Source organism: Oncorhynchus tshawytscha, linkage group LG26 (assembly GCF_018296145.1).
Source record: "Oncorhynchus tshawytscha isolate Ot180627B linkage group LG26, Otsh_v2.0, whole genome shotgun sequence".
In the NCBI taxonomy this organism is placed as follows: domain Eukaryota; kingdom Metazoa; phylum Chordata; class Actinopteri; order Salmoniformes; family Salmonidae; genus Oncorhynchus; species Oncorhynchus tshawytscha.
This window is the reverse complement of record NC_056454.1, coordinates 30,531,728-30,672,824: the sequence shown is the minus strand read 5'-3', so window position 1 is coordinate 30,672,824 and position 141,097 is coordinate 30,531,728. Positions and strand designations below refer to the sequence as shown.

General features: G+C 41.5%; 3 protein-coding genes and 2 long non-coding RNA genes across 7 annotated transcripts in view; 1 reads left to right on the top strand and 4 right to left on the bottom strand.

Moving 5' to 3' along the window:
* LOC112262123 (E3 ubiquitin-protein ligase SH3RF3) overlaps window positions 1-12,813 on the bottom strand; it is a 69,077-nt gene extending 56,264 nt beyond the window's left edge. The window contains exon 1 of the mRNA XM_042306773.1: window positions 12,164-12,813. Coding sequence (XP_042162707.1) covers window positions 12,164-12,538 — 375 coding nt within the window. The 5' untranslated portion in view covers window positions 12,539-12,813. The remainder of the gene's footprint in view (window positions 1-12,163) is intronic.
* An 8,963-nt stretch (window positions 12,814-21,776) lies between these two features.
* On the top strand, window positions 21,777-86,312 carry edar (ectodysplasin A receptor). 2 transcript variants are annotated; one of them, XM_042306871.1, is made up of 11 exons: window positions 21,777-21,985; window positions 42,901-42,965; window positions 54,871-54,993; window positions 61,489-61,670; window positions 64,157-64,242; window positions 69,058-69,267; window positions 69,594-69,668; window positions 81,014-81,086; window positions 83,815-84,082; window positions 84,187-84,247; window positions 85,263-86,312. In XM_042306871.1, the coding sequence occupies exons 2-11, from the start codon at window positions 42,915-42,917 to the stop codon at window positions 85,589-85,591; spliced, it is 1,458 nt and encodes a 485-aa protein (XP_042162805.1). In that variant the 5' UTR covers window positions 21,777-21,985; window positions 42,901-42,914; the 3' UTR covers window positions 85,592-86,312. The 2 variants fall into 2 exon arrangements, with proteins under 2 accessions (XP_042162805.1, XP_042162804.1); XM_042306870.1 differs by lacking the exon at window positions 21,777-21,985 and adding an exon at window positions 23,818-24,082.
* Window positions 86,313-107,855: 21,543 nt separating this feature from the next.
* Window positions 107,856-109,341, bottom strand: LOC121840961. Its single transcript, XR_006080013.1, has 3 exons — window positions 109,195-109,341; window positions 108,899-109,018; window positions 107,856-108,304 (listed from the first exon to the last, which is right to left on the bottom strand). It is a non-coding gene; the product is annotated as an uncharacterized LOC121840961 (long non-coding RNA).
* A 2,123-nt stretch (window positions 109,342-111,464) lies between these two features.
* htr1fa (5-hydroxytryptamine (serotonin) receptor 1Fa) lies at window positions 111,465-121,182 on the bottom strand. 2 transcript variants are annotated; one of them, XM_024388535.1, is made up of 4 exons: window positions 120,896-121,182; window positions 114,157-114,341; window positions 113,801-114,070; window positions 111,465-112,847 (listed from the first exon to the last, which is right to left on the bottom strand). In XM_024388535.1, the coding sequence occupies exons 3-4, from the start codon at window positions 114,067-114,069 to the stop codon at window positions 111,977-111,979; spliced, it is 1,140 nt and encodes a 379-aa protein (XP_024244303.1). In that variant the 5' UTR covers window position 114,070; window positions 114,157-114,341; window positions 120,896-121,182; the 3' UTR covers window positions 111,465-111,976. The 2 variants fall into 2 exon arrangements, with proteins under 2 accessions (XP_024244303.1, XP_024244304.1); XM_024388536.1 differs by having other exon boundaries at window positions 114,236-114,341.
* Window positions 121,183-123,133: 1,951 nt separating this feature from the next.
* Window positions 123,134-124,331, bottom strand: LOC112224943. Its single transcript, XR_002949512.2, has 3 exons — window positions 124,168-124,331; window positions 123,964-124,072; window positions 123,134-123,534 (listed from the first exon to the last, which is right to left on the bottom strand). It is a non-coding gene; the product is annotated as an uncharacterized LOC112224943 (long non-coding RNA).
* Between the last annotated feature and the right edge of the window lie 16,766 nt (window positions 124,332-141,097).

The window sequence follows — 141,097 nt, the reverse complement described above, 5'->3', positions numbered from 1 at the left end:
ACAGACTCAGTGAGCATATGAGCTGCACTTCCTAACCCCTGCCCAATGTATGACCATATTAGAGAGACATATTTCTCTCAGATTACACAGATCCACAAAGAATTCGAAAACAAATCCAATTTTGATAAACTCCCATATCTACTGGGTGAAATTCCACAGTGTGCCATCACAGCAGCAAGATTTGTGACCTGTTGCCACGAGAAAAGGGCAACCAGTGAAGAACACACACCATAGTAAATACAACCCACATTTATGCTTATTTATTTTATCTTGTTTCCTTTAACCATTTGTACATTGTTAAAACACTGTATATATATATATAATATGGCATTTGTAAAGTCTTAATTGTTTTGAAACTTCTGTATGTGTAATGTTTAATGTTTAATGTTTATTGTTTATTTCACTTTATATATTCACTATATATATATTATCTACCTCACTTGCTTTGGCAATGTTAACACATGTTTCCCATGCCAATAAAGCCCTTGAATTGAATTGAATTGAGAAGTAAAGAGAAAAGTAGTATGATTCCTGAAGCTGTTGTCACACACACACACACACACACACACACACACACTCAACAGTGTGGGTGACTGTACATCTGTCTCAGTGAATATGAGTGACTTATTTGGAACGAAACATCACATGAACATTTCCATTTCACTATTTCCCTAGAAAACAGGTACAGTTCCATTATACATATTTGACTGACTGGGAGTGACGGATCTTCAGATCTAAAGATGAGAGAATGTTTCTTGCTCATGCTGTGTTTCATTTTTAGTGAGAGAGAGAGAGAGAGCTGGCAGCTGTATTCAGCAGATAGGCATTATAATGCCACACAGAAAAAGACAAAGAGAAGCAGAGAGAGAGGAAGAGGAAGATGGGGAGAAAGCAGGAGAAGGGAGACAGGGGTTGAGAGAAAAAAGGCAGCGAGCGCTGAATGATGTACATATGGGGTAGAAGAGAAAAGTGTCTGCAGGGGTTTGCTGGTCTCAGTTGAACTCTGCCTTCTCCAGTAGCTCTCTATCATAGCAGCTCTGTGTGTGTGTAGGGGAGATGGTTCAATGATCCACGCTCATGTAATGGGAAAGGGCAATTTCACATGGAGACTCCAATTTTTCATTTCAAATCAAATCAAATCAAATCAAATTTTATTTGTCACATACACATGGTTAGCAGATGTTAATGCGAGTGTAGCGAAATGCTTGTGCTTCTAGTTCCGACAATGCAGTAATAACGAGCAAGTAATCTAACTAACAATTCCAAAAAAAAAAACTGTCATACACAGTGTAAGGGGATAAAGAATATGTACATAAGGATATATGAATGAGTGATGGTACAGAGCAGCATAGGCAAGATACAGTAGATGATATCGAGTACAGTATATACATATGAGATAAGTATGTAAACCAAGTGGCATAGTTAAAGTGGCTAGTGATACATGTATTACATAAGGATGCAGTCGATGATATAGAGTACAGTATCAACGTATGCATATGAGATGAACAATGTAGGGTAAGTAACATTATATAAGGTAGCATTGTTTAAAGTGGCTAGTGATATATTTACATCATTTAAAATTTAGGCCAAACAAAAACCATTGATTTCAAAGTTCAACAAACCATACTCTATGGATTACTTTTAACAATTTACACTAAACATTTTATAAAACAAACACATTTACTCGAAGAACTGTGCAGTTGCACAAGTTTGGTAACAAAATTTCTGTAGAATCTCCATCCATTTCTTTTGTGTCCATGTTTTCCAAAAACTCTGTTAAATATCTTGTCACGACTCCGACCGAAGGACACTCCCCTTCCTGTTCGGGTGGCGCTCGGCGGTCGTCGTCGCCGGCCTACTAGCTGCTACTGATTATTTCCTCCCCCTCCTTATGTGTTGATTGTGTGCACCTGTTTTGAGTTAGGTAGTAAGGCTTTATTAGTCAGCCGGCCCGCAGGGTTCCTTGTGCGGGATTAATTATTGTGATCGTCTGTTTGGTGTACTTGTGTGCACGTCTATGGGTTTTGTGTTTTCCCATTTTGTCGGTTTTCCCTGGACAGTTTAAGTCCCCCTGTTTGGGGCATTTGTTTGTTCAGTACGCCCTGTGTTTTTGTGAGGGTTGGCTTATGTTCAGCATTTCTCAGTGCATTAAAATAGCACTCCCCTGAACTCTCTGCTTCCTGCGCCTGACTCCTCACCCACTACACTCAGACCGTTACATATCTGCTCTGAATGAAGACTCAACATGTCTGAAGAAGGAATGGGGTGTCAGCTATGACATGACACCTTGACTTTGTCAAAAGTGGATTTACACCCGGTGACAGAATTGCAGAAACAGAACTTCATCATGGGTCCCTGATCTGTACTACCCAGAAATGCATCATAATGGATATGATGGTCATTCTCTTCATGGTGATGTATCCTGAATAGGTACACAAAGGTAGAAATATGCAATATCCTCCTTTGCATATTTGGGTATTATTCTACACACAGGCTATTATTTTTTATGAGCTCTTTAATGAGTACAGTATAGTTCAGTACAGTACAATACAGTACATTATAGTGTACTCAACTCTAGTGTGCTCTACTGTGTTCTGTACTGAACTCTACTCCATTCCACTCTACTGTACAGTATAGGACTGTAGTAAACTATACTCTACTGTACTTTTCTTTACTGTACTGTACTGTATTGTGCTCTACTGTACTGTAACGTACGTACTGTACTTTATTCAATAGGGATGTGCATCTTTTCCTTTCAAGACGATTGGATATGTACATGAACGATACGTTTGTGTGTGTGTGTGTGTGTGTGTGCGTGTGTAAATGATGTATGTCTATGGTGTATTAAAGTTTTCGGCACCTGACCTGAGCCATAAGGGAGACTAGAAATCTACCACCCCACTACCACTATCAGATCACAGTTTGGTTCTGAAATCACCATCCCCCACTAATTAACTTCTCATTACCATTTACAAATTAGCTATGACATAGCCAATGAATATATAGCACAACTTTAGATTTCATCCCCATCTCAAAATCAAATGGTTTTGACCGTTTGGAAGTTTTTACTGCAAAGCAGTGAGCCTCGCAAAGGTGATTGCTGTCCTCATTATTAAATAATTAACTTTACCCTGTATATCTAAAATGAAACATATTACATTTTTTTATTTAACCTTTATTTTACTAGGCAAGTCAGTTAAGACAAAATTCTTATTTACAATGATGGCCTCCCAAAGGCAAAAGGCCTCCTGCGGGGACGGGGGCTGGGATTAAAATGTATATATATCAACTACCGTTCAAAAGTTTGGGGTCACTTAGAAATGTCCTTGTTTTCCATGAAAACATACATGAAATTAGATGCAAAATGAATATACAAGGTTATATAAATAATGATTTTTCTTTTTCTCCCCAATTGTTAGTAGACTATCTTATCTCATCACTACAACTCCCATACAGGCTCGGGAGAGACGAAGGTCAAGAGCCATGCGTCCTCCGAAACACAACCCAACCAAGCCACACTGCTTCTTAACACGGCGTGCATCCAACCTGGAAGCCAGCCGTACCAATGTGTCGGAGGAAACACCATACACCTAGCGACCTGGTCAGCGTGTACTGCGCCAGGCCTGCCACAGAAGTCACTAGTGCGCGATGAGACAAGGATATCCCTACCCTCCCTAGGCCAATTGTGTGTCGCCCCATGGACCTACCGGTCGGCTCTCGACAGAGCCTGGGCTCGGACCCAGAGTCTCTGGTGGCACAGCCTTAGACCACTGCGCAACCTGGGAGGCCCATAAATAATCATTTTTAATTGAAATAATAATTGTGTCCTTCAAACTTTGCATTCGTTAAAGAATCCTCCATTTGCAGCAATTACAGCCTTGCAGATCTTTGGCATTCTAGTTGTCAATTTCTTGAGGTAATCTGAAGAGATTTCAGCCCATGCTCCCTGAAGCACCTCCCACAAGTTGGATTGGTTAGATGGGCACTTCTTATGTACCATACGGTCAAGCTGCTCCCACAAGAGCTCAATAGGGTTGAGATCTGGTGACTGTGATAGCCTTCCTTCTTCAAAATCCCTTTTACCCTGTACAAATCTCCCACTTTAGCACCACCAAAGCACTCCAAGACCATCACATTGCTTCCACCATGCTTGACAGAAGGTGTCAAGCACTCATCCAACGTTTATTTTTTTCTGTGTCTCATGAATGTTCTTCTTTGTGATCCGAACACTTCAAACTTAGATTTGTCTGTCCAGTGTCTGTGTTCTTTTGCCCATCTTCATTTTTTTTTATGGCCAGTTTCTTTGCAACTCTGCCTAGAAGACCAGCATCCCGGAGTCGCCTCTTCACTGTTGATGTTGAGACTGGTGTTTTGCGGGTACTATTTAATGAAGCTGCCAGTTGAGGACTTGTGAGGTGTCTGTTTCTCAAACTAGACACTCTAATGTACTTGTCCTCTTGCTCAGTTGTGCACTGGGGCCTCCCACACTTCTTTCTATTCTGGTTAGAGCCAGTTTGCGCTGTTCTGTGAAAGGAGTAGTACACAGCGGTGTACAAGATCCTCAGTTTCTTGGCAATTTCTCGCATGAAATAGCCTTCATTTCTCAGAACAAGAATAGACTGACGAGTTTCAGAAGAAAGGTCTTTGTTTCTGACCATTTTGAGCCTGTATTCAAACCCACAAATGCTGTTGCTACAGATACTTAACTAGTCTAACGAAGGCCCATGGTATTGCTTCTTTAATCAGAACAACAGTTTTCAGCTGTGCTAATATTGTTGCAAAAGGGTTTTCTAATGATCAATTAGCCTTTCAAAATGATAAACTTGGATTAGCTAACAAAACGTGACATTAGAATACAGGAGTGATGGTTGCTGATAATGGGCCTCTGTACTCCATTAAAAATCTGCCGTTTCCAGCTACAAGAGTGATTTACAACATTAACAATGCCTACACTGTATTTCTGATCAATTTGATGTTATTTTAATAGTAAAAAAAATGTGCTTTTCTTTTAAAAACATGGACATGAAAGCTTTGTAGTAGGGCGTTTAACACAAAATCCGTGGAGGGGACAGCTGAGTATTATACTGTCTCAGATGCATATAAATAGATGAGAGAGCTTCCTACTGCCTGAGCTATGTTGTTGATGTACATTAAGAAGAGTGAGGGGCCTAGGATCGAGCCTTGGGGGGGTTCCTCACGTTGGTTAGTGAGCGAAGCTGGGCACAGTGTGCAGTTTGACTAGGCTACTGATATTGTCTGGGGTTGCTTGGCATGCAAAATTACTTGTAGATCAATGACTGTCAACACAGTTACTTGCAATAAATGTGAGAGGTATTTTCAGAAGGTAGAAAGAATGTAATATGAGCAACAACAACAACAAAGTGAACGGGCCATTCGTAACGTTTGAATAGATATTCTGACCGATGCGTGCTACATTTGGATCAGTTAAGGGGTCTGCAGACCGATGCACTTGTATCTTAAACATTTGAATCGGGACTGATGGGTATCGGTGAATCGTTACATCCCGTAGTACACTACTGTGCTCTACTGTAATGTACGGACTGTAATGTCTAAACTTGTGAAACATAGACGTCTATGATTGGTTCAGATTTGGTCCGGTCCGTACCAAATATGAACCAATCATGGACATCTATGTTTGGGCCAAATGAAGGCAGGTCCAGATGTCTGTGGACATTGAAATCAAGTCTAGGGTGAACTGACCGAATTTGATGGATGGATGTCCGGTGTCGTTAGGTGCTCAGTGGTTGAGGATGCTGGTTACAGTAAATGGAAAGAGAGGGGGCTCATTGTTAGGTGTCAGTTAGAGCCGGGAGAAGTGACATTAATTGGAGAGAGAGAAAGGAGTGAGAAGAGACAGAGTGAGAGGGTGAGAGAGAGAGAGAGAGAGAGAGAGAGCGAGAGAGAGAGAGAGAGAGGGAAGGAGATAGAGAAAGATAGAGAGGGGGGGTTGTCACACTTGCTTAGACCACCAGATGACAGAAAGAGAAAGACAACAGTTATCAGCTGAACATAATATTATGCCAGCGGAAGGGAGGACAATAGCAAGTGAACCAACTGTGGTCTGTGCCTACTATGATTTCCCATTGTAGCCAATTAAATTGCAGAAATGTTTGTTACAGATTTTTCTGAAATTCTGTTACCGTAAAAACATTACTAATTCATAGGTATACCTTAATTTGTTACTTCCCAGGAACTTTCATTATCCTCCCTCCTCATGAGGGACAGAAATTATAAAATATCTTAAAGATACAGCATGTGGGTTTTTGGTAACAGATTCAAGGCACAAGGCAATGTTTCTTCAACTTAAAATATATAGAAAAAAATTATCCTAAATTAAATATGTGTTGATATTAGTCTGCTGGTCTTTACTACAACATGATTTTGTTTTGGTTTATTTCTAATATATTTGAAGACTTTTTCTGGTAGATGTTTTATAAGACCTCTTTTCCATCTGTTGGACAAGAAATCAAAGCCTTTGCTTGTTCCTATTTTTTATGATGGAAAATGATTATATTTACTGTGGATATAGATATTTTGTACCTGTTTCCTCCAACATCTTCACAAGGTCCTTTGCTGTTGTTCTGGGATTGATTTGCACTTTTCGCAAAAAAGTATGTTCATCTCAAGGAGACAGAACGCATCTCCTTCCTGAGCGGAATGAAGGCTGCATGGTCCCATGGTGTTTATACTTGCGTACTATTGTTTGTACAGATGAACGTGGTACCTTCAGGTGTTTGGAAATTGCTCCCAAGGATGAACCAGACTTGTTTCTGAGGTCTTGGCTGATTTCTGATGATGTCAAGCAAATAGGCACTGAGTTTAGGTAGGCCTTGAAATACATCCACAGGTTCACCTCCAATTGACTCAAATTATGTCAATTAGCCTATCAGAAGCTTCTAAAGACATGACATAATTTTCTGGAATTTTCCAAGCTGTTTTAAGGCACAATCAACTTAGGGTATGTAAACTTCTGACCCACTGGAATTGTGATACAGTGAATTATAAGTGAAATAATCTGTCTGTAAACAATTGTTAGAAAAAGTACTTGTGTCATGCACAAAGTAGATGTCCTAACCGACTTGCCAAAACTATAGTTTGTTAATAAGACATTTGTGGAGTGGTTGAAAAATGAGTTTTACTGACTCCAACCTAAGTGTATGTAAACTTCCAACTTCAACTGTAGTACTGTGCACACAAATAGGCCTATTTTTTTCTCCCTGCTCAATAAGAGATTACCAAACCATGTGAATTTGAGGTTGGGTGACGATAGGTTAGGACAGGCTGGTTTGGTAAGAGGCCACTAGTCTCTCTGTCAAGCTGCTCAGATTGAATGAGTCTCTCTGGATAAACATCACTTCACCTCGCACTGAGATAGAGAGAGATCCCCAGGCCTCCTGAAGAAACGGAGGTTTAATTTCCAGCAGGATAATAATCAGCATCACTCAACCAGGCAGAGAGAGGGATGGAGGGAGAGAGAGGCTCTAAAGATGATGGACTCTCCATTTCCCTTTACACGCACAGAGATATAGCCAATTACACACACACTGCATCTCAAAGCACAGAGAGGAGATAGCCAATTCCACACACACTGCATCTCAAAGCACAGAGAGGAGATAGCCAATTCCACACACACTGCATCTCAAAGCACAGAGAGGAGATAGCCAATTACACACACACTGCATCTCAAAGCACAGAGAGGAGATAGCCAATTCCACACACACTGCATCTCAAAGCACAGAGAGGAGATCCAATTCCACACACTGCATCTCAAAGCACAGAGAGGAGATAGCCAATTACACACACACTGCATCTCAAAGCACAGAGAGGTAGATAGCCAATTACACACACACTGCATCTCAAAGCACAGAGAGGAGATAGCCAATTCCAGGCACTGGCAGGCAGAGTACAGAGAAGAGGTTTTAAATTCTCCGTCAGGACTATGGAACTCTGCTAAGCTGCAACCTGAGGAGAGGTGTGTGTGTGTGTGTGTGGGTGGGGGTAGCAGCTAAATTAGGCTAATCAGCCTGATCAATGACATCATTTCCACATTTCCTTTGGCAATGTCTCTCTGTTTGAAAGGACTTATATCTCATAGCTCTGACACCTCTCTCTCTCTCTTCCTCTCTAGCCTTCTCTCCATCACTCCTGTTTTTTCTGTCTCTGTCTCTGTCTCTCCCTCTCTCCTCCTGTAGACTAAACAGAGAGAAAGCAGACCCTGGTCGCAACAGGATGTGGCACACTGCTCTCACACACGCACAGAGAGAGAGAGAGAGAGAGAGAGAGAGAGAATGAGAGAGTAAGAGATGTTTCCACTATATACGAGAGATGCTTCCATGATATAGCCTAATCCCTCAGAAAGTGTTCCACAGGAGACCATTAACACTTGACTTTCATAACAGTTTAGACCTGGAGGATGAATAACCATGTCTGGGACTTGAAGTCTCATGGTAGATCCTGTGATAATACATCAGGCTTTGGCTCAGTGGGCTGACACATTCTTGAGTTGCACAGAGAGGTGATCTGGTCAGTCACATTGGTAACAGATCATTTCTTATTATCCTCTCCTCCGTGTCTGAATTCATTTTCCAGCACTAGGCCAGCCGCCAGACCTGACTGACTTCTTACCCTCATCTCCATACTAACAATGGTAGGGGGTTAACTTTGTGTGTGTGTGTGTTTCTGTGTGTGTGTGTGTGTTTCTGTGTGTGTGTGTGTTGAGGCGGGATGGGGGTTAACCCTTAACTTCTTAGTGATCCCTTCGCACGCCAATCCCATTAATACTCATAATAATAATTCATAAATCATACAAGTGTTATACATGGGTTTAAAGATTAAATTCTTGTTAATCCAGCCACAGTGTCAGATTTCAAAAAGGCTTTACGGTGAAAGCAAACCATGTTATTATCTGAGGACAGCACCCCATCAAACATACACATGAAAATCATAATTCAACCCGCCAGGCACAACACAAAAGTCAGAAAAAACATATAATGCATGCCTTACCTTTGAAGATCTTCTTCTGTTGGCACTCCAATATGTCCCATAAACATCACAAATGGTCCTTTTGTTCGATAAATCCTGTCGTTATATATCCAAAATGTCCATTTATTTGTCTCGTATGATTCAGAAAATACACCGGTTCCAACTTGCACAACATGACTACACATTATCTAATTTGTTACCTGTAAACTTGATCCAAACATTTTAAAAAACTTTCCTTGTCCAACTTTCTGTTTTTAAATGTAAATAATCAATAAAATTGAAGACGGAATAAACTGTGTTCAATACCGGAGGAAAACAAAGTGGAGCGAGCTTTCAGGTCACGAGCCCCAACCACAACAGTACATTTCACTCGACCCTCGTTAATAATATGCATATCCTAGGTTTTCTGGGCCTGAGTAGCAGGCAGTTTGGCACACTTTTCATCCGGATGAGAAAATAGTGCTCCCTAGCCTGAAGAAGTTTTTAACCCCATGGGAATAGCAGCCAAGCTGAAAGCTTGTTTAGCCCACAACACCCCATCTAGGCCAATAAACCCATCTGCATCTCCACCCCCCAGCCTATACACACACATCTGCATCTCCAACCCCAGCCTATATACTATCTGCATCTCCACCCCCAGCCTATATACTATCTGCATCTCCACCCCCCGCCTATATACTATCTGCATCTCCACCCCCCAGCCTATATACTATCTGCATTTCCACCCCCAGCCTATATACTATCTGCATCTCCACCCCCCGCCTATACAATATCGGCATCTCCACCCCCAGCCTATATACTATCTGCATCTCCACCCCCCGCCTATATACTATCTGCATCTCCACCCCCAGCCTATATACTATCTGCATTTCCACCCCCAGCCTATATACTATCTGCATCTCCACCCCCAGCCTATAAACTATCTGCATCTCCACCCCCAGCCTATACACACACATCTGCATCTCCACCCCCATGCCTACACACTATCTGCATCTCCACCCCCTGCCTATATACTATCTGCATCTCCACCCCCTGCCTATATGCTATCTGCATCTCCACCCCCCACCCTATACACACACATCTGCATCTCCACCCCCAGCCTATATACTATCTGCATCTCCACCCCCAGCCTAAACACTATCTGCATCTCTACCCCCCAGCCTATACACTATCTGCATCTCCACCCCAACCTATATACTATCTGCATCTCCACCCCCAGCCTACACACTATCTGCATCTCCACCCCCCCAGCCTATATACTATCTGCATCTCCACCCACCAGCCTGTACACCCCTCTCTTTTTGTTCTGCATTTCTCTCCCTTTTTCTCTCTCCCTCTCTCCCACTATAAGTCTCTCGCTCTCTCTTCATACAAGTACAACAATACTATATTGTTGTATGTGTGTATTACATCAGGCCAGGCAGCAATGTATACTATGTCTCTGCCAGACAGCCATAGGTCCTGTCAGTCAGTTTATTACCATGCAAGATTAGCCAGAATCAACAACCAGACACTCATTACGTTACAGATTCCCTTTACCAATACTTCATTAATACCACATGAATACTGCATTAATACTTCATTATGTCCACATTAATACTGCATGTGTCTGGCTCCCCTCAATGGGCTCTCCATATCATAGGCTCTCCCTGTGCGACTGTGTGTGTGTGTGTTTGTGTCAGCAAAGACAAAAGGTTCCCTCTGAATCCTCCCTGCTCTTCATCCTTCAAACTGAGGCAGCCACACACACACACACACACACACACACACACACACACACACACACACACACACACACACACACACACACACACACACACACACACACACACACACACACATATATATATATACAAACAGTCACACACACATACACACACTAAATGAGATTCCTGCTCCTTAATAAATGTTGAGGGTGTCTTTGCCAGAGTGTGAGTGCTCCGATGAATAAAGCACAGCTACGCCTGGCTGTCTAGTCTGAAGGAGACATCTTAAACTAACACATCGAGAGAGAGAGAGAGAGAGAGAGAGAGAGAGAGAGAGAGAGAGAGAGAGAGAGAGAGAGAGAGAGAGAGAGATGGTTGCCTCGGAGCATTCCACACATCTACGATCAGTGTTTAGATTCTACTGCTTCTGCTGGTGGCTCTGGCAGGTCTGCTAGCTGCACCCCACCAGACACTCTGTCTCTCAGTCCTAGACTGTTCAATAGTCACCCTGCTCCCCTTCAGTGGACTGGGAAGTATGAGAAGAAGAAACACTGGTATGTTAATAATTTATTTTTATTTTTATTTAACCTTTATTTTACTAGGAAAGTCCGTTAATAACAAATTCTTATTTACAATGATGGCCTACCCCGGCCAAACCCGGACAAAGCTGGGCCAATTTAGCGCCACCTTATGGGACTCCCAATCATGGCCGGATGTGATACAGCCTGGAATCGAACCAGGGACTGTAGTGACGCCTCTTGCACTGAGATGCAGTCCCTTAGATGCTGCGCTACTTGGGAGCCGGAACTCACAATCAAAGAGGATTGTGAGTTACATTTTGTATACTATGTACACTACTTGGGCCAAAGACATGACATGGCATGACATTAACCTTTTCAAACAAACAAACATAATGGGCCCAAACATCTGTTATCATATTAATCAAACTAGACTATGTATAAGGAAGAACCCCAACATCCAACCATGTCATTGTTCTGGCTGCTTTGTTCAGTCTATGTTATGAAACATGCTATACTGCTGCAGCTCTAGACTACACAGCCAGCCAATGAGGTAACTAAACCATTTCTGTCTACACCTGGCTTGTCTGTCAAGCAACAACATGAATAGCACAGGTGAAGTACTCTCTCTTTCCATTATTCCCCACCCCCTCTCTCCCTCCCTCTATAATTGTCTTTAGCTGCAGGGGCCAGGGGTGGATATCACTGATGTCTTTCAGCACTTTATTGTATTTAACATTGAGGTGCTTTCTTTTCTTCCTGATGTCACATTAGATTTCCCAAACAGATTCCCAGCTATAATGCAATATCACCCCCCACACATGTTTACAGCAACTCTGTTCTGGAGGACTCCAGCCAAGGAACATTCTGTACAGCAAGTTGGCAGCCAACCAGCCCAAATACGACGTCAGATTAGACCGTAGCAGAGCCACGTACCTTGACCGGGGGGCTTCGTGTGGCCACCGGCAGGTCCCTGATCCCACTGCCCGGGGGAGAGGCGCTGATCCCGGCTGCACAGCCCTGAGACCGCCCGCCTCCCACTAGGGACTGCCTGGTACTGCCTCCATTCCGTGGCCGCTGTTTGATCCCGTCCAGCAGACGGACCAGCAAGATATTCGCGGGAAGATCATCCACCTCACAGCCGACTAGGATGCGACATTCTGGGCATCTCAGTTCGTTCCTGGAGCTGACTATGTTCTCCAAGCAGCGGCGACAGAAGGTGTGTTGGCAAGGCAGGACTTTAGCTGTAGTGTCCAGCCGCTCCAAACACACTGAACACTCCAATAGATCCAACAGAGACGACTCGTCCATCTCACACTGCGTTATTAATGACGTTAACCGAGTGCGTGTTTCTTGTTTCTTGTTGCGCGCGTAATGCACCAGAAACTGAAGAATGCATATCGGCGTAAGGCTGTTTAAAAGCACAATTTCCCACAACAGAGCCCGTGCAGGGAACCAGGCAGCCCCTCTCGCTCTCTCTTCTATTTCTCCTCGCCCTCTCTCTCTCTTTGCTTGCTCGCACAGCTGTGCAGAATGCAGTGAGGTCACGCTCTGCTGTGCAATTTCCCACAACGAAGCCCATGCAGGCAACCAGGCAGCCCCTCTAGCTCTCTTCTTTCTCTCCCTCTCTCTCTCTCTGTGTGTGTGTGTGTGTGTGTGTGTGTGTGTGTGTGTGTGTGAGAAAGAGAGTGTGATGTTACTGTTATTCTATGGGGATGAACAGAGTGTGGAATGCATTCAAGTGGTATAATGCAACACAGATTATCCCCAAAACCTGTCACCATCTCTGATGCGCTAGTAGTGTGGCTTATCTTTATAAATAATGTGTCAAGTCAATAAGCGAACTGAACCAGATATTTGGTAGACTCCATTAGGAGAGTAGGTCATTCTACCACAGAATAACCAACACCAGTGGCGGTTGGTGCCATTTAAAATGAAGGAGGACGATTCCATTTTTTTAATGAGCATGGCTTTATTTCTATTACAGCATATTGGATGACTGTCATTCATATTCCATTCACCAAGCTCAATGTAACATCAATAGGTTTAGGCTACTACATGATACTCAAATTTTCTCTATACCCTTCATGAGGTTGCAACAACCTAGTCTATGAATGAAAGTTTACAACATAGGTGCACACGGGTCGAGAGAAAAATTTGAGGTGACAGACAGTGACACATGGACAGACACTATTGACTGCATCTAGCTGATCTAGGGTGTAATCATTAGTCCAGTAGTTGCAAATGAGAGTTTCTATTGAACAAATTCAGGTTTGTTATAATCCCCGTTTCGTTCCGTTTGCTTCCGTTTAAGAAACGTTTTTCAACAGAGTCTGTGGAATCCCCTGATCACACGTAACCACAGTTCACTTTCATAGCAGCCAAGTTGTATTCCTTTTCATGCCTATGCTCTCTCCCCCTCTCACTATTTCCTTTCGCTACTGGACTTCAATGCACTACACATCAGCTGTATGTGACCAGGCAAAAAAACTTTCCAAGCCAAACCATATCATAACCACTACACACAGCCTACATCGTTGTCACCATATTAGCTAAAGTAATGCCATAGTCAACATAGCTAATAGACCTAACGCATTAGTAAACCCACTACAATCTTGTAGTAACGTTGCAGTATACAGTCAGTGAGCAGTTTACCACTTACACAGGTAGGCACCAGTGGCAATACATTTGTAAAATCAGGATGTCCTCCGGAAGTTGTCATAATTACTGTGGAAGTCTGTGGAAGGAGGTAAGAACCATGAGCCTCCTAGTCAATGTACCCAGAGGAGAACAGAAGCTAGCTGTCCTCCGGCTACTTCAAAAAATTGTTCTAATAAATGTTACCTTTATTTTACTAGGCAAGTCAGTTAAGAACAAATTCTTACTTACAATGACGACTTACTAAAAGGCAAAAGGCCTCCTGCGGGGACTGGGGCTGGGATTAAAACATTTAATTTAAAAAATATAGAACAAAACACACATAACAACAAGAGAGACAACACTTGCTCCTACCTATCTCTCTGATTTGGTCCTGCCGTACATACCTACACGTACGCTACGGTCACAAGACGCAGGCCTCCTAATTGTCCCTAGAATTTCTAAGCAAACAGCTGGAGGCAGGGCTTTCTCCTATAGAGCTCCATTTTTATGGAATGGTCTGCCTTCCCATGTGAGAGATGCAGACTCGGTCTCAACCTTTAAGTCTTTACTGAAGACTCATCTTGTCACGCTCTGACCTTTATTTCCTTTGTTTTGTCTTTATTTAGTATGGTCAGGGCTTGAGTTGGGGTGGGCAGTCTGTGTTTGTTTTTCTATGTTTGGTTTCTGTTTCGGCCTAGTATGGTTCTCAATCAGAGGCAGGTGTCGTTAGTTGTCTCTGATTGAGAATCATACTTAAGTAGCCTGGGTTTCACTGTTGGTTTGTGGGTGTTTGTGTCCGTTTGTCGCCATCTGCCGTTACACATCTCTTCAGTGGGTCATATGAATGAGTGTAGTCTGGCCTAGGAGTGTGAAGGTGAACGGAAAGGCTCTGGAGCAACGAACCACCCTTGCTGTCTCTGCCTGGCCGGTTCCCCTCTTTCCACTGGGATTCTCTGCCTCTAACCCTATTACAGGGGCTGAGTCACTGGCTTACTGGTGCTCTTTCATGCCGTCCCTAGGAGGGGTGCGTCACTTGAGTGGGTTGAGTCACTGATGTGATCTTCCTGTTTGGGTTGGCGCCCCCCCCCCCTTGGGTTGTGCCGTGGCGGAGATGTTTGTGGGCTATACTCGGCCTTGTCTCAGGATGGTAAGTTGGTGGTTGAAGATATCCCTCTAGTGGTGTGGGGGCTGAACTTTGGCAAAGTGGGTGGGGTTATATCCTTCCTGTTTGGCCCTGTCCGGGGGTATCATCTGATGGGGCCACAGTGTCTCCTGACCCCTCCTGTCTCAGCCTCCAGTATTTATGCTGCAGTAGTTTATGTGTCGGGGGGCTAGTGTCAGTTTGTTATATCTGGAGTACTTCTCCTGTCTTATCCGGTGTCCTGTGTGAATTTAAGTATCCTCTCTCTAATTCTCTTTCTCTCATTCTTTCTCTCTCTCGGAGGACCTGAGCCCTAGGACCATGCATATGACTACCTGGCATGATGACTCCTTGCTGTCCCCATTCCACCTGGCCGTGCTGCTGCTCCAGTTTCAACTGTTCTGCCTGCGGCTATGGAATCCTGACCTGTTCACCGGACGTGCAACCTGTCCCAGACCTGCTGTTTTCAACTCTCTAGAGACAGCAGGAGTGGTAGAGATACTCTTAATGATCGGCTATGAAAAGCCAACTAACATTTACTCCTGAGGTGCTGACTTGTTGCACCCTCAACAACTACTGTGATTATTATTATTTGACCATGCTGGTCATTTATGAACATTTGAACATCTTGGCCATGTTCTGTTATAATCTCCACCCGGCACAGCCAGAAGAGGACTGGCCATCCCTCATAGCCTGGTTCCTCTCTAGGTTTCTTCCTTGGTTTTGGCCTTTCAAGGGAGTTTTTCCTACCCACCGTGCTTCTACACCTGCATTGCTTGCTGTTTGGGGTTTTAGGCTGGGTTTCTGTACAACACTTTGAGATATCAGCTGATGTACGAAGGGCTATATAAATACATTTGATTTGAACACAACACTATATAAAAAGAGACCTAAGACAACAGCATAGCAAGATAGAAACACATGACAACACAGCATGGTAGCAACACAACATAACAACAACATTTTAGCAGCACAACTTGGCAGCAGCACAACATGGTAACATGTTGGTACCATGATGGTAGCACAAAACACGATACAAACATTATTGGGTACAGACAACAGAAAAAAGGGCAAGAAGTTAGAGACAACAATACATCACGCAAAGCAGCCACAACTGTCAGTAAGAGTGTCCATGATTGAGTCCATGATTGAATGGAGAGATGGAGATAAAACTATCCAGTTTGAGTGTTTGTTGCAACTCGTTCCAGTCGCTAGCTGCAGCGAACTGAAAAGAGGAGCGACCCAGGGATGTGTGTGCTTTGGGGACGTTTAACAGAATGTGACTGGCAGAATGGGTGTTGTATGTGGAGGAGGAGGGCTGCAGTAGGTATCTCAGATAGGGGGGAGTGTTGGCCTAAGAGGGTTTTATAAATAAGCATCAACCAGTGGGTCTTGCGACGGGTATACAGAGATGACCAGTTTACAGAGTATAGAGTGCAGTGATGTGTCCTATAAAGGAGCGTTGGTGGAAAATCTGATGGCCAAATGGTAAAGAACCTCTAGCCGTTCGAGAGCACTCTTACCTGCCGATCTATAAATTACGTCTCTGTAATCTAGCATGGGTAGGATGGTCATCTGAATCAGGGTTAGTTTGGCAGCTGGGGTGAAAGAGGAGCGATTACTTTAGAGGAAACCAATTCTAGACTTAACTTTAGCCTGCAGCTTTGACATTTGCTTAGAAAAGGATAGTGTAACGTCTAGCCATACTCCCAAGTACTTGTATGAGGTGACTACCTCAAGCTCTAAACCCTCAGAGGTAGTAATCATACTCGTGGGGAGAGGGGCATTCTTCTTACCAAACCACATAACCTTTGTGTTGGAGGTGTTCAGAACAAGGTTAAGGGCAGAGAACGCTTGTTGGACACTAAGAAAGCTTTGTTGTAGAGCGTTTAACACAAAACCCAGGGAGGGGCCAGCTGAATATAAGACTGTATCATCTGCATTAAAATGGATGAGAGAGCTTCTTACTGTCTGAGCTATGTTGTTGATATAAATTAAGAAGAGCGTGCGGCCTAGGATCGAGCCTTGGTGACAGGCAGTGGCTGAGACAGCAGATGTTCTGACTTTATACACTGCACTCTTTGAGAGAGGTAGTTAGCAAACCAGGCCAAAGACCCCACAGAGACACCAATACTCCTTCGCCGGCCCACAAGAATGGAACGGTCTACCGTATTAAAAGCCTTGGTCAAGTCAATGAAAATAGCAGCACAACATTGCTTAGAATCAAGGGCAATGGTGACATCATTGAGGACCTTTAAGGTTGCAGTTTCACATCCATAACCTGAGAGGAAACCAGATTGTATACCAGAGAGAATACTATAGACATCAAGAAAGCCAGTGAGTTGATGATTGACAAGTTTTTCCAACACTTTTGATTAACAGGGCAAAATAGAAATAGGCCTATAACAGTTAGGATCAGCTTAATCTCTCCCTTTAAATAAAGGACGAACCTTGGCTGCCTTCCAAGCAATGGGAACCTCCCCAGAAAGGAGAAACAGGCTTGGTGATGATAGGGGCAGCAACCTTAAAGACGAAAGGGTCTAAACCATCTGACCCAGATTGCTTTTTGGGGTCATGTTAAGGAGCTCTTTTAGCACCTCGGACTCAGTGACTGCCTGCAGGGAGAAACTTTGTTGCGGGGCAGGGGGGAAAGAGGGAGAAGCATTGGGGCTAGTCGCATTAGAAGGGGTGGGAAATTAGGAAATGTTGTACGGGCAAGGTGGCATGGCTCAGTCAAATGGTGCTACCCTACAGAGTGCTGTTGAGGCTACTGTAGCCCTTCATTGCAAAACAGTGTGTTTTAATCAATTATTTGGTGACGTGAATACATTTAGTATAGCTTTATTTAAAACTGATAACTTTAATGTTTTAAACATTTCTTTTTATGAAATTCACTGAGGAGGATGGTCCTCAGATTTTTTTTTTCTCGCTAGTTGGCTATATAGGTCTGCTAATACAGGACTTGTAAAGGCCCATTGCACTACTATTGTGATTAATATTAACATGTGTTTTCATTCAGATATTTCAGGGAGTGCTGCAGCACCCTCATCACCCCTGCTTCCTGCGGCTACGCAACAGTCAGACCAGAGCGGACACTAAAGAAATATCTGTTGTTTGTATTGTGGACAGAGGGTAGCCTAGTATTGATGGTAACAGAGGGGTTCTAGCGGCGCCTGCTGGTGATATGTTGAACTGATCCATAGCCCAGATGTTTTGATGAAAAGTATTAACTGCTTGAGCCTATCCTGTAAGATCTAAGAGGTTGCTCTTGGACTGAACACACACACATATTTCTAGTTGCCACCCAAACCATGTTTCTGGTTTGAAATGACACCATAGTGCACTCCTATTTCACAGAGCCTTACAGGGAACAGAGTACCACTTCAGATGCAGTCTAAGTTCCTGTTAGAGCCTCATGGCTGAGGAAGGAGAAGGTCTGTCAGCTGCACAGTATATTTAGTCTCTGTCTCGGTCTGTCTCTACCTGTTTCTCACGTTTAACTCCTGCCCCAGGGTGTGTGTGTGTGTGTGTGTGTGTGTGTGTGTGTGTGTGGGGGGGGTTATTAAGTGGCAGGCTGTGAGTTGAGTTCCACAGATCAGACATCCTGCCTGGCTAAGGGGCGGCACTGTTATCTACCACCCACAGAGACGAGCACAGGGCCTAAACCTCCTGACGTGCAGGTAGTGTGTGTGTGTGTGTGTGTGTGTGTGTGTGTGTGTGTGTGTGTGTGTGTGTGTGTGTGTGTGTGTGTGTGTGTGTGTGTGTGTGTGTGTGTGTGTGTGTGTGTGTGCAGGGCCACCTCTGGCCTTTTGGAGGGCCTAAGTGAGATATGGTTGGGGGGCCCCCCACATCACAAGCAAAACGTTTTAGTGTCCCCCCTCTTGGTAAAAGATAAAATGTTGGCAGTGTTAAAGTACATTTCCTGCAATTCTACACATTTTGTCATGGGGAGGTGAGAAGCTTTTGCAGTTTTTAAGCTAATTTTCTGCAATTCTACAAATTTTGCCATGACTTATGCCATGTTCATATCACATCTGTGTGAGTGAAGGGGTCCCTTGGAGGCCATGAGCACATGCCCTGCATGCCCGGTCAGTAATTTGGTGATGATTAGGCCTACTACAAGGTTTAGATAGCTGGTAGAATACCTTACCTAGTGTTAGGTTCTAAATGAACCTAGTAAAACTCACTGAGGATTAGTAAAGCTTAAACCAAGTTCATTCACCCATTGGGTCATACAGCTGCATGAGACAAAGACATGGTTCCACCTGCGGTAGTATATATATATATATATATATTTTACCTGGCAAGTCAGTTAAGAACAAATTCTTATTTACAATTACAGTCTACCGGGGAACAGTGGGTTAACTTGTTCAGGGGCAGAATGACAGATTTTTACCTTGTCAGCTCGGGGATTCGATCCAGCAACCTTTCAGTTACTGGCCCAATGCTCTAGGCTACCTGCCGTCCCATATATACCCCAATTTGGGGTGGAATCTCCCCCTTATCTCTAAACATGACATCTTTGTTGCTAGGCAGGAAATAAACTATTCCTTCTCCCTTAACGTGATCTGACCTGACCTTGGCCCCCTTCCTCACTAAACCACATCTCTCCACCCTTATCAGTGCCTGCCAACATGTGATCGTCTTTCCTTCACTCAGTACAATCCAAGTTTAATTGCCTCCACCATATTCATTCCTCCTACAGATAACCATTAACTTCTGGTGTAGGTAGACCCTCCTAGACTATAGCACTCAATATTTCAATAGGATATCTGATAATTAACACTATTCCAAGTTTAGGAGTCAGAACCTAGAACCCATCACTAGCAATACAAAATGTTTTTCTGACATGGGTGCTAATTGAGTGACTGACATAACAAGTGGAAAACTGCTGATGCACTACCAAATTAAAACATTGCACCTTGTGTATTCTACTTTTCAAACTATCTTACTTCCTAAAAAAAAAACATTTGTATTATATTTTTTGGGGGTCGTGGGGCCCCCTAGCAGCGTGTAGTCTACGAATAGGAAGAGGCGGCTGTGTGTGTGTGTTCACCTACACCCCCAGTCAGAGACTTCACATGCCCCGTCTGAAACAGACGATTTGTGTCAACGATTGGACTTTACAGTCACACAAAGACTCACAAATAGAGCCAGATATGGAATGTCATCATCGATATGATGGCCCACCATAAGCAAGCAAGTAAGTTTCTACGTGTGTGTGTAACTAGCCCCTCCCTCTCCTGCCCACATGTTGCGTGTTTCATCTAACCATCCCAAACGCAATTCACCACTGAAAATCTGTGTCTGAGTGTTGTAAAGAAAACAGTTGTGAAGTTGTTATATTTAAAACTGACTGTACATCAATAATGTTACCAATAGGCTAGCCTTCTCTCTTCACCCAATGTCCTTCCACCGTGGAAACTAGGTTAGCTGACACTGCAGTTACCATGGTAACAGAATTTGCTCTCCTGTTGAAGAGTACAGTGGTTAGAGGACAGCATACACCTATGTGTGCGTGTGTGTGTTGTGTGTATGAGGATGTGTATTGACAGGAGAGGATAGAATATGCCCACCTTTACAGAGTACCCATCATGCAAAGCGTCAGGAGCCTGGAACTCCTGTGACTTACATGGATGGCTAAATATAGTTTCAACTTTAAATAGAGAGAAGAAGTCTGCGATATTTGTTTTGGCTTCAGTAGCTAGATAACTTCCTCCTACACCAGCTGTCTTTATTAAAGACCTGATATTGGCCTTATCGCTGTTGGCTTTAGAAGACAGCTGACTGGGGTTCTGTTTGCTCTGGCTGTGGTCCTATGGTAGTAGTAATCTGGAGTAATGTAATATGATAGGTGTTTTCATCCCAGTGAGGCTCTGTTGCTCTTCACTGGTCTCTTTGTTTGTCAGTCTGTCTGTCTGTCGGTCAGTCAGGAAGGAAGGAAGCTGCTCCTGTGAGGATCAGAGATGAGAGGATGAGAGGGCCACCGGGCTCAGAGCTGCCAGAGAGAGAGAGAGGAGTGAGAGGAGAGAGAGCGAAAGAGAGGGGGGGGGCAGAAAGGTATAATTATAGGACTTACAGGAGTTAGCTCTTCAAACACACCTCTCTCTCCTCAGAAGCTCTAAGCACCTCTTTTATCTGCTCTTTCCTGCGGAGGAGCGGAGGGGAAGGGGAGAGGGAGACCGGGCAGAGTAAGGAGAGAAGACAGACAGCGAGACAGAGTGGTGGAGTCTCTTTGGTCAGTTCTCGTGCCTCAGGGAAAGTCCAGGGTTCGGTCCGTCCCAAACAACTGGCGCCAACTGATAAACAAATAAATAAACATCACATCAATAACTCAACACTCATAAACCAGAAGGAACATTTCAAATCTTAGACACATGAACCAGAGTCTGAAGCTTTCATGTTCTTTAAAGGTGCAAAGTATGAAGTTTAACGCTCCCCTTTTATTGGTGGACCAACAACACGGATACCAGATACAAACACAAACCCCTCCTCTCCCTTCCTCTCTCAATTAGCTTGAGGGCACACTGATGAAAGGATAGATGCAGACACATGTGAGTAGATTTATTGAATGGTCTCCGTCTCACCACATCAGTAGCCTAACAGTAGCTAGAATAGGTTAATTCAATAGCCTACCAAGAGGAGATGTATTGTTTGGGGTTCACCTCTAGATGTCGTAGTGGAGTTGTGGAGGCAGATAAATACCATTCGCTACCTGCATCAGGTTGATTCTCATCTTCTAGGGCGGAGAAAATGTATATTTTCCTGTGAGGAGGAGCTACTCTGGATCGCCGGCCATGCACACGGTGGGCTGAAAACAGCAAGATTAACGAAGGATTTGTTTACAGCTGTTTAGATATTGGTGATGCCTGTCAGACGGCTCAATACAGTCTGATCATTAAGCTACAGCAGTCCGCTCAGAGAGATAGGCTACACGCCGCCAGACCTGTCCCGTCTCAACTCCACTCTACACGCAGGTAAAGTGCTTTGGAATGTAAAACGGGATTGCTTGAAGATTTGGGGAAATTCCTGGAGCATTTATGCTGCAGACACATAGATAGCCTACTTAACTGTAATTTTAATTTTCGAAAATAACTGCATGTGTTACATTGTTTGTTGGTCGAAAATGAAGCAAATATTCAGAAAAGTTAGCCACTGTTGTAAAGATATAAATGGGCAAATGTCAAATTATCTACATATTTAAATAGGCCTGTTTATCTGCCTTAAATATTTGATAATATAGCCTAGTAATTGCTCTAAACCGGAGTTTCTTTTTCTTTTTCATACCGGTATTTCAGTTTATATTAGACCTGTAGTTGATTGCGTGATAATAGAGCGCAGTGTGTGAGTGTGTGTGGTCGCTAAGTGGTATGTTGGGAAGTAATAACGTTTAGGGCACCAGGTTTATTACTGATCCATTAGGGATGTAGCCTACCATCGTGGAGGTAATTGTTACATGAAGAGAGCATGGGCTCTTAGTTCACCTCTCATCTCCCGAGAGAGACAGCGGGTTCTGAGACAGCGACGGGTCCTGATCGGTCCCGATCCCGGTGTGTGCTTTACTCTTCTCTCAATCCTCTCCGCATAATTATTTTGACGGTGCCGCCTGGTTTTCGCCCTCCCCGGGCCCTGGGGGAACTCCTGGCCGCAGACAGGCAGCCTAACCCGGGCTCGACATGCTGGGTCCTGACGCTCTCTGAAGTCTGGAGCTTTGAACTACGGCTGCAGCGCTGAGGGTGGAAATCAATCCCTCACTCTGTGTCTCTGCTCTCCGAACCCTCTCCCTCTCCCCACGGCACACCGACGCAGTTTTTCATGTTTGAGGTAGAAAGGATAAATAAAGAAGAAACGTCAGAAAGAAAAAGTGTAAAAAAAGTGTAACTCATCTTCAAAGCTTTAGTATGGCGCCGCAGGATTAAATGGATGAAAGGAAATACTGATCATAATAACAACAAAAGTAGCAATGATAATGTTAATATTTGCGTAGTAATAATTCGGATAGGCTAATAGCTTTTTTAGTAGCAAAGTAAGGAATTTAGCTGTATCACTGAAATTCTGCTGATAACATTTTAAACTTTAAAAAAAGTTAGTTATATATATTTTTTAAAGACATCATATCTTATTTTGAAGGTTTAGAATGTTCTGTACAAGGACAATGGTGACTTGTGCCTGACAAGCCTAGACCTAATAGGCTATATTAAGTTGACAATTTAATGCAGATTTCTGGAGAACAAACACATATCCTGTCTCCAGATACACATAGCAGAAAGTTCTCATTATGTCAGATAATATTAAATTCAAACAATATGTATCCTAATATAGATTCAAATGTAACACTCAAGCTTTTAAGCAGATTCACAGATATCTCCCTGTAAGGTGATTGAGCTCGTCTCAATAGAGGATGTTGAACTCCTTATCCTTAAATGTGTAAATAGATAACCATACGAGCTGACCTGTAACAGATGTTGTTCTAACTTTCAAAATACCCTGTAATCTAAGCAGATCCAATGTCCCTATATTAACATGGTGTGTAATTGAAGGAGTGTATCCTCCATGCATCAATTCACTTTCAGTAATAATTGTGTTATAACCTAATGTGTTTGAGGAGAGAAGAGGGAGAAGGGTCAGAAGGGTCACTGCTCTCTCTCTCTTCTACTGTATGTCTGGCTGTTTGAGGCTAATGAGACGTTGTCAGTCCAGTCCGTCAGACCAAAGCCCAGGGTCCCATAGCCCACTGCTCGGAGTCCACTACTCACTAGAGCCCAGCCCCTCTCCGACCCCTCGACTCTTGTGCTACAGACACCATAACCATCCCACACTAAACACAAATGGACTGACAGACAGATGGTCAGCCGTTCTGCTGTCATGCTAAAGACTAAGGAACAGAGAGACGCAGACCGAAACCGTTTTTCCCACCTGCTAATGAGTTAGACACAGTTAATGGACCCGCCCACCTCAATAACGCTCAATAGATAAAGCATTAGACGAAGGTAATATGGAGAGAGAGACGTTCTGCCTCAGTGGAGGTAAAGAAGAGAGGGATCAGGGAGAGGCGACGATGAAAGACAGATCACGTAAGACAGAAATCAAAGGGACTACTGAGTGGTGTGGCTGGAGGTGTGTGTGTGTGTGTGTGTGTGTGTGTGTTACAACTCCTTTTAATGTGCATTAAGAGTTTGTTTTTCCTGCACTCTGAAAGGGGATAGTCAGTCTGTAATTAAAGCAATCAGAGATGAAGAGAGATGAAGAGACTACACCAGATACACACACACACACACACGCACACACACACACACACACACACACACACACACACACACACACACACACACACACACACACACACACACACACACACACCTACTTGCATGCACACAGTTGTATCAGTACAGCCTTGTGATGATATGAACCTGTTTAATAACTCTGGAGTCTCTCTGAAAACATAGAAACAATCTGATATAAGATTCATCTCCATGAATCATCTGATGTTTATGATGATGCGCCATAAAAAAGAAGAGCAAATATGTTGAGTCAATGTACAATTGTAAGGCAACCAGCTCCAAAATGTTTGTGTGTAAACATTTTGTTGAGCAAACTCACAGCTGGTTGCCTTCCAATTGTACGTTGAATCAACATGTTTTTTTGTTTTTTTTACAGTGTAGTCTTTCAGTAAAGAAATCAAACTCTATCCTTTCAATCCCTTCCGCACCCACCTACACACTTCCAACTGCTGTTAATGCCTGGGTGTATTTTCATGTGTATTTCAATGTGTATTTAATACTTGTGCTGTTTGTTGGCTGCAAAGTGTTTAGTTCTAATGAGAACAAACTGTCTTCAGTACCCAATGTTCTCCCTTCCCCCAGCCCTGTTTATGATGTTTCTGCATGGAGGTTAGTTGTAGTGGTAACATGTGTTTGAGATATGAGAGCATTTGGCAGGTCTGTATGTATTAAAGAGGAATAATTGGCTTTAAAGGAGAAATCCTCCAGTATCTGACTGATTGTGTTTAGGAGTTGTTCATTAGTTGGAAGCAGCAGGATGGTGTGTTGTGTGTGTTCGTACGTTTGTGAGAGAGAGACAGAGAGGAGAGTGCAAAATGTGGAGAGGAAAGTACAGGAGAAAAGGAGAGAAGGCTTTAGAATGGAAAACAGACATTGACTACAGAAGGTTGAGACTAATGCCAAGAGTCCAGCACTTCACTTCATTAAAGTATTTGTTTAATTGTCATCAGAATTAAACCACAGGCATATGAACCACATGCGCTTTGTATTTGTGCATGCACACATATGTGCACACGTGTACTTGTATGTATGCGTGTGTGTGCGCGAATATGCACGCGTCTGTGTGAGAAAGGGTTTAATTGTGTTCTTGGCTTCATCTCCTCCCTGATTGCTTTGTTAGAGAAGCCACATCCTAATCTGACAGAGTCATTATCAACTCACAGTAAATATCCATTACGGGGTTAAACATTCATTTCCGTTGCGTCCTTTAGATGATAGATCACATCTGTTACCACAGAGAGATCAGGGAACGGGGGTTGGGGTTAGAGAGAGATAGGATTCATGTAGAGGAAGGGAGCTTGGGATAAGACCCGGGGTTCATGGTTAGGGATAAAGTTGGGGAACAGAAAAAAACAACAATCAAATCTGTTTACCAGGTTTACAGAAATAACTCCAAAACACATTTTGCTGCATGAACATTAGGATTCACATAGAAAGTTAAACTAGACTGGATATCTTGGATTATTCTGAACATTCTGTCACTTTATGGTTTGAATTCAGGAGATAAAGGTTCTCTAAGTTGACCCATTCTGCATACCCCACCCTACCATGAGACATCCATGTCTTCATCACTGGGAAATAAAAACGGTTGAGTTTGAGATTATTTTAAAGCTTACAAACAGTGTTGTCAAAATATTATATTATTTCTTGAAAATAATGTTTTGAAATTAAAATGTCATCATTTTTAACGTCGAATTAAAAGTGGTCAAAATTGGATTGAATTCAAATAGATTTACCCAAGAGGGAGAGAGAGAAAGATAAGACAGATGCTATCTGAAGACAGCTGTTGTTCTGGCGCTTACCTTGTGTGTGTGTGTGTGTGTGTGTGTGTGTGTGTGTGTGTGTGTGTGTGTGTGTGTGTGTGTGTGTGTTGTGTGTGCGTGTGTGTGTGTGTGTAGAAGATGATTGCCCCTCCTGGGTCTCTAGGGGGATTTTCCAATAAATCAGTCTGTCTGTAGACCAACACTGACAGCCCTGACAGGTCCAGGATCAGTAATGACTTAATAACAGTTAATAGTTATAGATAGTTCTGTCGGGTTAGATCAGATCAAGCGTCAGCTGGCTACTATTCACTCTGCTGTAATGGAAAATGTTTGTTGCATATGACTAATGCTTATGATGACACACAATGGATTGGAGTTATAAAGCACTTTTTCCAACACTCAAAGCATTTTACATTGCTCATTGACGGGTGAGGATACATAATTAATGAAACTGTGTGCCAGGGATGTTACAAGAATACTAGATCACCTTCAATCAACGTGATACTGATAAATACCCATCTGTCGTTGAATACAGCAGCTCAACGTGTTCCATCCTGCTGATTAGTAATGGTTATTGAAGAGAGACGCACAAGTGGTTATTTCCACCCTGCTAACACGAAAAGACTTTTACCATGCCACCATACAGCGGGTGAATGCAAGCATTTCAAGAGACTGTGCCTCAAAACCTAATGTCTACCTGGCCCACCACTCCACCCTGGACTTGAACTGCCTTTACGACCAGGTCCACCTCTACAAGGCAGCAATCCCAACTTTTGCCAGGACCCTGAAGAACGTCACCCTCAACCATAGCCCTAACACCTCATACAGGAGCAACAGAGCAACGGACACCCCGCCCAGACCAGCGAGACACCCTCCCAGACCTGCAAGACCCACTCCGGAAGGACCTGCACCAAGAGAACTCACGCCAAGAAGACCTACACCCAGACCACAGCATCACCAGGCAAACCCCAACCAGCTAAGACTACCCCAAGCAAACCCTGGCCACACAGAATATAGGCCACACCATATCATACCTATGCCCCTTCGGCCCCTGCAGCACAGACCTCAACATGAGAGCAGGACATAATTATGCCCAGACCGTGAGCAGAGCAACAGGCCCAACCTCCACTATTGCACCCGAACAATCCCCATCCTGCGACCTAAGAGGCATGTATCAGATGCTCAACATACTCTGCTCATATCTACTGTGATAGTCCGGGCCTAAACCACACAAAAACAACACTAGACACTATGGAACAGGAAGCTTTTACTATCTCATCCTGAGGTCATCTGCCTTTGGCCTAAAGAGCCAGAACCCTGACTTCATCATAGAAATTGGAAGTACAGACATTGTCATCCTACAAGAAACATGGTATAAGGAGATGGACCCACTGGTTGCCCTCTAGGTTACAGAGTTGGAAGTCCTATCCACCAAACTACCAGGTGTGAAACAGGGAAGAGACTCAGGAGGTATGCTTATTTGCTATAGAGCAGACCTAACCCACTCTATTAAATTAGTCAAAATAGCAACATTTTACATCTGGCTTAAAATTAATAAGGAAATGTCCTCATGTGTGCTACCTATATCCCCCTAATATAATCCTTATACTTTAATAACGATGACAGCTTCTCCATCCTAGAGGGGGAGATCAACAATTTCCAGGCTCAGGGACATGTACTAGTCTGTGGCAACCTAAATGCCAGAACTGGACAAGAACCCGACACCCTCAGCACACAGGGGGACAAAGACCTACCTGGAGGTGACGGCATTCCCTGCCCCATATGCCATCCTAGGCACAACTATGACAACATAACCAACAAAAATGGGTCACAACTCCTGCAGCTCTGTCGGACGCTGTGTATGTACATAGTCAATGGTAGGCTTCGAGGGGGCTCCTATGGTAGTTACATCTATAGCTAATTTCTTGGCAGTAGCACTGTAGACTACTTTATCACTGACCTCAAAACAGAGTCTTCTATGCCATCAAAAGGAACATATAAATTGACATACCAATTAGGATCTGGCTAAAAATACTTGAATCAGTTATAGAACCCATTGTACTTTATGGTTGTGAGGTCTGGGGTCCGCTCACCAACCAAAAATTCAAAAAATGGGACAAATACCAAATTGAGACTCTGCATGCAGAATTCTGCAAAAATATCCTCTGTGTACAACGTAAACCACCAAATGATGCATGCAGAGCAGAATTAGGAAGAGACCCGCTAATTATCAAAATCAAGAAAAGAGCCATTAAATTCTATAACCACCTAAAAGGAAGCGATTCCCAAGCCTTCCATAACAAAACCATCACATACAGAGAAATTAACCCCGGAGAAGAGCCCCCTAAGCAAGCTGGTCCTGGGGCTCTGTTCACAAACACAAACAGACCCCAGAGAACCAAAGGACAGCAACACAATTAGACCCAACCAAATCATGAGAAAACAAGATAATTCCTTGATACATTGGAAAGCATTTACAAAAAAACAGAGCAAACTAGAATGCTATTTGGACAGAGAGTACACAGTGACAGAATACCTGACGAATGTGACTGACCCAAAATTAAGGAAATCTTTGACTATATGCAAACGAAAGGCCGCCAAAAGCAGACCTGGCTCTCAAGAGAAGACAGGCTATGTGCACACTGCCCATAAAATGAGGTGGAAACTGAGCTGCACTTCCTAACCTCTTGCCAAATGTATGACCATATTAGAGACATATATTTCCCTCAGATTACACAGACCCACAAATAATTCAAAAACCAATCCAATTTTGTGTGTGTAATGTTTATTTTACATTTTTTATTGTTTATTTCACTTTTGTTTATTTTCTATTTCACTTGCTTTGGCAATGTAAACATATGTTTCCCATGCCAATAAATTGAAATTGAATGGAGAGAGAAAGAGAGAATGAGTGAGTGAGAGAGTGGATTCTCCACTCCAGCAGTGACCCCTGTATAATTGTGTCCGGAAAGATATCTGTGTGTGAGCGCCTCTGTAAGCTGTGTTGTAACAGGAACTCTGTGGGGTCTAGTAGACTATTATAAGCCATGCCCGAGGTGTCGGTCTGTAGAAAGTATTGATTTGTGCTCGAGGTGTCGGTCTGTAGAAAGTATTGGTTTGTGCCCGAGGTGTCGGTCTGTAGAAAGTATTGGTTTGTGCTCGAGGTGTTGGTCTGTAGAAAGTATTGGTTTGTGCCCGAGATGTCGGTCTGTAGAAAGTATTGGTTTGTGCCCGAGGTGTCGGTCTGTAGAAAGTATTGATTTGTGCCCGAGGTGTCGGTCTGTAGAAAGTATTGATTTGTGCCCGAGGTGTCGGTCTGTAGAAAGTATTGGTTTGTGCTCGAGGTGTTGGTCTGTAGAAAGTATTGGTTTGTGCCCGAGGTGTCGGTCTGTAGAAAGTATTGGTTTGTGCTCGAGGTGTTGGTCTGTAGAAAGTATTGGTTTGTGCCCGAGATGTCGGTCTGTAGAAAGTATTGGTTTGTGCCCGAGGTGTCGGTCTGTAGAAAGTATTGATTTGTGCCCGAGGTGTCGGTCTGTAGAAAGTATTGGTTTGTGCTCGAGGTGTTGGTCTGTAGAAAGTATTGGTTTGTGCCCGAGGTGTCGGTCTGTAGAAAGTATTGGTTTGTGCTCGAGGTGTTGGTCTGTAGAAAGTATTGGTTTGTGCCCGAGGTGTCGGTCTGTAGAAAGTATTGGTTTGTGCCCGAGGTGTCGGTCTGTAGAAAGTATTGGTTTGTGCTCGAGGTGTCGGTCTGTAGAAAGTATTGATTTGTGCTCGAGGTGTCGGTCTGTAGAAAGTATTAGTTTGTGCCCGAGGTGTCGGTCTGTAGAAGGTATTGATTTGTGCCCGAGGTGTCGGTCTGTAGAAAGTATTGGTTTGTGCCCGAGGTGTCGGCCTGTAGAAAGTATTAGTTTGTGCCCGGGATGTGGGTCTGTCAGGCCGTTATTGACACAGATAATGACTCTCAGTGTGTTTATGTGAGATTAACTCTCGTTAGAAGATTAATTCCCCGGGGCCTTGGGAGATTGAGGTTGGCTTTCAAAACAGACATGTCCTAACCGGGAGGACAGAGAGAGAGGGAGGGAGAGGGAAGAAGGATGACAGAGAAGGAGAGAGGGGGGACAGACAGAGGGAGAAGTGGGGGACAGATAGGGAAAGGAAATGAGTGAGAGAGGTGCAGAGAGCGGAAGGGGGAGAGAGAGAAAAGGGAAAGAGTGAGACGGAGCAAGAAGGATAGGGGATAGAGAGAGAGAGATAGAGAAAGAAATGGGGAGAGAAGGGAGAGAGAGATACGCTCTTCAAATAGAGAAGTGCATTCCAGTGTGAGTGTGTTGGGTGTGTGGGGCGCCGGGGACTCGCAGGGGATTGAGGAGCTTGGCTAGAGCCTGATGAAAGCTTCTGGGTGTGTGTGTGCGTGTGTGCTGAATGTGTTCGATTAGTCTGATAATGAGGTCCTCGGGGCAGAGTCGTTTGGCAGCTCTCACTTCCTTTTCAGAAGACAAGTTTTTTCATCAAAACAAAAAGTAACATTTTCTTATCTTTATCCTGAAAGCCCAGCAGTGCCACTGGGTCTCCCACACACACTCACTCACTCACTCACTCACTCACTCACTCACTCACTCACTCACTCACTCACTCACTCACTCACTCACTCTCACACACACACAGGTTGTGGTTCAATTAAGCTAATTTCAGCCCCCAACCGCCTGCTATCACCACTTATCCACCACTCCCCCATCCTGTCTTCTGAAACCATGAAAAAAAGAGGGCATGGACTCAATCTCCCTCTTAAAGTAGTGTAATCAATCTCATCTGTATCTGATTGATTGACAATTTATAGTGTAGGAGTTAGTGGTGAACTCTATCTCTGATTCCCATCAGTTGTTTAAGTGATCGTCAGTGTGTCTCTCAGACACTGCAGTTGAGCTGTCACACAGAGAGAGAGAGAGAAACGTTTCCCGTGTGTGTGTGTGTGTAATACCTGAGTTAGGGTGACACCCGCACCCCTATAGCAGACTAGCTGAACACGTTCTTTCTTTATGGATCATCTGATACAATAACAGCTCCATGAATATAACCATTACACACGCTGCATGGTGCTACATACAGTACACCAACACTACAGTGTACACCAACACTACAGTACACACCAACTCTACAGGACACCACCACTAGAGTACACCAACACTACAGTACACCAACACTACAGTACACCAACACAGCAGTACACACCAACTCTACAGTACACCAACACTACAGTACACCAACACTACAGTACACCAACTCTACAGTACACAACACTACAGTACCAACACACAGTACACACCAACTCTACAGTACACCAACACTACAGTACACCAACACTAGAGTACACCAACACTACAGTACACCAACACTAGAGTACACCAACACTACAGGACACCAACACTACAGTACACCAACACAGCAGTACACACCAACTCTACAGTACACCAACACTACAGTACACCAACACTACAGTACACCAACTCTACAGTACACCAACACTGCAGTACACACCCTCTACACTACAGTACACCAACTCTACAGTACACCAACTCTACAGTACACCAACACTACAGTACACCAACTCTACAGTACACCAACACTGCAGTACACACCCACTCTACAGTACACCAACACTACAGTACACCAACTCTACAGTACACCAACACTACAGTACACACCAACTCTACAGTACACAAACACTACAGTACACCAACACTGCAGTACACTCCAACTCTACAGTACACTCCAACTCTACAGTACACTAACACTACAGTACACCAACATTACAGTACACACCAACTCTACAGTACACCAACACTACAGTACACCAACTCTACAGTACACCAACACTGCAGTACACCAACACTGCAGTACACACAACTCTACACCAACACACCAACTCTACAGTACACCAACACTACAGTACACACCAACACCAACACTACAGTACACCAACACTACAGTACACCAACATTGCAGGACACTCCAACTCTACAGTACACCAACACTGCAGTACACTCCAACACTACAGTACACACCAACTCTACAGTACACCAACACTGCAGTACACCCAACACTACAGTACACACCAACTCTACAGTACACCAACACTACAGTACACCAACTCTACAGTACACTAACACTACAGTACACCAAAATTACAGTACACACCAACTCTACAGTACACCAACTCTACAGTACACCAACACTGCAGTACACCAACACTGCAATACACATCAACTCTACAGTACACCAACACTGCAGTACACACCAACACTACAGTACACCAACACTGCAGTACACTCCAAATCTACAGTACACTAACACTACAGTACACCAAAATTACAGTACACACCAACTCTACAGTACACCAACTCTACAGTACACCAACACTGCAGTACACCAACACTGCAATACACATCAACTCTACAGTACACCAACACTACAGTACACCAACACTGCAGTACACACCAACTCTACAGTACACCAACACTGCAGTACACACACACTCTACAGTACACCAACACTACAGTACACCAACACTACAGTACACACCAACACTACAGTACACACCAACACTACAGTATACACCAACTCTACAGTACACACCAACACTACAGTACACACCAATACTACAGTACACACCTATACTACAGTACACACCAATACTACAGTACACCAACACTACAGTACATATCAACACTACAGTATACACCAACACTACAGTACACCACAGTACACCAACATTGCAGTACACACCAACACTACATTACACCAACAATTCAGTACACTAACACTGCAGTACACCAGCACTACCCTACACACCAACACTATAGTACACACCAACACAACAGTACACACCGACACTACAGTACACTACAGTACACCAACAATGCAGTACACACCAACACTACAGTATACACCAACAATACAGTACGCTACAGTACACCAACACTACAGTACACACCAACACTACAGTACACACCAACAATACAGTACGCCAACAATACAGTACACCAACACTACTGTACACCCCTACAATACAGTACGCCAACACTACAGTACACACCAACAATACAGTACACTACAGTACACCAACACTACAGTACACCAACACTACTGTACACACCAACTCTACAGTACACATCAACTCTACAGTACACCAAAACTACAGTACACACCAACAGTACACACCAACTCTACAGTACACCAACTCTACAGTACACCAACACTGCAGTACACCAACACTGCAATACACATCAACTCTACAGTACACCAACACTGCAGTACACACCAACACTACAGTACACCAACACTGCAGTACACCAACACTGCAATACACATCAACTCTACAGTACACCAACACTGCAGTACACACCAACACTACAGTACACCAACACTGCAGTACACTCCAAATCTACAGTACACTAACACTACAGTACACCAAAATTACAGTACACACCAACTCTACAGTACACCAACACTACAGTACACCAACACTACAGTACACCAACACTGCAGTAACACACACAACTCTACAGTACACCAACTCTACAGTACACCAATACAGTACACACCAACTCTACAGTACACCAACACTACAGTACACCAACACTGCAGTACACACCAACTCTACAGTACACATCAACTCTACAGTACACCAAAACTACAGTACACCAACACTGCAGTACACACCAACTCTACAGTACACCAACACTACAGTACACCAACACTGCAGTACACACCAACTCTACAGTACACCAACACTGCAGTACACCAACACTGCAGTACACATCAAATCTACAGTACACCAACACTACAGTACACCAACACTGCAGTACACACCAACTCTACAGTACACCAACACTGCAGTACACACCAACTCTACAGGACACCACCACTAGAGTACACCAACTCTACAGTACACCAACACTACAGTATACCAACACAGCAGTACACACCAACTCTACAGTACACCAACACTACAGTACACCAACACTACAGTACACCAACTCTACAGTACACCAACACTGCAGTACACACCAACTCTACAGTACACCAACTCTACAGTACACCAATACAGTACACACCAACTCTACAGTACACCAACACTACAGTACACCAACACTGCAGTACACTCCAACAATACAGTACACCAACACTGCAGTACACTCCAACACTACAGTACACACCAACTCTACAGTACACCAACACTACAGTACACCAACACTGCACTACACTCCAACTCTACAGTACACTAACACTACAGTACACCAAAATTACAGTACACACCAACTCTACAGTACACCAACTCTACAGTACACCAACACTGCAGTACACACCAACTCTACAGTACACCAACACTGCAGTACACCAACACTGCAGTACACATCAACTCTACAGTACACCAACTCTACAGTACACACACACTCTACAGTACACCAACACTACAGTACACCAACACTACAGTACACCAACTCTACAGTACACAAACACTGCAGTACACCAACACTGCAATACACATCAACTCTACAGTACACCAACACTACAGTACACCAACACTGCAGTACACACCAACTCTACAGTACACCAACACTGCAGTACACACACACTCTACAGTACACCAACACTACAGTACACCAACACTACAGTACACCAACTCTACAGTACACGAACACTACAGTACACCAACACTACACCAACACTACAGTACACCAACACTACAGTACACCAACACTACAGTACACCAACACTACAGTACACACCAACACTACAGTACACACCAACACTACAGTATACACCAACTCTACAGTACACACCAACACTACAGTACACACCAATGCTACAGTACACACCTATACTACAGTACACACCAATACTACAGTACACCAACACTACAGTACATATCAACACTACAGTATACACCAACACTACAGTACACCACAGTACACCAACATTGCAGTACACACCAACACTACATTACACCAACAATTCAGTACACTAACACTGCAGTACACCAGCACTACCCTACACACCAACACTATAGTACACACCAACACAACAGTACACACCGACACTACAGTACACTACAGTACACCAACAATGCAGTACACACCAACACTACAGTATACACCAACAATACAGTACGCTACAGTACACCAACACTACAGTACACACCAACACTACAGTACACACCAACAATACAGTACGCCAACAATACAGTACACCAACACTACTGTACACCCCTACAATACAGTACGCCAACACTACAGTACACACCAACAATACAGTACACTACAGTACACCAACACTACAGTACACCAACACTACTGTACACACCAACTCTACAGTACACATCAACTCTACAGTACACCAAAACTACAGTACACACCAACAGTACACACCAACACAACAGTACACACCAACACTACAGTACACACCAACACTACAGTACACCAACACTACTGTATACACCAACACTACAGTACACCAACACTACAGTACACCAACACTGCAGTACACACCAACTCTACAGTACACCAACACTGCAGTACACCAACACTGCAGTACACATCAAATCTACAGTACACCAACACTACAGTACACCAACACTGCAGTACACACCAACTCTACAGTACACCAACACTGCAGTACACACCAACTCTACAGTACACCAAACCTTCTTTACACCACCACTAGAGTACACCAACTCTACAGTACACCAACACTACAGTATACCAACACAGCAGTACACACCAACTCTACAGTACACCAACACTACAGTACACCAACACTACAGTACACCAACTCTACAGTACACCAACACTGCAGTACACACCAACTCTACAGTACACCAACTCTACAGTACACCAATACAGTACACACCAACTCTACAGTACACCAACACTACAGTACACCAACACTGCAGTACACTCCAACAATACAGTACACCAACACTGCAGTACACTCCAACACTACAGTACACACCAACTCTACAGTACACCAACACTACAGTACACCAACACTGCACTACACTCCAACTCTACAGTACACTAACACTACAGTACACCAAAACTACAGTACACACCAACTCTACAGTACACCAACTCTACAGTACACCAACACTGCAGTACACACCAACTCTACAGTACACCAACACTGCAGTACACCAACACTGCAGTCACCAACACTGCAGTACATCAACTCTACAGTACACCAACTCTACAGTACACACACACTCTACAGTACACCAACACTACAGTACACCAACACTACAGTACACCAACTCTACAGTACACAAACACTGCAGTACACCAACACTGCAATACACATCAACTCTACAGTACACCAACACTACAGTACACCAACACTGCAGTACACACCAACTCTACAGTACACCAACACTGCAGTACACACACACTCTACAGTACACCAACACTACAGTACACCAACACTACAGTACACCAACTCTACAGTACACGAACACTACAGTACACCAACACTACACCAACACTACAGTACACCAACACTACAGTACACACCAACACTACAGTACACACCAACACTACAGTATACACCAACTCTACAGTACACACCAACACTACAGTACACACCAATACTACAGTACACACCAATACTACAGTACACACCAACACTACAGTACACACCAACACTACAGTACACCAACACTACAGTACACCAACTCTAGAGTACACCCCAACACAACAGTACACACCAACTCTACAGTACACCAACTCTACAGTACACCAACTCTACAGTACACCAAAACTACAGTACACACCAACAGTACACACCAACACAACAGTACACACCAACACTACAGTACACACCAACACTACAGTACACCAACACTACTGTATACACCAACACTACAGTACACCAACACTACAGTACACCAACACTGCAGTACACACCAACTCTACAGTACACCAACACTGCAGTACACCAACACTGCAGTACACATCAACTCTACAGTACACCAACACTACAGTACACCAACACTGCAGTACACACCAACTCTACAGTACACCAACACTACAGTACACCAACACTGCAGTACACACCAACTCTACAGTACACCAACACTACAGTACACCAACACTGCAGTACACATCAAAACACTACAGTACACCAACAACACTACAGTACACCAACACTACAGTACACCAACACTGCAGTACACACCAACTCTACAGTATACCAACACTGCAGTACACACCAACTCTACAGGACACCACCACTAGAGTACACCAACTCTACAGTACACCAACACTACAGTATACCAACACAGCAGTACACACCAACTCTACAGTACACCAACACTACAGTACACCAACACTACAGTACACCAACACTACAGTACACCAACACTACAGTACACCAACACTACAGTACACCAACTCTACAGTACACCAATACAGTACACACCAACTCTACAGTACACCAACTCTACAGTACACCAACACTGCAGTACACTCCAACAATACAGTACACCAACACTGCAGTACACTGCAACACTACAGTACACACCAACTCTACAGTACACCAACACTACAGTACACCAACACTGCACTACACTCCAACTCTACAGTACACTAACACTACAGTACACCAAAATTACAGTACACACCAACTCTACAGTACACCAACTCTACAGTACACCAACACTGCAGTACACACCAACTCTACAGTACACCAACACTGCAGTACACCAACACTGCAGTACACATCAACTCTACAGTACACCAACACTACAGTACACACACACTCTACAGTACACCAACACTACAGTACACCAACACTACAGTACACCAACTCTACAGTACACAAACACTGCAGTACACCAACACTGCAATACACATCAACTCTACAGTACACCAACACTACAGTACACCAACACTGCAGTACACACCAACTCTACAGTACACCAACACTGCAGTACACACACACTCTACAGTACACCAACACTACAGTACACCAACACTACAGTACACCAACTCTACAGTACACCAACACTACAGTACACCAACACTACACCAACACTACAGTACACACCAACACTACAGTACACACCAACACTACAGTATACACCAACTCTACAGTACACACCAACACTACAGTACACACCAATACTACAGTACACACCAATACTACAGTACACACCAACACTACAGTACACACCAACTCTACAGTACACCAACACTGCAGTACACACACACTCTACAGTACACCAGCACTACAGGACACCACCACTAGAGTACACCAACTCTACAGTACACCAACACTACAGTATACCAACACAGCAGTACACACCAACTCTACAGTACACCAACACTACAGTACACCAACACTACAGTACACCAACACTACAGTACACCAACTCTACAGTACACCAACACTGCAGTACACACCAACTCTACAGTACACCAATACAGTACACACCAACTCTACAGTACACCAACACTACAGTACACCAACACTGCAGTACACTCCAACAATACAGTACACCAACACTGCAGTACACTGCAACACTACAGTACACACCAACTCTACAGTACACCAACACTACAGTACACCAACACTGCACTACACTCCAACTCTACAGTACACTAACACTACAGTACACCAAAATTACAGTACACACCAACTCTACAGTACACCAACTCTACAGTACACCAACACTGCAGTACACACCAACTCTACAGTACACCAACACTGCAGTACACCAACACTGCAGTACACATCAACTCTACAGTACACCAACACTACAGTACACACACACTCTACAGTACACCAACACTACAGTACACCAACACTACAGTACACCAACTCTACAGTACACAAACACTGCAGTACACCAACACTGCAATACACATCAACTCTACAGTACACCAACACTACAGTACACCAACACTGCAGTACACACCAACTCTACAGTACACCAACACTGCAGTACACACACACTCTACAGTACACCAACACTACAGTACACCAACACTACAGTACACCAACTCTACAGTACACCAACACTACAGTACACCAACACTACACCAACACTACAGTACACACCAACACTACAGTACACACCAACACTACAGTATACACCAACTCTACAGTACACACCAACACTACAGTACACACCAATACTACAGTACACACCAATACTACAGTACACACCAACACTACAGTACACACCAACACTACAGTACACCAACACTACAGTACACCAACTCTAGAGTACACCCCAACACTACAGTACACACCAACTCTACAGTACACACCAACTCTACAGTACACCAACTCTACAGTACACCAACTCTACAGTACACCAAAACTACAGTACACACCAACAGTACACACCAACACAACAGTACACTCCAACTCTACAGTACACCAACACTGCAGTACACTCCAACACTACAGTACACACCAACTCTACAGTACACCAAAACTACAGTACACCAACATTGCACTACACTCCAACTCTACAGTACACTAACACTACAGTACACCAAAATTACAGTACACACCAACTCTACAGTACACCAACTCTACAGTACACCAACACTGCAGTACACACCAACTCTACAGTACACCAACACTGCAGTACACCAACACTGCAGTACACATCAACTCTACAGTACACCAACACTACAGTACACCAACACTCTACAGTACACAAACACTACAGTACACCAACACTACACCAACTCTACAGTACACCAACACTACAGTACACACCAACACTACAGTACACACCAACACTACAGTACACACCGACACTACAGTACACACCGACACTACAGTACACCAACACTACAGTACACACCAACACTACAGTACACACCGACACTACAGTACACCAACACTACAGTACACACCAACACTACAGTACACACCAACACTACAGTACACACCAACACTACAGTACACACCAACACTACAGTACACACCAACTCTACAGTACACACCAACTCTACAGTATACACCAACACTACAGTACACCACAGTACACCAAAATTGCAGTATACACCAACACTACATTACACCAATACTACAGTACACCAATACTACAGTACACACCAACCCTACAGTATACACCAACACTACAGTACACCAATACTACAGTACACCAACACTACAGTACATATCAACCCTACAGTATACACCAACACTACAGTACACCACAGTACACCAACATTGCAGTACACACCAACACTACATTACACCAACAATTCAGTACACTAACACTGCAGTACACCAGCACTACCCTACACACCAACACTATAGTACACACCAACACAACAGTACACACCGACACTACAGTACACTACAGTACACCAACAATGCAGTACACACCAACAGTACAGTATACACCAACAATACAGTACGCTACAGTACACCAACACTACAGTACACACCAACACTACAGTACACACCAACAATACAGTACGCCAACAATACAGTACACTACAGTACACCAACACTACTGTACACCCCTACAATACAGTACGCCAACACTACAGTACACACCAACAATACAGTACACTACAGTACACCAACACTACAGTACACCAACACTACTGTACACCCCTACAATACAGTACGCCAACACTACAGTACACACCAACAATACAGTACACTACAGTACACCAACACTACAGCCTCTTAATGTCTGTGAAACCACAAATGAAAAGCCTGTCACTTCTCTTTCTCTCAATTCCGTCTCCCTCTTTCAACCTGTTTTTTCTTGCATATGCTGCAATTATCTGTTAGAGACTCCATGAGAAATTTACTTGATAACAATAATTACAGTATGTGTGTGACACAACCTCTCCAATGCAGAGACTGTGTGCCATAGTTACTATTCAAATACATATTCGCAGTGAATATAATGACCCCTATAGACAGGCAGACAGCCTTAAATTGCTGTGAGCTATGGGTCTGAGACAGAATGTCTTACGTGGATTTTCCCATCCGATCCTGGGTTTGTCTAATTAACTTTTTGTTCTGTGTGTTTGTGTAAGAGAGTGCTCTACACTTCCGTTGTACTACATTTACATTTTAGTCATTTAATATACACTCTTATCCTGAGCTAATGTCTTGCTCAAGGGCACATTGACAGGATTTTCACCTAGTTGGCTCAGGGATTCAAACCAGCGACCTTTCGGTTACTGGCCAAACGCTCTTAACAGCTAGACTACTTGCCTCCCATGCCACTAGGGAGGGAGGGAGGGACACACTGAGACACTGACTGACTAGTGGATCATTCTCTTTGGCTGGTGTGGCTCACTTAACACTCTGAATAAGGTACATTCTGAATACGATTGCACGTGCAATGCCAAAAGGCCCGATTTATGATGTTTGTTGTGCAACCATAGTGAATGTGAACAAGCCCAGTAGTCTGTCAGAAAGTTAGCTCTGTTTATGTGTATGCATGCTATGGTTTATAACGGAGGTAAACAGGCAGGTAAACAAGGCAACAGCTCAGTCCTCCTTCTGACTGCAGGGCTGCAGGATTTACTGCCTGCCTGCACACCCACTCTTCAGCACGCCAGCACACACACACATGTATGCACAAACACACACACAGCCTCTGAAGGAAAGAGAGAGAGCACACTAGCTGTGGTGGGAGCAATTAGGCTGCAGTAAAAGTCTGTTTGTTTACATCCAATAATACAACTCCGTTAAAGGTTGCAGTGGGTCATTAATGTGGTGTGTCAGAAAACCTGCACTCTCACAGAATGAGACAAGACTGGATCTGTTTATAAAAGCACTTTAAACTGCACAAATAAACAAACCTGTAACTAAGAATGTCCCTAATGACACAGAGTTTCCCTGAGCCTGGACAGTGTTGAAACTGATCTGAGATCCTGTGTGTTTATTGACCTGCTGTTAATGTCTCTGTTTAACTCCGCTTTACATAGTTGCTGTTTCTGGGGGAAAAGACTCTCTCTCACCAAGGCATCGCCTTCCAATAACACTGACGACATTATTTATACTTTATTGGCACACACGCACACATCCTTTATTAAGAGAAATACAAGCTCACTGTTATTGTAGCGCTTGGAGTGGGCCAATAAAAATCAGTCTCCTGTAGGTAAGGGCTGAGCCTGGCAAACATACACACACAGATGGACGCAATACACACATAGGAACGCACACAACCACACACACACACACGTAGTGTTGCTATAAACAATTAAATCCTTTTCATTGACATTATTCCTTAAATTCATGAACAAAAGGGGATAAATCATGTTTGAAGTTTGGTCACATTTTTGTTTTATATGTTCTTCAATGTACCTGTGAATGCTTGTATACCTCAGTAAGTACAGATCGGAGAGAGAGAGTGTGTTTCCCTGTGACATACAGTGCCTGTATAAGTGTGGTAAATATGTGCTGGCAGAGGAGTTAAAGGGGTTTCTAGATATGTGACAGTAACTAAAGCAAAAGCAAATAGCACAGTCCCTCTAATGACTGTTTACCCATAATACATCTGTGTCAGAGGTTTAACAGGCTGATCCTCTCCTCCTCTGCCAGGCTGCTCTCACCCATTCACACACTCCCTCTCTCTCTCCTCAGTGACCGGGCTTTAATAGAGGAATTGTTAATGATCTCATCACATCAGCAGGGCAGAGGAATAATAACCTGAAGTAGAGAGCAGTATCACACACTCAATGGAGTATAACCCACACGAACTATGAGACATGGTAGGGGTATGAGGCATGGGTTTCAAAATGCATGTACTGTACATCTGACTCTCTTTCTCTCTGGCTCTCTCTCTTCCTCTCTCTTTCTCAGGGGAAGGTGTGAAGATGTTACAGAAAGGAAGTCAGAAAGAGTCTCTCTTCCTCTGTTTGTTATTGGTGAGTATCTCTTAAATTACTCTTCCAATTCCTGTCTCTCTCCTCCTCCCCCTCCTCTCCTCATCCTCGCCCATCTTCAGCAATGAAACAAACTGAGGATAAAGACAACAGTGTAACAGATACACAGACACACTGGCAGAGGTACAGCCAGACTTTAGCAGGTCTTTGCCAGAGGTTGTGAAACATCAAAGGTTTCTCAGTGGAGCTCTAAGAGAGTAGTTATAATCTGGGTCTGGATCGCTCCTCTCTTCCTCTGATGTTGAAACCTGTTGGTTGTGCATATGTGTGTTAGTGAGCATGCGTATCTGTGTTGGCTGTATTCCTAGGAGTTTAACTTCCCTCAGAGCTCAGTTAATGATCCCCACTAAAGCCACTCCTGGGGGGGAGGGACAGGGACAGGGAGAGGGAGAGGGAGAGGTTGAAAGGGAAAGGGAAAGGGAGAGAGGGAGATATCTGCAACACCAATAGTGCTCACTGTTGCCCCTAGAGGCTGGTTTTGAACGCATCTCCCAATGTGCTGGGTCCTGGGTACCTGGAAGGACATCGAATTTCACATTGGATCTTGAGCGACTTGGTTGGAAAAACTACTGTCACATGTTGGGGTTTGAGTGGTTGCCCATTGGTATCCCACATCCTTTCATTCTCACCAGCCACACGCTCCCTCCTCCTACCTTTTTTCTCCTGACGCAAAAACCAAGCCACGAGGTTGAAGGAATTGTCCGTTGAGCTCTGAGACAGGATTGTGTCGAGGCACAGACCTGGGGAAGGGTACCAAAACATTTCTGCAGCTTTGAAGGTCCCTAGGAACACAGCGGCCTCCTTCATTCTTAAATGGAAGAAGTTTGGAACCACCAAGACTCTTCCTAGAGCTGGCTGCCCAGCCAACTGAGCAATCGAGGGAGAAGGGCCTTTGTCAGGGAGGTGACCACGAACAGATGGTCACTCTGACAGAGCTCCAGAGTTCCTCTGTGGAGATGGGAGAACCTTCCAGAAGGACAACCATCTCTGTAGCACTATACCAATCAGTCCTTTATGGTAGAGTGGCCAGATTGAATCCACTCTTCAGTATAAGGCACATGACAGCCCGCTTTGAGTTCGCCAAAAGGCCAGAATTTTCTCCATCGCCTTAGATATCATACTCTGCTTCCACAGGGTATTCCACTTTTATTTAAACTCGGTCCTCCAGAAAGAGGAGAGCAATTAGCAACACTTATGCAGTTCTTTGTGATATCTTTCAAAATAGACACGTTAGAAAGAATTACCTACACATAATGAGCTCATGTTATAGACAGAAGCGTGCTACATAACAGACCAATCCGAAACCATCTCTCGACGTGTCCATTATCACAGCCAATCATGGCTAGTGGGAAGGTTCCTGGCTTTTTCCGTTGGCTAAACAAACTAGGCTCGTAATTTAACAATTTTATTCCTATTTAGAGATGGCATACAAGTTTGCATTTTGATTAAAAAAATATATGTTTATGTTTAAATGCCTTTCCTGTCATGCGCGACCTATGCCTGAAACGAGTAACAGTTAAAGATTTTTTTTAAATTCAAAGAGTATTATTATATTATTTATTAATTGACTATGACTTTTCAAATCACCCAGCAGTGCTATTTGCAGAGTTAGCTCCAAGAAAACGTTAAAATGTTCTGCCATTCCTGAACCTGCAACCAAAAACAAGCTACATATGGGCAGTACAAAAACAAGTGATTGATTGATTTGATTGACTCTGTCTCTTCGCAGCAAATTCTGCAGGGATGGTTGTATCCCCCATATATACAGTGGGGAGAACAAGTATTTGACACACTGCCGATTTTGCAGGTTTTCCTACTTACAAAGCATGTAGAGGTCTGTAATTTTTATCATAGGTACACTTCAAATATGAGAGACGGAATCTAAAACAAAAATTGAGAAAATCACATTGTATGATTTTTAAGTAATTTCAATAGGCGAACAACAAGTGACAACCTAGCTAATACTTACTCACAAAGATTCCTAAATCATTGCTAAGGATAATGAAAATGAATGCAGTTTCTACTGGTCATTGTTTTCAGACTGGTTGTATTGATGCTAGCTAGGTACCAAGCTAAATCTAGCAACCCCAGAAGTTGCAGTCGAACAAATGATGCTTTATTACCAACGCGGCATTGTAAACACATCGTTTGTGGCCAGTGTTTGCAGACTTTTTTGTACAGCTTTGGCAGTGCTACTGTATCTTTTTTGAACACGCAAAGACACAAACAGCGTTCCGTAGTATGTATGTCGTGAAGCTAATAGCAGTGACGCTATTACTGTGTAACTCCGGTAGGGCAACATCTGAAAAATAGCGCACTTGGTAGTGTGTACCGGTGCTAGGCCAGTCGGCGATAGCCAATACCAGAAAATGGTTGATTGTCAAGGGCAATGAATTCCATTATCTTGGTGTTAATGGATTTCACCTTTCGAGTTGTCTCGCTGAAATGTTCTTACTCTTTCAAATGACTACTCGACTTGTTGACTGCTCAATCCACACAGCAGACATTGTGGGCTGAGTTAAGAATGCTGTGTTGCACGTGTAGCGCAAACGTTTACGTGGCATCATTACGTCATGTACCTACGTTCTATAGGTATGCACGTCAGCTTTGACATCGGTTTTGCAGATCAGCGTTAAACTAGACATCGGGCCAATACCGATGTTGGCATTTTTAGCTAATATCGTCCAATTCCGATATGTTCACCGATATATCATTCTTCCCTAATTATAACATTGTTCATTGACCTGTCAATTCTTTCATGTTAGGCATTTACATTAGCTATAAAGCGGGAACATATAGCAATACTCCATCAGATTTGTGAGTTGAAACATGTTTGAATCTTTGTCATTCTTGGTGTCTTCACATATTTCGACATAAAACATTTATGTTCTTACATTTATGTCAGTGTAATGATTTTACAGATGAGGCTGAGAAGACGATGGAAATGCCCTGTAGGTGTGCTGCCTATATAAGTTGGCTTCTCCAGGTCCTACGACAAGGGTGCAATTACGGTCTGCAATCCGGGGCATTTCTGCATGTGCAGGAACCCCTCTTTATACTACTTTTTAAGTTAGGACAGGCAGGAGGTGGGGCTGCTCCAGTAGAATAGGTGGGGTTAATGCACATTAATGTTGGATGCCAGCTGCCGATAAACCCCACAGAAGAAGGGGCGGGCAACAATGGTAGCTAGCTAGCCGTATACCGGTAGACACCGTACACCGTACCCTCCCTCACACACTGTTTTCCCACAGTTCTGTTAACAACGGCGTGGGCAGGTGTTCTGCAGGCAGGAGCGAAGGACATTGTGTGCTAGCTCAGTCAGCTTGTCCTAAGGAGGACTCTGGTACACAGCAGGTGGGAGGCTGGGGCGACAAGCTAGCTACCACACAGTGTCTCTCACTAGCAAGCTAGCTAGTACACAGTGTCGCCCTAGCCTCCCACCTGCTGTGCTAGCGGGAGGCGGTGGCAACAGGTAGACAGTGTACTTCACCCCTGCCTATCTAGCACTGTTTTCCCATGGTTCTGTTAACGGCGGTGAGGGTCGGTGTTTGGCAGGCAGGAGTGAAGGACATTCAGAAAGTACTTTTATTTTCCTTTTGACCCACATTCAAAACTGTCACACAAAGATGAAGATGTCATGCTAAAGGTATTTGGTATTTTATTGGTATTTTATTAGGATCCCCATTAGGTGTTGCAAAAGCAGCAGCTATTCAGCAGCTATTCTTCCTGGGGTCCACACAAAACTTGAAACATGACATAATACAGAACATTAATAGACTAGAACAGCTCAAGGACAGAACTACGTCAATTTTAAAATGGCATATGTAGCCTACATATCAATACATACACATCAACTATCTATCTAGGGGAGGCGTTCATATAGGAACCAAAGGGGTCTCTGAGTCACAACTATGAATGTCCCTGAAGTAGATCTGAGGCTCAAATAGAGCTACACACACACAGTAGTCAGAGGTTTTAGAGGAACCATTGTTTTATTTTCAAGTATATTTTCAGCAATGGTTCCTAAAAGGAAATGATATTTTATCGACAACATTTCAAAGAAATTATCAACAATAATATTCAATCAATGAAAAATATGACATCTATAAACGGGGATATTCAACTCTTAACATACGAGGTCCGGAGCCAGCTGGTTTTCAGTTCTACATGATAATTAATTGCACCCACCTGGTGTCCCAGTTCTAAATCAGTCCCTAATTAGAGGGGGACAATGTAAAAACGCAGTGGAACTGGCTTCAAGGTCCAGAGTTGAATTTCAGGGATCTAGATAATAAAAATATGAATAAATAATATTGTAAAAGGATCTAATGAAATGTCAATATAAACAAACAAATTGTCTGTTAAACACCCACACCAGTCCACGCATCCACTTTTTTGATCTGAAAGACAATGTCTAGAGCTTACCAATGATGTTTAACAACAATGTAAGTCAATAAGTCATCGTTTTAGTCAATGTTTGATATATTTGGGCTTGAAGTGCCAAACCTGAATGTGTGACTTCGGATGTTTCTTGTGAGATGAAGTGCAAATGATTTTGTCTACATTTCGTTTCAGGGCTGGGTTATATTTAAATGTTAACACCCACCAGCATAGCAACGTTTATTAATCAGAAACACCTGCTGCAAAGTTCATCCTATTTGTGAGTTGTCTGAGAGCCAAACAGCTTTTCTATGTAGCCTACACTTGAGTTTCCACTACATAAAATAGCCACAAAATTGTCTATATCGCACAAATTCATGAAAAGAGCAATTAGCTTTTTGGTCTTAATTTAAGGTTAGGGTTAGGCAAAGTTTAACAGTGTGGTTAATGTTAGGGTTAAGGTGAGAGTTAAAATCCGATTTTAAGAAGAGAAAATGTGTAAATAGATGTGTTAACTAGTGACAAACACATACTTGGCCACCTTTACCATGGCAAAAAAGCTAATGTTTTTGCACCCACCCATTTTCTAAGTTATTATCCATTGGATCAATTTGTGAAGTTTCACTTATGATTATTTTTTAAATATGACAATTTTAGAAATGGTAAAATTCCGTGATACAGTATATTGCATTTTAGATCCCCAGTCCCCCAAAATTAATGGTTCTGACCACTATCGTTTTACGCAAATTTGTTTTGCATGGCCTGGTGCCCCCTTGTGTGGAGGCTTTGCTCGTTTTCGACAATAGAGCCCCACAGTGGAGGTATCATAATATCCATAAAACCTAGTGGTCAAACAGGGAAATGGTTCCAATCATTTTTCCAGCATTCATTTTTCCCATAATATATTTTAGAAACACTTAAAATAAGGGCTGTGTTTCGTGTAGGCTTACCCTGGCGTGACTATTTGATATCCATGTTCATCTCTGTCAGACAAGGTGACTTTCATCAATATATTCGGCTCTATTTACTTTCAGCTTCGAAATGCTAATTAGCATCAAAGTAGACCTCATGCAAGACTACAAATCCCTGCAAGATCCTGCACGTCAACTCTACTAGCTGACACCTTTACTAACAGGTATAGTGTCAATTTAAAACTTGCATAAGACATTTTTCCAATGTATTAATTACTAAATTTGGCTAACATTAGATAGTTAATCAAGAGATTCTTACCGTTGTCTCGATTCGGCAGTCTAGTCCAGATTATCATGGCATTTGTTGCTCTTTTTATAGCTACATTAGCAGTTAGCATTTCATTTTTGGGGGGTAAATACCTGCGAATATATTGATAAAAGTCACCTTGTCCTAGAGAGATTTACACGGTTAATGAAACATCACGCCAGGGTAATCCTACATGAAACACAATCCTTATTTCCCCTATGGGAAACATTTATGGTGGAATTTTTTGGGGGAACCATTTCCTTGTTTGACTGCTAGGTTTTATGGGTATTATGATTCATACTGTGGTGCTCTATTCTCATTTATACTAAAGAGACATCTCCACCCACCTGGGGCACCAGGCCAGGCAAAAACAACTTTCACATGGCTTCTATAGGCCCATATGCTCGAAAATGTTCAGTTGTTAGGCTATCCAGAGCTAATATTCTTTCCATTTCTATGACATTTGGAATCCGAAAAAGTTTCACTGGAATTATCAAATGGCAAGAGTTAGACAAACTTCAAATCTCAACATGTCAACAGCTTGTATAGGCACGGTTTAGCTGAGACTCATCTCTTGACAGGTAGGCTAGGAGTCTATTTCTAGAATAAATATTTTTACCTGCCTTAACTGAAATGGTGCTCACATAACTTTAATTTGCTGACTAAGGTTAGCATGCTAGCTAGTCACACTGACAGCTATCAGTCAGTGCCCTATTTGTTGATACACTGAACAAAATATAAACGTAACATGTAAAGTGTAAATGTGAAGTGTAAATAAAAAGATCCCAGAAATGTTCCATACGCACAAATCAAATCAAATTTTATTTGTTATATACACAAGTTTAGCAGATGTTATTGTGGGTGTAGTGAAATGGTTTTGTTTCTAGCTCCAACAGTGCAGTAAAATTTAACAAATTCACAACAATACACACAACATAAAAGTAAAATAATGTAATTAAGGAATACATAAATATTAGGATGAGCGATGTCAGTGGCATAGACTAAAATACAGTAGAATAGAATACAGTATCTACATATGAGATAAAGTAAAGCAAAAATATGTAAACATTATTAAATTGACTAGTGTTCCATTATTAAGTGGCCAGTGATTTCAAGTCTATGTATGTGGGGCAGCAGCCTCTAAGGTGCAGGGTTACATAACTGGGTGGAAGCCTCCTAGTGATGGCTATTTAACGGTCTGATGGCCTTGAGATAGAAGCTGTTTTTCAGTCTCTCGGTTCCAGCTTTGATGCACCTGTACTGACCTCACCTTCTGGATAATAGCAGGATTAACAGACAGTGGCTCGGGTGGTTGTTGTCCTTGATTATCTTTTTGGTCTTCCTGTGACATCTGGTGCTGTAGGTGTCCTGGAGGACAGGTAGTTTGCTCTCGGTGATGTGTTGGGCAGACAGCACTACCCTCTGGAGAGCCTTGCGGTTGTGGGCAGTGCAGTTGCCATACCAGGCTGTGATACAGCCCAACAGGATGCTCTCAATTGTGCATCTGTAAAAGTTTGTGAGGGTTTAGGTGCCAAGCCACATTTCTTCAGCCTCCTGAGGTTGACGATGCGCCACCTGTGTTAATCGTTTGTTGTTTCCTACTTTCACCAACTGGGGGCGGCCCGTCAGGAAGTCCAGGACCTAGATCCACAGAGCAGGGGTTCATACCCAGGGTCCCGAGCTTAATGATGGGCTTGGAGGGTACTATGGAGTTGAATGCTGAGCTATAGTCAATGAACGGCATTCTTATATAAGTATTCCTCTTGTCCAGATGGATAGGGCAGTGTGCGGTGCGATGGCGTTTGCATCGTTTGCGGATCTATTGGGGCAGTAAACAAATTGAAGTGGGTCTAGGGTATCAAGTAAGGTAGAGGTGATATGATCCTTGACTAGCCTCTCAAAGCACTTCATGATGACAGAAGTGAGTGCTATGGGGCAATATTAATTTAGTTCAGTTATCTTTGCTTTCTTGGGTACAGGAACAATGGTGGACACCTTGAAGCAAGTAGGTACAGCAGACCGGGATAGGGGGAGATTGAAATATGTCCGTAAACACTCCAGCCAGCTGGTCTGCGCATGCTCTGAGAACGCGGCTAGGGATGCCGGCAGCCTTGCGAGGGTTAACACTCTTAAATGTCTTACTCAAGTCGGCCACGGAGAAGGACAGCTCAAGCTTAGTTCTCTAAAATGTTGTGCACAAATTTGTTTACATCCCTGTTAGTGAGTATTTCTCCTTTGACAAGATAATTCATTCAACTGACAGGTGTGGCATATCAAGAAGCTGATTCAAAAGCATGGTCATTAAACAGGTGCAGCTTGTGCTGGGGACAATAAAAGGGCACTCTAGAATGTGCAGTTTTACAACATAATGCCACAGATGTCTCAAGTTTTGAGGGAGCGTGCAATTGGCATGCAGATTGCAGGAATGTCCACCAGAGCTGCTGCAAGAGAATGTTATGTTAATTTCACTACCATTAGCTGCCTCCAATGTCATTTTAGTGAATTTGGCTGTATGTCCAACCGGTCTCACAACCGCAGACATATGGCGTCGTGTGGGCGAGCGGTTTGCTGATGTCAACGTTGTGAACAGAGTGCCCCATGGTGGCGGTGGGGTTATGGTATGGGCAGACATAAGCTATGGACAATGAACACAATTGCATTTTATTGATCGAAATTTAAATGCACAGAAATACCGTGACGAAATCCTGAAACCCATTGTGAGGCCCATTTCTTTTAAGGTATCTATGACAAACATAAGCATATCTGTATTCCCAGTCATGTGAAATCCATGGATTAGTTAAATAAAGGTTCAATTAAAAATGCAAAAATTAGGGCCTAATTTAATTATTTCAGTTGACTGATTTCCTCATATGAACTGTAATTCAGTAAAATCATTAAAATTGGTGCATGTTGCATTTATATTTTTGTTCAGTATATTTCTCTGCTACAAGTGGAAATCACTACAATGTTCTCATCCCCAATGAATGAAAATCCCTGCTCTGCCAACCTGGTCTCAAAGCATTTTGTATCATTCTGTACGTAAATCATTGATACTCATTTTGTATGATATGCTAAGTTTCTTATTGTATTTTATTACTTTGGGGATGTCCATCACCCATTTCGTATGAAATGTTACGAATTATAATTCTGATGATATATTATGGATTTGTATAACGTATGATATGTTACGAATTCTAGCTAGATGGCTAGGTGGCTAACTAGCTAACGTTAGCTAGGCTAGGGGTTAGGTTTAAAGTTAGGGTTAAGTTTAGGAGTTAGGTTAAAGGGTTAAGGTTAGGGGAAGGTTTAGCTAACATCACAAGAGGTTGGTGGCACCTTAATTTGGGAGGATGGGGAACTTGGGACATGATGATGGCACAATTCCGTTGGCATACAGTCCTGTTCAAATTCTTCTCACAGACGTTTTTAGAAGATAGACAATGTTCGAAGAGCTCAAGCAAGCAGTTTTCACAGATCAAATACTTGGGCATCTCTTGCCCTGGTAAAGGAAGAAGTTAATTAATTTCACTTGTATTTCAAGTTTGCCATTCAAAAATCAATATGATTGCATGTTGATTATAACTAGTCTACTAACTTATTTCTGTACAGTGGAATCTTCCAGGGTTATAAAAGTTGGATGGTAAGATGGGTCAGTCAATGTGTTTATTGTAGTCATTACGGACAGGACTATACAGTATCGCTATATTTTTACCAGGGCAAAAAATAAAACACGAAGCATATTTCTGTATGTAAAATATTCTCTGCTATAGAATAGAAAATAAATAAATATGACTCTGGATGACAACATAATAATGTTTGTTTCTAACATTAGGGTTGTTTTCCTTAAGAAATTAAATCTACTTCGTGTTTTGTTTCCTTGCCACACTACTAACGAGTATTGTGCTAGTGGTATTGCCCTGGCCCTAGCAGTCACGTTCATAAAATGCAAGGCAAGATGTCAGGAAGAGAAAATTGAGACAATCAGCATCCCATTCAGTTCACATATTTTGTAGCTAGTTTTTGTACAATGCATAGCTACACCCAGAGACATAAATGCATAATATGTATCTGTAACGTTATAACCATATCAGTAGAATGTAGGCTAATTCTTTGGGGGTGGTCACAAAATGTACCATAGCCTACCGATACCTTCTAGATAGCCTAGTTAAGAAGAAGTTTGGAATGGATAAGCCAATATAGCAATAAAAGAGGCAGACAGACAGACACCTTCACTTTTTTTACTAAACACATGGATATTTAACACAGAATAAAGGCATTAACATTTTTTGTGGGAATATATTTAAGTCAATTTTGTTTACATTTGTTTTGTTAATTTCACACTTATGTAAAACAACAAATAATCTAATTGAAAGCAATGATAATGAAATGGCATGTTGCTGCACACAGATACCATTCATATAATTTCATTTTAAGATTTATTTTTATTTAACAATGTTAATTACTTTTTCACCTTTATTTAAACAGGTGTGTCATTGAGATGAACATGTAATAAAAACATTTAGATTTTTTTTTCTCTCGATAAAACTGTTCATGTCAAATAAACGACAGGGCTAGCTAAAAACACTGCTTTTGTTTAAGAAAATAATATTCCAGTCAGGGGCGCCATCCCCACATTCTAAAATAGCATTTTTGTCCCCCCCAGTTTTATCATTGGAATGTGATACAAAACGAGGCAACGGTGTGCTTTAGGACCATGCGGACACATCCGGGTACACCGTTTGGAGTGTTTAATTTTTTTTTTTTATGAAAATGATGTGTCCCCCTACTTCTAAAACCAAAGTTGCACCACTGTCTAGTCATAATGAGCTCTTTGGTTGCCATCATAAGCTGCTCATGTGAAGTTTCCTCAAGCATCTTCATCAATTCATGCAATTTATGTTTATCAATGTATGCAATCAATTCAAACAATTTATGTTTGAGATCACTTGTTGTGTACTGTTTTAACTTGCAAGATTTTACAATATCATGGAAAGAACAAATATAGTTTAATGAAACCTTTTGTGTTTGTAGCCGGCATGCAGTGAAAATCACCCCTGTTGTTTATTTCTATAGGTTGCTTGCATGATATTAACTGTTTTGCTTCGTTTTAACGAGAAAAAAACAACTATTGAGTAGGTTATTCTTACATTTTAATCTCAATTAGACCATCTGGTTAATAAAGGTCAAATACCTGGTTAAATAATAAATAATGAACCTGATTAAATAAAAATAAAGGTAAAATTGGTCTTTGCATTCAGCAAACCTATAGGCATATGATCTTTCATGATCAAACATATGATGTTTTTGCCTTCGTTGCTTTTGTAGAGCAGTGTAAAATTAACTCTGACCCAAAAAATGCCATTCTAATGAAAACAAGTTTAACAGCCTATAATTAAATACTTATTATTTGAATCAGGTCACCACGAACTGGCTATCACAGCGCGCAGGCAGCCTCCATTCGCGCACACACACCCATGGTGTCCCAAGCTGGGAAGAGGAGACATTAATGAACAATGAGATTGCGCAAGCAAGACTTGTGTGAATAATGTGACAAATGTGACTTCATAGCCTTGAATATAATGACCAACAAATAGAAAGACACATGTTTTAAAATCAGCAGGACAAAAAAAAAATGTATCCTGAAGTTGTTCGTCTGACTTCCTGCTCCCGCCCGCAGCATGAAAAAAGACGACATGATGAACCCGTGATAACTGAGACATGAAAAACACAAGGCAGAGGCAATTCTAGCAGACATATGTTTTCATTTATTCCAGCATTCACGTGTTCACACGTGCGTTCACACATTGACACGTTCAACAAGGCATGTGAACGTGTCAACGCACGTGTGAAGATTGAAGGCCACGTTAATGGTTCAAAATCAAATCAAATGTAGAGTTTACCGTGAAATGCTTAGTTAGAAGCCCTTTCCTAACAATGCAGTTAAAAAAGTAAGACAATTAACAAATAGATCAAAATAAAATAGTAACACAATAAAATAACAATAGTGAAGCTATATACAGGTTATATACAAGCAGTACCCATACTGAGTCACTACTGAGGTTGGGTTCCCAAGGGGATTAGTATATTCTCTTTGAATTTAATTAGAATGACTTATTAAAACCTGTAGTAAATAAAATCTTAGCAGAATCAAGTGTATCTAGAATCCTGTAGTAAGTTGAAAACAGAACAAAAAATAGAATCTTAATTTATAACCAAGAACCTGAATAAAGCACACATTATGACTCTTTGTACACTTTTATCTTTTAACCCCGCCTCCTCTCTCTTTTAGGTGTCCTGTCCTCCCTTTCTCAGGTCAGAGTACAGTAGTTGTGGAGAGTTTGAGTTCTACAACCAGACCCTCAGTAGCTGCCAGCCCTGCCCACCATGCCAACCTGGACAGGAGCCCCACATGGTGAGACACACAAGCACACACACAAACTAAAGAAACACACACACATTTACTGAGATGTAATGACTTGAGTGTAATGAGTAGATAATGTAGCATGTCAGGTGCATGTGAACCCTGACCGCTGCTACCTGCCTCCCAGCCCTCCCAGCCCTCCCAGCCCTACTCTCATTATTTATTTTAGACAGGTCTACAGAAACATGATATAAATAAAATGTAGTCTATTTCAGAAGAACAGAATAGCATACTCTGAGTTGTCCATATGTGTCACGACTTCTGCCGAAGTCGATGCCTCTCCTTGTTCATGCGTCGACGATGCCGGTCTTCTAGCCATCGCCCATCCATTTTTCATTTTCCTCTTGTCTTGTTTTCCCACACACCTGGTTCTCATTTCCCTCATTATGTGTTGTGTATTTAACCCTCTGTTTCCCCCATGTCTTTGTGTGGTGTTGTTTATTCTGTTTCATGTGATGCACACGTTAGTCTGTTGCACTGGGTTATGTTAACCCGTATTGTTATTTCGTGTCCACTTTGCCGTGTGCTTTTGGTTTGCCTAAATAAAAGGCTCCGCTGGCTACCCGATATCTGCTCTCCTGCACCTGACTCCCTTACAGCCATTTACACATACCGGACAATATGTTAGGCCCTGATATGGCTATGCCTAGTTCATTTAGCAGACAAGGTTTCCTTAGAATTCTGTGGCATACATTTTTATTATTTTACAGTATGACGAATACAATTGAACATAGCTGAATAAAATAAAAATGATATTTTCTCCAAACAGTTTCCAAGGAAATGTGCACGTGGTTATTCTGTGTTGAGCAGTTAACAAAGAAACAGGTCCTCCTATATGCTTAATTTAGAGCTATTTATACTTTAGTTGTGATACAAATGTTGGGCTATATGTTTAGATTTTTATACATTCTAAGGCTGCATGATGCGACTCTAATGATGATTTGAAAAAGTTGCAAGAAAGGCATGAGCTCTGATTTGTTTCTTGTCCAGGCTGCGCACACTTCATCAGTCTCTCATTCACAATTTGACAAGCACTTGATAAAATTCTCACCAGGCCTGGAATTTCCCAGCGGCATCCCCCCTCGTGAGGCCGTAATGCCCCCTAAAAAAATCTGTGCCCTTGGGCTGAATATAATAATTAGAATTCCCGGCTGCCGTGCTCCGAAGCACTTCTCACTCACATGGCTCTCTCAGATATCTACATTCTTATTAACCAATGCGTCACATGATCGGGTCTTTCTCACAGCTAAGAAGTATGCTACAAGTGAAGACAGACAGATCAACTGTGTCCCTCTTATTGAATTCTGAGGCACATATTGAAGATGTTAGAAGAACTGTCCACATTTAGCCTACTTTTCATCAGCCAACAAGATGAGTAGGCCTAACAAACAGCAAAGCACTAGCCTATGTCAATCTACTATCCCCCATAGTACAAAAGTTGATCTATTCTACTGGTCAACTTGTCCTTCTGTGCAAGAAATAAATATTCCCAACATACTCTGGGACAGTTGTGGAATGCGATAGATCCTAAATGAATACAACCACTACCATCAAAAAAACATTTTAAAAGTAATGAGGCTGATGCAATAGATCAGAACGTTTAGCTTAAAATATTGATCAACTGTGCGCAGAAATGCGCACACGGCAGTAGACCTCTAAGCGCAAATGTTTCGAAATGCAATCAATTAGCGGGAAAACACTGTTCTCAAAAGTGACTGCAAATCCGATTATGCTTTATATAAAGGTGCATTTTGGATGGTGAAAATTATCTTCCCTCATGCGTCGCCTATGAAACTCATGCGTCGCCTATGTATGCCAGCTCTAATCTGCAAAGCAGATTAATGTGCTTCATTTTAAGAAGTTATTTGGCAACTTTAGTTGTGTTACAACCCTTATCAAAACATATAGGCCTATGTGCTATGCTACATGAGGTGTGCGACTATGATTTATCACAAGTGATAATACATAATTCACAATGATAGGCTAATATTGTCACCCATCAGACTATGCTTAATTTAATGTTGTCTTTACATATACTAAATAATATATGTGTGGAATTCATTTTGATTTAGAATGGACCATTATCATGCGCCTGTCTTGGAACAGGGGCATGGGGAACAAATACATGTGATCTATACACTTAAATAGCGAATGGAGAACACTTTTTCTGTGTTTAATATTCATGCCAGCCATGTAGGCTATACTCCTGTTGTAAAGTGAAGTAATGTGCTTAATATTAGGAAAGTTGAGAAATAAATATAGTAGGCCTAGTCTATAGAAAGATGATGGGATCCTCTTTTTAATAGAGGCCATGAAAACAATTGTTTTTTCTCATGCAATGGCATAGCCTATAGAAATGTTGAGCAACATGAGCTCATGGGCTCTCATGAAGTGTTTGATTAGATTTTCATAAAACATTTGCATTGATGTCAGGGTGATTAGAGGGACAATAGCGTGCTGAGTACCAGGCAGTTATAAAGTTTGGTAGGCTACTAATGACCATCAGCAGCATCAGAGCTTGGAGAAGCCTAGTTACCATGTCACCATTACCGTAACAGCCCTACTCTCTATCTGTCTGCTCAGACCACCCAGGAAGTTTACCTGACTCACTGGTATACACAAAGGTACACCTCCCACATCAAAGAGTTACCAGCTAAATCCCAGAATGCATGATCAGATTCAGAAAGGGGAATGAACAATTTTCACGGTTTGTCATTCCATTTGGATTTTTCCCAAATATTGAATCCCCTTTGGTAGGATGTAGTAGCCTGTCAGCAGCCATTAGTCATCAGCCCCCGGCCAAAATAAACAGAGCCTCACTGGGTCTTAATAAGGAGACACACCTCACACACACACACACACACACACACACAACAAAAGGATCCCTGCTTTTCTCTTCCTCTGTAAATCTACAGTCACAGACATGGCTAACTGTTTGAATATTCAGCTCTTTAAACTTGTAAAGTTAAATTGTAGTTATTCAACTCTCCTGTACAATTACAGAAAATGTCAATATCTGCTCATGATTGCAGATTTGGGTAAGAACTTACGAAACAGAGCAGCAACATTGTCATGTGTACTCCAGCTCTCCCTCTCCAGCGCTCCACTTCGCCAGATTATTACGCACACCTGCCACCATCTTTACATGCTGACCAAACAGCACGCACGTGTGCATCTGCGTGCGCCATTGCACCCAAATTGATTTTGTTCACCCACACCAGACGCGACCAGGACAATTATATTAATTTGGGGACAGATCAAAACCATTAAACAGTTATGGCAATTAGCTAACAATGAGGAGATGGGAGAGGCAGGACCTGCAGCGCGCTGAGCGTCACAAATAGAACTAAGTTCTATTTTAGTGCCTGGCAATGCAGAAGCTTGCTGGAGCGAGCAGTGTGGGTGCAATGATTGAATAACATGTATGTGTTATTTATTTTGCAATGCTCTTGCACTCGACGCGAGCGGTGTGGTCAGCATGTAATAACAAAAATAAGCCTGAAGGAAGTAGGAGAGATGATGAGAAACAAATTCGGTTTACCGTTATATCTGTGGATTAATTGTCAGAGTAGAGGATCTTGTGCATTTCTGGTAAAAAAGCATCCCGATGTTAATATCCAAGTAAAAATTAGCTAGCAACAGCAAGCTAGCTAGCTAAATTTCCATAAATGTTTAGTACTTTTTGACCTGTCCCCAAATTAATATAATTGGTTCAGAGTTTGTTTTGATATTTCAATCCGCATATCCTGATTGTGTCTGGTGTGGGTGAACAAAATAACTTTTGGTTTGGTCAGCATGTTACGCGCACCTCTCGCCTCATGAGATTCACCTGGACTCCACACCTTCCTGATTACCTTCCCTATATCTGTCACTCCCCTTGGTTCTTTCCTCAGGCGTTATTGTTTAAGTTTCATGTCTGTATGCTATTCGGGTTTCTTGTTTGTTCCATGTTTTATTCATTATTACATCTGCACTTCCTGTACTTGCTTCCCGTCTCCCAGCATACACGTTACTAGCATTACTAACTTGGCATTTAGCTAATTTTTTCATATGGGATCAGTAGTAATAGCAGTGTTGGGAAAGCTACTTAAAAAATATTGTTTACCAATCCACCATTTCACACTGGAAGAAGTTAGGCTCTACTAAAGAAAGGTGTCCCGTCAACGGGACAGTTGTAAATCATTCAGCGCCTTGTGTCACAATCACTGATTTTAGAGAAACAACAAATGTCGGTACATATAAGTGTCATATATCAGCTGAAAGCTTAAACTCTTGTTAATATAACTGCACTGTCCAATTTACAGTAGCTATTACTACGAAAACATGCCATGCTATTGTTTGAGGAGAGCTCCTAACAACAAAACACTTTTCACCCGATAGTTTTGATAAATTCACCTCTGAAGGTCAAATGTGTACTTAAATCAGAGCAAGATTTCAGAATGTATCATCCAAATGGTCCTAGAGATAACATGAAGTGTCAATTTGTTAGATAAAATCATTTTTCATATCCTTAAAAGGTCCATATAGCATGCACGATCAATTTTTATTTCCACTCGTTTAATTTGCAGAGAAAGGAATCTGTGAAAATCTAACCCTAAACGTTGTTACAACCAGTCAAATCACATTCGTATTTATTCCTCAGAGATCCTAGAACGTAACCAGACTTCACTATATAATTAGGGGTGTCATATATCCTATAGGACACCAAATTTGATCAGAGAGCGACGCCTTCGTGGCACGCCGATGATGCGGGCGATCTTGACTTGATCGACTGTATCTTTGTCAAATAAGCACCAATCGGGGTCAAACAAAACTAGCTAGATAGCCAATAAGCTGGGCTTAAACCCCGTATCTGTCGCAAAATGTAGCTGCTAACCTTGTGCGACAGCAAGACTTTTCCTTTTGGACAAAAAATGATAAGAATATAGAGAGTTATGAAGTTATGAATACTGGGTATTTTGCAAATGTTGAACTTATAATATGGCTACTAATACTGGAGAAGCTAAGTCAAAGTCCAAGTATACAGATTTGACGATATTCTTGCAGAAAAATGTAATGTGAATGTAAACGTCTCCTTCACGATTTTCCCAAATGTACCTTGGTGACTTCACACTAAATGTTACGTAGTTTGCTCATACTTCAAGTTATCCGTCTGAAACTTTGCACATACACTGCTGCCATCTTGTGGACACCATCGGAATTACAACCAGAGTGGCTAGATGTGGGACCTTTCTGTGGGGCATTTCAAAGATGGTGTTAGAATCTTCTTTTTAAATAATGTTGTTTTTTTCTTTGAAATTATCTTCTACCAGATCTATTGTTATATTCTCTTACATTTAATTCACATTTCCACAAACGTCAAAGTGTTTCCTTTCAAATGGTACCAAGAATGTGCATATCCTGGCTTCAGAGCCTGAGCTACAGGCAGTTACATTTGGGTATGTCATTTTAGGCGAAAATTGAAAAAAAGGGGGCTATCCCTAAGAAGTTTTAAGAAAAATATAGTTTACCTAACTGAAGTTACTTAGAAAAAATAGTTCACTACTTCGTGTTAAATTATCATATCTACAAATTGCAACAACAGATCACTCTGGAGTCAGCTTTTAACAGAATGTGTAATTTAGCCTATTAAACACAAAAACAATGTTTCAAGTGTTAATTATGCAGGTCTGATGACAAAAAAAGGAAGGAAGTTGTCTACTTCACCCATATTTTGTTTTGCTAAAAAAGTAGTGTGTAGTTCCAGTAGTTAGTGTAGCTAACTAGTTCCCCCACATACACATGAAACTGCACTCTACCACATAGATCTGATGTGATCTGATACAGCAGATGGTTTTAATGCAGTGATACACGCTGGTTTACAATGACCATGGAGACAGGGAAAAAATGCTTATATTGGAGAAGGTTTATATGAACCAACAGAAGTAAAGTCAACCAAGAGACCTAAAGCTGGGCTGATCCACCCTGACAGAATCCTACTGATAAATTAATCCAGCTTTTATCAGAGGATCAAAGTGGATATATTGGACAAGCCAATAAAGTAGGAAGTCGGAATATAGTGTTTCTGAAGTCTGTAGGACAAGTAGCAGCTTGGCTTCAGGTTGGAGCTTCAACTGTTTTAATAAAGATAGATCAAACAATGGTCTGCCTGTCAGACTATGCAGGGTATTGGTTGTTGTCACAACTCCCCACTGTGAGAAGTGAGTATGTCTGGGACTGTTTATGATGACCTCCCACTTTATTCCATACTAGAACATCAATTTCCTCTTTATTGCCACATGTAGTGCAGTACAAACACACACACACACACACACACACACACACACACACACACACACACACACACACACACACACACACACACACACACACACACACACACACACTAGACAAACTACACCAACAACCCGAATGAAAATGTTCAGAACGACTCATGTCCTGTTCTTGTAACCAATCACATTTTATTGCCTGTTTGTGATGTTGCAGAACTGTGGCTATGGGACTAAGGATGAGGACTTTGTGTGTGTGTCGTGTCCGCCGGGGAAGTACTCGAAGGGAAAGTATGAGATCTGCAGGAGACATAAGGACTGTGAAGGTCTGTACCGTGCTACAGTACTCAAACCTGGGACACCAGACAATGATGCAGACTGTGGACCCTGCTTACCTGGGTATGTACACACACACACACACACACAAGACAACACACACACATTTGAAGACACGCAGGCATGCAAATTTACACACTTACATTACCGTTCAAAAGTTTGTGTCACTTAAACATGTCCTTGTTTTTTAAAGAAAAGCACATTTTTGCCCATTAAAGTAACATCAAATTGATCAGAAATACAGTGTAGACATTGTTAATGTTGTAAATGACTATTGTAGCTGGAAATGGCAGATTTTTTATGGAATATCTACATAAGCGTACAGAAGCCCATTATGAGCAACCATCACTCCTGTGTTCCAATGGCATGTTGTGTTAGCTAATCCGAGTTGATCATTTTAAAAGGCTAATTGATCATTAGAAAACATGTTGCAATTATGTTAACACAGCTGAAAACTGTTCTGAAAACTGTTCTGATTGAAGAAGCAATAAAACGGGCCTTTGGACTAGTTGAGTATCTGGAGCATCAGCATTTCTGGGTTTGTTTACAGGCTCCAAATGGCCAGAAAGAAATAACTTCTCTCCTGAAACTCGTCAGTATTCTAGTTTTGAGAAATGAAGGCTATTCCATGCGAGAAATTGCCAAGACACTGAAGATCTCGTACAATGCTGTGTACTACTCCTTTCACAGAACAGAGCAAACTGGCTCTAACCAGAATAGAAAGAGGAGTGGGAGGGACCGATGCACAACTGAGCAAGAGGACAAGTACATTAGAGTGTCTAGTTTGAGAATCAGACGCCTCACAAGTCCTCAACTGGCAGCTTCATTAAATAGTACCCGCAAAACACCAGTCTCAACGTCAACAGTGAAGAGATGACTCTGGAATGCGGCCTTCTAGGCAGAGTTGCAAAGAAAAAGCCATATCTCAGACTGGCAAATAAAAAGAAAAGATTAAGATGGGCAAAATAACACACTCTGGAAAGAGGAACTCTGCCTAGAAGGCCAGCCTCCCGGAGTCGCATCTTTACTGTTGTACGAGATCTTTAGTTTCTTAGCAATTTCTCGCATGGAATAGCCTTAATTTCTCAGAACAAGAATAGACTGATGAGTTTCAGAAGAAAGGTCTTTGTTTCTGGCCATTTTGGGCCTGTAATCAAACCCACAAATGCTGATGCTCCAGATACTCAGCTAGTCTAAAGAAGGCCTGTTAACACAACGTGCCATTGGAACACAGGAGTGATGGTTGCTCATAATGAGCCTCTGTACGCCTATGTAGATATTCCATAACACATCTGTTTCCAGCTACAATAGTCATTTACAGCATTAACAATGTCTACACTGTATTTCTGATCAATTTGATGTTATTTTAATTGACAAAAAATGTGCTTTTCTTTCAAAAACAACAACATTTCTAAGTGACCCCAAACTTTTGAACGGTAGTGTACATTTATGCACACACATACATACCACCGCTGTCAGAGAGTGACATTGATAAGACAGTACCACTTCATAGGACACTTCTCTGCCACATCACCCCTGTTTCCCCCCCACGTCTTCATATCACACAGTCACAGCCTGGTCTAACCCTCCATTGGCCACGCTATCTGCCTCAATTACCCAGTTACCATCTGGTCACCCACAAACATGGAAGCAGGAGAAGATATAAACTGTTACAGGACCGGCTCAATGCTCTGATCTTCTCCACCCCTCCCCCACCTCCCTCTCTCTCACTCTCTCTACCATATGATGTTGTTCAGTGACTGTACCACCTCAAAGACATTCTTGGGTTTCAATTGAGTTTAAAGTCAATATACAGACTAGAGTGTTTTAGCATTACTGGCTGCTTTAATAACTCTATCTCACTGTACTGGGGGAATACTGAACACTGCCTGCCTTTGTCGGGGTTGGAATCTAAATGCTTCTTTATTAAATCATACTTTACTTAAGTCCTCACCAAACACATCTTTAGTAGAATGGCATTCTAATCTCAGGTTTAATGCTTTTGTGGTCCTGGTTTTCATCCTGGAGATCTGGTGTGCATGTTTGATTGAAATTGGTTTAATAGTCCACTCTGATTAATGGTAGATGGTCTGCGCTAGAGGCGCAGCCTCCCTTCTCTCCCTCTCCCTCTGTCACAGCTCAGGGCTAAATAATATCTCTATCTAACCTAATGGGATACAGTACCTCTCTTTCCCCTCTGGGCATCAGTTTAACCTTTTCACCTCCAGCTGTTATTGAGACACTTCTCTCAAATACTTACATATTCACACTGTGTATCTTAATAACATATATCTGTGTATCTTAATAACATATCTCTGTGTATCTTAATAACATATCTCTGTGTATCTTAATAACATATCTCTGTGTATCTTAATAACATATATCTGTGTATCTTAATAACATATCTCTGTGTATCTTAATAACATATATCTGTGTATCTTAATAACATATATCTTAGTATCTTAATAACATATCTCTGTGTATAATAAGAGAATAATATGTATCAGTATTGTTCTCTAAATGTTCTCTCTGTGCTTCCTCTCTGTCAGGTATTACATCCAGGAGAACCGGCCCAGGAACCTGTATGGGATGGTCTGTCACTCGTGTCAAAATGCACCGCGCAACACTAAAGAGTGTACGTTTTCTTATACCTACAAGTTCTACAACACAAACAGAACCAGAACCCAGGCCAGAGAGGGTCAGAGACAGTCACAGAGGGACTGAGAGCGATACTTGTAAGGTCAGGCGAGTGAGGGCTGCGGAGGGCTGGGACCAGTTAATGAACACAGACAAACAGAGCAGAACACAGGGAGCAACAGCATGATGTTATCTCACCATGGTCTGGAGCTGCTTCCTCATAGTGGTGCTCGACCCTAGGAATTGTTTTTAGTGTCCGTCGCTCAAAGCAACACTCCCTGGCATATTGTTTTGCCCGGAAATTGAAATCATTATTATTGTGTCATTTTAATGACTGTGTTTTGAAATATGACAACCTTAAACAGACTGGAACCTGCTGTGAGGAGGATGGGAGAGAGAGGAGGGAGGGATGAGAACAGATGAGTGTAAAACAACATACACACACTTTTCAACAAGCAGCTAACTGTTTCTTGCAGGCAGAGAGTTAGGGAAGGAAAGAGGGAGGGAGAGACGTGTGAGGGTACATTTTGATTAACCGTTTTGAAAGTCTTGAAAATACCCAAACCAGAAATATGTAGTTGAAGCGTGGAGTTACTAGCTCAGGGTGAAGGCAGGCCAGCACTCACCAAGTAATCTGTAAATTACCCTGGCTTCCAGCTCAGTGTGTGTGTGTGTGTGTGTGTGTGTGTGTGTGTGTGTGTGTGTGTGTGTGTGTGTGTGTGTGTGTGTGTGTGTGTGTGTGTGACCGCGGCTCCCAGCTAGCTCCCAGCACCGCGTGGTGTAATAATTAAAACGTTTGGAGGGCATGAAAAAGATTATTAACATGTTTCTGCCCGTCCTGGGGCTTCTCTTCAGCAGCAGCCTGTCCTCTCTAGGATGTATACAGCGGGGTGCAAAATTATTGATACCCTTGATAAAGATTCGAAAAAATGACTGTACAAAATAAATAATTAAAATACTGAGCTATAGTGTATGCACACATTTTTGGGGAAATTAGATTATTTTATGGAAATATAATTGCTCAGAGAAGTGATATTTTTGTTTTCTCAAAAAGGTAAGGGTCAAAATGATTGACACCCCTGTTTCCAATACCGTTCAATACCTCACCTTGTGAGGATAACGGCACTGAGCCTTTTTCTACAATGTTTTATGACTTGGAGGACACATTGGGAAGAATATTAGACCATCTTTCCAGATGATGTCCTCAGTCTGCTCTCATGGACTGCCCTCTTCAATTCACACCACATGTTTTCAGTGGGGTTCAGGTTCGGAGACAGAGATGGCCATTGCAAAATGTTGATTTTGTGGACAATTAACCATTTCTTTGTGGATATTGATGTGTGCTTGGGGTTATTGTCTTGCTGGAACATCCACTTACGGCCAAGTTTCAGCCTCCTGGCAGAGGCAACCAGGATTTGGCAAAAATGTTCTGGTACTGTGTAAAATTTGTGATGCCGTTGTCCTTAATAAGTGCCCCAGGACCTGTGGAAGAAAAATAGGCCCACAACATCAAAGACCCCCCCACTATATTTTACAGTAGGTATGGGGTTCTTTTCTGCTCATGCATTCTCATTTTGACGCCAAACCCACCACTGGTGTGCGTGGCGAAAGAGCTCTATTTTCATGTCATCCAACAAATGTAAATGCCTGGAGTTTGCACTTGGACAGCATTTGCACTTGGATTAGAAACAGTGCTTTGATCAGATGACATGAAAATAGAGCTCTCTGGCCACACACGTCAGTGGTGGGTGTGCTGTTGAAATTAGAATGACCTTTTTGAGAGAATAAAAGTTTTACTTGTTATACAAAAATATCTTTCTCTGAGCAATTGTATTAGTATAAAATATAACAAAAAATGTAAGCATACAATATAGCTTAGTATTTGAATAATTTATTTTATAAACAGTTATTTTTGTTCATCTTTATCAAGGGTGTCGATAAGTTCGAACCACACTGTACATCTGGACCTCCTCTCTTGGCTATATACACCTATACATATCTATACCATCTGTCTGTCCCCTGTTTACCGTCATGTACTCCATATACTGTAACAGGCTAGGTTTGAACTTTGAACCCAGGTCATCATCTAATATATATGCAGCAGTTTCATAATAATAGATAGATTTAATCTGATCAATAATAGATTTAATCTGATCAGTGAATAAACATTCCGAAGCAGCATGAAGATTTCCAGAAGCTTTCGAGGATATGAAGCTGAAAGTCTTGGTCTATTTTAATATCTGCCTGTAGGAAAGCCTTGGTCTATTCTAAAGTCTGCCTGTAGGAAAGCCTTGGTCTATTCTAATGTCTGCCTGTAGGAAAGCCTTGGTCTATTCTAATGTCTGCCTGTAGGAAAGCCTTGGTCTATTCTAATGTCTGCCTGTAGGAAAGCCTTGGTCTATTCTAATGTCTGCCTGTAGGAAAGCTTTGGTCTATTCTAATATCTGCCTGTAGGAAAGCCTTGGTCTATTCTAATGTCTGCCTGTAGGAAAGCCTTGGTCTATTCTAATGTCTGCCTGTAGGAAAGCCTTGGTCTATTCTAATATCTGCCTGTAGGAAAGCTTTGGTAGGAACGCTTTGGTCTATTCTAATGTCTGCCTGTAGGAAAGCCTTGGTCTATTCTAATGTCTGCCTGTAGGAAATCCTTGGTCTATTCTAATGTCTGCCTGTAGGAAAGTCTTGGTCTATTCTAATGTCTGCCTGTAGGAATGCTTTGGTCTATTCTAATGTCTTCCTGTAGTACAGCCTTGGTCCTTTATGATTGCCAGTAGGAATGCCTTAGGAAAGCAAAGGAACAGAACAGTGACTAAGATGTGAAATCACGCTCCACTAAACAAACAGGAATTGTATATTACCCACAGAAAATAAACAAACACTGATGACCCTGACCACAAAGAGGTGTGTGTGTGTGTGGGGGGGGGGTGAGAGAGAGAGAGAGAGAGACCACAGGGACTTGGTAGTGCCTGATTTAAAACGAGAATAAAAGTTGATTTAGGATCTGTCAGGAGTTTACAGCTCCATTAAAGCTGAAGAAAACAGTCAATCAACAACCTCGAAGGGCAGCGTGTTCCAAACTCGGCCTCGGGACTCCAAGGGGTACACATTTAGGTTTTTGCCCTAGCACTACACAGCTGATTCAAATAAAATCAAATTGTATTTGCCACATGCGCCGAATAGAACAGGTGTAGTCCTTACAGTGAAATACTTACTTATAAGCCCTTAACCAACAATACAGTTTTAAGAAAAAGAAGTGTTAAGTTTACTAAAATAAACTGAAGTAAAAAAATAATACATTTTAAAAATTAAAGAGCAACAATAATAAACAGTAACGAGGCTATATACGGTAGAGTAACGGTATAGAGTCAATGTGCGAGGGCACAGGTTAGTCGAGGTAATTGAGGTAATGTGTACAGTAAAGTGACTATGCATAGATAATTTTAAAAAGAGTAGCAGCAGCATAAAAATGGGGGGTCAATGCAAATAGTCTGGGTAGCCATTTTGATTAGCTGTTCAGGAGTCTTATAGCTTGGGGGTAGAAGCTGTTAAGAAGCCTTTTGGACCTAGACTTGGCGTTCCGGTACCGCTTGCCGTGCAGTAGCAGAGAGAACAGTCTATGACTGGGGTGGCTGGGGTCTTTAGCAATCTTTAGGGCCTTCCTCTGACACAGCCTGGTATAGAGGTCCTGGATGGCAGGAAGCTTAGTCCCAGTGATGTAATTGGCCGTTCGCATGACCCTCTGTAGTGCCTTGCGGTCGGAGGTTGAGCAGTTGCCATACCAGGCGGTGATGCAACCAATCAGGATGCTCTCGATGGTGCAGCTGTATAACTTTTTGAGGATCTGAGGACACATGTCAAATCTTTTCAGTCTCCTGAGGTAGAGTAGGCATTGGGCGTGCCCTCTTCGCGACTGTCTTGGTGTGTTTGGACCATGTTAGTTCGTTGGTGATGTGGACACCAAGGAACTTGAAGCTCTCAACCTGCTCCACTACAGCCCCGTCAATGAGAATGGGGGCATGTGCAACCCTCCTTTTCCTGTAGTCCACGATCATCTCCTTTATCTTGATCACGTTGAGGGAGAGGTTGTTATCCTGGCACCACACTGCCAGGTCTCTGACCTCCTCCCTATAGACTGACCCGTTGTTGACGGTGATCAGTCCTACCACTGTTGTGTCGTCGGCAAACTTAATGATGGTGTTGGAGTCGTGCTTGGCCATGCACTCAAGGGTGAACAGGAAGCACAGGAAGTACAGGAGGGGACTAAGCATGCACCCCTCCAGGGCCCCCTGTAGGGGATCAGTGTGGCGGATGTATTGTGTTACCTACCCTTACCACCTGGGGGCGGCCCATCAGGAAGTCCAGGATCCAGTTGCAGAGGGAGGTGTTCAGTCCCAGGATCCTTAGCTTCGTGATGAGCTTTGAGGGCGCTATGGTGTTGAACGCTGAGCTGTAGTCAATGAACAGCATTCTCACGTAGGTGTTCCTTTTGTCCAGGTGGGAAAGGGCAGTGTGGAGTGCAATAGAGATTGCATCATCTAGTGATCTCTTGGGTAGATATGCAAATTGGAGTGGTTCTAGGGTTTCTAGGGTTATGGTGTTGATGTGAGCCATGACCAACCTTTCAAAGCACTTAATGGGTACAGACGTGAGTGCTACGGGTCGTCTTTTAGGCAGTTTACCTTGGTGTTCTTGGGCACAGGGAGTATGGTGGTCTGCTTGAATGATCAAAGTTTGATGACATGCCCCCCTTGCATGGCTTCCTTCAGATACAGAAGTAGTATCTGTGTTGTAACTGTGTAGTATCTGTGTGTTCCAGGCATGCTTACCAAAGTTGTGCTGTCAGGCAAAGCCCCCAGTGTCTCAACCAGCAGTACCACCATGTTCCCTCAACCTCACAAAGACCCCACAGGACAGGGTCACCTAGCAACTGCTCTCATCATCGCCATGTCAACCATCTTCATCATGGCCATCGCCATTGTCCTCATCATCATGTTCTACATCCTCAAAGCCAAGCCCAGCGGACAGGGTAACACTCACACACACCCAGACGGCAAGATAACACTCACACACGCACACAGTTACCCAGCTTGGCAGGATCTCTCTCTCTCTCACTCACTCACTCACTCACTCACTCACTCACTCACTCACTCACTCACTCACTCACTCTCATACATACACATACATACATACACACATACTCACACCCAGTGGGCAAGATAACACTCACACACACAGAAACCCAGTGGGCAGGATAACACTCACACACACATACCTGTACACACACACAGTGGACAGGGTAACAATCAGTGTGCACGTACACTAAACTTTCTCTCTCTCTGTGTGTGTTCACAGCATGCTGCTCTGGACAGGTGGTGAAGGCAGTGGAGGCACAGACCAACAAACAGGAGGATAAGAAAGATGTTCCAGGTGAGGCTACATATACACTACACAACACAGACACAACGACACAACACACACACACAGATAGACAACACTACTTAGTTAACAGAAAAACATACTACAGAACACAAACTTTTACTTACAGTACCAGATTTGGACTCAGACATAATCTATTGTCTGGTTTATTAGACTAACATAACGAGATATTCTTAATCTATAGTCTGGTTTATTAGACTAACATAACGAGACATTCATAATCTATAGTCTGGTTTATTAGACTAATAAGGAGATATTCTTAATCTATAGTCTGGTTTATTAGACTAACATAACGAGACATTCTTAATCTATAGTCTGGTTTATTAGACTAATAAAGAGATATTCTTAATCTATAGTCTGGTTTATTAGACTAACATAACGAGACATTCTTAATCTATAGTCTGGTTTATTAGACTAATAAAGAGACATTCTTAATCTATAGTCTGGTTTATTAGACTAACATAAAGAGACATTCTTAATCTATAGTCTGGTTTATTAGACTAATAAAGAGACTAATCTATAGTCTGGTTTACATAAAGAGACATTCTTAATCTATAGTCTGGTTTATTAGACTAACATAACGAGACATTCTTAATCTATAGTCTGGTTTATTAGACTAATAAAGAGATATTCTTAATCTATAGTCTGGTTTATTAGACTAACATAAAGAGACATTCTTAATCTATAGTCTGGTTTATTAGACTAACATAAAGAGACATTCTTAATCTATAGTCTGGTTTATTAGACTAATAAAGTGACATTCTTAATCTATAGTCCGGTTTATTAGACTAATAAAGAGACATTCTTAATCTATAGTCTGGTTTATTAGACTAACACAAAGAGACATTCTTAATCTATAGTCTGGTTTATTAGACTAATAAAGAGATATTCTTAATCTATAGTCTGGTTTATTAGACTAACATAAAGAGACATTCTTAATCTATAGTCTGGTTTATTAGACTAATAAAGAGACATTCTTAATCTATAGTGGGTTTATTAGACTAACATAAAGAGACATTCTTAATCTATAGTCTGGTTTGTTAGACTAATAAAGAGATATTCTTAATCTATAGTCTGGTTTATTAGACTAACATAAAGAGACATTCTTAATCTATAGTCTGGTTTATTAGACTAATAAAGAGACATTCTTAATCTATAGTCTGGTTTATTAGACTAATAAAGAGACATTCTTAATCTATAGTCTGGTTTATTAGACTAATAAAGAGACATTCTTAATCTATAGTCTGGTTTATTAGACTAATAAAGAGACATTCTTAATCTATAGTCTGGTTTATTAGACTAACATAAAGAGACATTCTTAATCTATAGTCTGGTTTATTAGACTAATAAAGAGACATTCTTAATCTATAGTCTGGTTTATTAGACTAATAAAGAGACATTCTTAATCTATAGTCTCGTTTATTAGACTAACATAAGTAGACATTCTTAATCTATAGTCTGGTTTATTAGACTAATAAAGAGACATTCTTAATCTATAGTCTGGTTTATTAGACTAATAAAGAGACATTCTTAATCTTTAGTCTGGTTTATTAGACTAACATAAAGAGACATTCTTAATCTATAGTCTGGTTTATTAGACTAACATAACGAGACATTCATAATCTATAGTCTGGTTTATTAGACTAACATAAAGAGACATTCTTAATCTATAGTCTGGTTTATTAGACTAATAAAGAGACATTCTTAATCTATAGTCTGGTTTATTAGACTAACATAAAGAGACATTCTTAATCTATAGTCTGGTTTATTAGACTAATAAAGAGACATTCTTAATCTATAGTCTGGTTTATTAGACTAATAAAGAGACATTCTTAATCTATAGTCTGGTTTATTAGACTAACATAAAGAGACATTCTTAATCTATAGTCTGGTTTATTAGACTAATAAAGAGACATTCTTAATCTATAGTCTGGTTTATTAGACTAATAAAGAGACATTCTTAATCTATAGTCTGGTTTATTAGACTAATAAAGAGACATTCTTAATCTATAGTCTGGTTTATTAGACTAATAAAGAGACATTCTTAATCTATAGTCTGGTTTATTAGACTAACATAAAGAGACATTCTTAATCTATAGTCTGGTTTATTAGACTAACATAAAGAGACATTCTTAATCTATAGTCTGGTTTATTAGACTAATAAAGAGACATTCTTAATCTATAGTCTGGTTTATTAGACTAATAAAGAGACATTCTTAATCTATAGTCTGGTTTATTAGACTAATAAAGAGACATTCTTAATCTATAGTCTGGTTTATTAGACTAATAAAGAGACATTCTTAATCTATAGTCTGGTTTATTAGACTAATAAAGAGACATTCTTAATCTATAGTCTGGTTTATTAGACTAACATAACGAGACATTCATAATCTATAGTCTGGTTTATTAGACTAACATAACGAGACATTCTTAATCTATAGTCTGGTTTATTAGACGAATAAAGAGACATTCTTAATCTATAGTCTGGTTTATTAGACTAATAAAGAGACATTCTTAATCTATAGTCTGGTTTATTAGACTAACATAAAGTTTATTAGACTAACATAACGAGACATTCATAATCTATAGTCTGGTTTATTAGACTAACATAACGAGACATTCTTAATCTATAGTCTGGTTTATTAGACTAATAAAGAGACATTCTTAATCTATAGTCTGGTTTATTAGACTAATAAAGAGACATTCTTAATCTATAGTCTGGTTTATTAGACTAATAAAGAGACATTCTTAATCTATAGTCTGGTTTATTAGACTAATAAAGAGACATTCTTAATCTATAGTCTGGTTTATTAGACTAATAAAGAGACATTCTTAATCTATAGTCTGGTTTATTAGACTAATAAAGAGACATTCTTAATCTATAGTCTGGTTTATTAGACTAATAAAGAGACATTCTTAATCTATAGTCTGGTTTATTAGACTAACATAAAGAGACATTCTTCATCTATAGTCTGGTTTATTTTACTAATAAAGAGATATTCTTAATCTATAGTCTGGTTTATTAGACTAACATAAAGAGACATTCTTAATCTATAGTCTGGTTTATTAGACTAATAAAGAGATATTCTTAATCTATAGTCTGGTTTATTAGACTAACTTAAAGAGACATTCTTAATCTATAGTCTGGTTTATTAGACTAATAAAGAGACATTCTTAATCTATAGTCTGGTTTATTAGACTAATAAAGAGACATTCTTAATCTATAGTCTGGTTTATTAGACTAACATAACGAGACATTCGTAATCTATAGTCTGGTTTATTAGACTAACATAACGAGACATTCTTAATCTATAGTCTGGTTTATTAGACTAATAAAGAGATATTCTTAATCTATAGTCTGGTTTATTAGACTAACATAAAGAGACATTCTTAATCTATAGTCTGGTTTATTAGACTAACATAAAGAGACATTCTTAATCTATAGTCTGGTTTATTAGACTAATAAAGAGACATTCTTAATCTATAGTCTGGTTTATTAGACTAATAAAGAGACATTCTTAATCTATAGTCTGGTTTATTAGACTAACATAACGAGACATTCATAATCTATAGTCTGGTTTATTAGACTAATTCTTAATCTATAGTCTGGTTTATTAGACTAATAAAAGAGACATTCTTAATCTATAGTCTGGTTTATTAGACTAATAAAGAGACATTCTTAATCTATAGTCTGGTTTATTAGACTAACATAAAGAGACATTCTTAATCTATAGTCTGGTTTATTAGACTAACAAAGAGACATTCTTAATCTATAGTCTGGTTTATTAGACTAATAAAGAGACATTCTTAATCTATAGTCTGGTTTATTAGACTAATAAAGAGACATTCTTAATCTATAGTCTGGTTTATTAGACTAATAAAGAGACATTCTTAATCTATAGTCTGGTTTATTAGACTAATAAAGAGACATTCTTAATCTATAGTCTGGTTTATTAGACTAATAAAGAGACATTCTTAATCTATAGTCTGGTTTATTAGACTAATAAAGAGAGACATTCTTAATCTATAGTCTGGTTTATCCAATAAAGAGACATTCTTAATCTATAGTTTATTAGACTAATAAAGAGACATTCTTAATCTATAGTCTGGTTTATTAGACTAACATAAAGAGACATTCTTAATCTATAGTCTGGTTTATTAGACTAATAAAGAGACATTCTTAATCTATAGTCTGGTTTATTAGACTAATAAAGAGACATTCTTAATCTATAGTCTGGTTTATTAGACTAATAAAGAGACATTCTTAATCTATAGTCTGGTTTATTAGACTAATAAAGAGACATTCTTAATCTATAGTCTGGTTTATTAGACTAACATAAAGAGACATTCTTAATCTATAGTCTGGTTTATTAGACTAACATAAGAGACATTCTTAATCTATAGTCTGGTTTATTAGACTAACATTCTTAATCTATAGAGACATTCTTAATCTATAGTCTGGTTTATTAGACTAACATAATTAGACTAGAGACATTCTTAATCTATAGTCTGGTTTATTAGACTAATAAAGAGACATTCTTAATCTATAGTCTGGTTTATTAGACTAATAAAGAGACATTCTTAATCTATAGTCTGGTTTATTAGACTAATAAAGAGACATTCTTAATCTATAGTCTGGTTTATTAGACTAATAAAGAGACATTCTTAATCTATAGTCTGGTTTATTAGACTAATAAAGAGACATTCTTAATCTATAGTCTGGTTTATTAGACTAACATAAAGAGACATTCTTAATCTATAGTCTGGTTTATTAGACTAATAAAGAGACATTCTTAATCTATAGTCTGGTTTATTAGACTAACATAAAGAGACATTCTTAATCTATAGTCTGGTTTATTAGACTAACATAAATAGAGACATTCTTAATCTATAGTCTGGTTTATTAGACTAACATAAAGAGACATTCTTAATCTATAGTCTGGTTTATTAGACTAATAAAGAGACATTCTTAATCTATAGTCTGGTTTATTAGACTAACATAAAGAGACATTCTTAATCTATAGTCTGGTTTATTAGACTAATAAAGAGACATTCTTAATCTATAGTCTGGTTTATTAGACTAATAAAGAGACATTCTTAATCTATAGTCTGGTTTATTAGACTAATAAAGAGACATTCTTAATCTATAGTCTGGTTTATAAGACTAATAAAGAGACATTCTTAATCTATAGTCTGGTTTATTAGACTAATAAAGAGACATTCTTAATCTATAGTGGGTTTATTAGACTAACATAAAGAGACATTCTTAATCTATAGTCTGGTTTGTTAGACTAATAAAGAGATATTCTTAATCTATAGTCTGGTTTATTAGACTAACATAAAGAGACATTCTTAATCTATAGTCTGGTTTATTAGACTAATAAAGAGACATTCTTAATCTATAGTCTGGTTTATTAGACTAATAAAGAGACATTCTTAATCTATAGTCTGGTTTATTAGACTAATAAAGAGACATTCTTAATCTATAGTCTGGTTTATTAGACTAACATAAGAGACATTCTTAATCTATAGTCTGGTTTATTAGACAACATCATAATCTATAGTCTGGTTTATTAGACTATTTCTTAATCTATAGTCTGGTTTATTAGACTAATAAAGAGACATTCTTAATCTATAGTCTGGTTTATTAGACTAATAAAGAGACATTCTTAATCTATAGTCTGGTTTATTAGACTAATAAAGAGACATTCTTAATCTATAGTCTGGTTTATTAGACTAATAAAGAGACATTCTTAATCTATAGTCTGGTTTATTAGACTAATAAAGAGACATTCTTAATCTATAGTCTGGTTTATTAGACTAACATAAAGAGACATTCTTAATCTATAGTCTGGTTTATTAGACTAATAAAGAGACATTCTTAATCTATAGTCTGGTTTATTAGACTAACATAAAGAGACATTCTTAATCTATAGTCTGGTTTATTAGACTAACATAACGAGACATTCATAATCTATAGTCTGGTTTATTAGACTAACATAACGAGACATTCTTAATCTATAGTCTGGTTTATTAGACTAATAAAGAGACATTCTTAATCTATAGTCTGGTTTATTAGACTAACATAAAGAGACATTCTTAATCTATAGTCTGGTTTATTAGACTAATAAAGAGACATTCTTAATCTATAGTCTGGTTTATTAGACTAATAAAGAGACATTCTTAATCTATAGTCTTGTTTATTAGACTAACATAAAGAGACATTCTTAATCTATAGTCTGGTTTATTAGACTAATAAAGAGACATTCTTAATCTATAGTCTGGTTTATTAGACTAATAAAGAGACATTCTTAATCTATAGTCTGGTTTATTAGACTAATAAAGAGACATTCATAATCTATAGTCTGGTTTATTAGACTAATAAAGAGACATTCTTAATCTATAGTCTGGTTTATTAGACTAATAAAGAGACATTCTTAATCTATAGTCTGGTTTATTAGACTAATAAAGAGATATTCTTAATCTATAGTCTGGTTTATTAGACTAACATAAAGAGACATTCTTAATCTATAGTCTGGTTTATTAGACTAATAAAGAGATATTCTTAATCTATAGTCTGGTTTATTAGACTAACATAAAGAGACATTCTTAATCTATAGTCTGGTTTATTAGACTAATAAAGAGACATTCTTAATCTATAGTCTGGTTTATTAGACTAACAAAAGAGACATTCTTAATCTATAGTCTGGTTTATTAGACTAATAAAGAGACATTCTTAATCTACAGTCTGGTTTATTAGACTAACATAACGAGACATTCATAATCTATAGTCTGGTTTATTAGACTAACATAACGAGACATTCTTAATCTATAGTCTGGTTTATTAGACGAATAAAGAGACATTCTTAATCTATAGTCTGGTTTATTAGACTAATAAAGAGACATTCTTAATCTATAGTCTGGTTTATTAGACTAATAAAGAGACATTCTTAATCTATAGTCTGGTTTATTAGACTAATAAAGAGGCAATTCTTAATCTATAGTCTGGTTTATTAGACTAACATAAAGAGACATTCTTAATCTATAGTCTGGTTTATTAGACTAATAAAGAGACATTCTTAATCTATAGTCTGGTTTATTAGACTAATAAAGAGACATTCTTAATCTATAGTCTGGTTTATTAGACTAATAAGTCTGGTTTATTAGACTAATAAAGAGACATTCTTAATCTATAGTCTGGTTTATTAGACTAATAAAGAGACATTCTTAATCTATAGTCTGGTTTATTAGACTAATAAAGAGACATTCTTAATCTATAGTCTGGTTTATTAGACTAATAAAGAGACATTCTTAATCTATAGTCTGGTTTATTAGACTAATAAAGAGACATTCTTAATCTATAGTCTGGTTTATTAGACTAACATAAAGAGACATTCTTAATCTATAGTCTGGTTTATTAGACTAACATAAAGAGACATTCTTAATCTATAGTCTGGTTTATTAGACTAATAAAGAGACATTCTTAATCTATAGTCTGGTTTATTAGACTAATAAAGAGATATTCTTAATCTATAGTCTGGTTTATTAGACTAATAAAGAGACATTCTTAATCTATAGTCTTGTTAATTAGACTAACATATAGAGACATTCTTAATCTATAGTCTGGTTTATTAGACTAATAAAGAGACATTCTTAATCTATAGTCTGGTTTATTAGACTAATAAAGAGACATTCTTAATCTATAGTCTGGTTTATTAGACTAATAAAGAGACATTCTTAATCTATAGTCTGGTTTATTAGACTAATAAAGAGACATTCTTAATCTATAGTGGGTTTATTAGACTAATAAAGAGACATTCTTAATCTATAGTGGGTTTATTAGACTAACATAAAGAGACATTCTTAATCTATAGTCTGGTTTATTAGACTAATAAAGAGATATTCTTAATCTATAGTCTGGTTTATTAGACTAATAAAGAGACATTCTTAATCTATAGTCTGGTTTATTAGACTAATAAAGAGACATTCTTAATCTATAGTCTGGTTTATTAGACTAACATAAAGAGACATTCTTAATCTATAGTCTGGTTTATTAGACTAATAAAGAGACATTCTTAATCTATAGTCTGGTTTATTAGACTAATAAAGAGACATTCTTAATCTATAGTCTGGTTTATTAGACTAATAAAGAGACATTCTTAATCTATAGTCTGGTTTATTAGACTAATAAAGAGACATTCTTAATCTATAGTCTGGTTTATTAGACTAACATAAAGAGACATTCTTAATCTATAGTCTGGTTTATTAGACTAATAAAGAGACATTCTTAATCTATAGTCTGGTTTATTAGACTAATAAAGAGACATTCTTAATCTATAGTCTGGTTTATTAGACTAATAAAGAGACATTCTTAATCTATAGTCTGGTTTATTAGACTAATAAAGAGACATTCTTAATCTATAGTCTGGTTTATTAGACTAACATAAAGAGACATTCTTAATCTATAGTCTGGTTTATTAGACTAATAAAGAGATATTCTTAATCTATAGTCTGGTTTATTAGACTAACATAAAGAGACATTCTTAATCTATAGTCTGGTTTATTAGACTAATAAAGAGACATTCTTAATCTATAGTCTGGTTTATTAGACTAACATAAAGAGACATTCTTAATCTATAGTCTGGTTTATTAGACTAATAAAGAGATATTCTTAATCTATAGTCTGGTTTATTAGACTAACATAAAGAGACATTCTTAATCTATAGTCTGGTTTATTAGACTAACATAAAGAGACATTCTTAATCTATAGTCTGGTTTATTAGACTAATAAAGAGACATTCTTAATCTATAGTCTGGTTTATTAGACTAATAAAGAGACATTCTTAATCTATAGTCTGGTTTATTAGACTAATAAAGAGACATTCTTAATCTATAGTCTGGTTTATTAGACTAATAAAGAGACAATTCTTAATCTATAGTCTGGTTTATTAGACTAACATAAAGAGACATTCTTAATCTATAGTCTGGTTTATTAGACTAATAAAGAGACATTCTTATTCTATAGTCTGGTTTATTAGACTAATAAAGAGACATTCTTAATCTATAGTCTGGTTTATTAGACTAATAAAGAGGCAATTCTTAATCTATAGTCTGGTTTATTAGACTAATAAAGAGACATTCTTAATCTATAGTCTGGTTTATTAGACTAATAAAGAGACATTCTTAATCTATAGTCTGGTTTATTAGACTAATAAAGAGACATTCTTAATCTATAGTCTGGTTTATTAGACTAATAAAGAGACATTCTTAATCTATAGTCTGGTTTATTAGACTAATAAAGAGACATTCTTAATCTATAGTCTGGTTTATTAGACTAATAAAGAGACATTCTTAATCTATAGTCTGGTTTATTAGACTAATAAAGAGACATTCTTAATCTATAGTCTGGTTTATTAGACTAACATAAAGAGACATTCTTAATCTATAGTCTGGTTTATTAGACTAATAAAGAGATATTCTTAATCTATAGTCTGGTTTATTAGACTAATAAAGAGACATTCTTAATCTATAGTCTGGTTTATTAGACTAATAAAGAGATATTCTTAATCTATAGTCTGGTTTACTAGACTAATAAAGAGACATTCTTAATCTATAGTCTGGTTTATTAGACTAATAAAGAGACATTCTTAATCTATAGTCTGGTTTATTAGACTAATAAAGAGACATTCTTAATCTATAGTCTGGTTTATTAGACTAATAAAGAGACATTCTTAATCTATAGTCTGGTTTATTAGACTAATAAAGAGATATTCTTAATCTATAGTCTGGTTTATTAGACTAACATAAAGAGACATTCTTAATCTATAGTCTGGTTTATTAGACTAACATAAAGAGACATTCTTAATCTATAGTCTGGTTTATTAGACTAATAAAGAGACATTCTTAATCTATAGTCTGGTTTATTAGACTAATAAAGAGATATTCTTAATCTATAGTCTGGTTTATTAGACTAATAAAGAGACATTCTTAATCTATAGTCTGGTTTATTAGACTAATAAAGAGACATTCTTAATCTATAGTCTGGTTTATTAGACTAATAAAGAGACATTCTTAATCTATAGTCTGGTTTATTAGACTAATAAAGAGACATTCTTAATCTATAGTCTGGTTTATTAGACTAACATAAAGAGACATTCTTAATCTATAGTCTGGTTTATTAGACTAATAAAAGAGACATTCTTAATCTATAGTCTGGTTTATTAGACTAACATAAAGAGACATTCTTAATCTATAGTCTGGTTTATTAGACTAACATAAGTAGACATTCTTAATCTATAGTCTGGTTTATTAGACTAATAAAGAGACATTCTTAATCTATAGTCTGGTTTATTAGACTAACATAAAGAGACATTCTTAATCTATAGTCTGGTTTATTAGACTAACATAAAGAGACATTCTTAATCTATAGTCTGGTTTATTAGACTAATAAAGAGACATTCTTAATCTATAGTCTGGTTTATTAGACTAATAAAGAGACATTCTTAATCTACAGTCTGGTTTATTAGACTAATAAAGAGACATTCTCATACCTGATGGCTGTCTGTCATGCCTGGGGTCTGTGGGTTTGACACTGTGTGTGTGTGTGTGTGTGTGTGTGTGTGTGGTTGACAATGGTGAGGAGTACATTCCATGTGCAGTGAGCGCAGCATGGTGGAATGTTTAGATTAGACTGTGGCGCTAGCTCTAGGCCGTCAGTGTTCCCCTCGCACTAACCAGAATGTTAGTCGCACTAACAACCGACTGACTCCTTCAGGGGTTATCAACCTCATGATAATATACCTACTGTCATCTCACATAGGCCTACCATTTACCTCCAGTACGGTAATAGTTATACATATAGTCCTTTAGGTTTAGGAATCAAACCTGCGTGTTTGGGTTTGCAAATTAAAAGAATCACAAACATAAGTGTTTTATTCTTAAAACTGAATGTCTGTTTACATTTTTTCTGTGTATTGGTGAAAGCATACTGTATCGTGTGTGTATGTTTTGGGGAAAGTGTGCGTGCATGTGTGTGCATTAAGCAGCTGTCTCATAAGTCTCTATGATTGACATTTCCGGTAGAGCTGGGAGCTATGAGTCTGTCTGAGACGTCTCTGAGGCGTACACCATCTAGGCTGACAGTGCCAGACACTTATAGGCTTTAAACTTTGATATGATTGCATTTGAACACTAGTCATGTTAATTGATTTATTTTGAAAATAATGGGCCCTTTATGCCCCAGGTTATTTTGATGATAATTTCTGACTTTTACCAGAATTAAAAGAACTGTGGGAGAAATAACATTTGATTTACAAAATATGTTTTCTTTCTTTCAGACAATGTTGTAATTTTCTCCGAAAAGGATGAATTTGACAAACTCAAACCTACGCCTCCGAAGACGGTGAAAAGGTAAGGTAACCTGATCACCTGCACACATGACAAATATCAAACACACAAACAGACACAATGCAATGGTTACCAATATCACTAAGATCATGTGTTTGGGGGGTCTGCAAGCTTGTTTATGTGCATGTCTGAGTTGCGTAGGGGTTGTGTACACTGTAAAACCAAATGTTTAGAATCTGAACCTGTCAAGGTATTTTTAATTTCTATGAAAACGCATCACAGAGTAGATTGAAAACATGTTTATTCTCTGTAAGACTTTTTAAATACATGAACACGTTTATTCAGCACAAGGCATTTAGGTTTTAAACGCTAAACACTGGGGCTGTTGTTTTAACACTGTAGGGTGTAAAGCCGTATTTGCACATTTCCCAGCATGCCTTTCGAATGAATGTGAGAGATTCTGACCCTTGACTGTGTTTGTTAGTAACAGAGACATAGTTGTTGCATTCAATAATTTCACCAAGTGACTGCCTAAGTGAATGTGTTTGAATTCAAAGTAAACCCTTTATCACCACATGTTGCATGTTTCATAAAGCCTTTAGTTACGGCCTAGTTATCCTCAACATTGTGGTCTGAAAATCCTGGCTCATGGGCCACATCAGACCTATATACACTCATGTAAACATGGATAGACACAGACGATGTGTTTGTTTCATACAGTATCACAAGTCACATGTACACACAATATGCTGGTTTTTGAAGTGATTTGTAATTCCTTCCTCCAGCCAGAGGGAGGATATCCATTAATTGGAATATTTTAATCAGCCACAACCTGCACTCAGAATGGCTGCTATGGTGAAGGACTTAACAAACAAGACTACCTAAACCACGTGTCAAACTCATTCCATGGAGGGGCAGAGTGTGTGAAGGTTTTCACTTGATTGATGAATTAAGGTCACTAATTAGTAAGAAACTCCCCTCACTTGGTTGTCTAGGGCTTACTTGAAAGTAAAAACAAAAATAGCAGACCCTAGGCCCTCCATGGAATGAGTTTGACACCCCTGACCTAAACCATCTAAACTGGAACAACTATCTCAGTAACTGGTGCAATAAATCCAACCTCTTACAGATTGGATTAGTTTAGAAACAGTTATTTAAATTATTTATCTTTGTATAGTATAAGATAAATGAATCAGTCAATATGCATGAGTAAACATAGATATTGAAACAAACTATTCTAAAGAGCAACCTACAACAAAGCATTCTGGGAAATATGATAATGAGGCCCTTCCCACATCTTTTTCACTCAGAGTTAACGGAAATGAACTCAACACGGTTGAGTAACAACACCACCACTTGATTTAAAATATTTCTTGAGTCAAATGTCCTGTTCAGTGCTGAAATGTAGGTAAGGTGACAGACATTCCTAACACTGATCTGAATTTAAAGCAAATAAAGTCACATCAATTTCTAATGACTAATGTCATTCTAAACAGTGGTTAAAACCCTAGTGGTTAAAATCTGAACACTAAGGAGATATGGGTGTTCTCGTGGTTGGAAACTGACTGGAAAGAAACAGACTTTCATGTTTAATCAAGCATTCTAAACGCCTGTGTTTAAGATGAGAACACTTATTGGCAGTTCTAAATGCCTAATGTTTCAGTTTTAAACACTGATGTTTAGGTTATGAACGTGTCACATGCTTCCTGGCTTTACAGTGTAGTGGTTGACTGGGGGCCTCACAGACAGAGGTTCTTTTATCTGTTTTTCCGAATCTGCCTGTAATTAGACTACCACAGGACAAGTCACTGCAGCAGAGCATCGCTGCCAGCCCTTTTAGTGGGGAGACAGTGTGTGTGTGTCCCCTTGCGTGGGCATGGAAAAAACAAGTTCACTTGAGGATTTTTGAGTGATTATGTGGCTTTGGAGGGTGAGGTAGCTGAGCACAGATTGGCCCTGGAGGAGGGGAGGGAAAGTGGAGTGGGGGATGAATATAAAGAGAGCGAGGGGAAGGTGGGTAGGAGAGAGAGGCAAAGAGAGGTGAGGAAAGATTGGGGGTAAAGAGAGAGAGAGATAATTACTCTATAGTGCAGCCAAACCACCAGGTGGATGACAGCTCCTCGCCCTTCCCCTTTCTGTCCTCTGCTCTCTTTCCCCCTCTCTCCTTTCTTCAGTCTCAACCCCACAATCGCAGACAATGAAGCCTTATTCATTATGACAGACGGCAATGAGAACAGACATATACACTCACGTAAACATGGATAGACACAGACGATGTGTTTTTCATACAGTGTCACATGTGCACACACTGTATATGGTCTGTATGAACAAGTTACATGTCAACACACACATTAACATTAGCATTACATCACCTAGCTAGACTCACCAGAGGTAAACAGTGTGGCTAACTGCATTCCAGAGGATGTGCTAACTCACTGTCTTAGCTTCCAGAGTGGGTGTAGGGTGACTGAGAAACAATGCGTGTGTGTGTTCGCGCGTGTGTACGTGCACACATGTAAAAACAATCTCTGAGAATCTTTGTCAACAAGGTGTTTTTGGGAGAAAGTCCCAGTGTTACACACTGTCAGTGGCGTTCTGTGGAACCACAGCTAAATATGCAAGCTAAAACAAGAGGCTACTCACAGTGTAACAATTAGGCTGAAGCTACATAACATTAGCATAACTAGACACAGCTAAATATCAGTTGAAAAGGTCATGAAGGCTTAGTGTTATAATGCTGACTGATATGGAGATTTGACAACTCAGCTTGATTTTCTCTCTCCTCCCCCAGTGAGAATGATGCATCGTCAGAGAACGAGCAGCTGTTGAGTCGTAGTATGGATAGTGATGAGGAGGCAGCCTTGGAGAGGCAGGGGGCAGCTGATCCTAACCCCAGCCTCTGTCTCCTGAACCTGGGAACCAAGCCGGACCACTGCCTGCTTTCCCTGGGGCTCCTCAACAAGGATAAGACTGGATCCAACCCCACCAGCCCTATCAACGCTAACAACATTAGCAATAGCAATGCAAACATCATCAATAACAACAACAAGGCTACAGGGGTGAGAGAGATCAGTCATTCACAACCAACTATGTACTTTTACAATATATTGCGATGTAATTACTTTGTAACTTACTTTACCTTTCTCTCTGTCTCTTCCTATAGATTCAGAGCCGGAGGAAAAAGATCCTGGATCTGTATGCTAGAGCCTGCAATGTGGCTGAGGGTGAGAACTCACACGTACACCCCCAGGTTTCAGCCCTATACAACTGCCTTTCGGCTGGTTTCAGCCCTATAGAACTGCCCTTCGACTGGTTTCAGCCCTATAGGACTGCCCTTCGACTGGTTTCAGCCCTATAGAACTGCCCTTCGACTGGTTTCAGACCTATAGAACTGCCCTTCGACTGGTTTCAGCCCTATAGAACTGCCCTTCGACTGGTTTCAGCCCTATAGAACTGCCCTTCGACTGGTTTCAGCCCTATAGAACTACCCTTCGACTGGTTTCAGCCCTATAGAACTGCCCTTCGACTGGTTTCAGCCCTATAGAACTGCCCTTCGACTGGTTTCAGCCCTATAGAACTGCCCTTCGACTGGTTTCAGCCCTACAGAACTGCCCTTCGGCTGGTTTCAGCCCTATAGAACTTCAAACACAAGGCCAACGGGCCGTTTCCGGCCCGCCCGTGATACATTTCTACATTCCGGCCCGCGCAATGATTTGGGTTGTCAATTAATTTTGAGTGCAACATACAGCAATGCTGCATTCAACCGCATCGCTGATCCATTCATTGCAAAACATTTTTTAACATGTTTTAAGTTTAAATGTTACAACAACCTAGCTAGGTTTTTGTTATTTTGGGTTATTAAATAGGCTACTTTTTGATTAGAGTCGCAGTATATTATGCACATCTGCATAGCAGCAAAGTCTGGACAAATATTATTTATCTCATCTTTTGTTTTAATATGTTAAAATGATATATACAGCATCCTTTGTACGTAAGTGGACATTTTAAACAGCCATATCCTTTCTAATAAAACAATGGCCAATTATTTTGTAAAAACAAACATAGTAGGCTCTGTCTGGCCTGCGAATTCCTTGTGTTTTTTCAATGTGGCCCTTTTATAATGTGTGTACCACCCCTGCTATAGAAGTACTCTTCGACTGTTTAGCGAAGGAATCTTGTATGCTGATCTCTAGCCACAACACACACATCCTAACCCTCCCTCTCCCTTCCTCTCCCCAGGTCTAAGTCCTACAGAACTACCATTTGACTGTCTGGAGAAGGCCAGTCGGATGCTGAGCTCCTCCTACAGTAGCGAGGCAGCCGTAGTGAAGACCTGGAGACACCTGGCAGAGAGCTTTGGCCTGAAGAGGGATGAGATCGGAGGAATGAGTGACGGCCTGCAGCTGTTTGAGAGGATCAGTACAGCCGGATACAGCATCCCAGACCTGCTCACCAGACTGGTGCAGATAGAGAGACTGGATGCTGTGGAGTCACTATGTTCTGATGTACTGGGAGGAGGAGATACAAACACTGTCCCTCTGTCCTCACCACGGTGTGCAAGCGTCTGACTCATATACACACTAATGTTCACACACATTCCTATACACACATGCAATAGATGCATGTGCATATACCCGCACATACATTCAGAAACAACCAGTTTTAGCCCTCAACATGAAGAATGCCAGCAGGCCTCTCCAGATCTCAAATCTCTCTCCTCCTCGTCTCTCTGTCTTCCTCTGGCAATGGACTGGCAATTAACCTTGCTCGACAAAAGCTTTTTATAACCTTCTTTAACATTTTTGCTTTTGTTTACATAGATCACATGTAGGACATTTCATAATATCAGATTTTAAAAATGGCATAATGGACCTCTGCCAGGACCCCTGTGGCCCCAGACCCTCTATTACCCAGCAGCGGTCAGCTGCTGCTACTGGCTCTAATTGGTTATCGTGTGGCGGTCTGGTATAATAGTGTTGTGGTTCACAGTCGAGACTTTCAGCACCTAATTAACCACTAAAACCAATGAACCAGTAAAGACCAGATGCCAGAGACTATTAAAGAGACTGCTAACAGACTAGGCCTACTGCAGCCTGAGGAATGCAGGGAGACAGAACTCCAGGAGACCCAGCACTGAGCAACGCTATGGTCAGCCGGGCTCTGACACTATGCTGGGTGATTCCACAGGATGGCAGCCATTTTGTGCCAAAAAGCTCAGCACATACAGTGGGGAGAACAAGTATTTGATACACTGCCGATTTTGCAGGTTTTCCTACTTACAAAGAATGTAGAGGTCTGTAGATTTTTATCATAGGTACACTTCAACTGTGAGAGACAGAATCTAAAACAAAAATCCAGAAAATCATATTGTATGATTTTTAAGGAATTAATTTGCATTTTATTGCATGACATAAGTATTTGATACATCAGAAAAGCAGAACTTAATATTTGGTACAGAAACCTTTGTTTGCAATTATAGAGATCATAATTATAGAGACCTGTAGTTCTTGACCAGGTTTGCACACACTGCAGCAGGGATTTTGGCCCACTCCTCCATATAGACCTTCTCCAGATCCTTCAGGTTTCTGGGCTGTCGCTGGGCAATACAGACTTTCAGCTCCCTCCAAAGATTTTCTATTGGGTTCAGGTCTGGAGACTGGCTAGGCCACTCCAGGACCTTGAGATGCTTCTTACGGAACCACTCCTTAGTTGCCCTGGCTGTGTGTTTTGGGTCGTTGTCATGCTGGAAGACCCAGCCACGACCCATCTTCAATGCTCTTACTGAAGGAAGGAGGTTGTTGGCCAAGACCTTGCGATACATGGCCCCCATCCATCCTCCCCTCAATACGGTGCAGTCGTCTTGTCCCCTTTGCAAAAAAGCATCCCCAATAATGATGTTTCCACCTCCATGCTTCACGGTTGGGATGGTGTTCTTGGGGTTGTACTCATCCTTCTTCTTCCTCCAAACACGGCGAGTGGAGTTTAGACCAAAAAGCTCTATTTTTGTCTCATCAGACCACATGACCTTCTCCGATTCCTCCTCTGGATCATCCAGATGGTCATTGGCAAACTTCAGACGGGCCTGGACATGCGCTGGCTTGAGCAGGGGGACCTTGCGTATGCTGCAGGACTTTAATCCATGACTGCGTAGTGTGTTACTAATGGTTTTCTTTGAGACTGTGGTCCCAGCTCTCTTCAGGTCATTGACCAGGTCCTGCCGTGTAGTTCTGGGCTGATCCCTCACCTTCCTCATGATCATTGATGCCCCACGAGGTGAGATCTTGTATGGAGCCCCAGACCGAGGGTGATTGACCGTCATCTTGAACTTCTTCCGTTTTCTAATAATTGCGCCAACAGTTGTTGCCTTCTGACCAAGCTGCTTGCCTATTGTCCTGTAGCCCATCCCAGCCTTGTGCAGGTCTACAATTTTATGCCTGATGTCTTTACACAGCTCCCTGGTCTTAGCCATTGTGGAGAGGTTGGAGTCTGTTTGATTGAGTGTGTGGACAGGTGTCTTTTATACAGGTAACGAGTTCAAACAGGTGCAGTTAATACAGGTAATGAGTGGAGAACAAGAGGGCTTCTTAAAGAAAAACTAACAGGTCTGTGAGAGCCGGAATTCCTACTGGTTGGTAGATGATCAAATACTTGTCATGCAATAAAATGCAAATGAATTACTTAAAAATCATACAATGTGATTTTCTGGATTTTTGTTTTAGATTCTGTCACTCACAGTTGAAGTTGACCTATGATAAAAATTACAGACCTCTACATGCTTTGTAAGTAGGAAAACCTGCAAAATCGGCAGTGTATCAAATACTTGTTCTCCCCACTGTATCAGCTAATGGTGATAAGCTCCCAGCTACAGACATTTCAGGAACAAGAGAAGCCTCCTGTGTGTTTGGTTTATAATGTTTTAACAGTGCCTTTCTATACCTCCGAGAATGCTTTTTCGGTTGAGTGACTGGGGAGGCACACTCCCATTGCTCAGTGTGTCTTCACTGCTCTGGTGTTTTAAGTTAGCCACGTTTAAAGGGGCTGGACTCCGGTAGTGTATATGAATAATAAATGTGCATGTACAATGTTCATCATTTAGCACGTATCCATAACAGCTTCTTTAAGTTTCTCCTTGTTATTTTCAATTCAAACACAGCGTCAACAGAAGGCTAGTGGTTTAGGTAGGTAGTTTAGTGACAGAAGATGACTGACTGTACTGTATGTGCAGAACCTGGTCCTCTTACCTCAGGATCACAAACGCTCCACAGACTAAACTTTAGAAACAATGGAAACAAAAACAATTTTATGGAAACAAATGGAAATGTATATATAACTTATTATTGTACATACTGTATGCATCAATAAAGAAGTATCAATTTAAAAAGTCCAAGCTATTATTTATTTACAGTAAAAAGATAAAATTATCTTTTTGGATAATGGTTTTGGTAACAGTAACGTTATTCCAATAATAAGACCACTCCTTTCCCCTCGTTGTTTACATAAAGGATGTCATATTTTCTGTGGTTGATCAAACTATTCTCTCAAAGAAGAGGAATCTGCTGGAACAGCTGATTACCATATATCTCCGATTACTAGAGAGGTTTACACTACAACTGGGCACTGGTGGAAATCTGGTTACTCTATATCAGTAAGACATCATGACGTCAGACCTTGGAGCATCATATGTACAATAACCAGAGTCTGCCATGTTAGTCTCTCTGCCAAGACATCACACAGCCATTGTTTGTGATAAATAATGATGTTCATCTCTCTACTGGCCAGTGCGGGCCAGTTACTAGTGCTTGGCTTGGCGTGAGTGTAGCGGGACGAGACAGAGAGTTGGACTCCTGAGGGCAGGGAGTGCCAACAAATAGTCAAGCTTCATACAGCCACTGTACCTGTTAACACACACACACACACACACACACACACACACACACACACACACACACACACACACACACACACACACACACACACACACACACACACACACACACACACACACACACACACACACACACACACACACACACACACACACACACACACACACACACTTTCCATCGTTAAATACTTATTCCTTAAACAGGTCTCCAAAACCTGAGCTTGTTCCATATCTCTCATACGTCCTATATCTTTGTTGCTACAGTGACAGCCTATAGCCTAGTGTTGGTACAATAGTATCTACTGATGATATAATGAAGGACCAGTTATGTCTAATCCCAGAGCATGCAGGGACACATCCAACACTGTGAATGTCATTAATCACTGTCAGACAAATATGGGAAACACTTTATTCTCTCCAGCCAGCCAAGGTTTGCAGCAGCATAGAGAAAGCTATACTGGACAAAAATATAAACACAACATGCAACAATTTCAAAAGAATTACTGAGGTACAGTTCATACAAGGAAATCAGTCAATTAAAATAAATAAATTAGGCCCTAATGTATGGATTTCGCATGACTGTTCATCACAGACACCTTAAAAAAAACATGACTGGGAATACAGATATGGTCACAGATAGTGTCTTGCAAAGGTATTCATCCCCTTGGCTTTGTTCCTATTTTGTTGCATTACAACCTGTAATTTAAATTGATTTTTAGTTGGATTTCATGTAATGGACATACACAAAAAAATTGTCCAAATTGGTCAAGTGAAATTTAAAAAATTACTTGTTACAATGTATTACAATGTAACAAAAAAATAAAAAGTGGTGCGTACATATGTATTCACCCCCTTTGCTATGAAGCCCCTAAATAAGACCTGGTGCAACCAATTACCTTCAGAAGTCACAGAATTAGTTAGATTGCACAAAGGTGGACTTTATTTAAGTGTCACATAATCTGTCACATGATCTCAGTATATATGCACCTATTCTGAAAGGGCCCAGAGTCTGCAACACCACTAAGCAAGGGGCCCTACCAAGCCAGCGGCACCATGAAGACCAAGGAGCCCTCCAAACAGGTCACGGACAAAGTTGTGGAGAAGTACATATCAGGGTTGGGTTGTAAAAAAATATCCAAAACTTTGAACATCCCACAGAGCACCATTAAATCCATTATTAAAAAATGGAAAGAATATGGCACCACAACAAACCTGCCAAGAGAGGGCCGCCCACCAAAACTCACAGACCAGGCAAGGAGGGCATTAATCAGAGGCAACAAAGAGACCAAAGATAACCCTGAAGGAGCTGCAAAGCTCCACAGCAGAGATTGGAGTATCTGTCCATAGGACCACTTTAAGCCTTACATGCCACAGAGCTGGGCTTTACAGAAGAGTGGCCAGAAAGAGCCCTTGCTTAAAGACAAAAATAAGAAAATATGTTTGGTGTTCGCCAAAAGGCATGTGGGAGACTCCCCAAACATATGGAAGAAGGTACTCTGATCAGATGAGACTAAAAATTAGTTTTTTGGCCATCAAGGAAAACGCTATGTCTGGCGCAAACCCAACACCTCACATCACCCCGAGAACAACATCCCCACACTGAAGCATGTTGGTGGCAGCATCATGCTGTGGGGATGTTTTTCATCGGCAGGGACTGCGAAACTGGTCAGAATTGAAGGAATGATGGATGGTGCTAAATACAGGGAAATTCTTGAGGGAAACCTGTTTCAGTCTTCCAGAGATTTGAGACCGGTACAGAGGTTCACCTTCCAGCAGGACAATGACCCCAAGCATACTGCTAAAGCAACACTCGGTTGGTTTAAGGGGAAACATTGAAATGTCTTGGAATGGCCTAGTCAAAGCCCAGACATCAATTCAATTGAGAATCTGTGGTATGACTTAAATATTGAACCCATCCAATTTGAAGGAGCTGGAGCAGTTTTGCCTTGCAGAATGGCTAGATGTGCCAAGCTTATAGAGACATACCCCAAGAGACTTGCAGCTGTAATTGCTGCTAAAGGTGGCTCTACAAAGTATTGACTTTGGGGGGGTGAATAGTTATGTAAGTTTTCAGTTTTTTTGTCTTATTTCTTGTTTATTTCACAAGAAAAAATATTTTGCATCTTCAAAGTGTTAGGCATGTTGTGTAAATCAAATGATACAAATCCCCCAAAAATCCATTTGAATTCCAGGTTATAAGGCAAAAAAATAGGAAAAATGGGGGTGAATACATTCACAAGCCACTGTACTTTGGATCAGAAAACCAGTCGGTATCTGGTGTGACCACCATTTGCCTCATGTTGCGTGACACATCTCCTTCACATAGAGTTGATCAGCCTGTTGATTGTGGCCTATGGAATGTTGTCTCACTACTCTTCAATGGCTGTGCAAAGTTGCTGGATATTGGCGGGAACTAGATCACGCTGTCGTACACGTTGATCCCGAGCATCCCAAACATGCTCAATGGGTGACTTGTCTGGTGAGTATGCAGGCCATGGAAAATCTGTGACATTTTCAGCTTCCAGGAGTGTACATGGGGCTGCGACATGGGGCTGTGTATTATTATGCTGAAATATAAGGTGATTGTGGCAGATGAATGGCATGACAATGGACCTGAGTTTGGGCATAAATTCTTTCATTTTGCAAGCCCACAGTTTCATCGGCTGCCCGGTTGGCCTGTGCTGGCGTGGTTACACGTGGTTCGCAGTTGTAAGGCCGGTTGAACACACTGACAAATTCTCTAAAATGATGTTTGAGGCAGCTTATAGTAGAGAAATGAACATTAAATTATCTGGCAACAGCTCTGGTGGACATCCTTGCAGTCAGCATGCCAAATGCACTCTCTCTCAAAACTTGAGACGTCTGTGGCATTGTGTTGTGACAAAACGGTTAATTTTAGAGTGGCCTTTTATTGTCCCCAGCACAAGGTGCAACTGTGTAATGATCATGCTGTTTAATCAGCTTCTTGATATGCCACACCAACAGGGATGTAAACAAATTTGTGCACAAGATTTGAGAGAAATAATATTTTTAGGTGTATGGACAATTTCTGGGATCTTTTAGTTCAACTCACGAAACATGGGACCAACACTTTACATGTTGCGTTTATATTTTTGTTCAGTGTAAGAGGAAGAATGTGCCCACTACACAGCAGGTAGCCTAGTGGTTAAGAGTGTTGGGTAAGTAACTGAAAGGTCGCTGGTTCGAATCCCCAAGCTGACTTGGTGAATATTATGGTGATGTGCCCTTGAGCAAAGCACTAATCGCTCTGGATAAGTGCGTCTGATAAATTACTAAAATGTCAAATATAGAGGGCTTTATAGCACACATACTTAATCTAAACAAGCTTTTATCTGACACTACAGCACAATGACAGATCGCTTACATAAGAAGCAAAGGCAGGAGAGGACAGGGCATCCGAGGACTAAGGTGGACTAAAACTAGGGCTGTATCAACTAGCTACTGTATGTTAGGACTGGATTCAATCAGTATCGCGGAAGATCTGTGTTAAAACGGAAAGCTAATTTCCGATTGAGCCGAAATATGCAGTGTTAACTGTAATGCAGTCTCCGCGACCGCGGGAACATTGCCTTTAATTGTCAATCGTGCTATAAAGTTGGATCTTCAGCGCTATCGATTGAATAGAGCCCGTGTCTCTCTAGTTCTGCACTATAAGCAAGTAGAGAAGTAGAGGGAGAGACAGAGAGCCCAGGACCAGACCCAGTTCCCTTCATTAATAAGGAGTGAATGCCCAGGTTAACAGGCTGCTGTGGCCATGCTCTCTCTCTCATCAAGCACTCTGCCAACCACATGGTTCCACTCTCTCAGGACTAGAGGCATAAACTGCTGCACAATGCTTTTAATGCATCACACACCACTCTACTGCCATCTCATAACTCAGCCAACTCAGAGGAATAATATACATTTGGTGGTCTGTAACGTCCAACATGATTGAATGACTTTATATCTGTGGCAAAGCGTAACCACTAATGTTAAACAGGTAAATAGCGTTCTAATGAGGTAGACTGGGCAGATTGGAGGCCAGGGAATCTTTAACTGAGTTTCCACTGAGATCTGCTCCACTGGGAAACACTAACATAAATTATAGGGACCGCAGCTCAGGGCCTGACGCTGCGCAGGGGCTGTGTGTGTGTGTGTGTGTGTGTGTGTGTGTGTGTGTGTGTGTGTGTGTGTGTGTGTGTGTGTGTGTGTGTGTGTGTGTGTGTGTGTGTGTGTGTGTGTGTGTGTGTGTGTGTGTGTGTGTGTGTGTGTGTGTGTGTGTGTGTGTGTGTGTGTGTGTGTGAGAGAGAGGAGGGCACATAGCAGACCCACTGTGGGCCCATTGTGAGTAATGAAAGTTGATAAATCAGTTAGTGACAGGTCCTGAAGCAGTTAGGAGTGTTTAGGACCGTTACAGAGCCTTATTAAACTAACTGGTACCAGCACCCCCACAAGACTGTTCTGCAGTACTCACTTGCGCATGTTGTTCTTATGCAGGCACACACTTATGCAGGACTTTTTTTTTTCCGATGTGAGGTGATGAAGAAACAAACCTGCAGACCAACATTTTAGAAAAGTCTGTACAGTCATAGGCAAACCTGTAAACAAGGAGTGACCTGAACAGGAACCAACACCCAACGAGCAGCATAGTAAGTTGAATTTTATTCAACATGGACTTGCAGGGCTCTTTCAAGAGGAGAGATCAGATATGACATGTCTGTGTGATGTTCTCTTCACCATTACCACACAGAAACATTCTGGACTGGTTAGAAAACTCAGGTTCTAATTTTCAGCTTCAGTCCATAACAAACAAACAGGCTTATATAAAACACATGAGACTCATATAAAACACATGTATCTCATAATTATATGACAGAGGAGTCAAACACTGTTTCCGTCATTTCTTTGTTTATTGCTTCCTAGTGAAATCATCTGTACCTCAGAATGCATTAGACACACATTATAGCCAATCCCAACATGATGCTCATTTCATAGCAGATGGTATATAGGTTGAAAATGATGTATGGTTGGATAAAATATAAATGTTAAGATCATACCAAAACAAATAACAAAATTGGACAAAAATAAAAAGCCACCACCTCAATAGGTGTGTGTGTGTGTGTGTGTGTGTGTGTGTGTGTGTGTGTGTGTGTGTGTGTGTGTGTGTGTGTGTGTGTGTGTGTGTGTGTGTGTGTGTGTGTGTGTGTGTGTGTGTGTGTGTGTGTGTGTGTGTGTGTAGGTAGGTAGGTAGGTAGGTAGGTATCTGCAGCAGCAGATGGAGAGAGCAGAGTTCAAACAGCCATCTGTTCTTCCTGTGAAAACCAGAAAACAAAGGGATACAAACAGTATGTAACACTGGGTCTATGAATGACCCTACCAGCACGTATATTATAAATCCACTGCATTTTGTCATTATGTGTCCTATACAGGGTTAAATAGAAGGTTCTGCTGGAAGGTTCTGTGGTAATTCTAAGATGGCGTAGCAGTTGGTCGTCTGTTTGTCTTGTCCCATGTATATATCTTTTTATTCGTATATATTTTCATATATATTTAATCTCAATTTCCATCTACAGACTGAACATACTCTCCTTTAAAGCTAGTCATCATTTAGCCTCTGCTAGCGGTCATCACCATTAACTCGGACATCAGCCAGCCTCAGCCCGGTCCATTTCCTGCCAGTCTGCACAGCGCAATATCAATCCAGAGCATATCGGACTGCTTTTTCTCTACCACATCTCCAGATTCCAACCACAAGCTCTGAATCTTTACACCGGATCACCGCAGCTAGCTAGCTGCTATCCGAGTGACTATTTCTAGTTAACGTCTCTGTCCCGAAGCAAGCACCAGTTAGCCTGGAGCTAGCCTCGAGCTAGGCCCATCTCCCGGCTAGCCAAAGAGGTCCATCAGTCAATTCTTGGGCTACAATACCTATTTTGCCAATTGGCCTGGACCGACACGGTGCCGACACGGAGCCCCGCCGATCCATCACGACTGGTTTGCCGACGTAACTGTCCGGGGGTTTCAACAGGCTCTTCCGTTGCGACGTCCCCTGGAGGCCCATCTGCTAGCCCCGGCCCACTAGCTGTCTGAATCGCAGTGTCTCCAGCTCGTCTAGCTACTCACTGGACCCTATAATCACTCGGCTACACATGCCTCTCCCTAATGTCAATATGCCTTGTCTATTGCTGTTTTGGTTAGTGATTATTGTCTTATTTCACTGTAGAGCCTCCAGCCCTGCTCAATATGCCTTAGATAGCCCTTTTGTTCCACCCCCCTCCCCATACCTCACCTGGCTTAAATGGTGCCTCTAGAGACAAAACCTCTCTCATCATCACTCAATGCCTAGGTTTACCTCCACTGTACTCACATCCTACCATACCCTTGTCTGTACATTATGCCTTGAATCTATTATTCCACACCCATAAATCTGCTCCTTTTACTCTCTGTTCCGAACGTACTCTACGACCAGTTCGTATAGCCTTTAGCCGTACACTTATCTTACTCCTCCTCTATTCCTCTGGTGATGTAGAGGTTAACCCAGGCCCTGTAGCCCCTAGTTCCCCTCCCATTCCCCAGGCGCTCTCATTTGTTGATTTCTGTAACCGTAAAAGCCTTGGTTTCATGCATGTTAACATTAGAAGCCTCCTCCCTAAGTTTGTTTTATTCACTGCTTTAGCACACTCCGCCAACCCGGATGACATAGCCGTGTCTGAATCCTGGCTTAGGAAGGCCACCAAAAATCCAGAAATTTCCATCCCTACTATAACGTTTTTTGACAAGATAGAACTGCCAAAGGGGGCGGAGTTGCAATCTACTGCAGAGATAGCCTGCAGAGTTCTGTCATACTATCCATTTCTGTGCCCAAACAATTTGAGCTTCTACTTTTAAAACTCCACCTTTCCAGAAACAAGTCTCTCACCATTGCTGCTTGTTATAGACCCCCTTCAGCCCCCAGCTGTGCCCTGGACACCATATGTGAATTGATTGCCCCCCATCTATCTTCAGAGCTCGTACTGTTAGGTGACCTAAACTGGGATATGCTTAACACCCGATCCTTCAAACTAAGCTAGCTGCCCTCAATCTCACACAAACTAAATCTGTAACCATGGGCACCCTCTTAGATATCATCCTGACCAACTTGCCCTCTAAATACACCTGTGCTCTCTTCAACCAGGATCTCAGCAATCATTGCCGCATTTCCTGCGTGCGTAATGGGTCCGCGGTCAAACGACCACCACTCATCACTGTCAAATGCTCCCTAAAACACTTCAGTGAGCAGGCCTTTCTAATCGACCTGGCCCAGGTATCCTGGAAGGATATTTACCTCATCCCGTCAGTAGAGGATGCCTGGTTGTTCTTTAAATGTGCTTTCCTCACCATCTTAAATAAGCAAGCCCCATTCAAAAAAAATAGAACTAAGAACAGATATAGCCCTTGGTTCACCCCAGACTTGACTGCCCTTGACCAGCACAAAAACATCCTGTGGCGTTCTGCATTAGCATCGAATAGCCCCCACGATGTGCAACTTTTCAGGGAAGTCATGAACCAATATACTCAGTCAGTTCCTCAGTCAGGAAGGCTAAGGCTAGCTTTTTATTTTAATTTTACCCCTTTTTCTCCCCAATTTCATGGTTTCCAATTGTTTTAGTAGCTACTATCTTGTCTCATCGCTACAACTCCCATACGGGCTTGGGAGAGACGAAGGTTGAAAGTCATGCGTCCTCCGATACACAACCCAACCAAGCAGCACTGCTTCTTAACACAGCTCGCATCCAACCCGGAAGCCAGCCGCACCAATGTGTCGGAGGAAACACCGTGCACCTGGCAACCTTGGTTAGCGCGCACTGCGCCCGGCCCGCCACAGGAGTCGCCGGTGCGCGAGGACATCCCTACCGGCCAAGCCCTCCCTAAGCCGGATGATGCTAGACCAATTGTGCGTCGCCCCATGGACCTCCCGGTCGATGCCGGTTACGACAGAGCCTGGGCGCGAACCCAGAGTCTCTGATGGCACAGCTGGAGCTGTAGTACAGCGCCCTTAACCACTGTGCCACCCGGGAGGCCCAAGGCTAGCTTTTTCAAACAGATATTTGCATCCTGTAGCCCTAATTCCAAAATGTTTGGGACACTGAAGTCCATGGAGAATAAGAGCACATCCTCCCAGCTGCAAACTGCACTGAGGATAGGAAACATTGTCACCACCGATAAATCTACGATAATTCGATTTCTCTAATTTCTCTCACGCTTCTCCTTCACCAAAATCCAGACAGCTGATGTTCTGAAAGAGCTGCAAAATCTGGATCTATACAAATCAGCTGGGCTAGACAATCTGGACCCTCTCTTTCTAAAATTATCAGCCGAAATTGTTGCAACCACTATTACTGGCCTATTCAACCTCTCTTTCGTATTGTCTGAGATCCCCAAAGATTGGAAAGCTGCCCCAGTCATCCCCCTCTTCAAAGGGGGAGACACTCTAGACCCAAACTGTTATAGACCTATATCCATCCTGCCCTGCCTTTCTAAAATCTTCGAACGCCAAGTTAACAAACAGATCACCGACCATTTCGAATCCCGCCGTGCCTTCTCCACTATACAAACTGGTTTCCGAGCTGTTCATGGGTGCACCTCAGCCACGTTCAAGGTCCTAAACGATATCATAACCGCCATCAATAAAAGACAGTACTGTGCAGCCGTCTTCATCGACCTGGCCAAGGCTTTCGACTCCGTCAATCACAGTATTCTTATTGGTAGACTCAATAGCCTTGGCTTCTCAAATGACTGCCTCGCCTGGTTCACCAACTACTTCTCAGATAGAGTTCAATGTGTCAAATCGGAGGGCCTGTTGTCCAGACCTCTGTCAGTCTCTATGGGGGTGCCACAGAGTGCCACTTTTCTCTGTATATATCAATGATGTCGCAATTGCTGCTTTCTCTGATCCACTTCTACGCAGACGACACCATTCTGTATACATCTGGCCCTTCTTTGGTCACTGTGCTAGCAAACCTCCAAAACCATACAACACTTCTTCCGTGGCCTCCAACTTCTTTTAAATGCTAGTAAAACTAAGTGCATGCTCGTCCACCGATTGCTGTCCGCACCCTCCCGCCAGACTAGCATCACTACTCTGGACGGTTCTGACTTAGAATATGTGGACAACTACAAATACCTAGGTGTCTGGCTAGACTGTAAACTCTCCTTCCAGACTCACATTAAGCATCTCCAATCCAAAATTAGATCTAGAATCCATTTGCCATTTTGCAACAAAGCCTCCTTCACTCATGCTGCCAAACATACCCTCGTAAAACTGACTATCCTACCAATCCTTGACTTTGCCGATGTCATTTACAAAATGCCTCCAACACTCTACTCAGCAAACTGGATGTAGTCTATCACAGTGCCATCCGTTTTGTCACCAAAGCCCCATATACTACCAACCACAGCGACCTGTATGCTCTCGCTGGCTGGCCCTCACAACATATTCGTTGTCAAACCCACTGGATCTAGGTCATCTATAAGTCTATGCTAGGTAAAGCCCTGCTTTATCTCAGCTTACTGTTCACCATAGCAACACCCACCCGTAGCACGCACTCCAGCAGGTACAGTTGAAGTCGGAAGTTTAAATGCACTTAGGTTGGAGTCATTAAAACTTGTTTTTCAACCACTCCACAAATGTCTTGTTAACAAACTATAGTTTTGGCAAGGACATCAACTTCATCAACGACAAAAGTAATTTTTCCAACAATTGTTTACAGACAGATTATTTCACTTATAATTCACTGTACCACAATTCCAGTGGGTCAGAAGTTTACATACACTAAGATGACTGTGCCTTTAAATAGCTTGGAAAATTCCAGAAAATTATGTTATGGCTTTAGAAGCTTCTGATAGGCTAATTGACATCATTTCAGTAAATTGGAGGTGTACCTGTGGAGGTATTTCAAGGCTTACCTTCAAACTCAGTGTCTCTTTGCTTGACATCATAGGGAAATCTAAAGAAATCAGCCAAGACCTCAGAAAAGAAATTGTAAACCTCCACAAGTCTGGTTCATCCTTGGGAGCAATTTCCAAATGCCTGAAGGTACCACCTTCATCTGTACAAACAATAGTACGCAAGTATAAACACCATGGGACCATGCAGCCGTCATACCGCTCAGGGAGGAGAGACGTTCTGTCGCCTAGAGATTAACGTACTTTGGTGCGAAAAGTGCAAATCAATCCCAGAACAACAGCAAAGGACCTTGTGAAGATGCTGGAGGAAACAGGCACAAAAGTATCTATATCCACAGTAAAACGTGTCCTATATCGACATAACCTGAAAGGCCGCTCAGCAGGGAAGAAGCCACTGCTCCAAAACCACCATAGAAAAGCCAGACTACGGTTTGCAACTGCACATGGGGACAAAGATCATACTTTTTGGAGAAATGTCCTCTGGTCTGATGAAACAAAAATAGAACTGCTTGGCCATAATGACCATCTTTATGTTTGGAGGAAAAAGGAGGAGGCTTGCAAGCCGAAGAACACCATACCAACCGTGAAGCACAGGGGTGGCAGCATCATGTTGTGGTGGAGCTTTGCTGCAGGAGGGACTGGTGCACTTCACAAAATAGATGGCGTCATGAGGGAGGAAAATGATGTGGATATATTAAAGCAACATCTCAAGACCTCAGTCAGGAAGTTAATGCTTGGTCACAAATGGGTCTTCCAAATGGACAATGACCCCAAGCATACTTCCAAAGTTGTGGCAAAATGGCTTAAGGACAACAAAGTCAAGGTATTGGCGTTGCCATCACAAAGCGCTGACCTCAATTCTATAGAAGATTTGTGGTCAGAACAGAAAAAGCATGTGCGAGAAAGGAGGCGTACAAACCTGACTCAGTTACAGCAGCTCTGTCAGGAGGAATGGGTCAAAATTCACTCAACTTATTGTGGGAAGCTTGTGGAAGGCTACCCTAAACGTTTGACCCAAGTTAAGCAATTTAAAGGCAATGCTACCAAATTCTAATTGTGTGTATGTAAACTTCTGGGAATATGATGAAAGAAATAAAACATTCTCTCTACTATTATTCTGACTATTATTCACTATTATTTTGCCTCTATGGCCTATTTATTGCCTTACCTCCCTAGTCTTCTACATTTGCACACACTGTACATAGATTTTCCTATTGTGTTATTGACTGTTGACTGTTTGTTTGTGTGTAACTCTGTGTTGCTGTTTTTGTTGCACTGCTTTGCTTTACCTTGGCCAGGTCGCAGTTGTAAATGAGAACTTGTTCTCAACTGGCCTAACTGGTTAAATAAAGGTGAAATAAAAATAAAACTTAAAAAACTCTCAACTAGATGACTCTGAGTATTTAACCTAGACTGACAAGCTGACATCATCTACTAACAAAATGACCTGGGGTCTACAACTGGGGGTTCAGGCTTTTGTTCCAACCCTGCAATAACACACTTGATTCAGCTAATCATGATTCTGAGTCCAGACTGAAGAACATGATCAGTTTGTCTCACCTGATCTTAGGGAGTTTCTGGAGGATGATGGAGAGTTTCTCCAGAAGAGGAAGTTCTAGTCTGGGGGCTATTCACAAGAACAGCTGCTGTATGGAACAAGTCCTCAGTGGTGCGCGCAGGCCGGAACTCAGACAGATACCCTGCAGAGAGGGAACCACTAAGATGAGCATACAGACGGATGGACAGACAGACAGTTCCACTGAATTACCCTACACAGTCCAACCGTCTACTCCTGTTAAGGCTTTTGGAGATTCATGTGAAACCTGCCCAGTCCGCCCACAATCTGACCAGTCAGCCCTCACACTATAACCAGTCTCTGCTGTCAGTAAACTGGATCAGGAATCAGTCATGCAGTCGTACAGAGGCTGTTCGACTCCACTCAGCCAACAATAATAATTCTACATGATTTCACTTCAAGAAGAGTCCATTTTGTCAGTGTTAACTCTTGTCTCTTGATACATAAACAGAGAGAGATGAAACAGAGAGGAGAAGGGAGGCATAGATCTCAGCAGATGTGAGCTGCATATTTCTCTCCGTTTGGTAAACACAGAGCTTATGGAGCTAGTCAGGTCAGTATGGTAAGAGCCTGGACAGAGTACAATCACAACATTAAGTGTAAAATACCATGCCAAAGTCATTGGCCTGACATAACACAGTAACTCTCATAATCATCATCAGAGATACAATTCTCAAAAAACATTTATTTTTCACAATCCACACATTTCTTATTGTCCTTTATTTTCCTAGTTCAGTTGACTGAGAACACATTCTGTACATAAATGAGCTGGGATAAAATTCAAACAACCTTTATTATCCCTGAGAGAAGTTCAATGGGGAATACGGGACTAATAGAGTAATGTGTGTGTGAAAAAGTCTCACGGTGTTACTGTAGATACATCCCTGTTACTGTAGCTACATCCCTGTTACTGTAGATACATCCCTGTCACTGTAGATACATCCGTTACTGTAGCTACATCCCTGTTACTGTAGCTACATCCCTGTTACTGTAGCTACATCCCTGTTACCGTAGCTACATCCCTGTTACCGTAGCTACATCCCTGTTACTGTAGATACATCCCTGTCACTGTAGATACATCCCTGTTACTGTAGATACATCCCTTTTACTGTAGATACATCCCTGTTACTGTAGATACATCCCTGTTACTGTAGATACATCCCTGTTACTGTAGCTAAATCCCTGTTATTGTAGATACATCCCTGTTACTGTAGATACATCCCTGTCACTGTAGCTACATCCCTGTCACTGTAGATACATCCCTGTTACTGTAGATACATCCCTGTTACTGTAGATACATCCCTGTTACTGTAGATACATCCCTGTTACTGTAGATACATCCCTGTTACTGTAGCTAAATCCCTGTTATTGTAGATACATCCCTGTTACTGTAGATACATCCCTGTCACTGTAGCTACATCCCTGTCACTGTAGATACATCCCTGTCACTGTAGCTACATCCCTGTCACTGTAGTTACATCCCTGTTACTGTAGCTACATCCCTGTTACTGTAGATACATCCCTGTTACTGTAGATACATCCCTGTTACTGTAGATACATCCCTGTCACTGTAGATACATCCCTGTCACTGTAGATACATCCCTGTTACTGTAGATACATCCCTGTCATTGTAGCTACATCCCTGTCACTGTAGCTACATCCCTGTCACTGTAGATACATCCCTGTCACTGTAGATACATCCCTGTCACTGTAGATACATGCCTGTTACTGTAGATACATCCCTGTTACTGTAGCTACATCCCTGTCACTGTAGCTACATCCCTGTTACTGTAGATACATCCCTGTCACTGTAGATACATCCCTGTCACTGTAGCTACATCCCTGTCACTGTAGCTACATCCCTGTTACTGTAGATACATCCCTGTCACTGTAGATACATCCCTGTCACTGTAGCTACATCCCTGTTACTGTAGATACATCCCTGTAGCTGTAGCTACATCCCTGTCACTGTAGCTACATCCCTGTCACTGTAGCTATATTCCCTGTCGTTGTAGCTACATCCCTGTCACTGTAGCTACATCCCTGTCACTGTAGCTACATCCCTGTCACTGTAGCTACATCCCTGTTACTGTAGATACATCCCTGTCACTGTAGCTACATCCCTGTCACTGTAGCTACATCCCTGTTACTGTAGATACATCCCTGTTACTGTAGATACATCCCTGTTACTGTAGCTACATCCCTGTTACTGTAGCTACATCCCTGTTTGTGTGTCAGTGATACAGGGCAGGCTTACAGTATAACAGGGCAGCCACAGAGGGGAAGTTGAGTTGACCTTCAGGTGTGAACTGCATGAAGGAGCCGAGCCATACAGTAATGTACAGGGGGTTGGGGCGGCTGCCTTGGGGGCATTGAACAGGCCTACAGTAGTGCAGGACGAGGTGTGTGTGTGTGTGTGTCAGTGGAGCTTTTATGGTGACCTTCAAGTGTGAACCCCAACTTTCCCTCATGGCCTCACTCACACTCACTTCATTACTCCCCTGTAAACCACACTAATCACCAGCTCTGGCCCTCTCCTTCCCTCTGTCTGTATCATGTATCATGGTGGGGTGCTGTGAACTCTGCCTGCCACACTACACTTAAGGGAACCAAGAGCTTAGCTCTGCTCAGTGTCTCTCGCACGCACGCACGGCGCCACCAGCAGCTCTGTTCAGTATCCACCAATGACATGGTTCCTTGCCACAATCAGCAGTCATGAATTAGTCAAACGTAAAACACATAATAAAAGCCTACTCTAACTGTACTGTTATGGAGGGACAGTACTTAGTGGTGGGAATCCATGGGCATGTACTGACTGATTCATGGTGAGAGTAGTAGTGTACTGTATACTTACGTGACTCTGCACTGAGCTGCAGTAGGATGTCTATGGGGGTCTGCAGCCCCTTCTTTCCCCCTCAGAGCAGGGCTAAGAGGACAGACACTCCCCCATACTGCAGAAACAGCCCCCTGACATCCACACACACCAGGTCACTGTGGAGGGAGTAGCATGTCAGCTGGGGGAGAGGAGAGAAATAGCCCTTAGATCCTACAGACACCACACAGACACCCTGGACACTACCACTGAAACCCAACCAGGCTCCCACCCCCATCTCTGCTACCAACACTTATCCCATCCAAGCTGGCGGCTCACTTAACCCTAAGCCCTTTCATACACAAACCTGCATTTTTACAGACCCTGTAACCAAAATACAGGTATGGGGTCTGTGTGAATGGTTCTCTGCTTTTTTTCAGGTCAATTCATTAACACTTCCATTGTTTGACATGTCCCTAATTTGAATTGCAAACAACCCCCATGGGTTAACCTGTCACGTTCTGACCTTTATTTCCTTTGTTTTGTATTTATTTAGTATGGTCAGGGCGTGAGTTGGGTGGGCAGTCTATGTTTGTTTTTCTTTGATTTGGGGTTTTCTATGTTTCGGCCTAGTATGGTTCTCAATCAGAGGCAGGTGTCATTAGTTGTCTCTGATTGAGAATCATACTTAGGTAGCCTGGGTGTCACTGTGTGTTTGTGGATGATTGTTCCTGTCTCTGTGTTTTGCACCAGATAGGACTGTTTAGGTTTTCACACGTTTCTTGTTTTTGTAATCAGTTGTTCATGTGTACGTTTACGTATTAAAAGAACCATGGACACTTACCACGCCGCATATTGGTCCTCTGATCCTTTTCGCCTCTCCTCTTCGGAAGAAGAGGAGGAAATCCTTGACATAACCCACTTGCAGTGGGGCAAAAAAGTATTTAGTCAGCCACCAATTGTGCAAGTTCTCCCATCTAAAAATATGAGAGAGGCCTGTAATTTTCATCATAGGTACACTTCAACTATGACAGACAAAATGAGGGAAAAAAATCCAGAAAATCACATTGTAGGATTTTTTTTAAATGAATTTACTTGCAAATGATGGTGGAGTATTTGGTCACCTACAAACATTTGGTCACCTACAAGCAAGATTTCTGGAAAAAATGTTCTATAGGATTGAGGTCAGCGCTTTGATGGCCACTCCAGTACCTTGACGTTGTTGTCCTTAAGCCATTTTGCCACAACTTTGGAAGTATGCTTGAGGTCACTGTCCATTTGGAAGACCCATTTGCGACCAAGCTTTAACTTCCTGACTGATGTCTTAAGATGTTGCTTCAATATATCCACATCATTTTCCTGCCTCATGATGTCATCTATTTTGTGAAGTGCACCAGTCCCTCCTGCAGCAAAGCACCACAACAACATGATGCTGCCACCCCTGTGCTTCACGGTTGGGATGGTGTTCTTCGGCTTGCAAGCCTCCCCTTTATCCTCCAAACATAACAATGGTCATTATGGCCAAACAGTTCTATTTTTGTTTCATCAGACCAGAGGACATTTCTCGAAAAAGCACAACCTTTGTCCCCATGTGCAGTTGCAAACCATAGTCTGGCTTTTTTTATGCCGGTTTTGGAGCAGTGGCTTCTTCCTTGCTGAGCGGCATCTTCCTTCCGGCCTTTCAGGTTATGTCGATATATGACTTGTTTTACTGTGGATATAGATAGTTTTGTACCTGTTTCCTCCAGTATCTTCACAAGGTCCTTTGCTGTTGTTCTGGGATTGATTTGCACTTTTCACACCAAAGTATGTTCATCTCTAGGAGACAGAACGTCTCTCCTTCCTGAGCGGTATTACGGCTGGTGGTTCCATGGTGTTTATACTTGTGTACTATTGTTTGTACAGAGGAACGTGGTACCATCAGGCGTTTGGAAATTGCTCCCAAGGATGAACCAGACTTTTTTTTTCTGAGGCCTTGGCTGATTTCTTTTGATTTTCCCATGACGTCAAGCAAAGAGGCACTGAGTTTGAAGGTAGGCCTTGACATACATCCACAGGTACACCACCAATTGACTCAAATTATGTCAATTAGCCTACCAGAAGCTTCTAAAGCCATGACATAATTTTCTAGAATTTCCCAATCTGTTTAAAGGCACAGTTAACTTAGTGTATGTAAACTTCTGACCCACTGGAATTGTGATACAGTGAATTATAAGTGAAATAGTCAGTCTGTAAACAATTGTTGGAAAAATTACTTGTGTCATGTACAAAGTAGATGTCCTAACCAACTTGCCGAAACTATAGTTTGTTACCAAATAATTTGTGGAGTGGTTGAAAAACGAGTTTTAATGACTCCAACCTAAGTGTATGTAAACTTCCGACTTCAACTGTATATACTCCACTTTAGACACCCCACCTTCTCTCCAATCCTTACATTTTATGGTTCGACAGGAAGAGGGTAACAGGATAATATAACCATTATTTCTCTCTTGAGGGGATCTGACTTAACCTCCTGACCTCAACCCCTCCTTCGCCTAATCCACAGATGTCTTCTCATATCACCTATCGCACTCCCGTGACTCTCTCCCGTCCACCCAGCACATTCCACAGCCACTCTGTCTTTATACAGATCTCACTCCTTTAAATACTATGCGTCTGATCTATCATGTCTTTAACATCTCAATGTTCAAAGTTTAGCCCGAATCCAACACACATTTGAGATCAGTTAACAGCTCTGTTTAAAGCCTACTGGAGGTGACACTGAATGTGGCCCTGACAAAAGCGCAAGTCTAGACTCATACATCTCTGCCCTTCACGTCTCTCTCTCCCGCTCTCTCTCCCCCTCCCTCCCTCTCCCTCCCTCCCTCTCCCTCCCTCCCTCCCTCCCTCTCTCTCTCCCACTCGTGTTGGTCCTATGTTTCATGAGCTGAAATAAACAATCCGAGAAATGTTCCATACGCATATAAAGCTTATTTCTCTAAAATGTTTTGTACAAAGTGTTTAGATCCCTCTTAGTGAGCATTTCCATCCACATGACAGGTGTGGCATATCAAGAAGCTGATTAAACAGCATGATCATTACACAGGTGCACCTTGTGTTGGGGACAATAAAAGGCCACTCTAAAATGTGCCGTTTTGCCACACAACACAATGCCACAGATGTCTCAAGTTTTGAGGAAGCGTGCAATTGGCATGCTGACTGCAGAAATGTCCACCAGAGCCGTTGCCAGAGAATGTAATGTTAATTGCTCTACCATAAGCTGCCTCCAAAATCGTTTTAGAGAATTTGTCAGTACGTCCAACCGGCCTCACAACCGCTGACCACGAGTAACCATGCCAGCCCAGGACCTCCACCTCTGGCTTCATCACATGCGGGATTGTCTGAGACCAACCACCCGGACAGCTGATGAAACTGTGGGTTTGAACAACCAAAGAATTGCTGCACAAACTGCCAGAAACCGTCCCAGGGAAACTCATCTGCATGTTCGTCATCCTCACCATGGTCTTGACCTGACTGCAGTTTTGGTGTCATAATCGATTTCAGTGGGCAAATGCTCACCTTCGATGGCCACCGGCACACTGGAGAAGTGTGCTCTTCACAGATGAATCCTTGTTTCAACTGTACAGGGCAGATGGGAGCGTGTATGGCGAGTGGTTAACTGATGTTAACGTTGTGAACAGAGTGCCCCATGGTGGAGGTGGGGTTATGGTATGGGCAGGCATAAGCCACAGACAACAAAGACAATTGCATTTTACCGTGATGAGATCCTGAGGCCCATTGTCGTGCCATTAATCCGCCCCAATCCCCTCATGTTCCAACATAATAATGTACGGCCCCATGTCGCAAGGATCTGTACACACTTCCTGGAAGCTGAAAAATGTCTGCATACTCACCAGACATGTGACCCATTGAGCATGTTTGGGATGCTCTGGATTGATGTGTACGGCAGCGTGTTCCAGTTCCCGCCAATATCCAGCAACTTTGCACAGTTATTGAAGAGGAGTGGGACAACATTCAACAGGCCACAATCAACAGCCTGATTGACTCTATGTGAAGGAGATGTGTCACGCTGTATGAGGCAAATGGTGGTCACACCAGATACTGACTGGTTTTCTGATCCAAAGTATCTGTGACCAACAGATGCATATCTATATTCCCAGGCATGTGAAATCCATAGTTTAGGAGCTAATGAATTTATTTCAATTGAATGATTTCCTTCATGATTTGTAAAGCAGTAAAAGCTTTGAAATTGTTGCATGTTGTGTTTATATTTTGGTTCAGTGTATGTATAGTGGACGTATAAGGTGACCCAGTAGGGGAAATAGATCTAACGATGCACGTAGCTGATCTCGGAGTGGTCTGAGGCAGTTGGTAAATAACAAGCGCTTTCAAGTGCAACTTCAGAAACAAAGGATGAACTTAGCCTTAAGATGCTTTTGGGAAACTGGGCCATGGTTTCGGAGAAGACATGTTTATTAGGCCTGTGTCACTGATGCTCTCCAGACACACAGGACTGTGCAGTCTGTGACTGGCTTGGCCAGGGGGGTGGGGGACTGGGTTGGAGGGTTACACCAGGGAACACCAGAAACCCCCTGACCCAAAGCCTGCCTGCCTCTCTCTCTCTCTGGTCCAAACCAATTTATGGGTCTGGGTTTCCAGAAAACTTCGTAAGCAAATGTGGCGAGAGATATTATATGGATCTGATGCAGACAGTTTTTTTATTAGTTCAGAAATGTTTAAAAGCTTTTTGGGCCAGACATCGTTGTCTGACATGATAACATCATTTTGAAGAAATATTCTTCCAATATGAACAAACCAATTTAATATCCATTCAGATATAGAAGTGAGCCAACCTGGCAGAGAGCTTTGCCCTGTGGGGTTTAGGTCTGGGTTGCTGCTATAAACTTGCTTACCAATGTATTTTTGAAAAGCATGATACAAATAAAAAGTGATTGGTTGGTTGTTTGATTAATGGAAAGGGGGGCTGCTGGGGTCCTGCTGCTGGGTCGGAGCCCTGGATACCTCTTCACCAGACGGCGCAGAGTGGATGACAGAGCCACGGGCTGCATACACAGAAGCACACAAAGTTACAAATACAAATGCACCCACACACACAGTCAGTGGGAGACCAGCGTTGTAATTAAATCCACGGAGATTATGTTTCTGGCCTGTTTCTGGTTCAAACTCAACATGTTGCAGTAATACTACACCATGTGATTCCAGTTTAAACATCAAGCATGTCAAATAGCTGCCTTGACACTGCCTGACAAACACACACAGACACACGCACAGACACACACGTTTCAGTTCTGCGTTGCGTTGGATCCGGGATGGCATCTATGCTGGTTGTTGACTCACTGAGCTGGGCATGTTTTCATTGAGAACCAGACAGAGATGCTGGGGCCCATTCTATCCAGCAGGGTCTGAGCCTCTGTCAGTGAGATGTCTGTTCCCCAGCCACACACACAGCCTGTTCTAATGTACCCCACACTAATAAACCACATACTGGCCAGGCCAGCACAGGACACAGTCCAACACAAAGGATTTCATAAAATAATGTTGAAACTCAACTGGACGTTAAATCAAAGGCTTTCTCACAGCTGGGAGGAGAATATGGTCTTATGTTGTTTGTGGCGTTGTGTAGTGTTGTGTATTACCTGTGTGCTGTTGTCTATCTCTCTCAGGCTCCATTATATAAACTTGATCAGGGACAGGGTGACAGAGGGGTATGATGATGCAGAGACCTGCTGCAACTGCTCTACCAACAGAGGCAACACCTAGAAACAGGACAACACAATACCAACAAAACGATACAAACAACAGAACAATACAAACACAACATAAACCTCAAAACAGAGGATCAACACAAAGCCTGGGACATCATAACAGCATAAACACATGGCTAAATAACAAAAACAACTACCAACCCCCAAGCCTAGTCCAGTCCTCCCACCTTAGAGCACCTGTCAAGAGAGACAGCTGGAGACGTGTGCTGCTGACCCTGGGCTGTCCAACGGTCTCTTGCTACTGGAGGAAATGCCTGTCCATCTAGAACTCAGTCCAATAGCAATGCCTGCAGCCTGAGAGGGGCAGGGCTTGCACTGCCATGCAGAATGAGACAACCAGAAACACTCATTGTCATCATTATTATGTATGGCTGGGGCAGTGGTATCCAAAGTCGGGGTCGTGACCCTGCAGTGGGGAGGCCAATTTTTTAACTATCCTTTTTTTGTGCGGGGGACAGAAATGTTAGAGTACAGACTTAGGCCTATGGGACAATTTACTAAAGTTTTTGAGAAAGATATTTTTTTTCTTTTCATTTAATAAGAGATGAAAATGTAATGAATCTAAGGTTATTTGTTGATGTAAAAATCTAAATTTACACATTTTAAGGCCTATGGGCCAATTTACAAACGTTTTTGAGAAAGATAATTTCAATCATTTGTTTTCATTTCATTTTGATAAGAGATGAAAATGCAATGAATTGAAGGTTATTTGATGATGTAAAAATCTACATATACAGATTTTAATGTTGTTTTATTAGATTTGGGATGGGGTTGCAAAAACATTTTGGGGAAAAAATGGATTCCAGAAAGTCTGGGATCCCTGCTGAAAAAGTTTGAAAACCACTGTGTGGTTCTGACTATATTCACACACTGCACTTCAAGTGTGCGTGTGTGTGTGTACCTCCTCATGCTCTAGCTGTCTGTTTTCTGTCCTGGAGCTGGGCCGACCACTGTTGCTAGCTCAAACGCTATGCCTGTAGTTGTTCGTAAATGTGCAGCATCTTCTGGTAGTACTGTCCCATCACTGAGGGGCAGGAGGAAGAGGGGACAGGGGATGACAGCTGCTGCCTCACCTCTCTCCCCCTGGGTTGGTGACAGCCTGGAACAGCTCCGTTGTAACCTCTCATCTTCCTGGTGGTGGTTCGTCTAGCCATGGGGGACTTCACCACTCTCTGCTGCTCAACATGTTAGTGTCTTCCACTCAGCCCAGCTGCTTTCTGCTCTGTAGATACCTAGCGATCATATGCCAATAGTTAGCTTAATAGTTAGCTATGGCATGTTCAGTCACTGCATGTACGTGCAAAACCTAGTAGTATGTTTATATAACTAGATAGCTAGTTGTGTTTGTTCCCTTGGTAACGAGTGTTCCAGCTAGCTAAATAATAAAGCTAAGCAGGCAAACTAACCCGTTTCCTCTCCAGATATTTTATTTTCAGCCTCTAAATGGTAACGTCCACATCGCTCTCTCACGATTCGTTGCTCATCTTGAGGTTCCACACAGATGGATGGTTGTTCAACAAACTCCAAAACAAAATCACAGTCAACAAGTTGTTTGTTTGAATTATGTGCATTTTTGATAAACCGGAATTGAAAAACCTTCTTTCGTCCTGAGGAGGGCGCCATTACACAACCATTCTGACATTGTGCTTGTGCTGTCAGGGACGGTCACTGCTGGGATGAAGCTATCAACATGCTGTCAATTTATAAACTCACATGCATAGGCTACATTCAGATACTGTTAAGACCAGCTATCCCTTGCCTCAGAATTATGTAAAATTGTAGCATTAGTTCCCCACACAGATGGTATTTAGCAGGTTAAAGGTGAGATATGATTCATACTGTATGAATCATAGAATACCTCATCTCTACCCTGCTATACTGTAGACACCATCTGGGTGTGGAGGTAGGAACCACAGTTTGATGGAACTGAACCTTCAGAGGGGAGGCACGTTCAATAAAACCATGCCATCCCCTCTTTCTAGCATCATTGTATCACATTCTCATTTTAAAACTATATAATTTTGTTATCAATTTAAAAAACAAATCTCCCTACATTTGCATCACAAAAAATGCCCTGTGGTCCTACAGTAAAGAAAATATGTGCTATTCTAAGTGTATGAGTGGGAGTAAAATAACGAGTTTTCCAGCACTTCCTGTGCACACTCATTATCCTGCTGTGCTTAGGAGTGTTCTGGAACAGCTCGCTGTGCTACGGATGGAGTAACTCTTACCTCCTTAATCAGCTATACAGCTATAGAGGTCTGTATTAAAGAACACAGTATATACAGTACCCATGCCGCAGATAAGACCACAGTTGAACTGTATAAGTGGAATATATACTGTAGTTTATTAACAACACTGACTGAGTATCATAATATCTTTAATCACTACTTTGGTCGGTTAAACAAAAACAATGACCACAACAAATATTGTTTTGATACGTTTTATTTCAGAGCAGACTAGCTTGGGGAGTTGATAGTTATAGAACAGACAGAAACACCATGGTAAGCTTTTCTGAGACCTTGGAAAGATCGAGGCCGATGGTCTACATCCAGAGTTTCACCCTAGTGCTTCATCTGTTTCAGTCTGTCATTTAAACATTGTCCTTTCAATGTCATTCAACACCATTCCGGCCACGTCAATAACCCATACAAACAAGAAGATGATGATTACAGGGCTCTCCATAAATATGCTCTTATGGATCTGAGGTCCTCCTAACTTCCCTCCAGACCTCAGCAATGTGCCAGTCCCATTAGACTGACCTGGCTGGAGTGTCTCATAGTCTTGACATAGTCTCTAAGGTCATTTCCTCCGGTTAATAATTTAAAGTCTCTTGTCGATAGTCTTTAATCTCAGGCAATCAGATGCCATCCCGGGCCCAACACAACTCAGAACTGAACGCCGTGCACGTGTTTGTGTGTGTGTGCATGTGTGTCCTCTCCGTCCGTGTCAGAGGCGACGCCTACACCTGACCAGTCTCTGGAAGGCCTTCTTAAAGTCCTCATTGAAGATAGTGTAGATGAGAGGGTTGATGAGGGAGTTGAGGTACCCCAGCCAGGTGAGGAAGTCAGCCAGCTCTATGGAGGTGCTGCAGGAGCCACACGTGTTGACGATCACCTCCTTCAGGAAGAAAGGCAGCCAGCAGACAACAAAGGCCCCCAGTATCAGTCCTAACGTAGATGCAGCGCGCCGCTCCCTGGTCCCTGAGATACGCTGCCGTCTCAACGAACACTCACGCTCCCGCCTCGACTCGCTGTGGGGACTCTTTACGGTAATGCGCACGCGGTCTCCCTCCGTGGTGGGGTCTGAGTAGGACTTCTCCTGGAGGTTCAGGGTGTCGGGGCCCCCATCAGGGGGGCAGGAGGGGAGGGTGGTTCCGTTGACCATGGAGGAGTGTCGGCTGGCCCTGCTGGCCCCTCTGCTGGCCCCCCTGCGGAGGTACAGAGTCTGAGCAGCTCTGTAGATCTTGTAGTATAGGATGAGGATGAGGAGCAAGGGGATATAGAAGGCTCCCAGGGTGGAGTAGAGGGTAAAGGCGATGTGGTGGTGAGTTATCAGACACTGGTCCTCTTCTGGCTCCCCGCCATGGTTCCTCCACAGGAGAGGGGGAAGGGATATGAGGATGGACAGAAACCAGACCACGCCGACAGTGATCCCAGCTCGGAGTCCAGTGCGTTTGCGTGAATACTCCACGGCGTCAGTGATGGCCCGGTAGCGGTCCAGAGCGATGGCTGCCAGGTGGAGGATGGAACAGGTGCAGCAGGTGATGTCAACACTCAGCCACATGTAACACACAGCCTCTCCCATCTGCCAGCTCTCCCTGAGGATTCAGACAGAATAATGAAAGTGATGTTTGTTACTGAACTTCATTATTAAGTACTTTATTATTATGCTCACAAACTGTACACTGAGTGAACAAAACATTAGGAACATCTGCTCTTTCCATGACAGACTGACCAGGTGAATCCAGGTGAAAGCTATGATCCCTTATTGATGTCACTTGTTAAATCCACTTCAATCAGTGTAGATGAAGGGGATGAGACAGGTTAAAGAAGGATTTTTAAGCCTTGAGATAATTGAGACATGGATTGTGTGTGTGCCATTCAGAGGGTGAATGGGAAAGACAACAGATGTAAGTGTCGTTGAACGGGGTGTGATAGTAGGTGCCAGGAGCACAGGGTTTGAGTGTGTCAAGAACTGCAACGCTGCTGGTGTGTATCAATCAGTGTAGATGAAGGGGATGAGACAGGTTAAAGAAGGATTTTTAAGCCTTGAGATAATTGAGACATGGATTGTGTGTGTCATTCAGAGGGTGAATGGGAAAGACAAAAGATTTCAGTGTCTTTGAACAGGGTGTGGTAGTAGGTGCCAGGAGCACAGTTTGTGTCAAGAACTGCAACTCTGCTGGGTTTTTCACGCTCAACAGTTTCGCGTGTGTATCAAGAATGGTCCACCACCCAGGCACCCAAAGGACATCCAACCAACTTGACACAACTGAAAAAAACCCAGCATTGGAGCCAACATGGGCCAGCCTCCCTGTGGAACGCTTTCGACACCTTATTGAGTCCATGCACCAACGAATTGAGTGAGTTCTGAGGGCAAACGTGGGGTTGCAACTCAATATTAGGAAGGTGCTCTTAATGTTTTGTACACTCAGTGTATACTTTGATAAAATAAGTATTTTAAAAATAAATGGGCATCTGAAATGCTGTAAGACACTTTATGCTGCAAGACAAATCAATCAATTGTGCAATAATGAATCCATGTTGTGACCTCTGTATGTAGAGGATGCTGAAGGGCATGACCAAGATGGCCACCAGCAGGTCTGTCACTGCCAGAGAGCAGATCAGGTAGTTGGCTGGGTGATGCAACTTCATGGTTACGATGATGGCTGTGATCACCAGAGAGTTGATGGCCGTTGTCATGACAGCGAGCAGGGACAGGGTGAAGGTGAGGAGGATCTTACTTGGGGGGATTATAGAAACCTCTTCACTCCCATCGTCCAGGGAGAAGGACCCCTCTGTACAGTTAGAGAAGTCCATCCTAGAGGGGAGGGGTGGAGATAAGGGTTTACACCAAGGCTAGCTGTATATAAATGAACGGTGCTTAACAGTTCAAAACGTACTCACACTCAAACCATGAAGATAAGGACTTCAGACAGATGATGAATGAACCTTAATCCTCCATAGCTGTAAAAGCTGTATGTACCTCTGTAAAGTGTGTTCATTGGTGTGTGACCTTCAGCAGTAACCGTCGTATCAGTAGCTTCTGATCAGCAAGCTCTCTGGTCTCAACAATGATGTTACACACACACCTGGAGAGAGACAAGAGAAAGAATCAACAATGAGAGTCCAGTCGCTGATTTCATAACTCCCAAACACCCACACACAGTCACCCTTGATGCAATCACTGATCAAAGCCATGACCCTCATCACATGCACGCACACGTGCAAACACACACGCGCATACACACGGTGCAATCACTGATCAGAGAGTACAATGTGTGTGTGTGTGTGTGTGTGTGTGTGTGTGTGTGTGTGTGTGTGTGTGTGTGTGTGTGTGTGTGTGTGTGTGTGTGTGTGTGTGTGTGTGTGTGTGTACTTGTCCCTGAAGACAGTATTTCTGTACTCTAGCTTTTGTACTTCTTTAGAGTTTATCAATCACGAAGTGAAACTAAGTGCCTTTAACAGCTTTCATAAGACATTGAAAGCACTCATCATGCTGATTTCCTTGTATTTCTACAGTTAGCTGTGAGAAGCCTGTTTCAAGGTGGAACAGTTGTCATAGCAACTATAACTTTATTTTTGTGAAGGATGGATTTGAAGAAAAGCACAACTCAAGTTAGATAAACTCTCAGACATCATTAAATGCACACATATGCATGCACAAACACACACAGCTGCATCACACATCAAAAACATTGCCTAGCTAAACATTGTCCCTCTCTCTCTACCTCTTTCTCTCTCTCACCCTCTCTACTTCATTCTCTCTCTCTACCTCTGTCTCTCTCTCTACCTCTTTCTCTCTCCCTCTACCTCTCTCTCTCTTTCTCTACCTCACTCTCTCTCTCTACCTCACCTGCTGTCTCGACCTCTGAATTTTGGGCTGTGAAAACCCAACTGACATTTACTCCTGAGGTGCTGACATGTTGCTCCCTGTACAACCACTGTGATGATTATTTGACACTGCTGGTCATCTATGAACATTTGAACATCTTGAAGAATGATTTGGCCTTAATGGCCATGTACTCTTATAATCTCTACCCGGCACAGCCAGAAGAGGACTGGCCACCTTTCAGAGCCTGGTTCCTCTTTAAGTTTTTTCCTAGGTTCCTGCCTTTCTAGAGTTTTTCCTAGCCACTGTGCTTCTCCATCTGCGTTGCTTGCTGTTTGGGGTTTTAAGTTGGGTTCTCTATAAGCACTTTGTGACATCTGCTGATGTACAAAATGCAGTTGATTGATATCTCCCAAACCTCTCGCCTGTCTATCAGCATATCACCTGTCTGTGAGTCTGTTCCTCCATAGTTTACTCAATATAGAACACTAAAGTCAAGGAACAGCATGTACTGTACTGTAGTAATGCACTGTATTTAAGTATGTACTGTTTCTCACCAGAGTGGTTCATTTAAACCCAACAGCTTCAGTGTGTTTGTGTGTGTGTGTTGATTGAAATGATAGGGACTGATACCTGATGCTGTGTAATTGGAATACACCCATTTAAACGTCAATCTGTGGATTGAAGCGCTAGGACTGTGAGAGTGACGTGTCCCCCTGGAGATGCAAAGCTTAGCATAACTAATTTATCAAGCTGGAGGTAGAATCAGGGATGTCAACAGACCTGTTTCTGTTGAACTGGAATTTAAACAGGCTTGTTTCATTTGAACTGGGATTTAAACAGACCTGTTTTAGTTTAACTGGAATTTAAACAGACCAGTTTCAGATTAACTGGGATTCAAATAGACCTATTTTAGTTGAGCTGGGAAATAAACAGACTTGTTTCAGCTGAACTAGGACTAAAACAGACCTGTTTCAATTTAACTTGGATTTCAAAATACCTATTTCAGCCAAGGCTTGGAGTATGCAATAATGCATCAATCTTTAAAAAATGGCTCCCCCTCCCTATCTATCTGTGTGGGGATGTCATCTCCTTCTATAAAGTGCTCTGGAGACAGAGCAGAGCAGACAGGACACCCAGCAGCAGTCTACTGAGGTGATACTGGGTGACAAAAATATGGCATTTGATTATTCTTACTTCGATTGTCAAACACACACACACACCACCGGTCAATACTGTTATAGACACACTTATCTCCCTGACTGTCTCAGGCTGAACTGAGGTACAAGGATGAGTGGCTTCTGTTGGTGGTGTATGTTTGTGGATGAACACACATACACGCACACCTCATGACAAAGAGTAATTACTCTGTATTGATTTGAGTATAATCAGAGGAATGAACTAATTTAGGATGGAGTGTATGTGTACAGTATGAGTGTGTGTGTGTGTGTGTGGTGTGTGTCATGCATACTTCCTCCTCTCAGCAGGATCACATCCTGCTAATTATTCACCTCACGGTATGATTCACCTCACTGTATCAAATCCTCAAAAAGTTCTACTGCTGCACCATTGAGCATCTTGAATGGATGCATCACTGCTTGGAATGGCAACAGCACCACCCTTTACCACTTGACACTACAGAGGGTGGTGCGGACAGCCCAGTACATCATTGGGGACCAGTTCCCTGCCATCCAGGACCTCTATATCAAGTGATGTGAAAGGAATGGCTGGAAAATTGTTAAAGACTCCAACCACCCAAGTCATAGACTGTTCCCTCTGCATCAGCACGGCAAGCGGTACCAGTGCATCAAGTCTGACACCAACAGGCTCCTGATACAGTTTCTATCCCCAAGACAAATGACTGCAAAATATCTAACAACAATGGCTACATGGACTGAGTTGCCCCTTGTATTTATTTAAAATGTTGAACTGTCTCTATGCACACTCACAGGACTCTACACACTTACACTCCAAGACACACATAACATCCACACACATTTATACTGACTACACACACGCATACACACTTATGTATAATCTTCCTTTACACTGCTGCCACTCTGTTTATCTTACTTTCTTATGTTCTTCTCATTTCTTATTTTAATTTCTTGTGTGTTTTTGTTCTACCTTATGTAATTGTTAGTACTACATTGATATTGATTACTGCATTGTTGGATTTAGAGCTTGCAAGAAAGGTATTTCACTGTACTTGTGTAAGTGACATTAAAACTTGAAACTACTGGTGGAGAGAGAGCCCATTTGCAGAGATTGGCGCTCTCCACTACTGTGGTGCTGAACTCTGAGTGATTTCTTCAAGGCATTGAGGGTGCTCTCCGTGGTCCTGAAAATAGATTTTTTGGAATAGGCACATTATCGGGCTTACGGGTTAACATGATATTCTTCATGTAGTTACAACAGGGCTTGTCTAAGGTGGCTGTATTAGGGTGAGAGTCAGGGCCTGTGAACAGTTGAGTGACTGTTTTAGTGCAGAATGAATCTGTTTCCTTCTCTGGAGACACAGCCTGTCCCACAGTGATGAATACAGCCATGGTAATAAAACATTGTAGCTCAAAATACAGTACTGTAGCAATGAAGGTGTGTACATACTGTCCCTGTCAGAGAACAGGACACTTCTCTCAAGGACTTGGGAGATGACCAGGGATGAAAAAGGAGAAAACGTTTAATACATATTTCCCTCTCAGCAGAATATACATAGGTCTGATGGAAAGATAGGAGAGAGATACTATGCTCTGATACTAAGGGTTAAGTGAGAGACACCACCAGGTCTGTTCTATAACCACCGTCTGGCCCAGTGATTGATGTAAAGTATTGAGGTATTTCCTTCTGAAGCTGTGGATATTAAGAAAGAGGCTTTAGAGCAGATGGCTAATTGGTGGTGTTCTGAAGGGAACCTCAGAGGGGCAGAAGATAGACCCTGTGATCTGTGTTAAGGGAATAAGACCCTGGGAGAGATCAGTGTTCACACCGCGATGCTTTCTGCCACAGGACCCTGGGAGTCATTTAGACTGAAACACGTTAATAGTCTCTTAATAGTGAGACCATAGAGGTACCGTTGGGCCGGCTGTGTGTGTTTCACTAAAACCTCAACAGTAGATCCCAAGACAATGATATGTTGCTAAAACGTTTCAATTTGACTGCAAGATCTTCCTCCGGCAGTCTTTATTTGTTTGAGTATGTAACCTGTCAAGGTATTTTCTGTTCTCTCTTATTCACCTGACAGAAGAATCCCTTGACTGTTTCATCCTGCTTCCAGACTAAACATTCTGCTTTCAGACTAATCATCAGTGTTTGTAAATAAGACGTCTGATGTCTGTCTGTGATAACTGGAACAGAGGGGGTTTGTGCATAATATCATTCATTACCCACTGGGCACGGATGTCAATTCAATTTCTAGTTTGATTTACATTTGGTTGAGTTGTCAACTAACGTGAATTCATCATAAAATCAACAAGAATGTACCATGTCATTGGATTTAGGTTAAACATTGAGTGGAAGAAAGACTAAATGCCCTTACATTGATGACGTTTTGCAAATCCAATCAGTTTCCCACGTTGATTCAAAGTCATCACAGATTTTTTTGGGTTGAAATGGTGTGGAAACAATGTTGATTCAACCAGCTTTTCTCCAGTGGGTAGTTGCAGGATCAAAGCTACACACAAACGAGGCAGGAAAGTCTCTCTCTTTCTCTCTCTCCTCTGTCTGACAGACAACAGGGTTTGACTGAGACAATGTGACTTTTAAAAACTCAATATCCTCACTGCCTCTAGGTTTGAGGATCACTCATCTGTACCCTTTACTATTAAAACCTAACTGCTAATGTCTGGATTTATGATGGATGAATGGCCCAAGGTCTGTCTGAGATCGCCCTCCCTCCTGCTTCCTCCTCCTCCTCAGTAATAACAGAAGAGACTACAGATTAACGGTCCTCTTCACCAGAGACAGGGAAGAGATTAAAACCTCTACAGGATCGATGTCCCCCCCGCGGGACGTTGAGCTAGCGTAGGCTAATGTGATTAGCATGAGGTTGTAAGAAAATCTCTCAGGACATAGACATATCTGATATGGGCAGAAAGCTTAAATTTTTGTTAATCTAACTGCACTGTCCAATTTACAGTAGCTAATACAGTGAAATAATACCATGCTATTGTTTGAGGAGAGTACACAGTTATGAACTTGAAAATGTATTAATAAACCAATTAGGCACATTTGGACAGTCTTGATACAACATTTTGAACAGAAATGCAATAGTTCATTGAATCAGTCTAAAACGTTGCACATACACTGCTGCCATCTAGTGGCCAAAATCTAAATTGCACCTAACCTGGAATATTACATTTTGGCCTTTCAAAGATAATGGAACAAAAAAACAAAAAAACGCATGTTTTTTTCTTTGTATTATCTTTTACCATGTGTTATACTCTCCTACATTAATTTCACATTTCCACAAAATTCTAAGTGTTTCCTTTTAAATGGTATCAATAATATGCATATCCTTGCTTCAGATACTGGCAGTTAGATTTGGGTATGACATTTAAGGCAACAACAAAAAAAGGGTCCGATCCTTATTAAAACTCTTAAAAATGTCTACTCCCCAACCTATCTATTATACTTTTGTGTTTTTATTTCTATTAGATTTGACATTTTTGTTTGGAATTCAGTTTAGTTTCAATTCGTTTTCAGACCTGATTTACTAGTTGTTGTTTTTTGTTTGAGTTATATAAGCCATTTCTATTTTTTAAATTATTTAGTTTCAGTTTTAGTTTGAGTGTTAGGGACAGAAAGTAGCAGATTTATTTCCTGCTAAATACTGTAGTGATAGCTAGTAATAGTGATGCACAAACTAGCCCTATTGGAAACATCCCCATCTCCTGGCAGCATTTACCTGCCAGATTCAGAAGCTTGAAAACCCTATAAAAAAAAGCTTGAAAACCCCATTAGATTTATTTCCCCCAAACAAAATAAAAACTCAAACTGAACATATAATTAGTTATAGTTGTCATTTTAATTTGTTTGGAATCAAATATAGTTTCAGTATATAACAGGTTTGTTAGTTATTTTATTTCAGTTTACGAAATTGTTTTTCCATGTTTCGTTTAAGTTTTCGTTTACTATAATAACCTTGTTTGGTAGAAGTTGACCCAAGACTGACCCTCCCCCCTAATGGTCCATCGGGTAAGGGGGATGTTGTGCCCTACCCACTCTCCTTGGGGAATCATCATCACATTGTAGAGGCCCTACATGTAAGATCACGGCTGGCAAAGATATCTGTTGAAGTTGCATTTCAGCTGACCAGCATAATCAATAGCAACTAGTCTGTCTACTACTGCTCTGAAGCTTGCTCTCATTAGAGAATGGGTCAAACAAATCATTCAATTAGAGACATAAAGACCAGGGGATGAAGAAGAGGATAAAATATGAAGGGAATGAGGAAGAGGGATAGTGAAACTTCTCCTCTCCCTGCTAGTCAACTATAGTGACCATCTTATTAACAGACTGACAGGAAATCTATATACATCATTATGGATTGAAAAGATGCAGCAGCCTATCTTCATGAAATACACAATACACAGGACAACGACACAAGACAAGGGAAATCATTATCATTCAAACACTATAAAAACAATTGTAATTTCAATTAAACAAATGCTGTGGAAGGAAATGGTTCCAGCTGCAACCCATTGATTATGGTTCCAACAAATTAAATCTACTTATTTGTTTGTTGCAAAATTGTTCACACCTGCAATTATTTCTAATCTACAATAGTATAAAAACAGACGGTGAATACAACGTCACCTGTGTTCTCAACCGCGATAAAACTGTCCGATAATCTGATCTGTTGAATAGTCACATCCTCCCGCTCTTCTCCCGGTGTGTTGGTCCCTGGCCACGGTTTGAGGGTTTGACCGGGGCAAAGGAGGAGGGGGTATTGCTCAATTCGACACAGCGACGCGAATACCCTTTTCTGTTACCGACTTCCATCCGAAATCCGACCCGTCCAAACATGAATGCGCAATTGGGAGCGCGCACGGGTGGTCCACCTACAGTTAATCTAGTGATGGTGCACCAGCGCTCAGGGAATGGAGCTATGGGTATCTGCGCGAAAAGGTGCCACAGGCTGTGCTTGTGCATGCAGGTCACCCATGATAGAAATCAGTATACTAAAAAATGCTGGGTCAATACATAGTACATTTCCAGCACTGGGTTATTTTGAAACAGCGCTGTTGGGTTATATGAATGATCAAACACATTGGGTTACTTGATTTACCCCAAAATGTGGTTATTTTGACCAGTGGCGGTCAGTGCAGTTTAAATTGAGTGACGACAATATTTTATTTTTTTACGAGCATGGCCTTATTTCTATTACAGCATATTGGATGACTGTCATTCATATTCCATTCACAGAGCTCAATGTAACATCAATACGTTTAGGCTACTACATGATACTCAGATGTTCCCTTCACCCATCATGAGGTTGCTATTACCTAGTCTACGAATGAAAGTTTACAACTTAGGTGCACAGGTGAAGATACATTTTAGTAATGAAGGTAACAGACTGACACATTCAATACCACCTTGCACACTCCTGCCTGCATCTAGCTGATCTAGGGTGTAATCATTAGTCCAACAGCTGCAAACGGGAGTTTCTATTGGACAAATTCAGGTATGTTTACCCCTGTTTCGTTCCGTTTGCTTCCATTTAACAAATGTTTTTCAACAGAATTGGCAGAATGAACACCCCTGATCACATGCAAACACAGTTCACTTTTGTAACAGCCACATAAAAAAACATGATCTCTTTGATCGTTGTATTCCTTTTCGCATCTATGCGCTCTACTCTCACCTTTTCCCTTTGCTTGTGAACATCAGGGCACAACACATCAGCTTTCTGTGACCAGGCAAATAAACTTTCCAGGTCAAACCTTCATATCATAACCGCTACACACAGCCTTTGTTGTCACCATATTAACATCATAGTCAACAGAGGTACTAGAACTAACATGTTAGTAAATCCACTACAATCACGCAGTACAGTGTACAGTCAGTAGCAAGAAGTTTAGCAGTTACACCGGCGGGTCCCAGTGGCAATAAATGAATAAAACTAAAAGCTTACCTTGACTTGGAAGAGTTCCCGTATTGGATAGCCATAGCCAGCTAGCTAACATTGCTTCCCTCTCTGCTTGAGCCAGGTGTTTGAGTAGTCTAAACTAGCTAGCTGCATTTGCTAGTTAAGTAGGCTAGGTGAAAGTGAAAAACAAAAATAAAATCTCTCTCTTGCTTCTCCATTTTTTAAGAAATTAATTTGTTCAAAACTATTCAACTATTGTGTTTTACTCTCTTTGAGTCAACTACTCAACATATTTTATGCACTGCAGTGCTAGCTAGCTATAGCTTACGCTTTCAGTACTAGCTTCATTTTCTGATCCTTTGATTGGGTGGAAAACATGTCAGTTCATTTCCGGAGGACGTTAATCCTAATTAGCATAATTACTTTGTAAGTCTATGGAAGAGTGTGAGAACCATGTGCTTCCTAGGTTTTTGTATTGAAGTCAATGTACCCAGAGGACAGACACTAGCTGTCCCCCGGCTACACCAGGGTGCTACACTACAGAGCGCTGTTGTGGCTACTGTAGACCATCATTGCAAAACAGTGTATTTTAATAAATTATTTGGTGACGTGAATATATTTAGTAGTTTATTCTAAACAACTTTTTTTAATGTTGCACTATTTTTATTTTTATGAAATTCACTGAGGATGGTCCTCCCCTTCCTTCTCTGAGGAGCCTTCACTGATTTTGACCCAGCTTGCTTTTAACTTTCTGCTGGGTTATTGTTATTCATGTATTTTTAACCCAGCAGTTAACATTATTTCTTACTTTATGTTTGGGTTATTTTTTTCTACCTTCTCTCTATTACAGAATCCGTTCATTTTCTAACGTTACAAATATGTCTAACAATTTCAATCAATGTTACAATGTTACTACACAGTTGATGAAATTCTTTAAATTACATATGGCCAATTATAACCAATTGTAGATAAAATACCAAAAGTTTATTTTCATATATTAATTTCAGCTACAAAATGAAGTAATGCAAAAGAAACAAATAAGCAACACACAAATAAACAGAAACTTTACAAACACAATCCATCATTTGAAAATCACAGCAGCCCTACAAATTAAAGCTGAGGAAATGGGCTGAAGGAAAGGAAACACTTTACCCTCTACACCCACAACCCCTACCAGGTATCCATTTCCAATAGGAATTTGTGTAAAACAACAACGTAACATAATGTCTTCTGCTCCAGAGCCTGTCCATTCATGATGGTGAATGCCAGGGAGTAGATACAATATTCCAGAGAGTCTGAACTAAGGTTTGGGGTCTCTTGTTTTTTTGGTCACCTGGTAGAGATATTCAGCCATATTGATTCCAGCCTGGGGATTAGAGAATATGACTATAAATGTTGAACAATAATCAAGACACTCATCACACTCTTGCACAAGCCCGCGCTCACAAGCACACACACACACAAATTGTGGCCTTTCCTAATACTCAGAACAAACTATACTCATATACAGTCTATTGCTGTGTGCAGGATGTTAATCTGCATTGAGTTGAGTCCAGCCACTTTGTGTGCAGTTTACAGCAGGGGTGGGAAGAGTACTGAAATAGCCTACTCAAGTAGAAGTACTGTTTTTAAATTACATTTTACCCCAGTAGATGTAAAATGACTGACTTTGAAAAAAGTATCTGGAAAAGCTACTCAATTATAGTTACGAGAGTATTTGTATTTATTTACTTCCCACCTCTGGTTTACAGTATTACATATGAAATAGTATTCAATATTCCACATGTATACTTACGCTACATTATGACTTTCAGGCCTCATCAATGCTTGGGTGGGCAGTCTTCTTTCCAAGTCATTACACTGGTGGTGTGAAAAACCCTCTCAGGATCATGTTTTTTTAGTACCTGGGGGACAAAGACATTGCAAGCATTTAGGGGACAGACAAAATGGATAAACGTGGATGAACAATGAAACAACTTTCATTTCAATATGTAGATACCTGCATTCGGTATATTGGTGGTGGGAGAAGCACTCTCAGGACCATGCACCCTCTAGTATTCTTGCAATGGGGGAAAAAGACATAACGTACATTTGTATTTTTAACCTTTATTTAACTAGGCAAATCAGCTAAGAACAAATTCTTAATTACAATGACGGCCTAACCCGGCCAAACCCTAACCCGGACAACGCTGGACCAATTGTGCACCGCCCTATGGGACTCCCAATCACTGCCGGTTGTGATACAGCCTGGAATCGAACCAGGGTCTGTAGTGATGCCTCTCGCACTGAGATGCAGTGCCTTACATGCTGACCACACCGCTCGCGTCGCAAAAAAACAATGCAAACATAGATGTTATTCAATTATTGCACCAACACTGCTCGAGCGCTGCCAACGAGCATCTGCATTGCCAAGTGCTAAAATAGAAGATAGTTTTATTTGTGACCCTGAACGCAGTGCAAGTCCTGCCTCTCCCATCTCCTCATTGGTTTATAGAAGCAGATACCCACGTGCCATCTCCTCATTGGTTATACCCACGTGGGTGATTGAAATATGAACTGAGTTCGGTCGGTCGTCGAAGTAACTATGAAAGTTTGATGCCAATCGCCATATAAATTCCAAAGAAGAAAAAGCCTGGAAGGAGGAGAGATGCCTAGAAACAATTCAGTCGACCATTTTATGTGTGGATTAATTGTCGGAGTAGAGGACCTTGTGCATTTCAGGTAAAATAACAACTCAACGTTTATATCCCAGGACAAATTAGCTAGCAACAGCAAGCTAGCTAAATAGGACAAATTAGCTAGTAACTGCAAGCTAACTAAATTTCCATAAATGTTTAATGCTTTTCTACCTGTCCCCAAATTAATATAATTGGTTCAGAGTTTGTTTTGATATTTCAACCTGAGTGTCGTGATCGCGTTTAGTGTGGGGGGCCAAAATCTATTAGAGCATGATGGAGCGTGGCCGGTTTGTCTACGGTGGTAGACCACATTAACACAATTTAAGTAGAAAGTCAAAATGGATAGTTTAAAAGTGGAACTGACAGCATTTTAGCAACATGTAATCTTATTTTAAAAATCTGTTCATATACAAACCCCAGGAAGAATATGATACTTTTAAAAACAATTTGGTCATTTTCCCATTATCATACATACTTAGAATATTTGGGAATGACGTGTACTAAGGCATTTTTAAAAATTCTATAGCAATATAGAGTGGGAAAACGGCCATGCAATTGGACAATTAATAGACACTGCAGGAAATAAAACCTAATAAAAACATCTGTCTCACCCAGGACCGGAGTCTACGCAGACAGGTGCACCATAGCCAATCAGAGCTACAGTAGGCCTTCATGTAAAAAAAAAAAAAAAGCCTGTCATCCTTCACTTTGAACTGGACTGTGTGTTTACAGGCAGTTGCAAAAGTGTGACTTTAGATCATTTTAATACATTTGCTAATTTGACATTTTGGGACTTTACAGTCCTATTGATTAAACAACCATGAAAAGGTAGGCTCTCCCTGAGTTAATCGCTTCAACAACAACAAGATAGAAGGACCGACACTGGAGGAGAGAAGCAGGTACGTGGGGTCAACATTTAATTGGAACAGACATGGAACATGATAGGAACAGCGTCAGCACACTGGTAACACAAAGACAGACAACAATCAATGCAGAAGTAGGGGACGGAGCTGCGGAACAGACAGATATAGGGGAGGTAATAAAACAGGTGATACAGCCCAGGTGAGTCCAATGAATCGCTGATGCGCGTGACGAAAGAAGGCAGGTGTGCATAATGATGGTGGCAGGAGTGTGTAATGCAGGGGAGCCTGGCACCCTCGAGCGCCAGGGGGGGAAGAGCGGGGGCAGGCGTGACACAAGATCAACAACTAATGTTAGCCAGAACGATATTAGCTCAAATCTAACGAAGGAGCATGAGATAACCCTCTCAATGTCACGACTTCTTCCGAAGTCGGCTCCTCTCCTTGTTTGGGCGGCGATCGATGTCACCGGCTTTCTAGCCATCGCCGCTCATTTTTTCATTGTTCCATTTGTTTTGTCTTGTTCCGTGCACACCTGGTTTACATTCCCTAATCACACTGCATGTATTTATTCCTCTGTTCCCCCCATGTCTTTGTGTGAAATTGGATTTGTTACGTGTTTTGCGTGTACGCGCCAGGCTGGGTTTTTTCCCGTTATTCCATGGTATTTTCATGAAGGATGTTTATTGTAAAACATCTGGTGACTGTTTTGGTGACTGTTTCGCACCTTGCACTTTTACCTTTGGCTGGAGGTTTTGACGCAGTGGCATCTGTCTGTTTTATTGCCTCTGCCTAAATAAAGTGTGTGCCTGTTCACAACTCTCTGGTTAGCTGGATAATTAAAATTAGGAATTGTAGCCTACTTGTTCTTCTGCAGCTTGTCTGCAACCAAGCAACCAAACTAACTGGCTAAAGTTGGCTAGCTTGAGAACACCTCACTCTGAGGATTTTTTTGAATGTTTTGACATTCCCAGCCAGAGTTACAATAAATTCATCAGTTTTTGTCCCAAATTTTTTGTCATGTATACAAACAATGCATCCCGAATGGAGGCTGTAAACAATGTACCAGGCCAGCTGTGATTTACAACCTGATAATATTTTTTGGACTACCAAGAAATGTATTGGTGAATCATATGAATCATATATTGAACTGCATCCATCTATTCTGCCAACAATGCGTCTGTGTACGTCATGGAATGTTGAGTCAAATATAACCTCTTTTTAAAATCTCTTATAAAGTTGGTTTTGTAACATAAACTGGGAATTTATTCTTTTTTACTGATATGATTGTCTGTTTCATATCTCCAAAGTAGTTAAAATGCGGTCAGTTCAAGCTTGCCAACTAGCTATGGACTTGTTTATGAGCTGCTGTGCGGGTTGTTGCTAACGTTACTTTGCTACCTGCCAACTTCATGTTTTTTTCTTTCTAAAATTAGTTACAAAAATTTTAATAACTGTTATTTTTTCTTTTTCCCCCTCGCTCTACTTTTTCATTCAACTTTTTCACCTCGGACGCTTTATCTGGACATGTTTCTACAGGACCTCCACCAGCCAAAGCTAAATAGTAACATTAACACTATGACATTTAATTGCAGTCGCTGTACTCATAATATACAGGACAACTATCGCCTTATGCAGTCCCTGCAGCCGGACAATTTTCTCATGGCTTCTGGAAGAAAATTCAAATTCAGCAGTCTCACACCATTAAGCAATGAGTCGGAGTCAGAGGACGAGGCTTCTCAGGTCTCTCCTCCACCCGTTACGAGGTCTGAGCCGCCAAAGCCTCCCACCATTAGCTCTGAAAAAATGAAAATGGGAGTCATTGGCGACTCCATTACCCGCAGTATTAGACTTAAAAACAATCATTCAGCGATCATACACTGTTTACCAGGGGGCAGGGCTACCGACGTAAAGGCTAATCTGAAGATAGCTTTAGCCAGCACTAAGACTGGCGAGTGTAGAGAGTATAGGGAAATTGTTATCCATGTCAGCACCAACGATGTTAGGATGAAACAGTCAGAGGTCACCAAGCGCAACATCGCTTCAATGTGTAAATCAGCTAGAAAGATTCATCGGCATCGCGAGTAATTGTCTCTGGCCCCCTCCCAGTTAGGGGGAGTGATGCACTCTACAGCAGTCTCACAACTCAATCGCTGGCTGAAAACTCTTTTCTGCCCCTCCCAAAAGATAGAATTTGTAGATAATTGGCCCTCTTTCTGGGACTCTGGTCAAACCTGGCCTGCTGAGGAGTGATGGACTCCATCCTAGCTGGAGGGGTGCTCTCATTTTATCAATGAACATAGACAGGGCGCTAACTCCTCTGGCTCCACAGTGAGATAGGGTGCAGCCAGGTGTTAGCCAACCTGCCAGCTTAGTGGAGTCTGCCATTAGCAGAGTCAGTGTAGTCAGCTCAGCTATCCCCAATGAGACTGTGTCTGTGCCTCGATCTAGGTTGGGCAAAACTAAACATGGGGGTGTTCGCCTTAATAATCTCACCGCAATAAAGGCCTACATTCCTGTCATTATTGAAAGAGATTGTGATATCTCACATCTCAAAATTGGGCTACTTAATATTAGATCCCTCACTTTTTTTTTAAATATAATGTAGAATAATCTGTATACATACAAGAAGTATACAAATAGACAATGATAACATATGCTAGGGGGTACAACAAATTAGATTATACAAAGACCTTAAAAGAAACACACATAGATTTATTTGAACAGCTTTCTTATTAGAAAAATGTTGAATGGTCTTAATGTACTGCTCAAATTCCTTATAGAAAACACGGAAGAGTGTTTTTTTATTAGTGAATTTACCTTCATGAATATGACATTTTGCCATTAGCACAATTAGATTTATGAGGTAAAATTGTTTTTCTTTATCTTTATTATGGTAGCACATTCTCCCATAACAAACAAAAGTCATCAAGAATATTAACAACTAAAAAACTGTGAATATCTTTCCATAATTGTTTTACATGTAGACAATGCCAAAATAAATGTGAAACTGTTCCTGGATGCTCAACACAAAACGTAGAGTCAATGTTAATGTCTTTTTTGAATTTCTTCTGGTCATGATTCGCAGGGTAGTACTTATGGATCATTCTGAAAAAGACCTCTGACCTTGTTAACAAGCAGGTATTTGTATGGTAATAACTAGACTTTTTTTCCAACAGATATTAGTGACCAATGTATTCCAGTAAATTGTAACATAAGGAATGGATACAATATCCCTTTGAAATAAAGCACGTATAGATCTGTTGTTCTGAGGGAGCAAGGAGAAACATATTTTCCCTATTGGAGAGTCAACTTAATTAAGCGAGGGTAGGTCAAGGTGGTGACGTCTGGCTACACCTCTAAATGACATTAGAGTTCCAGATGGAATAGCATCAAATACTATGGCGAAGTCTCTAGGTGTTACAGGGATATTGTAACGAGATAAACATTCCTCATAATTGAGTGACAATCCTTCTGCATTAAAAAGTTAACTCACCAGCAGGATATGAATATTGAACCAGTTCTTAAAAAATAAATACTTGATTTCGAGTCCTTATTGTTCCAAATTAAATACCTATGCAGGGAAAAATTATGTTTATATATTAACAACCACGCTAAGAATACTTAGCGTGGTTGAAAGCAGATGAAAAGCAGATCATTTTGCAGGAATCTTATAGTAACAAAATTGAGGCCACCAAACCAGGATAAAATATGAGGGATGAATTCCAAATTTAAGTTGGATTCTTTAAGAAATGTTTAGCCCAATTTATCTTAAAAGTATTATTCAAAAGTAGGAAAATCACAAAAATTGAGACCACCATATTTATATGAGTTCATAACATGAGATTTCCTAATATAATGTGTACCATTTTTCCAGATGAAGTTGAAAAGCACCTGGTCAACCACTTGACCTATTTTGTTGTCAAGATATAGGGACTGGGCTGCATAAGTAAGTCTGGAGATACCTTCAGCTTTAGAAAGCAATTCTCAACCTTTCAAGGATAAATCCCTCTGCAACCAATGGTTCACCTTTTTTTTCTTCTTTCAATAATAGGTATTAAAGTTAATGAGCATCTTTCCTGTTGATCCTTAGATATGGTAATCCCAAGGTATGTTACTTTTTCCTTGACTGGAATGTTGCTTACTTATTAAGGTTTAGGCAAATATATTTGGAGATATTGATTGCTCTAGAAATCTGGTCAGCATCTTTCAAAAAGAGGGTTGTGTCATATGCAAGCTGACTAATGACAATATCTCTGTCAGCTATAGAGATCCCTTTTATATAGCTGGATTTAACAGAACTTGTAAGAAGTTGGGTTGCAAGCAGGAAGAGTTGAGGTAAAATCGGGCAACCTGCCTAATTCCTCTTTTCAAATCAAATCTAGGAGAAGTGCCATGCTTCAATTTAACTGTTCTAAAACTCAGCAAATATACCATCAGTCCAAGGAGACAAATTATTTTGAAGGTGTTCAATAGAATAAATGATCTCTTCAACTATAATAGGGTCATCACAATGTTCCCTCTCAACCTCCCCAATTGATTTCACATCCCCCAGAGAGTAAAAAGAAACAGAGTTGAGGAAACCTCACAATACTTAGAATTATATACAGTTGAAAAACTTTACATACACCTTAGCCAAAGACATTTACTCAGTTTTTCACAATTCCTGACATTTAATCCAAGTAAAAATTCAATGTCTTAGGTCAGTTAGGATCACCACCTTATTTTAAGAATGTGAAATGTCAGAATAATAGTAGAGAAAATTATTTATTTCAGCTTTAAATTCTTTCATCACATTCCCAGTGAGTCAGAAGTTTACATGCATTCAATTAGTATTTGGTAGCATTGCCTTTACATTTTTTTTACTTGGGTCAAACGTTTAGGGTAGCCTTCCACAAGCTTCCCACAATAAGTTTGGTGAATTTTGGCCCATTCCTCCTGACAGAGCTGGTGTAACAGAGTCAGGTTTGTAGGCCTCCTTGCTCGCACACGCTTTTTCAGTTCTGCCCACAAATGTTCTATAGGTTTGATGTCATGGCTTTGTGACGGCCACTCCAATACCTTGACTTTGTTGTCCTTAAGCCATTTTGCCACAGCTTTGGAAGTATGCTTGAGGTCATTGTCCATTTGGAAGACCCATTGTGACCAAGCTTTAACTTCCTGACTGATGTCTTAAGATGTTGCTTCAATATATCCACATAATTTTCCTGCATCATGATGTTATCTATTTTATGAACTGCACAAGTCCCTCCTGCAGCAAAGAACCCTCACAACATGATGCTGCCACCCCCACAACATGATGCTAGCACCCCCGGGCTTCACAGTTGGGATGGTGTTCTTCGGCTTGCAAGCCTCCCCCTTTTTCCTCCAAACATAACGACGGTCATTATGGCCAAACAGTTCTATTTTTGTTTCATCAGACCAGAGGACATTTCTCCAAAAAGTATGATCTTTGTCCCCATGTGCAGTTGCAAACCGTAGTGTGTTTTTTTATGGCAGTTTTGGAGCAGTGGCTTCTTCCTTGCCGAGCGGCCTTTCAGGTTATGTCGATATTGGACTCAATTTACTGTGGAGATAGAAACCTTTGTACCTGTTTCCTACCGCATCTTCACAAGGTCCTTTGCTGCTTCTAAAGCCTTGACATCATTTTCTGGAATTTTCCAAGCCGTCACAGTCAACTTAGTGTATGGAAAACTTCTGACCCACTGGAATTGTAATACGGTGAATTATAAATTAAATAATCTGTCTGTAAACAATTCTTGGAAAGATGACTTGTGTCATGCACAAAGTAGATGTCTTAACTGACTTGACAAAACTATAGTTTGTTAACAAGAAATTTCTCTGGAGTGGTTGATAAACAAGTTTTAATGACTCCAACCTAAGTGTATGTAAACTTCCTACTTCAAATGTAAATTCCTGTAGAAGTTACAACTAAAGTTAGAGATTAATTTGGGATCATCTGTGATGAGACCGTTAATATTTAATTGTTGAATTGTATTATTTTTAAGAGTGGTATTTTTCTAACCTGAAAAGAGTAATTTTGTTCACCCTCTAGCCACTTCTTCCTAGATCTGACAAAAGCTCCCTCTGCTTTCGGTTTATACATATCATCCAACTTGTTTTGTTGCTCAAACAGAACAGATTTGTCCTCCTCTGAGAGACTTTCAACAGGCTTTTGAACAAGAGAGGTGATCTTTGTAATTACACTTTCGTCTTCAGCTCTCCTCATCTTGGCAAGAATACTCCCATATTTTCCAACCTCATATTTTAAAAGCTCCCCGTTATTACTGTATGAATTGTCATTTATAGATTTGTTCCAAAAGTGTGTAATTAAATAGTTTATCTCCATCATGACTGATTCATGTTTTAATATAGAGCTATTAAGCTTCCAGTAGGATGCTCTGTCAAGGCCATTATCAGAGAGAAAAGTTTAATGTCAATATAAATAGCTCTATAATCAGTACGGGGAGTGGCCAGGATGTTAACAGAAATACCCTGTTTATCAAAACTATTAGACACCAGCCAAACATCTATGAATGATTGTCTGGAGCCTCATTACTCCATGTGAAAGACTTGTTATTAGGAAACTTTACTTTCCAAATATCTATAATATCAAACCTTTCCATAAACTGCCTCAAACTTGTATTCATAGAAGTGGACTGTCCTGGAGGTCATCTATCAATTAACTTATTCTGAGAAATATTAAAATCCCCATCTACTATAAGTAAAACATTCAGGAACTTGGTTAGGCAACGGAGAATACGTTTTTCTAAAGATTCAAGTGATCATTTTCAAGTTTGGAATTATAACCATAAATGTTGGTAATAATAATGATGATGTTGTTACAGTTGATAACAAGACAAAGAAAGTGACCAAAAGGGTCACAGTCAGAGTGCAAAATACTTCCATTGAAATGATTCTTTAGAGTGATAACTCCAGCAGAGAGTTCAGAGCTATGAGAGAGACATACATCATTACCCCACTGAGATCTCCAGAAGTTGACGTCGGTAGCAACTGAATGAAACTCTTGAATAAAACAAATCTGTTTTAAGCTGTTTGGCAAATAAAAATAAATGCTTTGCGCTTTAAATTATTTCTTAACCCCCTAGCATTGAGTGAAACTATAAACAACGACAAAGTGGAATATAGGACAAAGTACTGAGCTAAACAACAATCGCAAATCGAAAAATAATGAATAGATCCCTCACTTCCAAGGCAGTTAAAGTCAACAAACTAATCACTGATCATAACCTTGATGTGATTGGCCTGGCTGAAACTTGGCTTAAACCTGATTAATTTACTGTGTTAAATGAGGCCTCACCTCCTGGTTACACTAGTGACCATATCACCCAAAGGCGGAGGTGTTGCTAACATTTACAATAGCAAATTTCAATTCACCCCCCCCCTCCAAAAAAATGACCGTGTTTTCATCTTTTGAGCTTCTAGTCATGAAATCAGCCCACTCAATCACTTTTTATAGCTACTGTTTACAGTACTGTTTACAGAGTTCCTCACTGAGTTCCCTGAATTCCTATCGGACCTTCTAGTCATGGCAGATAATATCCAATTTTGGGGGGACTTTAATATTCACATGGAAAAGTCCACAGACGCACTCAAATGCTTTCGGAGTCATCATCGACTCAATGGGTTTTGTTCAACATGTCTCCGGGACCTACTCACTGCCACAGTCATATTCTGGGCCTAGTTTTGTCTCGTGGAATAAATATTATGGATCTTAATGTTTTTCCACATAATCCTGGACTATCGGACCACGGTGCTTCTACGCCTGCATTGCTTGCTGTTTGGAGTTTCAAGCTGGGTTTCTGTATAGCACTTTGTGACATCAACTGATGGCGTGAAACAATGCACCTCACAGTAACGTTAGGCTTACAAAAGACAAGCTTTCTATGGGCACGGCAACGACATGGCTAGTTAGCTAGCCAAACTTCAACAAAAGCCTAAAATGTTTGCTTCCACACAGAGCACAGGAATATAGCTTGCTTACTAGCAAGCGAAGTTAAGTTAGCAAACATTTGCTAAGTAGCTAGCTAGCTAATGCTCAAGCTAGCATGCATGGGGTTGTTTGCTAACTAGATAAGATTATCTAAAATTGTCACTGACAGAGATAATATGTGGATAATGGATAATTTGTCATGTTATCTAGCTAGCTTTTTACTCACAGTTTTTGGCCAGCCACAACGCCTTGCCAATTTGTCCGTTGAAAAGATATTCCACTCAGTGCTGACTCCACTGTCTGGAATACTTGCTACACAACTGCAAAAATCCTCATTCACGAGCATCATGATTTTAAAATACAAAGACTGCATGGGGGCTTTACCTCGCATTACTCAGCAACATAATTCAAAACTATCATGTAATACGTACAGAGGGACCTGTTAGCAGAAAACTTATTTTATTAACAAATGGTAAATAAATGTTTGCTTTACTATACTTTTTATTGTTGTTGCAGTTTTACAACAAACGTCCTGCAATTCTACATATTGCCATGGGGTCGGGAGACATTTTTGCAGTTTTAAAAGCAAATTTCCTGCAATTCTACACATGACTTAGGACCATTACTTAGGTCATGTTAATATCTGAGTGAGACTGACTAACAAAGTCAATGGGGGCCCCTTGGGCACATGGCCAGTCTGTAATTTGGCCATGATTACTACAAGTGGCTAGACTAACTAGACTGATTTACCAATCACATTCATTTTACTTTTTTTTACTGACATGGGCTGAGTGACTGCCAGTAAGTGACATATAACAAGAAGAAAACTGCTGATGCACAACCAAGTTTCAAAATGGCACCTTGTGTATTCTACTATTCTAACTCTCAACAGGAAATAGTTTTTATTCTAAAATAGTTCCGGACCTCAGTGTCCTCATGTAGCTATGGCCTTGCATGGACTCACTCTGTGTGAAATAAAAACATATGTTTGACTACCCCTTCCTCTGCCCCCATACATACAACACCTGTAAGGTCCCTCAGTCAAGTATTGAATTTCAAGCACAGGTTCATTACAAAGACCAGGGAGCTTTTCGGAAGCCTAATAAATTAGGGCAGTGATTGGAGATGGTTAACAATAACAAATCAGATACTGAATATCTCTTTAAGCATGGTCAAGTTAATAATTATGCTGTGGATTATGTATTAAACCACCCAGACACATCAAAGATAGTCATCCTTCTGATCTGAGCAGCAGAAAAGGATGGAAACCACTCAGGGATGTCACCATGAGGCCATTGATGATTTTAAATTTACATTTTAGTTCAATGGCTGTGATAAGAGAAAACTGAGGATGGCTAAAAACATTGTACTGACTCCACAAAAATGACTTAAATGTCAGAGTTAAAAGAAGAATACAAATATACAGAATACCAAAACATGCACCCTGTATGCACCAAGGCACTAAAGTAATACTGCAAAAAAACACAGCAAAGGAATAGACTTTTTGGCCTAAATGCAAAGCCTTCTGTTTGGGCCAAATCCAACACAACACATCACTATGTAACTGCCTCCTTATTTTCAAGCATGGTGGTGGCTGCACCATGGTATCGGTATGCTTGACATCGGCAAATATTGTGGAGTTTTTCAGGATAAAAAGAAACGGGATGGAGCTTAGCACAGTCAAAATACTAGGGGAAAACCTGCTTCAGTCTGCTTTACACCAGACACTGGGAGAGGAATTGATCTTTTAGCAGGACAATAATCGACAACAAAATGCCAAATATACACGGACATTGTCCACCAATAAACAGTGAATGTTCCTGAGTTGCCAAGTTACAGTTATGACTTGAATCTGCTTGAAAGTCTACGGCAAGAATTGAACATTTCTGTCCTAGCCACACCTTGACATAGCTTGAAGAATTTTGAAAAGAATAATGAGCAAAGAATTGCACAATCCAGGTGGGCAAAGCTCTTAGAATTACCCAAGAAGACTCACAGCTGTAATCACTGCCAACATTCTTTCTAACATGTATTGACTCAGGGGTAATCAAGGTATATTTGTGTTTCATTTTTCTTAAAAAATGTCCACTTTGACAGAGTATATGATACCCACTGTATGTGTATTAAATGAAGCATAAGGGGAGATAAAGCTGAAGGGAACATGAAGACTGTGTCACGCCCTGGTCTGTTTCACCTGTTCCTGTGATTGTCTCCACCCCCTCCAGGTGTCGCTTATTTCCCCCAATGTATTTATCCCTGTGTTTCCTGTCCCTCTGTGCCAGTTCATCTTGTAAGTTTAGTCAAGTCAACCAGCGTGTTTTTCCTGTACTCCTTTTTGCTATTCTCCTTTTTCTAGTCCTCCTGGTTTTGACCCTTGCCTGTTTCTGGACTCTGTACCCACCTGCCTGACCATTCTGTCTGCCACTCTATACCTCCTGGACTCTGATCTGGTTTTGACCTTTAACCTGTCCATGACCATTCTCTTGCCTACCCCTTTGGATTATTAAACATTGTAAGACTCCAACCATCTGCCTCTTATGTATGCATCTGGGTCTCGCCTTGAGCCTTGATAGACTGTTGTAGTTAACCTGTGATTAATCTCTAAGCCCACCTGGCAGAATCTATGCATTTATTATAATTGCATCAAAATGCAAAGCTAAGATACAGGCAACAAATAAGATGACATGTCAAAGTGAACAAAACTAATGGAAACATCCCATTCATAGAGAATGACCAATCATATCTGTAATCAGCTATGTTCCAAATACACACACACACCAAACAAGTCCTATAGAAGGACATGGGGACTGGATGAGGAGGGGACTGGGTGACCGATGAGGAGGGGGGAGACGTTTAGTCTGTCTTGGTCTCTGATTAGAGTGCCAGCTGAATCCACCTTTGTCCTGCTTTGGCTCTGGATGGGCACTGTTGGTTTTAAACTGTTTGGATGGGCATAGTGGTTTTTACACTGTTTGGATGGGTGGTGTGTGGATGTCACGATCGTTGGAAGCATACTCAAACCAACGTGAAGCGTGATCTGGGTTCCACATCTTTTATTTGAAGTAAGTGAACCACACAACAAAACAATAAAGACTAAACGATATGTGACGACAACAGAGTTCTAACATGCAACTACACATAAACAATATCCCACAAACACAGGTGGAAAAAAGCTACCTACATATGATCCCCAATTAGAGACAACGATACCAGCTGCCTCTAATTGGGAGTCATACAAAATCACCAACATAGAAAAACAGTGGCGGTTCTGGTGCGGGGCGAAGTACCTGCTCATCCTGCGGATCCGCCAGCATTGGGGGCGGCTCTGGTACGGAACGAAGAACCCGCTCAGCAAACGGATCCACCATCTTTGGTGGCGGCTCTGGTGCAGGCCGAAGTACCCGCTCATCCCACGGATCCGCCAGCATCGGGGGCGGCTCTGGTGTGGGACAAAGAACCCGCTCATCCCGCGTATCCAGCCATGGACCTTGGCTGAACACCGTGCCTGGACTGGATCTCCTGCCATGGAGCGGGACTGGACGCCGTGTCTGGACTGGGCATCGCTGCCGAGAAAGGTTCCCGCCATCGAGCCGGACCGGGGACCGTCGCCGGAGGCTCCGGACCGGGGACCGCTGCCGGAAGCTCTGTACCGGGGACCGCCGCCGGAAGCTCCGGACCGGGAACTGTCGCCGGAAGCTCCGGACTGTGAAGGCGCACTGGAGGCCTGATGCGTGGGGCCGGTACAGTTGGCACCGGACTGGTGACACGCACTTCAAGGCGAGTGCGGGTAGGAGGCACAGGATGTACCGGACTGGGGAAGCGCACTGGAGGCCTGGTGCGTGGAGCTGGCACAGGATGTACTGGGCTGTGAAGGTACACTGGAGACCTGGTGCATATAGCCGGCATCAATTGTACCGGAACTATGACACACTTCGCACGGCGAGTGTGAGGAGCTGGCACAGGGCGTACTGGTCTGTGGAGGCCTGGTGCGTAGAACCGGCACACATGGCACCAGACAAAAGACACGCTCCTCAAGGCGAGTGTGGAGAGCTGGCACAGGACTTACTGGGCTTTGGATGCGTACTGGAGAGCTGCTGCATAGAGCCGGCACAGATTTCACCAGACTAATAGCACGACGAGCACGGGGAACTGACTCAGGTGGCATTAAACTGATTACACGCTCCTTAGGGCAAATGTTGTGCATCTTCCACCAACTCAACAACTCTCTCAGCTCTTTCTCCTCCAATACCTCCATCCACTCTCTAACGGTCTCTGACTCTCTCCGTTCACTCTCCTCCAGTTTCTCCCTCTTCTCCCAGACTGGCACTGGTTCACTCCTCGGCTCCGCCGACCACCCTTTGTGCCCCCCGTCCAAAATACTTTTGGGCTTTTTATGTGGTCTCGAACCCCAGCGTCGTCGCCGTCCTCCCTTCTCTCCTGTCGTCTGTTTCCACGGCAGGCTTTCGTGTCTTGCCAAGACTTCCTCCCAAGTCCAGGATATTCTCTCCTCGATCTCCTCCAAAGACCAGGATGCCATCTCCTCCCGGGCACGCTGCTTGGTCCCGTTGTGGTGGGATATTCCGTCACGATCGTTGGAAGCACAGTCAGACCAACGTGCAGCATGATCTGAGTTCCACATCTTTTATTTAAAGTAAGTGACCCACACAAAACAATAAAGACTAAATGAAATGTGACGACAATGGAGTGCTAACATGTAACTACACTTAAACAATATCCCACAAACACAGGTGGAAAAAAGCTACCTAAATATGATCCCCAATTAGAGACAACGATACCAGCTGCCTCTAATTGGGAATCATACAAAATCACCAACATAGAAAAACAAAACTAGAACCCCACATAGAAATAATAAATTAGATTTAACCCCCAGTCACACCCTGACCTACTCTACCATAGAAAATAAGGGCTCTCTATGGTCAGGACGTGACAGTGGATTTAGATGGGCTGTGTTTAGGTCAAATTAAAGAATGCCACAGATTCATCTTTGTTCTCATATGCTCTGTCACACTGACCATCACACTGCAGACCATGCAGGGGAAGGGCCATTGTCCTATGACTGGTGCATGGTGTCACCATGTCACTCCTACACAACCCCAGTCCTTCCACACAGTACAGACAGTCACACAATATAAAATCAGAGCTCATGAAGGTGGCTGAAGAAAAGACAGGTGACTGAAAGGCAATATTTTCTGAAAGATTAACCTGAAGCTAACACTCCCTCGTTGGGTTTGGATACACAGTAATTCCCCTATTAAAATGTCATTTCCATGGTCCAGTGCAGTTACATCTTTGATTTTCTATTCATAACTCCCAACTGAGTAAGGAGTGGGCACACACTGGTAAAATCAACATTGTTTCCACGTTATTTCAATGAAATGGCATTGAACCAACGTGGACTAGGATTTGAGTTGATGTCTATGCCCAGTGGGTAAGGAGTGGGCGTGGAACAGCGAAGTAGGGCATAGAGACTGCAAAAGTCTAGGAAGTCTACCAAAACAATCTGGGCTCCTTCTACAAAGACTCAGAACTATTTGACAGACAACAATGATGAATTATGCAGTTAACTCAATTCCCTTTCAACAAACCCTGCACAAGTTTCCTTGAATTGTAATGAAACTCAGACTTGCCAGTGAGTTTCTTCAGTCAGTTATTCAGAATGTGTGGGTGTTCTGAGCTCCTGTTTAAGGGAAAAATCCACTCAACAACTACGTTACATGGCCAAAAGGATATGGACACCTGCTCGTCGAACATCTCATTCCAAAATCATGGGCATTAATATGGAGTTGGTCCCCCCTTTTCTGCCATAACAGCCTCCACTCTTCTGGGAAGGCGTTCCACTAGATGTTGGAACATTGCTGCGGTGACTTGCTTCCATTCAGCCACAAGAGCTTTAGTGAGTTCGGGCACTGATGTTGGCCCGATTTGAGCTTGGGTCGCAGAAGGTGTTCAATGTGGTTGATGTCAGCGCTCTGTCATACCGATCGACAAACCATTTCTGTATGGACCTCGCTTTGTGCACGGGGGCATTGTCATGCTGAAACAGGAAAGGGCCTTCCCCAAACTGATGCCACAAAGTTCAAAGGAAAAAGGGGGAGGCAAATTAAAAAATATATATTATCTGACTTGCTTAGTTAAATATAGGTTAAAACAATGTAATTGTATGCTGTAGCGTTAAGATTTCCCAGTATGTATACGTGTGTGTTTTTCTGTATGTGTGTGTGTACAGTATGTATACGTGTGTGTTTCTGTATGTGTGTGTACAGTATGTATACGTGTGTGTGTGTTTCTGTATGTGTACAGTATGTATATGTGTGTGCATCCTGCCAACTACATAAGTAATGATGACGATCTGCATAGTGATGATGAGTGCCTCCTGGGTGGAAACATTCCTTCTCTGCAGTCGCAATCCTTTCAACTGACAAACGCGCACACGCACACACACACACACACACACACACACACACACACACACACACACAAAAAATAACCTTTCGCATGCCCCTGTTTCATCAGGAAAGGGATACTGAAAAAAGGAACTGAACTGCCACTGCCATTATATTCCATCCCTTTCATTCCTGTCAGTGACTCTGACTGTTAGAGCAGCATGGGGCTTACAGTAACCATATCTACATATGGAACTAATCAGATCAAACAAGCCTCCTCATTTCTCATAAATAATAAAGTGTTATGTGATGAGTAACCTCATCCCCAGGTTCAGTTGCTAGACAGCCAGCTGGGGACAAGTTGATGTGATGAGGGGTGGATGAAGTGTGGTGGTGGGGTGGAAAAAACATCATGGCATTCCAAAATGAACAATTAATAAACTAGTAGTAATTTAACAAACAGTTTTATATACTGTGGCAGAACATTCTCAAATAACCTACACAATTGCCCATTTTGTTCCTGTCACGCTCTTCAGATAAATCCTCCTACGACACAAGTGTATTCACTTTGTCAAAAGTAACACTGAAGGAATAAAAATTATTCCTCTCCTTTTGAGTAAAGAACAGAAAATTCTCCGTGTTTAAATGCCATAAAGAAACCTCAACTTAACTACTACTATATACCATTATGAATAAGGCACATCTCTTTAATAGTAATAGGGTTTTGAAATATTCATAAATGGAGACACTGTCAACAGGCAAACCCTCCGCGGTCTGTCTCAGGTGCCACGGGAGGCATGTTTTCTTATAACCCTGTGAGTTATATGAAACCCTGTGAGTTATATGAAACCCTGTGAGTTATATGAAACCCTGTGAGTTATATGAAACCCTGTGAGTTATAAGAAACCCTGTGAGTTATATGAAACCCTGTGAGTTATATGAAACCCTGTGAGTTATAAGAAACCCTGTGAGTTATAAGAAACCCTGTGAGTTATATGAAACCCTGTGAGATATGAAACCCTGTGAGTTATAT

Coding starts and splice junctions, on each gene's coding strand:
- edar (XM_042306870.1), top strand. CDS start 24,004: ATGGAGAGAGAGACGTTCTGCCTCAGTGGAGGTAAAGAAGAGAGGGAT. Junction 64,243..69,057: donor ACCGCGCAACACTAAAGAGT/GTACGTTTTCTT, acceptor TGTGTGTTCCAG/GCATGCTTACCAAAGTTGTG. Junction 81,087..83,814: donor CCTCCGAAGACGGTGAAAAG/GTAAGGTAACCT, acceptor CTCCTCCCCCAG/TGAGAATGATGCATCGTCAG.
- htr1fa (XM_024388535.1), bottom strand. CDS start 114,069: ATGGACTTCTCTAACTGTACAGAGGGGTCCTTCTCCCTGGACGATGGG. Junction 112,848..113,800: donor AGCATCCTCTACATACAGAG/GTCACAACATGG, acceptor CTGAATCCTCAG/GGAGAGCTGGCAGATGGGAG.